Here is a 117,791-nt window from a genome sequence, read left to right on the forward strand (position 1 = left end):
GCAAGAAAGAAAGCTGCAAGCACCCCCCCCCCGAGCCCCCCAGGCCGGCTGCAACCTTTTAAAACACGCGCGCCACTTCGCAGCTGTCTCCTGAAGCCGAACGCGGAAGTTAGCGTTTGGCTTCAGGAGACAGCTCCTTGGCGCTTGTATCTCGAATTTGGGCTTGTAAGTAGAACAAAAATATCTCTCCCCTCCCAGCTCTTATCTCGAGTTGCTCTTAAGTAGAGCAGCTCTTATGTCGGGATTCCACTGTATTTATTAGATTTGTATGCCACCCTTCTCTGAGGACTCGGGATGGCTAACAGCATATAATATGACAATACAGTACAACAGCAAATCTAATTAAATTTAAAATTACAATCTAAAAATCCAATATTTAAAAACAATCACGCCAGTTCAATCATACAACATATATTTCATTTCGTTGGCCAGGGGGCTGAGACCTAATTGCCCCAAGCCTGGCGACATAAATCAATCTTAAGACTCTTAACATATACATACATATATATCAAACATACGTATAATAAAATTTTAAACAACCCACAAGATGTATTTCAAGTCCATCTGGCCCTTTATTTTTTCCAAAGTCAACATTCTAATCTCCCTATTGTTAATGTCCCAAAGTATTTTTTTTCTTTTATAATTTTTAAATTTATACAAAGCTTTTTTCATCACGGAAAACCCTCCCGCCACAGTAAACCTTGCCCTTCAGAAGGCTTTTTTTTTACATCCCAAAAAACCAATGACAAACAATTTCCTAACGTGGTTAAGAGAGGAGGTGGGCGAACCAAGCGTCCAGCTGACGGTGCTGAACCACAGCTTGAACAAGATGCTTATTTGACTGGCTTCCAAACTTTTAAAATTTACTGGATATTGCTATTTTGCAGTCACTTTTGGGGAGATTCTATATGGAGCAAATTTATGAGTCACCCTAGCCCTCTCCCTTATTGTAAGGTTTCTGATGAATCATTTACTGGTTCCTCTTTTTACTGTGTCGATTGCCGTAAAGCTCTCTTCATTCTGCCATTATTTCCCCGGAAGTCCAAAGTTTTATCTTAATGCTGCTATTGTGCTGTGATGTAAATAGTTGTTTATACTATCTGCTCTTGCTTTCTCATATCTGTGAGACTACTGGAGCTGATTTTCTTCTCCCTCTAACTTCAGCGATCCTTACTTACACTTAGCAACACCCTGTTTTGTCATAGTTGCAAAGGCCTATGCTCATTACTTTTCAGTCTCTTATAAGTAACTACTGGAGGTAGGAGGTGCTAATTAGATTACCTCGCAGAGAAAACAGGGGGTTTTTTGGCCACTCATTCTACTCCACTATTCTACACATTTACTTTGTTCAAAGCCACATTAGGTTCTTTCTTTGTAATGCAGCCATGGCCATTACCTCTATTTGTGACATTGGAACCATAACACCTGAGATGTTTGTATGTATGTATGTCAGGGATGGCTTGCTACCGGTGCGGTAGGCGACTGCGCACTGGTAGCAACTGTCAGATTTTGCAATTTGTGTGCGATCGCTCCGGTGCCAGTCCTTTCGGCGGCGGCATCTTTTTTCTTTAATTTTTCGTATTTTTTGCTTCGTGCACAGAAGCAAAATCTTCTGGGGGAGCACGTGTGCGCGGGGTAGATTTTGGTGATTTTTTTTTTGCTCCTGCGCATGCACGGCAGCAAAAAATTGCCAAAAACTCATGCGCGTCCCCTCTCAGCATTTTGGTGCATTTTGCTTCCTGTGCATGTACGGAAACAAAATCATACTGGGGATATGTGCGCGCATAGAGTGTGCACACACGCAAGAAGACACAAGCTGCATGCACAGCGCACCGGTAGCAACAGGCAAGAGGAAACCACCCCGATGTATATATGTATGTATGTGTGAGTGAGTGTGTGTGTATATATATATGTATGTACAATATCTATGTATGTTTTCATAGATTTTCATGGGTTTGCCTATATGTAAGCCAAGACCTACACACACAGTCTTCGGAGAGGGGCGGCATACAAATCTAAAACTATAACTACAACACACGCAAAAATATATGTAACATATTTTTGCTGAATTTGAAAATGAAGGGAGACTAGTATAGATCTATTTCGGCCTTGTTGTGGTCTCATCAGCTAGCCAGTAGCCATTTGACAGAAAAAACACACACACACACATATGTATATGTATATACAGTATGTTACAGAAGTGGGTACACCCCCTCACATTTTGTAAATATTTAAATATATCTTTTCATGGGACAACACTGAAGAAATGACACTTGGCTACAATGTAAAGTAGTGAGTATACAGTTTGTATAACAGCGTAAATATGCTGTTCCCTCAAAATAACACTATACACAGCCATTAATGTATAAGACTATTTACAAAACTATTTTTACTAGATAGCTATATGAGGTTACATAGAAACATAGAAGACTGACGGCAGAAAAAGACCTCATGATCCATCTAGTCTGCCCTTATACTATTTTTTGTATTTTATCTTAGGATGGATCTATGTTTATCCCAGGCATGTTCAAATTCAGTTACTGTGGATTTACCAACCACGTCTGCTGGAAGTTTGTTCCAAGGATCTTCTACTCTTTCAGTAAAATAATATTTTCTCATGTTGCTTTTGATGTTTCCCCCAACTAACTTCAGATTGTGTCCCCTTGTTCTTGTGTTCACTTTCCTATTAAAAACACTTCCCTCCTGAACCTTATTTAACCCTTTGACATATTTAAATGTTTCGATCATGTCCCCCCTTTTCCTTCTGTCCTCCAGACTAGACAGATTGAGTTCATTAAGTCTTTCCTGATACGTTTTATGCTTACGACCTTCCACCATTCTTGTAGCCTGTCTTTGGACCCGTTCAATTTTGTCAATATCTTTTTGTAGGTAAGATCTCCAGAACTGAACACAGTATTCCAAATGTGGTTCTCGGTTATGTTTCCATTTCTTTCTTGGTGCAAATGAAATTGTCACATATACAGATAGTCCTCAACTTATAACCATTTGTTTACTGACCAAAGTTGGAACAGCACTGAAAAAAGCGACATGACCATTTTTTACACTTGCAACCACTGCAGCATTCCCTGGGGTCACGTGACAAAATCCAGATGCTTGGCAACTGACTCGTATTTATGACGGTTGCAGTGTGTCAGGGTCATGTGGTCACCGTTTGTGACCTTCGGACAAGCAAAGTCAATGGGGAAACCAGACTTACTTAACAGCCATCTTAATAACTGAACCACCACAGTTATTCCCTTAACAACTGTGGCAAGAAAGGTCCTAAAATGGGACAAAACTCACTTAACTTCTGTTTCCCTTAGCCACAGAAATTTGGAGCACAGTTGTCATAAGTTGAGGATTTACCTCTGTGTCAGATGGTTATAGGGAAAGGTGAGTGACATGTGTTTAGTTGAGTTTTGGCTTAGGATGTTGTCCTTAATGAATGATGGTTATCAAATTACAGCTTAGTATGATGCGTCCATCTCATTACACAAAATGTTTGCAAGCCAGGCTGTATGTTCGTTTTTCTATTTTTGCTGAGCTGGTCAACCTTACCTGTTTTGTTTTGCTTTCTTATCCTAGTGTCAGTGGAAATAAGAATAGGTCAGTGGAAATAAGAATCATACGCAGCTGTAGGAATGGATACTTTGCGATCCCATTTTTTCTATTTCTCCACTTTATGAATTAGAGCCGTTAGTCCAAATCCAGATAACATGCTGGATAATTGTTAACTTAAAACAAATCATGGGTACAAAGTTGAATATTACTTTACCTATGTCCTAGGACTGGACTACACAATATTGCAGTCATCATGAAATAATATATTAAGTGAGCCATAGTCTTCGGAGAGGGACGGCAACAAATCTAATAAAACTTAACTTTATTGTAGCCTCTGTCCTGCCACATTTAAATGCTTTACAATGTTTCTTGCTATGGGAACTTGGGAGGGGGGGGGGGCTGCATGCCATGACACATTTCTTTTAGGATCTCAAGGTCAGCCTTTGTTCAGCATCTGGCCGGAAGCTGCTGGGAGTTGCAGGAAACGCTGGCAGAAGATGTATGGTTCATTTGATGGGCTTGTGGAAGGAGATGCTGAGAAATGAACTCTAACTCGGGTGGCAATACCCTCGTAACTTTATATTTGGGTTTCTCCAGTTGTGCTAACATGGCCCTGTTAATAAATTGGAATTTTGAAGAAGGCAAAGCCTTGGACTCTAATTTATTTCTCGGATGCTCTTTGGAACGCTGACACTCTGCTTATAAAAGGAGGAGGAAAACATTTACAATCTACCTAAAATGTCAGGAATTAAACCCTGTTTCTTCTGCGGTAAGTCATAAACTTCAGTCAGTAATCTGCAGTCCGTAAATTAAGAAACATAGAAACAGAAGATTGATGGCAGAAAAAGAACTCATGGTCCATCTAGTCTGCCCTTATACTATTTCCTATATTTTATCTTAAGATGGATATATGTTTATCCCAGGCATGTTTAAATTCAGTTATACTGTGGATTTACCAACCACGTCTGCTGGAACTTTGCTCCAAGCATCTACTACTCTTTCAGTAAAATAACATTAATTGGCAGATTTGTAATTTCTGAATTTATATAATCCTATGTCCTTTATACGTCTAGTCCTCAAGGTATGACCACAAATTAACCCACATTTTCTGCTGCTAAGTGCAACACTTGAAGTGAATTTTAGACCTTTCTTGCCAGAGTTTATTCAGGGAATCACTGATTTTGTTAAGTTATTAACATGGTTGTTAAGTGAACCTGGCTTTTCCATTGACTTTGCTGGTCAGAAGATCTTAAAAGGTTGGTCGCATGACCCCAGGACATTGCAATTGTCATAAATACGGGTCAGCTACCAAGCGTCTGAATTTTGATTACGTGGCCATGGGGCCACAGATTCTGATGAAATGGGCAGATTGCACTTTGATATGGCCATTTACTTGAGGCACCTGAATTGGGGGGGGAAAATGACAGCACCATTTGTTCGTTGCCTTGCACCACCTTTCCCTTATGTTCTTCCTGTGTCTGAAACCAATGCAAATCTCAATCTCAATGACCTACAAATAGTAGTTCAGCAAAAAGTGGCAACGCTAGTGAACCAGTCAGTCCTTACAGGATGCCAAAGCCCACTGCAACAATATAGCCAAGAAGGCTTCAAGAGTTGTAAACCTAATCCTACGTAGCTTCTGCTCTGGCAATCTCACACTACTTACCAGAGCTTACAAAACTTTTGCCAGACCCATCCTCGAATACAGCTCATCTGTTTGGAAACCATATTGCATCTCAGACATTAACACCCTTGAAAATGTCCAAAGATACTTCACCAGAAGAGCCCTTCACTCCTCCACTCGAAACAGAATACCCTATGAGACTAGACTTTCAATCCTGGGCCTAGAAAGTTTAGAACTAAGACGCCTTAAACAAGATCTAAGTATTGCCCACAAGATCATATGCTGTAACGTCCTGCCTGTCGGCAACTACTTCAGCTTCAACCACAACAACACAAGAGCACACAACAGATTTAAACTTAATATTAACCGCTCCAAACTTGACTGTAAAAGATATGACTTCAGTAACCGAGTTGTCGAAGCGTGGAACTCATTACCGGACTCCATAGTGTCATCCCCAAATCCCCAACACTTTACCCTTAGATTATTTATGGTTGACCTATCCAGATTCCTAAGAGGTCAGTAAGGGGCGAGTACAAATGCACTAGAGTGCCTTCCGTTCCCTGTCCTATTGCTTTCCTATATCTCCTATACCTTTCTTCTATTCCTATATTTCTTCTTCTACTCTTTCATTGATATGTTCTATTACTATACTGTATCTTCTTTTCTATTCTTTCTTAGATATATTTTACTATGAGTATCTCCTCTATAACCTTCATCATGTATTTTACTATGTGTATATAGATATATACCCACTAAAACCCTCATTGTGTATTGGACAAAATAAATAAATAAAAATAAAATAAATAAAATAAGGATGTAAGTCAGATGGATGAGTCTCTGACTCAAAAGTACAGAAATATGTAAAAGAAATAGCAAAAGCTTTGCTGCCCACTTCCTTTCCCACAGGTTCTCTCTCACACAAACACACACACATTTGTGTGTGTGTTCCGTCAGTTATGGACAGTGAAGGGCTGCAAAAAAATTTACTACCACATTCTGCAAGTGGCTTATTGTGGTGGGGGGGGCGGTGTGGCTTGATAGTCATGTGACTGGGTAGGAATGGCTTGCCAGCCATGTGACCAGGTGGGAGTGGCTTGACAATCATGTGACCAGGGATAGCTTAAAGGTCATGTGACTGCGTGGGAGTGGCTTACCGACTAAGATACATTTTCCAATATGCGCTTGGACTCTTTTTCAGTTGATTAAGTCACATTATTTGAATAGCCACAAAAAGGACAATTGATGGACAGCATTATTTATTGAGGAACACAGTAACATTTTAAGGTTTTGTACTGAACCCACAAGGTTTAGTATGATAACAAATTAGGCAAGTAGCTCAATTTTCTTTAATTGCTATAAAAGTTCAGTTCACGATAATGATATGCGGCATATAAATACAATAAATAAGTAAATGATTAAAGTGTTTATGGGTAAAAATATACTATGTAATTATTTCCTATTTTAAAATTAATTAAGGATCATACTAAGGTACTAGAGAAGGAAGGACAATAAAAAAAAACTATTAAGTATTCAATAAATAGTGCATAAAAGTACTACACCCACTGTGCCCCCGTCCCTTGTGGGGGCACCAGCCCATCACTGGTTATGGAAGAGATGCTTATGTTGTGTGTTCCATCAGTTATGGAAGTGATGCACCGAACCACGGTGATGCCAAAATAATGAAATCCACATTGTGACACAAGCATGTAATGACTGGCAAATGATTCAAGCTCCGTTCTTCACGTATCACCTAGACACGAAGTGAAACTTGCCTTGTGACAGTCTTTTCTCACTCCAACCCCCACAGGAAATCAACACACTGTGTGGCATTACGTAATGGGTAAACATTCTTGAACAACAGAAAAAGGAGTGATTGACACTCGTTTTAATCTGAATTTGTTTTCTGAGCACTCGTTAACGGGAAAAAAGGTGCTATCGGCATTGTGTGTGTGTTTAAGAGTAGATAATAATTTATTAGATTTGTATGTACTGAAACCCACAAGGTTTAGTATGATAACAAATTAGGCAAGTAGCTCAATTTTCTTTAATTGCTATAAAAGTTCAGTTCACGATAATGATTTTTTTTTTTTTGATAGATGGGGTAGAGCAAGGGTGTCAAAGTCGATTTCAACGAGGGTCGCACCAGGGTTTTGTTTGACCTTGGGGGACCGGAGTGGGCGTGGCCAGCTTGACATCACTCATGTTGGGGGGCGCCTGTGGTGGCTCGGCGCTCCACCAGAGAAAATGGGATCTGTTTTTGGCTGCAATGGCCTTCTGCAACCATCTGCCAGCGAAAACAGGCACCGCCCTACAAAGCTCTATTTTCTCTGGTAGAGGCCAGTCCTTTGCTGTTTCCAGGGCAACACTATAGGCCAGATCTAAGCGCCCTGTGGGCCAGATCCAGGCCCGGGGCCTTGAATTTGACATCCCTGAGCAGTGATGGGCTCCTACGGGTACGGTCAGGTATGCAGAACTGGTAGAAAAAATTTGGTCAGGTACTCAGAACTGGTAGAAAAATTTTGGATTTTTTTCTTTTTTTCCTCTTCTGGGCTCTGGGTATGTTTTTCCTATCGCAGTAAATGAGGTTGAGTGTGTATAATTTTAAAAGAGCTGTGCGTGTGTGCGTGTGTGTACATACACATACAGTACAGTTTATATAGTAGGTAGCTTATCATGGTATGCTTGTTTGTATGATTGGTGTCTTAAATTGGGGTTTTTAGATTATTTTTTATTATTAGATTTGTTACATTGTCTTTTTTATTGTTGTTAGCCGCCCCAAGTCTTCGGAGAGGGGCAGCATACAAATCTAATAAATAAATAAAATAAATCAATATATATATATATATTTGTATGCCTGTGTATAATATGTATGTATACGTATGGCATATATACATAGAATTAAATAGTATGTTTTAGATGTTCAGTAATAGTAAATAGGGAATTTTATTTTATTTTATTGATTTTGTCCATTACACAATGAGGGTTATATTGGGTATACATATAGTAAATACATTATTTATTTGTTTGTTTGTTTGTTTGTTTGTATGCCGCCCCTCTCCGTAGACTTGGGGCGGCTAACAACAATAATAAAAACATCATATAACAAATCTAATATTTAAAATAACTAAAAAACCCTTATTAAAAACATAATGAGTAATGGTCTGAGATTAAGGGGCTTAGAAGTATTGCCTTTGTCATGGTCAGACCATTTTCTACTGCGGCTTGACTTCCTGGCTCCAATCCTCCCTCGCAGGGAGGCGGAACCGATTAAGTTGTTCCGCCCCAGGCGCCTGATGGATCCAGAAGGCTTTCAGAAGGCGCTTGGGGATCTTCCAGATGCACTCGTCCACAATTCGGCAGAGTCTCTGGCTGAGGCCTGGAACAAGGCTGCAGCGGAGGCCCTTGACCGAATTGCACCGCTGCGACCTCTCCGCGGCACTAGACCCCGTAGAGCTCCATGGTTCAACGAGGAGCTCCGGGAGTTGAAACGCCAGAAGAGACGTCTAGAGAAGCGATGGAGGAAGAGTAAGTCCGAATCCGATCGAACACTTGTAAGAGCTCATATTATGACTTACAAAGTGGCACTCAAGGCAGCAAGATGCGCGTATCATGCCACCTTGATTGCATCAGCGGAATCCCACCCGGCCGCTCTGTTTAGGGTAACCCGCTCCCTTCTTAACCAGGGGGGAGTTAGGGAGCCCTTGCAGAGTAGTGCCGAGGATTTTAACACGTTTTTCGCTGATAAAATTGCTCGGATTCGAGCGGATCTCGACTCCAATTGTAAAACAGAGTCAACTGACAACGAGTCAGTCGAGGTGACTGGGGCTAAACGTCTTTGTCCATCTGTCTGGGAGAAGTTTGACTTAGTGACACCTAAGGAAGTGGACAAGGCCATTGGAGCTGTGTGTTCCGCCACCTGTCTACTGGATCCGTGTCCCTCTTGGTTGGTTTCGGTCAGTCGAGAGGTGACACGGAGCTGGGTCCGGGAGATTGTCAACGCCTCCTTGGGGAGTGGGTCCTTTCCGGCTCCTTATAAGGAGGCACTTGTGCGCCCCCTCCTCAAGAAGCCTTCCCTGGACCCAGCCATACTCAATAACTACCGTCCAGTCTCCAACCTTCCCTTTATGGGGAAGGTTGTTGAGAAAGTGGTGGCACTTCAGCTCCAGCGGTCCTTGGAAGAAGCCGATTATCTAGGTCCTCAACAGTCTGGATTCAGGCCCGGCTACAGCACGGAAACTGCTTTGGTCGCGTTGATGGATGATCTCTGGCGGGCCCAGGACAGGGGCTTGTCCTCTGTCCTGGTGCTTCTTGACCTCTCAGCGGCTTTCGATACCATCGACCATGGTATCCTTCTGCACCGACTAGAGGGGTTGGGAGTGGGAGGCACTGTTCTTCAGTGGTTCTCCTCATACCTCTCTGGTCGGTCGCAGTTGGTGTTAGTAGGGGATCAGAGGTCGACCTCTAGGTCTCTCCCTTGTGGGGTGCCTCAGGGGTCGGTCCTCTCCCCCCTGCTATTTAATATCTACATGAAACCGCTAGGTGAGATCATCCAAGGGCATGGGGTGAGGTATCATCAATACGCCGATGATACCCAGTTATACATCTCCACCCCATGTCCAGCCAACGAAGCAGTAGAAGTGATGGGCCGGTGCCTGGAGGATGTTGGGGCCTGGATGAGTGTCAACAAGCTCAAACTCAACCCAGACAACACGGAGTGGCTGTGGATCTTACCTCCCAAGGACAACTCCATCTGTCCGTCCATTACCCTGGGGGGAGAATCACTGGCCCCCTCAGAGAAGGTTCGCAACTTGGGTGTCCTCCTCGATCCACAGCTCACATTAGAGAAACATCTTTCAGCTGTGGCGAGGGGGACGTTTGCCCAGGTTCGCCTGGTGCACCAGTTGCGACCCTACTTGGACCGGGACTCACTGCTCACGGTCACTCATGCCCTCATCACCTCGAGGCTTGACTACTGTAACGCTCTCTACATGGGGCTACCTTTGAAAAATGTTCGGAAACTTCAGATCGTGCAGAATGCTGCTGCGAGAGCAATCATGGGCTTTCCCAAATATGCCCATGTCACACCAACACTCCGCAATCTGCATTGGTTGCCGATCAGTTTCCGGTCACAATTCAAAGTGTTGGTTATGACCTATAAAGCCCTTCATGGCACCGGACCAGATTACCTCAGGGACCGCCTTCTGCTGCATGAATCCCAGCGACCAGTTAGGTCCCACAGAGTGGATCTTCTCCGGGTCCCGTCAACTAAGCAATGTCGCCTGGCGGGACCCAGGGGAAGAGCCTTCTCTGTGGCGGCCCCGGCCCTCTGGAACCAACTCCCCCCAGAGATTAGAACTGCCCCTACCCTCCTTGCCTTTCGTAAACAACTTAAAACCCACCTCTGCCGCCAGGCATGGGGGAATTGAGATCCTCTTTCCCCCTAGGCCTTTACAATTCTATGCATGGTATGTATGTATGTATGTTTGGTTTTTATATTAATTGATTTTTAATCATCAATACCAAATTACTATTGTACACTGTTTTATTGTCGCTGTTAGCCGCCCCGAGTCTCTGGAGAGGGGCGGCATACAAATCCAATAAATAAATAAATAAATAAATAATGGGTATACATATAGTAAATGCATAATTATAGAGGATATACTCATAGAAAAATATATCTAAGAAAGAATAGAAGATACAGGAATAAAATATATCAATGAAAGAATAAAAGACCTTGACGTGAGTGACAAAGTTGGCCACCTTTAAGCCAGTCACATGACCTTTAAGCCACCACCCCCAGTCACATGATCATCAAGCCATCTCCCCCTGGTCACATGGCCGGCAAGCCACACCCACAAAATAAGCCACACCCACACTGTGGTAGTAAAAATGTTGCAGCCCTTCACTGCCCCTGAGGTAGAGGTAGCTGAAACCAAAGCATACTCTGAAATGTAACGAGAGGCATCATAATAAACAAATAGGAAAGGAAGTTTACAGATATGGCTTCCTGCAATTCTCATTTTCCTAAATAATGAAGTAAACGGTGACCTGTTGAGTCATCGTTTCAGAGATATTTCCTTACCACATTCCTCCAAATGGTCCTGCTAGCTTCCCACAGGACTGACTACCCAACTAAATACATAAGAAAAACTAAAGCAGAGCTCAGGGACCGCCTTCTGCTGCACGAATCCCAGCGACCGGTTAGGTCCCACAGAGTTGGCCTTCTCCGGGTCCTGTCAACTAAGCAATGTCGTTTGGCGGGACCCAGGAGAAGAGCCTTCTCTATGGCGGCCCCGACCCTCTGGAACCAGCTCCCCCCAGATATCAGAGTTGCCCGCACCCTCCTTGCCTTTCACAAGCTCCTTAAAACCCACCTCTGTCGTCAGGCATGGGGGAATTGAAATTTCTCTTCCCCCTAGGCTTATAGAATTTATACATGGTATGCTTGTATGTATGATTGGTTCTTTAAATTGGGGTTTTTAAGATTGTTTTTAATATTAGATTTGTTTACATTGTCTTTTTATATTGTTGTTAGCCGCCCCGAGTCTTCGGAGAGGGGCGGCATACAAATCTAATAAATACAAATGCAAATACAAATTCTGTAGTACCAGCTTCACTGGAAAAGTTCATAATAATTCAGGGCTTAAAGTATCTTGCATTGAAAGAAGCAGTTGTCAGGCCTGGAAGCCATCTCGGGCCTTGGATCTTCAGGCCTGCCATATTTAGTACTGTGGGAAACTGGGAGGGGTGGTGGTTTGTGAGTAGATACATATAGTCAAAATAACATTCCTTTTTCCGAGAGTCAAGGACATGTTGCCTTGCATCTGGAGGAGGCGTGTGGGAGGCCTCTCCAATTGAGACAATGCATTGATTGTACCATGTGATGGATATGTGGTTGCTGGGGCAGGGACTTGAAATTTCTTTTGGGTGTGGAAAATGGGAAGCTTTCAGATTCGGGTTTTCCCAGATATGCCAATATGTCATCTCTAATAAAATGTATCTTTGAGGAAACCTGAGCCTCGGAGCTTTCTTTTGTTGGGGGTGTTACTTGGAATCATGACGGCAGTCAAATATCAGGAGCTGAGCACAGGAAATGTTTTATAACGTTTTGTATTGTGTCATAATACATGATGAAAGTTTGAAAAGGTTTTGCCCTAGGACGTTCGGTGGCAACTGAACAAAGAGAAAAGCAAGAAGAAACCAGAACTAAGGAAAAACTTCCTGATGTTAAGAACAATCTGCCAGTGGAACAACTTGCCTTCGGAAATTGTGGGTGCTCCAACACCAGAGGTTTTTAAGAAGGGATTGTACAACTATATGTTTAAAATGCTATAGGGCAATGATAGCGAACCTATGGCACGGATGCCACAGGTGGCACGTGGAGCCATATCTGCTAGCACACGAGCCATTATTATTATTATTAATAATAATAATAATAATAATAATAATAATAATAATAATAATAATAATTAGATATGTATGCCGTCCCTCTCCGAAGACTCGGGGCAGCTCACAACAGTGATAAAACAATATACAATAACAAATCTAATATTAAAAGTCTAAATAACAATTTAATATTAAATGCCTAAAAACCCCATTATTGCCCTAGCTCAGCTCCAACATGCATGTGTGTGCCAGCCAGCTGATTTTTGGCTCACACAGAGGCTTTGGAAGGGCGTTTTTGACTTCCAGAGAGCCTCTGGGGGGATGGGGAAGGGCGTTTTCTACCCTCCCCTTGCTCCAGGGAAGCCCTTGGAGCTTGGGGAGGGTGAAACATGAGCCTACTGGGCCCACCAGAAGTTGGGAAACAAGCTATTTCCAGCCTCCAGAGGACCTCTGGGTGGTGGGGGAAGCTGTTTTTGCCCTCCCCAGGCATTGAATTAGGGGTCTGGGCACTCACGCATGCACGATAGCGTGTGCCCATGCTCTTTTGGCACCTGAAGAAAAAATGTTCGTCACCATTGGTACAGGGCCATAATGGAGGTATGAGAGATGTGGCACGCAGAGCCCTCTCAGTGGGCACATGCGCCGTTGCCAGCTGCTTATGTGGTTTCTGGCATGTGCATGCCCAAAGCATCAGGAACCCAAAGACCAGCTGGTTGGAGCACATGCGCGCACACATTCCAGTTTGGGTACTTAAAAGGTTTGCCATTACTGGTATAGGGTCTCCCGCTTGAGCAAATGATTGGACTAGAAGACCTCCAAGATACTTTCCAACTCTATTATTTTGTTGCTCAATGGAGCATATGCACCAAAACAAATTCCTTGTGTGTCCAATCACACATGGCCAATAAATTCTATTCTATTCTATTCTTCAGTTCAAGGCTACAAAATGAGAAATTTTGGTAGTACATAGGTAAGTATTTCTAGCATAGTAGTAACACGATCTTTTTTTTAAAAAAAATTATTAAAATTTAAATACTCATGAGTTAGTCCATCCTGTTAAATTTGTGCACATGTTTTAACTACATCACTTCTTCTTGCCTCAGTTAATAATGCTAACTCATTTTGCAGGCTGAAACTACACCTTCTTTGCCACCAATATCATAACTGCTACAGATGTTACCCAAGTATGTTTACATTATGTTGATGATACTAAAGGAACCGCTATGTTTCATTGGTTTCAATTAGAATCTCTTGCTGCATGTTTATATTATTTCTGTTTGAATACACAATGAATTATTTCTGTTTGAATACACAATGAATTTGTGTATCCACTCTGGTTTTTAAAACAATTAAATCAGATTTTAAAATCTTACAGATTTCATGGAGGCTCTTTGATATAGTACTTCAACTAAAGACTTCAGGAATATTTATTTTGAATATACGCACGGTAGGATTACAGGATAGGATAAATCAGACACCCTTGGATGTAGCAAAACTTTATGGTTGACAGTGGACAGCTGGATAGTTATCCAATTACTAAGCAACTCTATTCTTGAAGCCTGTACATCCGTTTGCATATAAACAGAAAAAAAGAAGTCTTCAGCAGCAGTGTTCAAAATAATTTATGTGGGCTTTTTTCCTAGCTAGGATGCAGTTCCCTTACAAATATTTATATTTTGTTTGTTAATGCCCAGCAACTTCTCCAAGAGGATTAAATATTTGTTATTTCTTCTGCCTTGTTTACAGTACGTTCAAAGTTCTTTCTCCTGTACTACTGAAGAGAACCAAAATTTGTTTCTGAAACAAACTGTATCAGATCAGCATCACTGCTAATGGGGGGGAAAATCACCAGAAATGTATATGTATTCGGGTGGGGGTGGGGGGTTACTACATCAAAATATTAAAATACAGAAAAATGCAACAGTCCTTTGAAAATTTTGGAATTCACACTTACCTAAATATATATATTTTAAAAAAGGAAAAGTAATAAAGCAGGCAATGAGATAGACATTTTGAAATCTAGTTCTCTTTCCTTGGCATTAAAAATGTTCATCTTTTTGTGGGGTGTATTTTGCAGCTTGCAAAAGAAAAAAAGGTATCACAAAACTGTCAGTTATAGCAGGGCTTTCTATTAGATGGTAAATCAACTTATTAACTGGAAAGGTTACATTTCTGTAACAATAACAACAACCTATTTTCCAAACAAATTCAATTTCTGACACTTTTCAAGGGCATCCCTTATCTACCATTCTTGCAACTGTGTGCAAGTAAAAAAATTACAAAATTCGACTAGCCAGTACAGGCTATACGGTGAATTCCTATTTCTTGTTTCTGATTCCAAAGTTCTAAGAGTTCCAGACAAATCAAAGTGTTATTTATTTATTTATTTACTTACTTACTTACTTACTTACTCACTCACTCACTCACTCACTCACTTACTTTATTTTATTTATTTTATTTATTTTATTTATTTTATTTATTTATTTTATTTATTTTATTTATTTTATTTATTTTATTTATTTTATTTATTTTATTTATTTTATTTATTTTATTTATTTTATTTATTTTATTTATTTTATTTATTTTATTTATTTTATTTATTTTATTTATTTTATTTATTTTATTTATTTTATTTATTTTATTTATTTTATTTATTTTATTTATTTTATTTATTTTATTTATTTTATTTATTTTATTTATTTTATTTATTTTATTTATTTTATTTATTTTATTTATTTTATTTATTTTATTTATTTTATTTATTTTATTTATTTTATTTCACAAGTTGTGTTTAAAGTTTCTTTGGGGTATTGTAAAACAGGTTCTCCGGCTGAAAAGTTTCTTAGAGCATTGCTGGAATGAATTCTCTCATCCCTGAAGGAAATGGGACATTCACTCCCAAATCTTAAACCAACATAAAATGTCCAGTTGCAATACAGTATTTATTTTAGGGCGTATCAATTTTTTCAGCTTTCAATTTCTAAACATTAGGGGTGCCCAAAAGTTGCCTTGAGAATTATAAATATATTTTGGTTACATTCATATAATTTAGATGTGTTTGGTAAGTAACTACATGAATAACATATTTTTTTAACATTTCATTTGTTTCATTTGATCATCAGAGGTTTCTGTATGAAGAGGTCAGCCAGTCTTCAACACAGTGATGGGCTCCTACAGGTACTGTCATGTACGCAGTACTGGTAGCAAAATTTTGATTTTTTTTTCTTTTTTTTCCCTTCTGGGCTCTGGGTATGTTTGTCCTATCACAGTAAATGAGGTTGAATGTGTATAATTTTAGAAGAGATGTGCATGTGTGTGTGTGTGTACATACACACAGAGTTTATATAGAAGATAATGTAACGTGAGAAAATATTATTTCACTGAAAGAGTAGTAGATCCTTGGAACAAACTTCCAGCAGACGTGGTTGGTAAATCCACAGTAACTGAATTTAAACATGCCTGGGATAAACATATATCCATTGTAAGTTAAAATACAGGAAATAGTATAAGGGCAGACTAGATGGACCATGAGGTCTTTTTCTGCCGTCAGTCTTCTATGTTTCTATGTATATTTTTGTGTGCCTGTGTGTAATACGTATGTACACATATGGCATATATACATAGAATTAAATAGTATATTTTGGATGTTCAGTAATGGTCAATAGATAGGGAAATGTATCTTTTTGAGGCAAGGAGAGGCCAGGCACCCTAACCCTTGATGTGAGTGACGTCAAGTTGGCCATCTTTAACCCAGTCACATGGCTGGCAAGCCACACCCACAAAATAAGCCACGCCCACAGTGTGGTAGTAAAATATTTTGTAGCCCTTCACTGCTTCAACACATATGGCAGTGATGGTGAATCTTTTTTTGCTCAGGTGCCAAAAAGGGCGCAAGTGCACACGATAGCACATGCATGTGTGTCCACACCCATAATGCAATGCCCTCAGCCCCACACAATGTGTGGAGGGTGGACGGGGGGCATTTTCGCCCTCCACAGACTTCAGGAAAGCCTCTGAGGCCTGTGGATGGAGAAAAATGGACCCAATGGGCCTACCGGAAGTTCGGAAACAAACTTCCGGTTGGGCTGTTGAGTCATTTTTCACCATCCCCAGGCTTCAGAAAAGCCGCTTGAAGCCTGGGGAGGATGAAAACGGCCTCCCCACACCCTCCAGAATGCTGAAAAACAGCTGGCCAGCATGTACATGTGCACTGGAAGTGACATAGGACAATGCCTCATATGCCCTCAGATATGGCTCCATGTGCCACCTGTGGCACACGTGCCATAGATTTACACCATCATGGGTCGTGCAGAATGTGGCCGCGAGAGCAATCATGGCTCTTCCCCAGATATGCCCATCTCTCTTAAACACTCCGTGGCCTGCCCTTGCTGCCGATCAGTTTCCAGTCACAATTCAAAGTGTTGGTGATGACCTATAAAGCCCTACATGGCATCGAACCAGAATACCTCCAGGACCGCCTTCTGCCGCACAAATCCCAGTGACCGATTAGGTCCCACAGAGTTGGCCTTCTCCGGGTCCCGTTGACGAAACAATGTCGTCTGGTGGGACCCAGGGGAAGAGCCTTCTCTGTGGCGGCCCCGGCCCTCTGGAATCAACTCCCCCCGGAGATTAGGACTGCCCCCACCCTCCTTGCCTTTTGCAAAGTCCTAAAAACCCATCCAATCCCAAAATCTTCAACCTTACATTATCTACAACAGACCTCTCCCCTTTTCTAAGAGGTCTGTACGGGGCGTGCATAAGTGCACCTTTGTGCCTACCATTCCTGTCCAAATGTGTTTTTATCTTTTCTATCTCTACTTTATACTTATATATTATGTTAAACATACTACAATACAATACTATATTTGTATGACAAATAAATTTTAAATAAATAAATAAAAATAAATTAATTGATTCGACTGGGATTTCATGCTTTTATGACTTTTTGCGTTGAGAGCTTTTCCTAAACAAAAGTAGGAAGACCAATAAAAGAGTATGATTTGAAAATACAAGGATTGAAGGGAGGAGTTGAAGGACATTCGCATTCCAGTTCTCTCCACACATCCTCTCACAACTTTTGGTCAAGGATTCACTAAGATTATAATTGGGAGAAGAAGGACACTTTCATTAAACTGTTTTCTTTCACCATTCAGTTCTAAAAAACTTCAAAATGTGAATCATTTTTGATTCACCTTTGAAAAGTGTTCGGAAACTTCAGATCGTGCAGAATGCAGCCGCGAGAGCCATCGTGGCGCTTCCTAGATTCGCCCATGTTTCTGCATCACTCCGCGGCCTGCACTGGCTGCCGATCAGTTTCCAGTCACAATTCAAAGTGTTGGTAATGACCTTTAAAGCCCTACATGGCATTGGGCCAGAATACATCCGGAACCGCCTTCTACCGCACGAATCCCAGCGGCCGATAAGGTCCCACAGAGTTGGCCTTCTCCGGGTCCCGTCGACCAAACAATGTCGTTTGGCAGGCCCCAGGGAAAGAGCCTTCTCTGTGGCAGCCCTGGCCCTCAGGAACCAACTCCCCCCAGAGATTAGAACGGCCCCCACCCTCCTTGTCTTTCGCAAATTACTTAAGATCCATCTTTGTCGCCAGGCATGGGGGAGTTAAGTTATCCTTTCCCCCTAGGCTACTACAAGTTATGCATGGTATGTTTGTGTGTATGTTTGGTTTTTTTATAATAAGGGTTTTTTTAGTTGTTTTTATTAATTGGATTGTTCATGTTGTTTTACCACTGTTGTTAGCCGCCCCGAGTCTGCAGAGAGGGGCGGCATACAAATCCAATAAATAATAAATAATAATAATAATTATGCCCTTCACTTTGAACTGGATTAACAGGAAAAGCAATGATCTTTGCTGAAGAAGTACTGTAACTTCAGACTGTCCTGGCTTTCCTATTTAAAAGCTTTGTGTTTATGATGACATGTAAAAAGAAGCTAATGCAAGCAGTAATTGGGTAGGCTGTAGGGCTATAGCTTAATAAACCGAAGAAGAACTGCCATCTTAGCAGCTCTACCTACATATTACAGACAGTGATAGGCTGCCAATTTGTTTACTACCACATTGTGGGTGTGGCCTATTTTGTGGGTGTGACTTGATGGTCATGTGACAAGGTAGGGCTGACTTGCTGGCCATGTAGCCAGGTGGGAGTGGCTTGACAATCATGTGACTGGGGGTGGCTTAAAGGTCATGTGACTGGGTAGGAGTGGCTTACTGACCAAGATAAGTTTTCAAATAGGTGCTTGGACTCTTTTTCAGTTGATTAAGTCACATTATTTGAATAGCCACAAAAAGGACAAATGATAGACAGCATTATTCGTTGAGGAGCACCATAACATTTTACGGTTTTGTACTGAACCCATAAGGTTACATATTCTGTAACCGAAAAAGGCAGGGAGAAGCTTCCATGGGGCCTCTCTAGGAATCTCCTGGGAGGAAACAGCACTGGAAAAGACGGGGAGAAGCCTCTGTGGGGTCTCTCTAGGAATCTCCTGGGAGGAAACAGGGCCTCCACTCTCCCTGTGGTTTCCCCAGTCACACACAATATTTGCTTTTACATTGATTCCTATGGGGAAAATTGCTGCTTCTTACAAACTTTTCTACTTAAGAACCTGGTCACGGAACAAATTAAGTTTGTAAGTAGAGGTACCACTGTACCTCTAAATGTAATATTATCTCCTTGTAGATACCAAATGTAGTTCTATAATTAGCTGAAGTTCATATTTAGTTCACTGTAATCCCAGAGTTCTTATTTCAGATATGCTGCGCTGAAAATTATTTTTAATACACATTAACTGTTGAGACTGACAATCATCAGCTTCTTACGATAATTAAACACATCCTGTCTTCACGCTAAATATAAGCACAGGATACAACCACAGGATAGCTACGCTAACAGATACAGGTCAACCTTGAATTGTGTAGACACTGAAACAATATTTAGTTTGCAAATCAAAAAGGGTTTTGAAGAACAGAATATTACAGATTATCCAGAGACTTTTAAAGTGGGTTAAAGGTGGTTAGGATAGCTATTGTGGTTAGAAGTGGAAGGGGGAGGACATGGGACAGGTGAGGGATACAGAGATGGACCTTGCTGATGTCTCAGAATCTGATAAATTCTGGATGAAAATCCCAAGGATGAGTTCAGAGCTGAAGAAGCTTCTTGGATGAGAAGCAAAATGTCCTCAAAGAAAAAACAAGAAAGCCCAGTTACCTTTTGAAAACAAAGCACCTTTGGGATAACCGTGACCTGGATAACTGGGAATCCCAGAGACTTTTGGATGGAAAGTTAAAATCTCCCAAGTAATAGAATCGGGATTGGTTGGTAGTTTTTATTTTCTAAAACTATCAATAGAACATTTCAATCTAATCTTTAATCAGATGATTGGCTAATGAGAAACTGGGCACATCTGAATATGAAACAAAGGACTGAGATTAGAGGTGTGCTGGCAAATGTTTAAGAACCGGTTCTGTTTCTATATCAGTGCACTGGGCATAGTGACTCAGTTCTCGCCAACCAGTTTGTAAAAAATTCCAAAATATTTACTGGTAATCATTGGCTCTGTATGGGGTGGAGAAGAAAGAAAGAAAGAAAGAAAGAAAGAAAGAAAGAAAGAAAGAAAGAAAGAAAGAAAGAAAGAAAAGAAAAGAAAAGAAAGGGGGAGACCTGAAATTAGAATTAAATGTTCACAATGATGAACAAAATCAATGCACTTGTAATACTGTTGTCCCAGTTGTGACAGAAATATATAATAATAATAATAATAATAATAATAATAATAATAATAATAATTTATTAGATTTGTATGCCGCCCCTCTCCGAGGACTCGGAGCACCTCACAACAATATAACAATATAATGTGCATGTAAAGTGACAAATACAAATTCTAATTATCTTCAGTTTTCTTAGCCAATTATGGTTCTAAATTCACTATTGAAGTTCAGCAGCATTACAATAATTTTACAAATGCTAAACATAAGTTACAAATATCCTTAATATACTCATCTAACAGAAGCAGAGCTGCTACCAGAAGTTTTCATACAGAAATATTAGCCATCCTATTTAAATGAAGAACGTTTTCAAAAGTAGTCGAGCTTTATATATTCTGTCAGGAGCAGGTTTGCAAAAAACAGTTTGTGTTATTCAAACATTTTATGGTAAAATCCTTAGTCCCGATACCAAATTATCTCCAACAGTTCTGTTGACACAAGGAAATCATTTACCTGCTTGATTTCTTAAGAAATAATAATAATGAAAATAATGTGATTACAGGCTGCACAGTAACATTCCAGTCCCAAATCTTTTCTTCCAAAAAAGAAAAAAAATGGAAGATTCCTTCCCTGCCTCCAAAGATTTTGATTTGTTATTGCTATTTTGCTTTAAAACCATCATCATAATGGCAGAATTTCAGAATTAATATTTCCTCACCGATTCTTGGAAGAATTAAGATGAACCGGCTGTGGAACATTCTTCATATAGAAGTCATTGGTCATGAACACAATTTTCCTTATTTTAAAATTAAGACGTCTTAATTTTCTTGACTTGTTTTCATCCTTTTATTATCTGAAATGCCCTTTGGCATCCTGCCCTTCACCTCTCTTCCTGTAACCTAGTTTCCATTATGTTCCTGTAAAGGCAGGGAAGGATTTACCTACGTATCCAGTCTGGGCCTATTTATTGGTTATGCTCAATGACTAAGGCAAGTAAGATGTTCTTGCAACTCCTGAGAAGTTGCACTATTTCCTTGTTGCTCAGTCACTTCAAGCTATATTATTATGAACCTATCCAAAAAAAGAAATGTAGATCAATCAGTAAGGCATACATAAGGAACGATATTTGAGCTCCCTCTTGTGGGACTATAAAAATTCAAGGTTAAAAACAACCTCAGTTTCTACAAACTTTATCATAAGGAGTTTAGAAACATAGAAACATAGAAGTCTGACGGCAGAAAAAGACCTCATGGTCCATCTAGTCTGCCCTTATACTATTTTCTGTATTTTATCTTAGGATGGATATATGTTTATCCCAGGCATGTTTAAATTCAGTTACTGTGGATTTATCTACCACGTCTGCTGGAAGTTTGTTCCAAGGATCTACTACTCTTTCAGTAAAATAATCTTTTCTCATGTTGCTTTTGATCTTTCCCCCAACTAACTTCAGATTGTGTCCCCTTGTTCTTGTGTTCACTTTCCTATTAAAAACACTTCCCTCCTGGACCTTATTTAACCCTTTAACATATTTAAATGTTTCGATCATATCCCCCCCTTTTCCTTCTATCCTCCAGACTATACAGATTGAGTTCATTAAGTCTTTCCTGATACGTTTTATGCTTAAGACCTTCCACCATTCTTGCAGCCCGTCTTTGGACCCGTTCAATTTTGTCAATATCTTTTTGTAGGTGAGGTCTCCAGAACTGAACACAGTATTCCAAATGTGGTCTCACCAGCATTCTATATAGCAGGATCATAATCTCCCTCTTCCTGCTTGTTATACCTCTAGCTATGCAGCCAAGCATCCTACTTGCTTTCCCTACCGCCTGACTGTACTGTTCACCCATTTTGAGACTGTCAGAAATCACTACCCTTAAATCCTTTTCTTCTGAAGTTTTTGCTAACAGTTTTTGTTTATTATTTATTTATTTATTTATTCTGCTAGGCAGCAAACATATCTATTTTATTTATTTATTTATTTATTTATTTATTATTTATTTATTTATTTATTTATTATTTATTCTATTTTTATGCTGCCCAATTCCCTAGGGACGCTGGGCAGCTAATATCTTAATACTCCTTTCTTGTCCTATTTTCCCCATAACAACCACCTTGTAATGGATAGGGTTGAGAAGGAGTGACTGGCTCAAAGTCACCCAACTGGTTCTTCATGCCTTAGACAGGACTAGAATTCACACTAAACTAGTGTCTTAACTGGCTAAATACAAGAGAAAATTTATGTATATAGATGTATAGATTTTTTCCCCTTGCATAATCAAAGTTTCAGTCATTAATATTAAGTTATGACCGGTGAAGAGCTACCCAAATTTTTACTACCACACTGTGGGCGTGGTTTATGCAGAACACCTTGTATTTTCTTTCAACATCTTTCAGTGCAAATTGGGTGCTCTGGGGTGGAGTTCCATTTTCGCTACCCCACTGCATTGCCCCCTTCCCCGTCCAGCCCCCCCTGCTCCTAGAACACAATGAGTTAAAATCACCTGTCCTCCTGCCAATCAGAGCCTGTTACCCATTCAAAAATAAGAGATAAGTTCACACATTGAATAATTTTAAAAAAGTTAGAATATTTTGCAAACCCAGCCATTGCTGTCTGTAATCACATTTATGGCTTAGCACGGTGCACATACACAACATATTAATTAGGAAAAGAATCAAATGTAAAACTACCAATATCTCATCGGATTTGTGTACGATTATAATAGCATCATACTAGAAATATTATGTAAAATTCTTGTCTGTGCAACTTTTCCCATAAAGATGCCATAGCTTTTCTTTCTACCTACCCATTTCCTGAATTCAGAAAGCATAAAAACTATTTTCCTGTCTGACCATGAATTAATAGCTTTAATTAGTTTACTTCTGGCTGTATGTTATAAAATTTAATTAAGATGCTACATAGATTGATTCTGTTTAGCAATGCCTTGTTTCCTCAAAATGTTTTTGGGCAAGCAAACTACTCATTTATATTTAAAACAAATTACTTTAAGTTTCACCTGAAATAACACAATGCAAGTACAAAATGAAGCATCTTGATAAAAATACCAAACCAAGTAAAAAGCAAATATAAAAGTTTGATTCAAAGCCAACCTGATAAAAGTACAGTAAGAAAAATAAACTAAATAAACCCAATATATTGAAGAGATTTACTTTCACTTTTGTCTTTTTTTTATTTTGAATTTGCCAATTTTGATTGTCCTGTGTAATGTTATTTTATAAACATTACTCTTTCAATTGGATTCTGAAGGTTTAAATTAATTTTGAAGAACTCTCTACCTGCCTAGAGATGCAATTACAGTCATGGGATAAAATGACAGGATGAGCCTTAAGCAGTGATTCATCTTGGTGCCACTTTACTTTAGAATAAATCTGCAATGCATAGTAAAATGTACTCACTCCTGATTCAGGTAGGAGTAAATAGCAATAAAATATTTTTTTTTAAAATGTCATAAGGTTTACTTGAAAGAGATGGTGTTGCCTGGCTACTTACTCTTGGCTGTGGAAATTGAGAAGGACAGATCAAAAGCATGTTAATATGTGCACTCTTAATAAAAAACAGAGCCGCGAGCTTTGGGCTGTGTTAAAACACCTGTGTGTAAGAAAACAAATGGATGAGGTTGCTACATATCTCCCTCCACCTAAGATGAGTTCTAGTATTTCAGCTTTTATTTCCTAGTCAGGTATAGACCCAGTTCAAAAGTTCTGCAGTGCAACTTTCTATACTGTTTATTTCTTAAGAAAGCTTCCTGGCTACAGGTGAAACTCGAAAAATTAGAATATCGTGCACACCTTCAGGCTCAGGACCAGAGTACTTACCGCCTCTTGCCTCATTTATCCCAGCAGCCGGTCAGATTCCACAAGATCAGCCTTCTCTAGGTTCCGTCAGCCAAGCAATGTCGACTGGCGGGGCTGAGGGGAAGGGCCTTCTCTGTGGTGGCTCTGGCTCTCTGGAATAAGCTCCCCCCCAGAGATTTGCATTGCCCCCAGTACTCTCCTGGCCTTTTAAAAGACTTTGAAAACACACCTTTGCCGGCAGGCCTGGGGCAATTGAGCATGAACTCTCTGTTCCAGCCGATGGTATGTTTGTGGTATAATTTTGGTTGAATTACCTTTTAACATCTGGGGTTTTTAAATTTGTATTGTTTTACTTAGAATGGCTCTTTCATCTTAGGATTTTGAAATGTTATGTTGTTTTATTTTTTACGCCGCCCTGAGTCTACTGGAGAAGGGCGATCTATAAATGTAAATTAATAAAATAAAATAAAATAAAATAAAATAAAATAAAATAAAATAAAATAAAATAAAATAAAATAAAATAAAATAAAATAAAATAAAATAAAATAAAATAAAATAAAATAAAATAAAATAAAATAAAATAAAATAAAATAAAATAAAATAAAATAAAATAAAATAAAATAAAATAAAATAAAATAAAATAAAATAAAATAAAATAAAATAAAATAAAATAAAATAAAATAAAATAAAATAAAATAAAATAAAATAAAATAAAATAAAATAAAATAAAATAAAATAAAATAAAATAAAATAAAATAAAATAAAATAATAAATTTTTTTAAAAAAAATTTAAAAAATAAAAAAACAAAAAAAAACAAAAAAAAAAATAAATAAAAATAAAAATAAAAAAATAAAAAAATAAAATAAAATAAAAAATAAAATAAAATAAAATAAAATAAAATAAAATAAAATAAAATAAAATAAAATAAAATAAAATAAAATAAAATAAAATAAAATAAAATAAAATAAAATAAAATAAAATAAAATAAAATAAAATAAAATAAAATAAAATAAAATAAAATAAAATAAAATAAAATAAAATAAAATAAAATAAAATAAAATAAAATAAAATAAAATAAAATAAAATAATAAATTTTTTTAAAAAAAATTTAAAAAATAAAAAAACAAAAATAAAAAACAAAAAAAAATAAAAATAAAAATAAAAATAAAAAAATAAAAAAATAAAATAAAATAAAAAATAAAATAAAATAAAATAAAATAAAATAAAATAAAATAAAATAAAATAAAATAAAATAAAATAAAATAAAATAAAATAAAATAAAATAAAATAAAATAAAATAAAATAAAATAAAATAAAATAAAATAAAATAAAATAAAATAAAATAAAATAAAATAAAAAAAAAAAATAAAATAAAATAAAATAAAATAAAATAAAATAAAATAAAATAAAATAATTCTCCTTAGCTGAATCGCACAGCAGAGTCAATTTCCATGTGAATCAGTTGTGTTACACCAAAGAAACCAGGAAGTGAAGATTTCTTTAAACTGCACACACGCACATAGCAGGTGTCTGGCCCAGGTGTGCGTGATCACTGGGATCCCACCATTGAACCACTGATTTCTATCCAGTGTTCAATGCCCGCAGCAGTGGGCTACGAGCTAGAAGGCTAAATTGCGCTTGCCGCCGTGGCTCGTCAGTTCTTGCGGGACCAGCGCAATTTTGCTGCTGCACCTGTGGAGGTAGCAAAATCGCGCAAGGAGCTGCAGGTAAAACCTCGCCGAAACATGGGCGCAATTTTGCTACCTCCACAGATGCAGCAGCAAAATCGCACTGGTCCCGCAAGAACTTATGAGCCGCGGTGGCAAGCGCAATTTAGCATTCCGGCTCGTAGCCACCACTGAATGCACAATAAAATATGTTTAGATATTTAGTATTTTTTTTGTTTGTTTTGCTTAGATTGTATTAGTTTTGTGCATTCACTGTTTGTTAACCTTTTGTAATTGGGTTTGTTTTTGTAATCTTGTTATACATTAAAATTAATAAAGCAATTCTGAATTAGCCTCTGACTTTTGTTCTCATAGATTATGATCTGCTGCAATATTTTGTTACTGGATGTTCTTGTACTAGATTATATTTAGCGTGTCTGGGTGGATATTTTGAATATTTAATTAAATAAATCAAGATTCAAATATTCAAAGATATTTTTGCTTTTGAAGTGCATAGAACGGTGGTTCTCAACCTGGATGTCGAGACCCCTTTGGGGGTCAAATGACTGTTTCACAGGGGTTGCCTAAGACCATGGGAAAAGACAAATTTCTCATGGTGTTAGGAACTAAAGCTTCTATTTTCGTGCTAATACATATTTTACAATCCGACCAATCAGGCGTTTACAGTGGGAGTGTCCCTCTGACCTTCCTGCCAATTAGCTTAAAGCTCTGTTGGGAGAATTGGGGCTAGACTTATGGTTGGTGGGGGGGGGGGGGGGGTTCACTATAATATGAGGAACTGTATTAAGGGATTGCGGCATTAGAAAGGTTGAGAACCACAGATAGAACAACAGTGCACTGCAATTATCCTCTGCAATTATCTTTCTAATGCCTTCTTTGCTTATATTAACAGTGATTCACCCAGGATTCACAAACCTAGTAATTCACAGACCTAGTAAAGAACTTTACTGTGCCATAAGAAGGAAACAAAAGTGAATCAGAAGTAGCCTGCAAAAATGCTAGGAAGAGAAGAAAGCCCGTTTACTCACTTTTTTTATAAAGACTAGGAGTGCTGAAATAAAATGAATTTTGTCAAAGAGTAACTTGCTAAATTATAAAAAGCTCAATTTAACAATTCAAAAATAGGCAATTTCATGCTAATATACAAACCGTGCTATAAAGAGTCCTTTCCAATACAGTGTTCCCTCGATTTTCGCGGGGGATGCGTTCCGAGACCACCCGCGAAAGTCGAATTTCCGCGAAGTAGAGATGCAGAAGTAAATACATCATTTTTGGCTATGGACAGTATCACAAGCCATCCCTTAAGACTTTAAATCCCTAAATTACCATTTCCCATTCCCGTAACAACCATTTACTCACCATTATTATTGGTACTCACCATTGAATAAGACACTTAGTGATCCTGATATTTATAAACATAATTGTTTATTAACAATTATTATTATTATTTTGTTATTTATTTGCAAAAATTATTAGTTTGCCGATGACATATGACGTCATCGTGCGGGAAAAACCGTGGTATAGAAAAAAACCGTGAAGTATTTTTTAATTATTTTTTTTAAAAAAAAACGTGGTTATAGGCTATTCGCGAAGTTCGAACCCGCGAAAATCGAAGGAACACTGTATCTGGATTCCAACCTGATTTTCATTTTTTTAAAAAATCAGAATTAAGCATTTTTACTTTGCAATTTAAACACTAAAATACTTTGTTCCCCCCCAATCCTTAAACTTCATTGAATAAATGTTTTTTTATGTGTGTATATCTGTATGTGTGTATGTGTATATATACATACACACACTCTCTCTCTCACTCTCTCTCTCACACACAAACATTTCCTAGAGATTTTTTGACTAGCATTTTCTCATAAAACTTGTAGTTTGTACAGGATTGTTTCCTTCTTTTCTTACAATTTTGGGAAGACTTACCTGCCCTCGACTCTGCCTGTACGTTATGCCAGATGTTGTTGTTTCTAACTCCATTTCCATGTTTCGTAGGCATAAAAATATCTGGCTAACAGAGGGTGTTAAATCTTAGTCTTTAACCCTGGCCTCCCCATCAGATCCATAGTTGGAGCCTGATGTCACCAAATTCTAAGTTCTGTCCCTGAATTCTTAACCATTGTTCTTTGTCGCCAAGGATCTTGACGCATTCCAGAAACATGGAGAATTTCAGCCCAACATCTTCAGGCCAGGTCCATCCCCGGTACGTCTTTAACTCTCTGAGGTCTTGCTTCATATGATTTTCGTAGCTTCACATACTACTCAACGGGGTTCTTATTATTCCACTTGACACGTTTATTGCATTGATTTTAGTAATGATGCCTCATAAATGTGTCTAGGAAGCCATGGAGAAGTTGGCATATGGGAAGCAGACAAGAGCCAAATTGCAAATGATCAAGCACCACCAACAGATTTTCCTTAAATGCCTCCCTACAGAGAGAGCTGTTGTTGTTTTTAATTAAGAACAAAGATTTAATGACACACCACCCAAAGACTAATAAACTCAAGAACTCTCCATATTATATATTTTTTTTGGGGGGGGGAACCCACAAATCACAGCTTGTAAACAGGTATTTATTTATTTATTTATTTATTGGATTTGTATGCCACCCCTCTCCGCAGACTCGGGGCGGCTAACAACAATGATAAAAACAGAATGTAGAAATCCAATAAATAAAACAACTAATAACCCTTATAATAAAACCAAACATACACACAAACATACCATGCATAACTTGTAATGGCCTAGGGGGAAGGAATATCTTAACTCCCCCATGCCTGGCGGCATAAGTGAGTCTTGAGTAGTTTAGGAAAGACAGGGAGGGTGGGGGCAGTTCTAATCTCCGGGGGGAGTTGGTTCCAGAGGGCCACAGAGAAGGCTCTTCCCCTGGGACCCACCAAACGACATTGTTTAGTCGACGGGACCCGGAGAAGGCCAACTCTGTGGGACCTTATCGGTCACTGGGATTCATGCGGTAGCAGGCGGTTCCGGAGGTAATCTGGTCCCATGCCATGTAGGGCTTTAAAGGTAATGACCAACACTTTGAATTGTGACCGGAAACTGATCGGCAGCCAATGCAAGCCACGGAGTGTTGAAGAAACATGGGCAAATCTTGGAAGCCCCACGACGGCTCTCGCAGCTGCATTCTGCACGATCTGAAGTTTCCAAACACTTTTCAAAGGTAGCCCCATGTAGAGAGCGTTGCAGTAATCGAACCTCGAGGTGATGAGGGCATGAGCGACTGTGAGCAATGACTCCCTGTCCAAATAGGGCCGCAACTGGTGCACCAGGCGAACCTGGGCAAAGGTATGCATTCACAGCCACTGAGAAGCAATAGTTTTTGGTACTGTACCCATGATAATTATTGTGCTAGCTTAGGTAAAAACATGCTACTTGCTAGAATGACAAATGTTTTACTTGCCTCCTTTTAGTGTCACTATCAGGAAGTTCATAATTCCTCCTATAATCCTGATGTGTTATTTAGCAGATCTTATTAGAATATTCATTACCACTTAACATAATTGCCTTTACTAGTTTATTATCTCATTCGTCAGGTTAAAAGACTTCCAAGCTGTTTATAAACCTATCTCCGGGACCGTCTCCTGCCACACGAATCCCAGCGACCAGTTAGGTCCCACAGAGTTGGCCTTTTTCGGGTCCCCTCGACTAAACAATGTCGTTTGGTGGGACCCAGGGGAAGAACCTACTCTGTGGTGGCCCCGACCCTCTGGAACCAACTCGCCCCAGATATCAGAGTTGCCCCACCCTCCTCGCCTTTCGTAAGCTCCTTAAAACCCACCTCATAGGGGAATTGAGATATTCCCTTCCACCTAGGCTTATAAAATTTATGCATAGTATGTCTGTATGTATGATTGGTTTCTTAAATTGGGGTTTTTTACATTACTTTTAATATTAGATTTGTTCATATTGTCTTTTTACTGTTGTTAGCTGTCCCGAGTCTATGGAGAGGGGCGGCATACAAAACTAATAAATAAATAAATACATTTTCTAATTTACAATTTAAAATCGTATCACAAAAAAGGGACGTTAGATAGAGCGAATGGAAGAGGCAGACAGAAGTAGCTTCAAAACAGCAACTCTTTATCTGGCAACTATTTACAAACCAGCAAAGGCTCTGTCTGACACCCAGCTCTTTTATAGGGAGCTGCCAGTCTAGCCCCGTGATGGCGAACCTATGGTACAGGTGCCATAAGTGGCACACGGAGCCATATCTGCCCTAGCTCAGCTCCAATGTGCATGTGTGTGCCAGCCAGCTGATTTTTGACTCACACAGAGGCTCTGGGAGGGTGTATTTGGCTTCCAGAAAGCCTCTGGGGTGATGGGGGAGGCTGGGTGTCAGGCAGGAAAGCCTTTGGAGCCCAGGGAGGGCAAAACACCAGCCTACTGGGCCCACCAGAAATTGGGAAAGAGCCCATTTCTGGCCTGCAGAGGGCCTCTGGGGATCGGGGGCAGCTGTTTTCGCCCTCTCCAGGCATTGAATTATGGGTGTGGGCACTCATGCTTGCACAATAAGGGTGTGAACACACTCTTTCGGCACTCAAGGAAAAAAAGGTTTGCCATCACTGGTGTAGCCAATCAGCACTCAGTATTTTCCCTCCAGAATGGAGGACCTGACTGAACCCTATGTGCTTCATTCTGAGAATGTAACACCCCTCCCCACTCTTAGTTGGGCTAACCCGGGGGTAGGCAAAGATGGTTCTTCTATGACATGTGGACTTCAATTCCCAGAATTCCTGAGCTAGCGCGATTGGCTCAGGAATTCTGGGAGTTGAAGTCCACAAGTCATAGAAGAGCCAACTTTGCCTACCTTGGGGTTAAACCCGTACTTCTCAATTATTTTCTGTTACGTCCCCCCTCCCAGGAATTATTTTCTGTTATGCCCCCCCCTCCTCTGCCACTGTAGTCTCCTCTTTGAGGAAAATGCTATAGAAGTTAGTGAGAGACAGAATTCACTTCAAAACAACATCTCTTTGTTTGGCAACTACTTACAGTCCATTTAAAAGCTCTGTCTGACAGCCAGCCCTGTTATAGGGAGCTGCCAGACAGTCTAGCCAATCAGCAGTCAGTATTTTCCCTCCAAAATGGAGGACCTGACAAAGGCCTATGTGGCTCAGTTTGAGAATGCAACAAGGAAGTGGAGGGAAAGCAACAGAAAAGCCAGCTCAGATACTAGCTCTTAAAGTCACAACTGTTTTAGCAGGTAAGGTAAGAAAAATATGGATAATTCAATACAGGTAGTATTCAACTTACAACAGTTCGTTATGTCAGTGTTTCCCAACCTTGGCAACTTGAAGATATTTGGACTTCAACTCCCAGAATTCCCCAGCCAAGGTTGGGAAACACTTCATTATGTGACTGTTCAAAGTTACGGCAGCACTGGAAAAAGTGACTTATGACCGTTTCTCACACTTACATCCCTGTGGTCATGTGATCAAAATTCAGACGCTTGGCAACCGACTCATATTTCCGATGGTTGTGGTATTCCAGGATCATGGATTTTTTTGTGACCCTCTGACAAGCAAAGTGAACGGTGAAGCCAGATTGATTTCACAACTGTGTTACTAACTTAACAACTGAAGTGATTCACTGAACCATTAGGTTGTAAAAGTGGGGGGAAATGCACTTATTTATTTTTATTTTATTATATTTGACAAACAAGTATAGAGTTATAGTTTGTATTAATACAATAAAGTATAAAGAAGTGATAAAAAGGATAACAGGACAGAAGGACAGGGATGGTAGGCATAAAAGTGCAGTTATGTATGCCCCTTATAGACCTCTGAGAAAAAGGGGAGAAGTCAATCAGTAGATAATTTAATGTTGAAGGTTTTGGAGTTGGGGAAGAAACAACAGAGTCAGGTAGTGAGTTCCAGGCATTGATCACTATGATACTGAAGTCATATTTTCTGCAGTCAAATTTGTAGTGATTTACATTTAGTTTGTATCTACTACGTGCTCCTGTATTGTTGTTGTTGAAGGTGAAGTAGTCACTAACAGGAAGGATGTTATGGTGTATGATCTTATGAACAACAGTTAAATCAGTTCAGAGGCAACGTAGCTGTAAATTGTCTAGCTGTACTGTTTGAAGTCTGGAGGAGTAAGGGAGTTTGCTTTGAGAGGAGGAGTGAAGGACTCTTCTTGTGAAGTATTTCTGGACTCTCAGTTGTGTCAATGTCAGTTATGCAAGGTGACAACTTGCATAACTGTCTCACTTGCAACAGTTTTAACAACTGTTAAGCAATGTCGCCTGGCGGGACCCAGGGGAAGAGCCTTCTCTGTGGTGGCCCCGGCCCTATGGAACCAACTCCCCCCAGTGATTAGAACTGCCCCCACCCTCCTTTCCTTTCGTAAACAACTTAAAACCCACCTCTGCCGCCAGGCATGGGGGAATTGAGATCCTCTTTCCCACTAGGCCTTTACAATTCTATGCATGGTATGTATGTATGTATGTTTGGTTTTTATATTAATAGATTTTTAATCATTTCTAATACCAAATTACTATTGTACACTGTTTTATTGTCGCTGTTAGCCGCCCCGAGTCTCCGGAGAGGGGCGGCATACAAATCCAATAAATGAATGAATGAATGAATGAATGAATGAATGAATAAACAAACAAACAAACAAACAAACAAACAAACAAACAAACATTTAATAAATTGTTAACAACAGTTAATAACTGTCTCACTTACCAACAGAAATTTTAGGCTCAATTGTGGCTGTAAGTTGAGGAGTAAGTGTAGAATGGATATGTCCTGTGACATGAGAAGAGTACAATCAAAAGTAGTATCTCCATACAATAGGAGCAATTGAAACCACTTGTTTCATCTATACTCCATCTTGATAGCACTACTGCTACAAGATGATGATTAAAAAAACAGCTAGAATCATTTTGTTGCTAATCAGAGTTCCATTTTTTCCCCTGAAGCTTAACAGAATGACTATTATTAATAATAATAATTTCTTGCATTTATATGATGCCAAACTCTCAGCAGCTCTGGGCCGCTTGCAGTCATTAAAATATTTAAAAACAAGGAACAGATGAGTTATTAAACTCTTTATAATCTATTACATCTAGTTATAGGGCAAAGAAAAAATAGCATTTGAGTGGATTTTTCCATTATGTTGAAATATGTTACATTTTTATATGATATAAATACAAGATAAATACAGAAAGGACATTAGTATTAGTATTCTAGATATTAGATATGCAAATAGTTCTCAACTTAAGACCATAACTGAGCCCAGAATTTCATTTGTTAAGTGAATTTTGCCCCATTTTATGTTTTTCCCTGACACAGTTGAAAGATGTTATATTTTTATATGAGTCTATGGAGAGGGGCGGCATACAAATTTAATTAATAAATAAATGATATAAAAGTAAGATAAATACAGAAAGGACATTAGTATTAGTATTCTAGAGGACATCAAGAATAAAAAATAATCTCTTAGATATTAGATATGCAAGTAGTTCTCAACTTAAGACCATAACTGAGCCCAGAATTTTATTTGTTAAGTGAATTTTGCCCCATTTAAAGTTCTTTCCTGACACAGTTGTTCAGTGAATCACTGCAGTTGACAAGTGAGTCGCCTGGTTGTTAATCTGGCTTCCCTGTTGATTTTGCTTGTCAGAAGGGTGCAAAAGAGGATCACGTGATTCCGGAAACTTGCAACTGTCACAAATACATGCCACTTGCCAAGCGTCTAGATTTCAATCACATGACCATGGGATGCTGCAAAGGTCGTAACTGTGAAAACAGTCATAAGTCACTTTTTTCAGTGCCGTTCTAACTTTGAATGGTGACTAAATTAACTATTGTTAGTCAAGGACTACCTGTATTTCCTTATACCTTATACACAGGGGTGAAATGCTCTTGGTTCGCTCATGCATATTGGTCGTCAGAGATATGGTCGCGAAGGGAGCGCAAGGCTAGGCCCACCTTCCTGGATGCCGCCATTTGGATTAACTCTCTGTGCATGCACAAAGCATTATGTGCATGCAGAGGGTAAAAGAACCCAAATGGCGGCATTCAGGCGGGTGGGAGGAATCTCACACTTCCTTTGCGACCGGCTTCCCTACGACCGACAGGCACGAGCGAATCAGGAGCACTTCATCCATGTTTATAAAATATATATAGTGGTACCTCTATTTACAAACTTAATTCGTTCCGTCACCAGGTTCTTAAATAGAAGTTTGTAAGAAGAAACATTTTTCCCATAGGAATCAATGTAAAAGCAAATAATGCGTGCAATTGGGGAAACCACAGAGAGGGTGGAGGCACTTTTTCCTCCAGGAGATTTCAAGGGACACTCCACAGAGGCTTCTACCTGCCTTTTCCGGCCCTGTTTCCTCCCAGGAGATCCTAGAGAGGCCCCCACAGAGGCTTCTCCCCGCCTTTTCCAGTTACAGTTTTGGAGGCTCGGGTTTCTAAGTTGAAAATGGTTCTTGAGAAGAGGCAAAAAAAATCTTGAACACCTGGTTCTTATCTGGAAAAGTTCGTAAGTAGAGGCGTTCTTAGGTAGAGGTACCACTTTATCATGATTCGTGTTGATTGCCTTTATTTCATATTCTATTATGGTTTATATTGATTGCTTTAGTATCCTATCATTGAGTGTTGCATCTATGACTTAAGGATTGTATTTATGATTATGTTGAGAGTTTATGCACCCGAGACAAATTCCTTTTTGTGTGGTCAATCACACTTGGCCAATAAAGAATTCCATCTACTTCATCCACCCATTTCGATGGCGGGTTCCACTTAATGGTGTGGTGCATGCACATCCTGCTCATGTGCATCCCCTTGTGTGATTTTGCTTCTGTGCATGTGCAGGAAGCAAAAAAGCACTGAAATCTTAGAACTTACATCTTACACAATGTTGTGGTTGGCTCTGGCCCAGCTCCTGCCCCAAGGAATGTAGAGGTGGATGCAGGGGAAACATCAACATGTCATAGGCCTGCCGACAGAGGCAGGTAGTGCAGTTTCCTCAGACGAAGAAGAAGGTGGGGGTGATTTGGAAGAGGGGGGCTTGGCACACAGTCCAGAAGCCAATCTCCATTATCTTCGGTCGATTCGGATGTGGAAGTCTTGGACTCACGCAGGTGCAGAGTTATGCGTAGAAGAGACCAATTGAGGACATATTACAGGAGATAAGAGAGGCCACCTGTGTTTGGGTGGGGCTCTAATAATTAGAACTGCTGATACAAATAGCAGTGTGTTGGTTTGGCCGTTGTGGAAGATTATCTGATCGCAGTTCTTCAGGACCGTGTTTTGCTGTTTTCCAGACTTTGTTTGTTGATTTTTCACGCCTTTGAAACCAAAGCAGAGCAAAGTGTGTGTCTTACTTCGTTGGAAGAAAAAGGGCTGTGACGTTTCTTCACAGCTGCTAGCTAATTTCTTAAGGACTGATTAAGGGAATTGTACAGCCTATAAGGTTGTTTTGGGACGAGTGCTCTTTGCAATACAAAAAGGGTGCTTTGTTTCTTTTGAATTTTGTGATAAAGAACATTGTTTTGAATTTTCAAACATGTGTGTGTCTGAAATTTGTACCCTTGAATTTTCGGGAGACTCATACCAGAGAGCCCGGCAGAATACACATGATACTTGCATTGGTGTGCTTTTGGAAATTTTTTGCTTTCGTCCATTTATGGAAGCAAAGATGCACCGAAATCTAGCGCATGTAAGCGTCCCCTCGCAAGATTTTGCTTCTGTTCATGCCAGAAAGCAAAAAAGGCCCCAATTTTTTTTTAAAAAAGATGGTGCCACCTGCCGGACTAGCAAAGATGGCACCAGAGCGGTTGCGCACAAATTGCGTAATCTGGTGGCCACTAACAGAACAGAGCTTTGGGGCGTACCCTGTAATGGGTTGCTTCCCAGTACACGCCACACTGCGTACTGGTAGCGAAAATGGAACTCTGGATGACCGGCAGGTGGCCACTTGCGTCCGAATGTTTGCGCATGCTCAGGAAGCGAAATCTCATGAGAGGATGTGGACATGAGATTTTGGCGATTTTTGATGATTTTTTTTGCTTCCGCACATGAATGGAAGCAAAAAAATAAATAAATAACTGAAATCTTGCTTGGATGCACATACACGCCCTCCAGTCACCTGGAGCTGTGTGTGTGTATCACACCGGTAATTGAGGTTAAGTAGGAACTCAGGGCTGGGCAGTAGCAACCCATCACTGATCCATCTTCCAAACTAGTTATGAGATGTCAAGCGATTGAAAGCCAGGAAATGGACTAGTTATTGCTGGTTTCAGGAGACCCAAGGAGCCTGTGCGTAATTTATTTACGCCTTAAAAATTACACCCAGTGGAAAAACAAGGTTTTAAAGCAAGCATAGGACTTTTCAGGTGTTCATTCCCCCCCACCCTCCGCTCTTCTTTTGTCAGTCAAGAACCGACAACATGTGGCTATATGAATAGAACATATTTTTTTATTGGCCAAGTGATTGACCACACAAGGAATTTGTCCTGGTGCATATGCTCTCAGTGTAGACAAAAGAAAAGATACACTTGTCAAGAATCATGAGGTACAACACTGAATGATTATAGGAGTCAAATAAGTGATGAGGAAACAATCAATATTAATAAAAATCTTAAGGATACAAGCAACAAGTTACAGTCATTAGTGGGAAAAAATGGGTGATAGGAATGAGAAAAAATTAGTAATTGTAGTGCAGACTTAATAAATATTTTGACAGTTTTGAGGGAATTGTTTGTTTAGCAGATTCATGGCGTTCGGGAAACAACTGTTCTTGTGTCTAGTTGTCTTGGTGTGCAGTGCTCTGTGACGTTTTGAGGGTAGGAGTTGAAACAGTTTATGTCCAGGATGCGAGGGGTCATTAAATATTTCCACTGCCCTCTTTTTGACTCGTGCAGCATACAGGTCCTCAATGGAAGGCAGGTTGGCAACAATTGTTTTTTCTGCAGTTCTGAGTTATACGCATAACATCTTTCGAGAGCTGAATGCAACAAAATCTCATTTTAACGGATGCTGATTATTTATCTAATTTATTTATTTGTCATACAAATATAGTACAGTTTAACATAATATAAGTATAGAGATAAAAAGATAAAAAGACATTAGGACAGGGACGGCTGGCACGAAGGTGCACTTAAGCACGCCCTTTACAGACCTCTCAGAAAAGGGGAGAGGTCTATTGCAGATAATGTAAGATTGCAGATTTTGGGATTGGGGGAGGGCGCATTTAAAGTGAGAATAAAGTTTGATTTCATCGGTGCGATTTCAAAACAAAAAAACAAAAAGGCCCCCGGTCCCTCTTCCGGAACAACCCGGCGGAGGACCCTTTATAAGGTTGCACATTTGCTACGAGAACGGCCGTCACTTAGCAACGGCCCTGGGGCCTCTCCTTCTCTCTCTCTCTCTCTCCCCGCCCGCTCTATCCGACTTCCCCGCTTCCTCCTCCCTCGGGCGCCTTTCTCGCGAGGCTTCCCCAACTCTCGCGATAGCCCCGCGTCGCCATCTTAGTTATTCTGGCGCGGTGATCTCGTAGTCGCTGCTGTCCGCGCCGCTGGGGGGCGGGGGGTGGAAAAAAAAAAGGGGGGGGGGAAGCGCGTAAGTGTCGGCTTTGATAAAGCCGGGCTTTTCCGCCGGCTGCCCGCGATCTGAGCTGCGAGAGGGGAGTTCCTCACACACCGCACAGACAGACTCCCAACGGGCGGATATTTTATTGGGCGTCCGGCAGCTGCTCGACCCTGCGGGCCTGCCCGGCTTGTGTGTAGCCGCGTCAACTGTCGACTGCTTGCGGTCCCGCCCCCTCCTCCTTCCTTCCTCGGCTGGGGCTCCGGGGCCCTCGAGGCCGCCACCACCTCTGCTGCTATCGCTGCTCGGGGGAGGCGGGGCTGGGGCCGCTCTGGATGGTGGTTAAAATGATCATAGAAAACTTCGAGGCGCTGAAAACCTGGCTCAGCAAAACCTTGGAGCCCATGTGAGTAAACCCAGCCGCCCGTTTCCCCTTCTCTTTCTCTCCCCCCCCTTATTGAGGGCTCGCATGTGTGCACCCGGATACACGTGCATGCGAGTCTGTGGTGTACGTGTGCTTGTGGAGTCTTTGGAAAAGGTAGACGGTGGGGTGGAGGGGTCGGGTTCGTACACGCCGTATGACATCTTTCCCCCCCTGGAGAAGTATAAACGGCCCTAGTTGACCCCCTGCTATCCACTGGAGAATGATGAAAAGACCTGGAGACTTAAAACAGGAAAAAAAAAACGGTTGCAGGATTTGGATTTGCCTAGTCTGCGGAAAAGATTAAGCAAAAGAAGGATTTTTGATGGGGGGGGGCAACTAATCTAGAAAAAAAGACTAGAGAAAAGGATGGGGGCAAAGCTAGAGAAAAGTGTAGTCTAGAGAGCAGTGTTTCCCAACCTTGGCCACTTGAAGATATTTGGACTTCCACTCCCAGAATTCTCCAGCCAGACTACTTTTTCTCTAGCTTTGCCCCCGTCCGCTGGCTGGGGAATTCTGGGAGTTGAAGTCCAAATATCTTCAGGTTGCCAACACTGGTCTAGAGAAAAGACTTAAGGAAAAGGACTAGAACAGTGGTTCCCACCCTTTTTTTGCCAGTGCCCCACCTAAGCATCTCTAAAATCCTCATGTAACCCCCCCCCCCCCATATAATTCTTACTATTCAAAAAGTGAACTCCTACTCGTGTGGAGGAAGCCTTAAAATACCATTAACTTGGTTTAAACAAGGTTCCAATTGCCCCTCTATAGGGCATGGGTCCCATGTTTGGGACTAGAGGGACTAGCCTAGAAGAAATGTCTCCTCTAGAGAGACACTCTAGGGCAGTAGTTCTCAACCTTTCTAATGCGGCGACCCCTTAATATAGTTTCTCATGTTGTGGTGACCCCCAACCATAAGTCTCCCAACAGAGCTTTAAGCTGATTGGTAGGAAGGTCAGAGGGACACCCCCACTGTAAACGTCCAGTTGGTCGGATTGTAAAAATATGTTTGAAAGTGCCAGAATAGAAGCTTTAGTTCTTAACACTATGGGAAATTTGTCTTTTTCCATGGTCTTAGGTGACCCCTGTGAAATGGTCGTTCAACCTCCAAATGGGTCCTGACCCCCAGATTGAGAACCACTGGACTAGAGGGACTAGCCTAGAAAAAAGACTTAGAGCAGGGTAGGCAATGTTGGCTCTTCTATGACTTGTAGACTTCAACTCCCAGCATTCTAGCTCAGGAATTCTGGGAGTTGAAGTCAATATGTCATAGAAGAGCCAACTTTTGCCTACCCCTGATCTAGAGAAAAGGACTGGGAACTAGCCTAGAAGAAATGCTAGTCTAGAGAAAAGTCTAGCCTAGAGAAAAGAAAGATTAGGGGGACAGGATAGCAGTATTCCACTATTTGAGGGGCTGCCACAAAGATGAAAGGGGTCAATTTATTTTCCAAAGCAACAGAGGGTAGGACAAGAAACAGTGGATGGAACTAATAAAGGAGAGAAGTCAACCTGGAACTAAGGAGAAGCTTCCTTAGAATGAGGACAATTAACCAATGGAACAGCTTGCCTTCAGAAGTTGAAGGTGCTCCCTCATTGGAGGTTTTTAAGAAGAGACTGGATAGCCACTGTCTCAAATTGAGGCCTCCTCCTTGAGAAGGATTGGATTAGAAGACATCCAAGGCCCTTTCCATCTCTATTCTGATTGACTGAACCAGTAACATTGCAAGATACACCAAAATAGAATAAAAGGAACACTAGGAAAGCCTGGTGCAGAAAAGCGAAATTGTAATGCATATTGATTTATGTTTTACCTTAAACTCATTCCTTATTACCACAGTGCCAGCAAAATCCCAAAACTAATGCAGTTTCACAACTGAGCAGCAGCAAAAAGCCTAGTTGTAATGGAAATCAAGCAGGACCGTGGTGTCAAAACTATAGAAAACATTGGGTAACCGCTTTGAAATAGCAATAACTGATAAAATTCTTTTGACCAAGCCTGGTGCTGACAGTTGCTTTACTCCTGGATCATCTAATCTGTGTAGAAGAGGCCTGGTCAAAGAAATGCATTTCTATTTATTGCTATTTCAAAGCACGTGATCGAAAAGTGTTCTCTAGACTTTTGAAACTATGGTTCTGCAACTAGGTTTTTCTTGCTTTTCAGTTATGAAACTATTATTTTGCAAAGATCCATGTTACCAAAAGTACATAGAAATAACCTTTGAAATAGCAATAAATTCTTTTGACTTAAATAAAAATTCCTGCTGCCGCAGGTGATCCAGAAGAGAAGAACCTGTTATCATCCTTTTTGGTTATAACTGGCATTATGATAATAAGGTTGAAATAAAACATATGTCACTCAGCATGTTTTGATTTTTCGATTGGCTTTCCCATTATTGTTTTATCTTATTTTGGTAGATCCTGCAGAGTTATTGGCTCCCTGATAACTGTAGCAAAGCCTTGTAAAAGCACTCAGTGACAAACATACTGTAGATATTTTTTGTATATGACTAGCAAACACATATATGTGTAAAACTGGTTCTTGTTGGTGGAATCTGGATTGATTTATGGCTCCAGGGAGGATTTTCCAAGAACCATCAAACTATGGTTTAAGTCAGTGATTTTCAAGCTTTTTTGAGCCGCGGCACATTTTTTACATTTACAAAATCCTGGGGCACACCACCAACCAAAATGACACAAAATGACACCCTAAGACACTCTCCTCTCTTTTTCCATCCCTGTCTTCTCCCCACCCTTGTGTTATACACACTCTTGAACCATTTCCCAAAACAGGTGAGGGCTGGGTTTTTTTTCTCTCTTATTCTTTGGGTGCTTTTTATCATATGCTTTAAATCAAGAGTCACTTCTCTCTCTCTTTTGTTTCTCTCTCTTTCCTCTCATTCTCTGTCTCAAGCATTTTCTCATTTCTCTTTTTTCTTCCCCTTTTTGCCCATTTCTCTCTCTCTCTCCTTTTCTCTCTCTATCTTGCTTTCTTTCTCTCTTGCTTTCTTTCTCTCTCTCTCTCTCTTGCTTTCTTTCTTTCTCACTCTTGCTTTCTCTCTGTTTCTCTCTTTTCTTTCTCTCTCTTGCTTTCCTTCTCTCTCTCTCTCTTTTTCTCTCTCTTTCTCTCTTTCTCTCTTCTTGCTTTCTCTCTCTCTTGCTTTCTTTCTCTCTCTCTCTCTCTTACTTTCTTTCTCTCTCTCTCTCTTACTTTCTTTCTCTCTCTTTCTCTCTCTCTTGCTTTCTTTCTCTCTCTCTCACACTCTCTCTCTCAGCAAAAAGTTGCGAGACCGGAACCTGAGCTTCCTTCTTCGCGGCACACCTGACCATGTCTCGCGGCACACTAGTGTGCCACGGCACACTGGTTGAAAAACACTGGTTTAAGTAGATAATGAATTCAATTATTTACTTCCTTTTTAGTTCTTTGATTAATAAGATTCAGAGAAAAATCTGATCTTATACAATTATTTGGCTGACATTGTTTTCGGCAATAGTGTTTGACTGAAGTTACTATAATCCTGTATAGAGTCAAAAACATAGTTAAAGTATTCAGAAACTCATATATAAGAATATGTGTTGTAATGTGCAGTAAAAGATGGTGTAAACGTTTGTTATGCTAATGGATATGCCTCCCATTTTAATTTAACTGCTGCACAAATGCTATGTGGAAGAATAATGGATTTCATTGTTTTAAGAAACTGAAGAACAGATGCTTTTTGATATGTCATTATACAGTACTTTGGATATTGGTATGGATGTAATTTATACCAACTCCTCAATGAAGTTTAGAAGAGTTAATATCCTGCTCAATTGGTGAACTGATTTTTCACAATTCCCAAAATTCTTTTCAGCACTAGAGGGATAGCTATCATAGACAAAACATAATACTAGGAATGTTTGTTTTCTTTAGAAAACCATAACTTTATGTAAATTGAAATTATCAAGTATGCTGTAAATGAGCTTGTAAATGTGTGACATTGAATTTTGAATCAATATTAGATTGTGGGGGTACCTAAAACCCCCCTGCTCTTTTATTTATTATTACAGCAGCAAAGTACAGTACTAGAATAATAAAATGCATAACTTTTCTCCTTCAGAATTCAGTTTAGTACATGATTTGATCAGACTTTTGGTGAGGCATATATGTAATTTAGTAAGCTGTAATTTGCTCATTATGTGCTCTTTGCATGCATGTGTATGTAGATTAAAGTGACTTTTAAGTACCACAAATGTTGTGATGACTTTTTTGTTATCAATCTTCACAACTGTTTGTGAAGAACATGGCTGCCCTAATGCCATTTATCTTTTATTAGGTTGAAGGTTTTCTTCATCCAGCAGTAAATCAGCTACATTTACTACAAAAATTAAGTTTTAATGTATCATTCTCAATCATCTTTCCTATTGTTTTCTTTTTTTTCTCCCAAGCTGGAAATGTCCCGGGAGATATTATCCATGCGGGCTGGGCAAACACTTTTAGTGTTGTTGAAGTGTTGATTTACTGTACTACTCCTTTGGGGGCGTTTAATTTCTATCTGATTTGAACCTGTTGCTTTGGCTTTTCTCAAATTATTTTTTTAGGATTTTCAAAGTAACTTCCGCTTTTGGCATTATGTTTATTATTTATTATTTATTAATATTGGATGGGTGAACATTTTCATTATATGTAAACATTGTGGGAAATACAAGCTCATTAAAATACAGTGCTCTTTATGCTTGCTAAATGCCCTGGGATTTTGTAAATCATTATAAAGGGTTCCTTTAATTGTAGCTCCTTTTGTATCTTATCTGGCAAATAAGAGTCCTAGAGTATAAATGAAAATATAGTGAAGAAAGGGAAAGCCAGCAACATTGGAATCAAAATTTCACTGAAAATACGAGAAAACAATTTTTTAAAAAGGGAACCATCAAAAATGAGACTATAGCAAACAGAAAAAAAACCCTTAACAATAATATCTAGAGATAGATCAAAAGATCAGTAACAGCATGGAAATTGAGAATGAGAAGCAAGGTTTCAAAATGAATTTCTCATTTCCAGAAAATATTTTATGTACTACCAAGATTGTTGTTAAGATGAAATTCTTTTAGCTTTTAGTTGTTTGGAAATTTTAACAATGGAGCACAGCTATTGTTGACTAAAAATTGATATACTGTACTGTTGCCTGGGATAGTCGCCTTCAGGAAGGATGCTGATGGAACAGCGAGGGAAGAAGATAGTCAGATCAACCCTAGGGATCACTGGGGTGACATATGTTGCTGCCAGATAGTCTTACAACATCAACTACATTTATTTATGAGGAGATGGTACGCTTGATCCATTCAGAAGAATTCTGGTATGCTTTGGGATCTCTGAAATAGGAATAATCATTAATATTGATTCCTTAATACTGCCAACATTTATATTTAATATTATCAGAAATATAAAAAGTGTACAGATCAAAAAATTGAATACAGTGATCCCTCGATTTTCGCCGGTTCAAATTTCGCAAAACGCTATACTACGGTTTTTCAAAAAATATTAATTAAAAAATACTCCGCGGGGGTTTTTTTATACCACGGTTTTTCCCACCCGATGACGTCATACGTCATCACCAAGAGTCACTTCTCTCTCTCTCTTTCTCTTTCTCTTTCTTTCCTGTCATTCTCTGCTTCAATCATTTTCTCATTTCTCTTTTTTCTCCCTTTTTCTATCATTTTTCTCTCTCTCTCTACCTTCCACTCTCCCTCCTCTTGCTCTCTCTCTCTTTCTCCCTCTCCCTCTCTGTGAGAACGCCTGCCCCCCACCTCTCCTGTAGCCCCCTCGCTGATAGCTGGGACGAAAGCGCTCTCAGCTAAGGGACTGTGATTGGGGCGAGGCAGGCATTCTGAAAGCGCTCAGAGCGGCTACCGGCCGAATGAGGAGGATGAGAAGCCGTAGCCGCCAGCGCTGCTGCAGGAGGACCAGTGTCCGAAGAAAGCCGGTGAGAGGGGTGGATGGGGCGGGCGGTAGCGGCGAGGGGGCGGGGGCAGCCAACATTCAAAGCAATCTTTGCCGGCCTCCGCACTTTCGTCGCTCCCTGCCCTAATTTCAAGCCCGGCTCCTTGCGCTGCCTTGAAAAAGGGTGTGTGGGGGTAGTTTTTGGCTGTCCATAGCCAAAAATGGTGTTTTTACTTCCGCACCGCTACTTCGCGGAAAATCGACTTTCGCGTGAGGTCTTGGAACGTAACCCCCGCGAAAATCGAGGGAACACTGTACAACTATAGCAAGTAGAGCCAGTAATTGAAGTGTTCAGCTATTACCTATTTTGCTTCTTTTCTGCAGCTCTTTAGTCAGTTTATTAATATTAACAAGTTGTCAACGAAGTAGTGAGGAAACTTTTCATGTAAACAACTTTTGGATATGGATTTATTTCTTACATCAGGAGTACTGTAAAAACATTTTCCATGCATAACAATTCACAAACATCACAACTTATTTCCTTTAAAAAAAAATGTTTTATTTGCAGTTTTCACACCATATATATTTTAAGAATTACTCATTGTTCCACCGTAACTTCAATATTCCAGATGTGTAGGATTACTAATAAAGCCAAATATTAACAATATTTAATCAATCTCAAAATCACCACAATTATATACACTATTTTCCCTATTTATATTTTTCCATTTTATTAATATATTTTCTTACAATTTATTTCATTTTAATACATGTTCATGCATACATATCAATTCATTATCTTCAGAACTTAATAGAACAACATACTGTGGTTGCTAAATTCTAGTTTGTTGCAGCTAAGGTGATGGATCTCTAGATCCTGTGAATTGCCATATCCAGAGTTTGGTGTAGTGGTTAAGGCACGGCTGTCAAACCCGACCATGTCACATGATATATCACAACATTTTGTACCTTTGTGGAGCTGGGGTGGCCATGCCCTGTGTGGGATGCATCCAGCCTGCGGTCCACCAGTTTGACACTCCTGGATTAAGGTATCAAGTTAGAAATGGGTCATTCTTTGTCAAGTGGACCAGGTGAAATTGAAGCCTTATTTGAAAAGAAACCATCACAAAAACAACATATATGATAGAAAAAAATGTGCTCTTTCTAATGAAATAAAAATGAAGATGATTGAAGGTGAGAAAACAAAGAAATAGAAAAAAACCATGCTCTTTCTAAAGATGATTGAAGGTGATGAAACAGAGCTCTCTGTTTTCTCACCTTCAATCAACTTCATTTTTATTTCATTAGAAAGAGCATGTTTTTTTCTATCATATGTTGTTTTTGTGATAGTTTCAAATAAGGCTGCAAAAATCAGTCAAGTGGACACCTGGTTCACTTGACAAAGAATGACTCAAATAGGGAGAATTGATAGACCTTGAGTTCTAGTCCCAACTTAGTCACAAAGCCACCTGGGAGACTTGGGCTAATGACGTCCCCTCAGGCCTAAGAAAGACAATAGCAAGCCACTTCTGAAGAAGTTTGCTAATAAAACTGCAGAACTTGTCCAGATAATTTCTGAGAATTGGACATGATTGAATATAAGGGCAAAAAAAGCTAATGATACCAAATGTTTGAAGCTGTATTCAACAAGACTTGAAGGATCATAGATGTATCAATATGGTTAGTTAAAATCATATCTGTAATTGAAAGACACATTTGAAATTATGAGGCTTTTTCAAATAGTGTAATAGTTTAGATTTGAGAAAAAGAAGTACAGTATTTCAAAATTATCCCTACAGTCTAATTACACATGTTGGACACTAACTTCCTTACGCCAAAGAATTGAGGCCTTTGAACTACGGTGCTGGAGAAGACTCTTGTGAGTCCCTTGGAATGAAAAGCGATCAAACCAGTCAGTCCTAGAGGAGATCAACCATGACCGCTGTTTAGAAGGCCAGATCCTGAAGATGAAACTCAAAGACTTCAGCCACCGAATGGGAAGGAAGGACTCACTGGAGAGAGGAGCTTAATGCTGAGAAAGATTGAGGGCAAAAGAAGAATGGGAGGACAGAGATGGAGTCACTGAAGCAGTCTGGGAGATGGTAGAGGACAGGAAGGCCTGGAGGAAGGTTGTCCATGGAGTTGCTATTTATTTATTTATTCATTCATTCATTCATTCATTCATTCATTCATTCATTTATTTATTTATTGGATTTCTATGCCGCCTCTCTCCGCAGACTCGGGGCGGCTAACAACAACAATAAAACAGTATACAGTGATCCCTCGATTAGCACGGTCTCGATTAGTGCGAAACGCTGCAACGCGGTTTTTCAAAAAATATTAATTAAAAAATACTCCACGGTTTTTTTGCTATACCACGGTTTTTCCCACCCGATGACGTCATACGTCATCACCAAGAGTCACTTCTCTGTCTCTTTCTCTTTCTTTCCTGTCACTATGCTTCAATCATTTTCTCATTTCTCTTTTTTCTCCCCTTTTTTCTATCATTTCTCTCTCTCTTTCTTCCTCTCTCACACTCTCTTCCTCCCTTCTCTCTCCCCCCCTCCACTTGCCCACGAGAAGAAAAAAAGCAACCTCTGCCGGGCAGCTCCCCTTGTGCCCCCGCTTTGTGCCTGCCTCTTTTGGGGATTTCTTTTTCTTTTCTTTTTTGCGCTGGCGGCGGGAGCTGTTGGGGAGGGCTCTGCCGGGAAGGCCTCTCAGCTGCAGAGCCGAATGGGGGCGGAGGCAACAGCGGAGCCCGGCGCTGGGGCCATGCGAGGCTGTTCATCCAGGGGGGCGTGGACTGGCAAGTCGCCCTCCTTTCTCTCTCTTTCTCAAGATCGCTTGCCGCTTGCCGCTTGCCTATTGCAGCGAAGGAGGCGAAGCAAGGCTCCAAGCTGCAAAGCGGCAAGCGGCAAGCGATCTTGGAGTTTCCCCTTTGCCTGGGCGGCAGGAAGACCAAGGGAAGGTTCCTTCAGCCGCCCAACACCTGATCCGCTCCGCAGCGCGGCAGCAGCGAGGAGCCGAAGATGGGGTTTCCCCTTTTGCCTTTACCCCATCTTCGGCTCCGCGCTGCGGAGCAGATCAGCTGTTGGGTGGCTGAAGGAACCTTCCCTTGGTCTTCCCCGCCGCCCACACGCAAACTCCACCATCTGCGCATGTGCGGCCATGAAAAAAATGGCGCACATGCGCAGATGATGGTTTTTACTTCCGCATCCAGTATAACGCGGAAATCGGTTAGCGCGGGAGGTCTTGGAACGTAACCCCCGCGCTAACCGAGAGATCACTGTATAACAAAATCCAATACTAAAAACAGTTAAAAGCCCATTATATAAAAACCAATCATACATACAGACATACCATGCATAAAATTGTAAAGGCCTAGGGGAAAAGTATATCTCAGTTCCCCCATGCCTGGTGGCAGAGGTGGGTTTTAAGCAACTTTCGAAAGGCAAGGAGGGTGGGGGCAATTCTAATCTCTGGGGGGAGTTGGTTCCGGAGGGCGGGGGCCGCCACAGAAGGCTCTTCCTCTGGGTCCCGCCAAGCGACATTGTTTGGTTGACAGGAGCCGGAGAAGACCCACTCTGTGGGACCTGACTGGTCGCTGGGATTCGTGCAGCAGAAGGCGGTCCTTGAGGTAATCTGGTCGGGTGCCATGAAGGGCTTTATAGGTCATAACCAACACTTTGAATTGTGACCGGAAACTGATCGGCAACCAATGCAGACTGCGGAGTGTTGGTGTAACATGGGCATATTTAGGAAAGCTCATGATTGATCTCGCAGCTGCATTCTGCACGATCTGAAGTTTCCGAACACTTTTCAAAGGTAGCCCCATGTAGAGAGCGTTACAGTAGTCGAGCCTCGAGGTGATGAGGGCATGAGTGACTGTGAGCAGTGACTCCCGGTCCAAATAGGGTCGCAACTGGTGCACCAGGCGAATCTGGGCGAACGCAATGGGTTGGACATGACTTTGCAACTAACAAAATAACAAACTTTCTTTTGACAAAGCTCAGAAATCAGTCTTATACATCATGCTATGGTTAGCGGTATTTATGACTTTCATTTAAAACTCAATCTAAAAATAAAGAATTGATTAATAATTTATTTGCAATGTAATGTACAAAATCTATATGAGATAATTTGTACCACACCAATTAAACTTTATTTGCTTACATAACCTAAAAAATTTAAGGTCTATAAGCTTCTGTTCTGTAGTCTTTAATTCAATTCCAAATTAAAGAAAAAAAGCCCTGAAGTGTATTTATATCGATTTAGAAGGAATTTATATTAAAACCTAATGTTAAAGGTTTAACATAAATCTTCTGATAACCATTGCTTCTTTGGTATAACTTCTTTTTGCTGAAAGGATATGGTTCAGGAGATATCATTAAAGTATTGTAAAGTTAATTTTTAATTTAGAAGAACATGAAGCCTTCCAGATATCTCTGATATATTTGAAAATGCTTTCTTTCTTTTTTTGAAAATCACCTTTGAAGTCTGCTTGCTCATGACTTTAATGCTAGTGAGTTGATAGAATCTTTGTGATGTAGCTCGAGAACATTGTGTTACTCAGTTGAAGCATTAATAAAAAACCGGATTGTTGAATATAAACTAGGTATTGCCATCTCATCTTTCGCGGGGGATGCATTCTAAGACCACCCGTGAAAAACGAATTTCCATGAAGTAGAGGAAAGATATTTTTTTAATGTATTTAATGAGTATTTGGACTTTTAAAACCCACCCATTGCATTAAACGGTCATTCTACAATGTTTCTCAGCTGGAACTACATGTGATATCCTACCAGTTTCTTTAATTGAGTACAGTAGTACTGTAGAAGAATTTTATGAATTTTTAATGGATTTAATGGATTTAAGTCTCCTTTGAAAACCCGTGAAGTAGCAAATCCGTGAAAGACGAACCGTGAAGTAGCGAGGGTTTACTGTACATACTGGTCAGAGGAGGGCTGCTATGGCGGAATGGTGATGTGTGCTCGCCCCCGTGGCTCTGAGTGCTAGCGGAGTCCAGCACAATTCTGCTACAGCACCTGTGCAGGTAGCAGAATCGTGCATGGAGACGCAGGTGCGCCCATGTTTCGGCACGTTTTTTTGCTTAGGCGTGCACTTGTGTCTCTGCGCTGTATTCTGTTACCTGCCACAGGTGCAGTAGCAGAATTGCGATGGACTCTGCTAGCACTCAGAGTCTTGGGGGTGAGCATACGCCACCGTTCCACCTTAGCAGCCCACCTCTGATACCGGCAGAACAAATTCTATAATAGTGCTCAATTGAAAGGAGCTTTTAAAAAAGTGGTTGTTTAATATAATGGGTAGGAAAAAATAAAGTGTATATATTTGGAATAAAATTCAACACAAGCCGGGCAAAGCTAGGAATTACGTTATGACCAGGTGCGGGTTCTACTTACCTTCAACATTGTGACGTTTTGTGCATGTGCGCATGCTCCACTCGTGCACATGCGTGTCCCCTTGTGCAGTTTTGCTTCTGAACATGCTCAGTAGCTGGAATCTTCCCGAAACACAGCTGAGGAGCTAATCAGCTGTGCTTTGGGCAAAGAAATAAAGGTCAGTATTAACTCGGGGGTGGGAAGGAGGGCCCTTTTTCAAGCAGTCAAAGAGGAGAAGCCATTCCAAACAGGAAAATATTCACACACATACAAATGGTGGCACCCATGAGTCGGATTTGTGATGTCACCAGCGGGTCGCTACCAGTGCAGGATATCTGATCCGAACTGGGAGGAACCCACCACTGGTTACAACTATAAATTAAAGCTGATTTTGTTAGATATAATTTGCATCAAAACATTACGCATATGGGATATGTTAAATTTAATCTATTACCTAGAAGTGAGGTTTAAAAATGCGTTTATGAACTAGTTGTGTTTTTCGTTTGTAGATGTGATGCAGATCCATCAGCCCTTGCTAAATATGTTCTTGCTTTGGTGAAGAAAGATAAAAGTGAGAAAGAACTTAAAGCACTATGTGTGGATCAACTTGATGTATTTCTTCAGAAGGGTAAGTTCTTGTGAATTTAAAGTTTCAGGACCTAATTTCAGATTCTAATCTCATTTAAGATTTAGTCCATTTAATTACAATTTGGACATTATTTTACCAATGCCTTTATTCCCCATTGAAATATAAACTACAGTATGACAAAAAACATAAACTTTGACTGACTGATGTTTGAACGCTGCTCTTGCAAGTAAGTTCATCATGAGGGTTTCTTTTGGATGCTCCAGATAATACTTCGAAATAATAATTCAAAACTTTGACAAAGTTATTAGACAACTGCCTAGAATAAAATAAATAACTTTCAGGCAGTTAGTATGGGTTTCTTCCTCCCCTTGACTGTTCAGAATGGACTTCTTTCCACCTCTGAGTATTCTAAAAGATTCCTTTTGCCTGGAAATATCATTGCCTAAGTAGCTGAATGTGTTCTTATTATTATTGGGTCATTACCACAAACATTTAATGTCACATTGCAGAACCAACATAAAGTTACGTGTGTTGTTTCCAGAGCTGGCAATCCTAGAATTGGTTCTATGGAAATAGAATTGTCCCAATAATGATGCAGTGCAAAAATGTTAATATTTCAATAATAATAGCCCTTAAGAATGTTTCCTAAGTTGCCTGTTATGTACTGTGTACTGTTTGGGGTTCATTTCAGAGACACAGATATTTGTAGAAAAATTATTTGATGCCGTAAATACCAAGAGCTATCTACCTCCACCCGAGCTGCCATCTTCAGGAAGCCTGAAGTCAGACTTCTTTCAGCATCAAGAAAAAGAAGGGAAAAAAGAAGAGGTAATAATCGGCTGCATCTTATCTTCAGCTTTATGTCATATAGTAGGGCTTCAAATTCCCAACCTGTAGGCTGGATGTGTCAAGCGCTGGCCACACCTGGTTTAGCGAAAGGGGGGGGGAAGTCCCGATATGTCACGGGATGCTTCCGTGATGACGTGAGTTTGACGCTTTTCTTATACAGGTAATTCTTGATTTACGGCCACAATTGAACCCCCCAATTTCTGTTACTAAGTAAGATAGAGGTTAAGTAACTTTTACCCCATCTTATGCCCTTTGTTTCCACAATTGCTAAGTGAATCACTATAGTTGTTAGTACCCTGTTTCCCCGATAGTAAGACACACCCGATTGTAAGATGTTTCGGGGGTTTCAGGGGGGTCGGCTAATATAAGCCGTACCCCGAAAGTAAGACATATGTCTTACTTTCGGGGAAATACGGGGGTTATTGCCGCCTCCCTCTCATCTAGCTGCGCACCGCCTCCTGCCCACGTCCCCCCTCCATACGTCACCGCGTCTGCCGCCTCCGTCTGATCCAAATGAGCGCCGCCTCCTGCCCACGCCTGCGCCGTCCCCCTCTCCATATGTCACCGCGCCGTCCCCTGCACTTGTCACTGCCGCCTCTGCAAATTTACTCGGGCACGTCCCTACTCCAAAGAAACCTCCCCCCCCCGCCCGTCACAGAAGGTAAAATGCATATACACTAAAAAAACACATTTTACACAGGTTTTTTTAGCTGTCAGTGCCCCTTTAACAATATAAGACATACCCCGAAAGTAAGACATAGTGGGGCTTTTGGGGATAAAAAGAAAGTAAGACACTGTCTTACTTTCGGGGAAACATGGTAGTAGATTTGTTGTACATTGTTTTTTCACTTTGTTGTGAGCTGCCCCGAGTCTGCGGAGAGGGGCGGCATACAAATCTAAATAATAAATAAATAAATAAACAAACAAATTAAGTGAATCTGGTTTGTCAGAAAGTTGCAAAAGGTGATCACGTGACCCCAGTACATTGCAACTCTCCTAAATACATGCCAGTTGCCAGTTGTCCAAATTTTGATCATAATTACTGGGATGGTGCAATGGTGTGTGAAAACCTTGGCATGAATTAGTTCTTTCTTGCCCTTGTAACTTCAAAAGATCACTAAATGAATAATTGTAAAATAACTACCTGTATCTTGTAACATGATCTATATATTCCATTGCTGTTCTCACTTTAGTACATATGAATGGCAGTTTGTTAAAGCTGTGATAGTGAACGTCTTCTAGATTTCAGTCATAGTCGACAGCTTATATGATAGAGATATAAAACTTAAAATATATCGGATTATGTAATACTATGAGAAACAGGTGGTAAGGAATACTAATAGAGCACAGCAGTAAAAATATCCCTCATACTTTATAACTTACTGTGATGGTAAACCTTTTTTGGCTCAGGTGCCAAAAGAGTGTGTGTGCGCACAATAGCATGCACACATGTGCCCACAGCCATAATGCAATGCCTCCCCCGCCCACGCATTTATTATTTTATTTATTTATTAATCAGATTTGTATGCCGTCCCTCTCCGCAGACTCGGGGCGGCTAACAGCAACAATAATACAATGTAAACAAATCTAATATTTAAGTTAATTTAAAACCCCAATTTAGAAACCAATCATACATACTGACATACCATGCATAAATTTTATAAGCCTAGGGGGAGGGAAAGTCTCAATTCCCCCATGCCTGACGACAGAGGTGGGTTTTAAGGAGCTTACGAAAGGCAAAGAGGGTGGGGGCAACTCTGATATCTGGGGGGAGTTGGTTCCAAAGGGTCGGGGCTGCCACAGAGAAGGCTCTTCCCCTGGGTCCCGCCAAACGACATTGTTTAGTGCATGCACACAACCCCTGGGCTACCTCCCATGCATGCATACAGCCTCCCTGCGCATGCGCACAGGCCTCACTGAAACCTCCGGACATCCATTAGGCCTGTTGGGCTGATTTTTGCCCTCCCTAGGGTTCAGGAAAGCCTCCTGAAGCCTGGGGATGGTGAAAAATGGCCCAACGGGCCAACCGGAAGTTCAGAAATGATACGGAAGTGTAGCTGTGATACTACTTACCTTCAGATAGTTGCAACCAGGCCTCACACACCTCAGTCCATTTCTTTTGCAGCTGCGAAGGCTTTCCTGAAGGCCTTTGCAACCAACAACACAGCTCTAGATCAATCCAGAGCTCTGTCATCAGCTGCAGAGGCTTTTCCTGAAGGCCTCTCTAACCGATAGCAGAGCTCCAGATCGATCTGGGGTTCTGCTGTCGACTGCAGAGCCTGGCTGGCTGCAGAAGAAATGGGCCAAGATGTGTGAGGCCTGGCTGCAACTGTCCAAAGCCGAAAAAGTTTCCAGCGAAAAGGAAAAGTTTTAAATTAGAATTTTAATTGTTTTTTAAGGTATAATTGGATTGTTATTATTGTTTCCTGTTTTTCTGTACATGCTGTGAGCCGCCCCGAGTCCTTGGAGAGCATATAAATCCAATTAAATAAAATAAATTTCTACTATCTTTCCTTTGGCTGTTAGAAAATGATCTGTTACATGTTCCTTTTTCTCAAGATAATTAAGGAAGACGAACGAGAGAAAAAATTCTCTAGAAGGCTTAATCATAGTCCTCCTCAGTCAAGTTCACGATACCGAGACACCAGGTACCACCTATTTTTCCCATTCTTACAGTTGATAAATGTTTTTTATTTTTAGACAAATTTTCAGATGCTGAGATATTGGTTTATGTCAATATCACAATATCACATTGTACGTACAGGGGTACAAATGAAGAAGTATCTGCAGAATGTGTTTTAAACAAAAAATTAAAAATCAAAATGTTTGTTTTGAAGTTACATTCTTAATAGACGTACAAGCAAATACATTTCATTACGTATAACTTATTCACAATAGAATAATTGCACTTTAGAAAACTGCCAATATCTGGACTTTTTTTTTTTTTTGCTTTTGGATACTTAATAAAATTAGCCAGTACTGTATATGTTAAGGCTGTTGAGGCTTTAAATTTGCACTAAAATTGCAAAGTAAGTAAAGAAAGTAACGTTGTTATTTTCATAATTTTGTCATAAACAATATACAGTGATCCCCCGATCATTGCGAGGGTTCCGTTCCAGGACCCCTCGCAATGATCGGTTTTGCGCGAAATAGCGCTGCGGAAGTAAAAACACCATCTGCGCATGCGCAGATGGTGTTTTTACTTCCGCAGCGCTAGCGAGGAGCCGGACTCAGCTGGGAAGTGGCGCTGGGGTTTCCTCACCGCCCACGCAAACTCCTCGCTGCCGCTCGCCCGCCCTTCGCCCGCCTACCCCGCTCGCTGGCGCCACTTCCCAGCTGAGTCCTGAAGCGAATTCTCAGCTGGGAAGCGGCCCGAGCGAACGGCGTGGGCGGGGAGAAGGGCGTGCGAGCCGCGGGCGCACGGGCAGGCAGGCTGCGGACAAGCCGTTCGCTCGGGCCGCTTCCCAGCTGAGTACTCAGCTGGGAAGCGGCCCGAGCGAACGGCGTGGGCAGGAGAAGGGCGGGCGAGCCGCGGGCACGCGGGCAGGCAGGCTGCGGACAAGCCGTTCGCTCGGGCCGCTTCCCAGCTGAGTACTCAGCTGGGAAGCGGCCCGAGCGAAGCGGCAGCAGCGAGGAGTTTGAGTGGGCGGTGGGGAAACTCCTCGCTGATGCCCGCCAAGAGGGGGAAGACCTAGGGAAGCCGCCCAGCAGCTGATCTGCCCGGCGCCATCTACGCATGCGTGCCCATAGAAAAAAGGGCGCGCATGCGCAGATGGTGTTTTTACTTCCGGGTTGCAAAATCGCCATATAGCCATTTCGCAATGCTCGGGGTCGCAATACCCGGGGGATCACTGTATAGTGCTTTTCTGTCTGTCTGTCTGTCTGTCTGTCTGTCTGTCTGTCTGTCTGTCTGTCTGTCTGTCTGTCTCTCTCTCTCTCTCTCTCTCTCTCTCTGCTGCATAGGTATCTAGGAGTGCTTATAACTTATCAGTCTGAAAAAGGAACATTGTAAAGAACCTACATCTGAAAAGACCTTGAACCACTCTTGGTTTGCAGGATTTACTTCCAGAAATTGCTGAACCCTCCTTGCAGTAGCATATTCCAAAATTGGAATGGGATATTCTAGAGTTGTCTGGAAAATTCCCTTCTCAAATTTATGAATTTTGCATTCCTACCAGCAACTTATATGGCGATATTTTCTGCTTTTTTCTTACCTTTTGGTTAAATATTTCTACTATTGTTGATATAAGTAGCCTTTTTATATATGAATTTTCCATTTGAAATATGTAACATTTATTCTTATAAAGTTTTCTTGTCCCAAACATTTAGAAGCAGGGATGAGAGGAAGAAAGACGAGCGTTCTCGCAAGAGAGATTATGATCGGAACCCTCCACGAAGAGAGTCCTATAGAGACCGCTACAATAGAAGAAGGGGAAGGAGCCGAAGCTACAGCAGGAGCCGTAGTCGAAGCTGGAGTAAAGAAAGGTTGCGGGACAGAGATAGAGATAGAAGTAGGACTCGCTCTAGAAGCAGAACAAGAAGCAGAGGTAACTATTAACCTCAAGCATTCATGTGCACAGTGTACTTCATTTAAATAAATATAACAATAGATGTAGCATGTAAGGAGGTCCACTCAGATATTCTTTGCCCTTTATTTGAGATATGGAACAGATATTTGGTCCATATCTCACCTTCCCTTACATCAAGTGTCTCCAACCTCTGGTCCATGGACCAGCACCCGGCCACAACATTTCCTTTAACTGCTGACCGACCACAACAAAGGTTTTCATCAAAGCATCCATTCTCTCTGTGAGCTCCTCCCCAACTTTCTCCGCCATCTCTCCTCTTAACTTATTGTTTACTCACAGTTCCGAGTGGAAAGCACACTGTTTCCAAGTTGTTTCTCTCTCCTTCAATAAGCCCAAGGTATCTCCGGATTCCAAATTTATAGCTTTATTACTTAGTTCAATTTATTTGAGACTTCGGGTGGTTCGACAGGGTTTAAAATCCAATGTTTACTTTCTCATTTGAAGAGCGTTCAGCAGAGCGTCTACACTCTCCGACGCATGCGCAAAACCCCCCACCCGGCCACAACATGCCAGAAACTGGGCCCTGCCAACAAGCAAAGTCCCATCTGCAGGATGCAGGGAACACACGAAACTACGCCCCCTTCAAGTCCATGGAAAAACGTCTCCATGGAACCAGTTCCTGGTACCCCAAAGGTCGGGGGCGCCTGCCTAACATGCTTTTCCCATTTCCTGCATATTGGAAATAGAATCTGACATTCCAAGTCCAATATGTATTTGATGGCCCTGTCTTCTGGCTCCATTGTGCAGAGCACTGTAAAGGAACATCGTCTGAATGCACTCCTTGCCAGAAAACCAGAAAACATTCCATCACAAGCTCTGTCTGTTGCTGTAATTTAAAACACCTGTCTAACTCAGAACAAAATGTCCAGTTTTGAAATTAATAGAAAGAAAAGAAAAGAATTTAGATTTTATAATTTATTATATTACAGTAATACCTCATCTTACGAACTTAATTGGTTCCGGACGTAGGTTCGTAGGGCGAAAAGTTCGTAAGACGAAACATTGTTTCCCATAGGAAACAATGTAAAAGTGATTAATGCGTGCAAAAAGAAAAAAAATCGCAAAATGGCGCTCTGCTGGGCACCGCCGCCCGGCTGTCACCTTTTAAAACAGCCGGGGGGCTTCGGTGTTCTCCCGAACCCGAACTTGCGGGTTCGGCGTTCGGGAGAATGCTGAGAAGCCCGGCTGTTTCAGAAGGTGACAGCCGGGCGGCGGCGCTTCTGGGCGGCAACCCGAACCCGAAAAGTTCGGGTTCGGGAGAACGCCGAGAAGCACCCCAGCTGTTTTAAAAGGTGACAGCCGGGTGGCGGCGCCCAGCGGAGCGCCATTTTGCGATCTGCGGTGGGTTCGTTAGCTGAAAAAAGTTCGTAAGAAGAGGCAAAAAATTTCCAAAACCCAGGTTCGTATCATGAGGGGTTCGTATCATGAGGGGTTCATATCATGAGGGGTTCGTATCACGAGGTACCACTGTATTTGAAATGTTCACTAATTGTGGGGGGTTTTGGGTGTGTGTGTGTCACTTTAGATTTCGGAAGGTTTATTTTGAGAGAATTGCTTATCCTGCATAATTGTTGCTCTTTTGTGTATGTTATTGTGTCACCGTCCATAGTTCTCAAATATTCTTTTATAGAAAGAGATCTGGGGAAACCGAAGTACGACTTGGACAGAACAGAGCCATTAGAAAACAGCTACCCTCCGGTTCCTTCTGTAACAAACATTTCATGCGGTCACTATCCTGTCCCTACGCTAAGTAGCACTATAACTGTCATCGCTCCTGCTCATCATGGAAATAGTACTACTGAAAGTTGGTCAGAATTTCATGAAGAACAGTTGGAACATAATTCCTATGGAAGGCCGCCTCTACCAAAGAAACGGTGCAGAGACTATGATGGTAAGCCCAGAAAATTTGACCCAAGTATTAAAGAAAAAGAAGCATGCATAGGTAGTTCTCAGCATGCAACCACAATTGCGCCCAACGTTGCTATGGTTAAGCGAGACATTCGTTAAGTGAATTTTGCCCTGTTTTCTTACCTTTCTTGCCACCGTTGTTGAGTGAATCAACTGCAGTTGTTAAGTGAGTAACTTGCTTGTAGGCGAATGTGACTTCCCCATTGACTTGTCAGAAGGTTGCAAAATGTGGTACCGTGATCCCGAGACATAGCAACCGTCAAGCATGAGTCTGTTGCCAAGTGTCCGTCTGAATTTTGATCCCATGACTATGGGGATGCTGCAACAGTCATATGTCTGTCATAGGTCACTTTTTTCAGTGCTGTTGTAACTTCAAACAGTCACTAAAGAACTATTGTAAGTTGAGGGCTATCTGTTATTTTTATATTTCTTATTCCTTGAAACCTCAGATATTGATGATCAAAGAGCTTAAATGTCGTATTTTTTGGAATATAAGGAGCACCTTAGTTTTGGGGAAGGAAAATAGGGGGAAAATCTACCTACCAGGTATTCATCTGGTTAGCGTCCTTAATCTGGTCAGCTTCAGCATATTATTTCAGCCCCTGGTTAGGGCTTTAAAAAAACATTCTTCACAGAGAGTAACAATGAAAGAGCTTGCAAGCCAGTAAGAGCTGAAAATATTGCTAGCACCTGATTAGGGCTGGAAATAAATCTTCGAAAAAAGTTACATTCAGAGTATAAGATGCGCCCAAATTTTCAGCCTCTTTTAGGAAGGAAAAAGGTGCGTTTTATACTCCAAAAATATGGTATTCTCATTAGATGATTTTGTCTTCAGTATTTTATATTCTATTGTATTAAAAATGTTGTTGCATTGTTATGCCTTATTCTACTGCACTAAAGGGAGTCTGAAGTCAATGCCTTTTTTTTCCTTTGCCTCCTTTTCTTGCCCTCCCTTTTCCCTTCCCTAATTTCCCTAGCACTTACTTTGTATTTACATCATATGCTCTTTTATAAACCAATTAAAAACAATTGAAAGATGAAAGTAAAAATAAAGAAAGAACTGTGTTAAGTCAAGAACTAGCGGTTTCAGAACGCTACACGCTTTCCTAATTTTGTTTTGCTTTCCTTTTTTCAGAGAAAGGTTTCTGTATGAGAGGAGATATGTGTCCCTTTGATCATGGAAGTGACCCCGTAGTTGTAGAAGATGTGAACCTTCCAGGCATACTGCCTTTTCCAGCGCAGCCTCCCGTTGTTGAAGGACCTCCTCCTCCAGGACTTCCTCCTCCACCACCTATTCTGGCACCTCCTCCTGTAAACCTTAGACCGCCTGTCCCACCGCCAGGCCCTTTACCACCTAGTCTTCCACCTGTAACAGGTAGGTTCTATAAATTCTGTAAATTATAAATCTACTAGTCACAGTTGGGTTTTGTTGTTGAAATTGGTATGGTTTTTAGTGAGTTCCAAATGTGTGAAATAAGATCTGTTTTTCTTTAAAATATGGAAGTGGAGAAACATGGATTCCACTTGTCCTAATGGAAATCTGACAAAGCTAGTGTAGCACTTCTGAAATGTATCCATTGGAATTGTTTTTAAATGTCCTGCAGTCCTAATGCTCTGGTTAGGATAGGGGCATAAGTGGTGGGTTTTTTTTGGTTTTTTTACTGAATCACTGTAGAGGCAAGAGACCAGTTAAGAACATCAATCTCAGGTACCAGTCTTAAATTTCATTTTTCAAAGAAGGTTGCAGCTCTTCAGTTTTAGAGAATCCCATAGGAAAGAGATTTTCTGGACCCTTTTCAGCCAGGGTTTAGGCCAGGCCTTGAGAAAGAAATTACCTTGTTCTGCTGGATAACTTTCATCAGGACCTGAATAAAGGTAGGGTGTTTGTCCAGTCCTCTTAATATTGTAGGCCCGATTTAGGAAACAGTACCTGGTTCAGGAAACTTTAACAGCAATGAACCATACCCATGTCACCTTGTGGTTAGATTTCTGCAATAGATTTTTTTTTTTTTGGATGAATTGTCTTTGAAGACAATGCGGAAGCTTAGTTGGTCAAGAATAGCTAATAAATCCAGTCCTGTAACACCTGTGGTGTAGTGGTTCCATGAGTTGCTAATTTGTTACAGGCCTCATTCAAAGTGTGTGCTATTGTCCTTCAAACCTTATGTAGCTTGGCTCTCGGCTATGTTCAGGATTATCTCTCCCGGCAAGATTTGCTCTACTCTATACATTCTTGTAAGGAAGGCTTAGTGAGAGTCCATATACATGGAGTGAAGTTGGTGGGGCACTCATAAAAGTATCATGTTGATACTTTGCCTTGAATGTCCCAGGCTTTGGGAAATTTCTTTATAGTTTCCTGTTGACTATGCTTTTTAGAACCTAATGATGTTTCCGTTGCTTTTCGAATGATTATTTAGTACCAATTCTCCTAGTTTTATGAATGTATTTTTCTTCGGCTTTGTTAATTGCTTTATGTGTACAGAAGTTGGCAGTCTATAAAATGTGTAAAGTAAATAAATACTGCCACTCTACATTTTATAACCATTTCTTCCCAAACACACACACATTTTCATTATGATGATGTATAGAAGGAGATATCTTTTTAGATATGCAGAATCCAGATGAAGCTTTGAAAAATTAAAATTAGATTAATTGCAAAGCACACCAGAGTGTATTTTTTAAAATGTGTGATATAATCTGTTTCCTTTAATTACAGTTCTAGCACTTATGAAATGGCAATACAGATTGCAACAAGTTGGAATTTGCAATGAGAATAATTCGTAATTAGAACTGCTGCGACTATTATTTTCCCTTTTCCACATTTTGAAAAGAAAACATTTTACATTGTTTTATGATCCACTAACATGACATGGTATTTCCTCTAGTGATTGCAGACAAGTTTTCTTGATAAATGATTTATATCGATCCTGATACTATTGCCATCACAAAGAAACAAAACATGTTAGCCCTTGGGAGCTCTTTCCTCACAATCAGGAGGTTGTGAGTTTAATCCTAGGTAGAAGCAGATGTAGGGTCTCCTGCTTCATCAGGAGGTTGGACTAGATAACTTGCCAGGTCCCTTCCAACTTTGTTAATCTGTTAAATTGACTTCATACTGCCACCTACCTAAAACTTTCATCTCTGATTATTTGTAATTTTAAATTTGGCAATAACCAACATCATAGGGCAACAATCAAGATATTTTAAAGAGGTTAAGTTAGAAATGTATCCAAACATTTGTGGGATTGAAATTTGTAAACCCTCTGGTTGATTCAGTACTATCATGCCTGGTCGTGGTCAGGTAATAATACCGTATTTATAATGTCCCTTGCCAGCTTCCTGCAAGGCAAGCCAATGGGGAAATTGACAGGGAATTCAGAAATTATTCTCACTCCCATGGCTATTTACTCCACTAGTGGTCATTTGGTTTCTCGTTTAGGTAAGGAAATAATCTTGAAATGAAGACCCAGCATGGATTGTCTAGTGCAGGGGTCCTCAACTCCTAGGCGATAGCCCACTACTGGGCCGTAGGCTATTTGGAATTGGTCCGCGTACATACATACATAGCTCTACTTACATGAGCAGTAGACTGATGGGCACCTGACGTGCGCATGCCGGGCTGCTGCTTGCACAAGTTGAACTGCTGGCCCACTGCTAGTGTGGCCCGGTTCCCCTCTCTCTCCTCTCCTCAGCTGGGTACAAGCCACAAAAGTGGTGGACCACTGATTTAGTCTATTTCTTAAGATGCAGAAGATTCCGAAAGACAAGATGCCCAGATCTTGTATTTTGTGCGGTATATGATTACTTTTTTTTTTTTGGATCATTTTTTATAACTCCACTATTTTTAAATTTTTGGTAGGACCACCACCTCCACTCCCACCATTGCAGCCCTCTGGCATGGATGGCCCCCCAAATTCTGCTACCAGTTCTGTTCCTACAGTTGTAACCACGGGTATTCATCATCAACCGCCACCTGCTCCGCCCTCTCTCTTCACAGGTGTAGTACTGCATTTTTAAAATATATTTTTAACAAATGAAAGGGGAAAAGTAACTTCTACAGATAAGGTGCAGCGGAGTATTAATTGTAAGCCTCCCTGAGTCCACGGAGAAAGGTGGCATATAAGTCCAATCAATCAATCAATAAATTAGAACACTGGAAAATCATGTGAAAAAAAAATCATGTGATGAGTAGTTCACCCTCTCCAGAGGGGAATGGGACAACTTGCCACAGCCAGCCAGTTGTGGCCAGCTCAGCATGGCCAACTGAGAGACAACTCACTATGACCAACTTGCTGCAGAACAATTCACTATGAGACCATTTATAGAGTGTCCAGCAAACCTGGAAAACAGGGAAATCAGGGAAATATCAGGGAATTATCAGGGAAATCGGCGGTTCGGGAAATATCAGGGAATTATCAGAGAATTTGTGAAAAAACTGGAATAAATCGGGGGGAAACCGAACTATTAAAATGTTTAAAAGTCAGGGAAAAGTCATGTGAAAAAACCCTGGATCATGGTGCCTGGCAGAGTCAAGCAAAAATGAGCATAACTGTGGCATCAACTTGCTTCCTTAGCTCCCGATATTACTCCACGGCTTAGCTGTTTGGTATGACATCATCTACGACCGCGCCTTAACTAGATCGCAAGTTACAGGGAAACGTCAGGGAAATATCAATAAATTTTTAAATGCTTTCCTCCTGGACACCCTGATTTAACAATTCTATTTTATTATTTACAATAGATTAAAAAAATCATTTTTTGTCATTCACATTTCATTTTGTCTCTCGTTTGGAATCTTTTAATAATTCCATTCCACCATTTCTTTAGTGTAACTCTTGTCCTGCAGCGAGTTGGTCATGGCGAGGTGGCCATGGCAAATTGTCACAGACCCCTCTCAGAGTGGACCTCTTTTCCCTGTTAGGTTGGTTCCGAAATATCCTCAAACGTCTAGAGATTTTCAATTTATAGAGGGAGGTAAAACACTTGGAACTGATTGTACCAGAAGGGGGCTCCCTCTGGTTCGGAAAGGCCCTGTAGAACCGGTAGTAACTTGGTGGCCTGAGTCGCTAGAAGCGGCAGCAACCCAAGCCTGCCATGGCCACAAACCAGCTCTCTTGGTCATAGGCGCCACCATTGTGTTTTGTGCTTCTTCTCACGCATGGAAGCTGCATCAATAGAAGCTATGATATAAATACTGTGCTTGCGCAACCACCCCTGAGTTGTACCTTAATTGAATGCCATCGTACATAGTTTACTTTTTTTTTAAAAAGCACTTGTGAGTAGCAAAAAGGCTAACTAAAATAGTGCACAATTTGGGTTTTTAATAAGGCTCTGTGTGGGATGCAGTTTTATAATCAAACAGAAGATAAAAAGATTTGTGAAAACTAGGCTTCCAGACTGAATGGAGCATTAAATGTATTTTCCCCTCAAAGGGTCAAAATCTTTTGAAATTAAGAAAGCTCCCAAATATGTTTACTATAGTTTACATAATTTAAAGAAAAAAATATTTAAAAAAAACATTTGGGAAGAAAAACTTGTATGAAAAAAAAGTTATTTTTAGTTCGAATCCTGATTTGATTGTATATAAATTGTATTAAGCTTATATCTATGATGGAGGTCCGAAAAGTTTATATCTATGAAGGGTGTGTGAAAAGCACAGCTTTTAGCATACATTTGTTCAGTAGGATAATAACTCACTCTTTTAAAACTATTCAGTTTAATTCAAAATTATTTAGCTTAGAAATCCAGCTACTTTTGTGCATATTGCAAAATAACTTTTTCCCCCCTAAACCAAATTGGTGATACGAACCATTTAAGGGTTGATTTGCATACCTGCAGTATTTGCTTTAATTTTAAATTGTATCATTAGATAATATTATTTTTTTGCCAGAAACATACGACACGGATGGCTACAATCCTGAAGCCCCAAGTATAACCAGTACTTCGAGGCCCATGTATAGACACCGAGTCCATGCCCAAAGACCAAATTTGATAGGACTTACCTCAGGTGATATGGACCTGCCACCAAGAGGTAACTTGAAAGATTTCTTGATTTAAAACATAAATGGGTAGTATCACATTTATTCTATTCGTCAAGGGTGGTACCTCCTCTCTAGTACTCACCTTTATGTTATTTCATTTCACTGATTGGGAAATGTGGTAGGAACTGAAATTGCAAAGATCATTTCTAGTGGTGTCCTCCTACTCATCATGAGTGCATTTTCCCCATGTGCTTAAAGAGTTAATGGAAAAATAATGAACCATTTACCCTGTACAGTGTTCCCTCGGTTTTCGCGGGGGATGCGTTCCGAGACCGCCCGCAAAAGTCGAATTTCCGTGAAGTAGAGATGCGGAAGTAAATATACTATTTTGGGCTATGAACAGTATCACAAGCCTTCCCTTAACACTTTAAACCCCTAAATTACAATTTCCCATTCCCTTAGCAACCATTTAGATTATTACTCACCATGTTTATTTATTAAAGTTTATTTAAAAAAAAATTATTAAAGGCGGACGAAAGTTTGGCGATGACATAGGACGTCATCGGGCGAGAAAAGCCGTGGTATAGGGGGAAAACCATCAAGTATTTTTTAATTAATATTTTTAAAAAACCGTGGTATAGACTTTTCGCGAAGTTCGAACCCGCGAAAATCGAGGGAACACTGTACTCTCTATTGAAATGATGCACCTTTAATCAACTGGTGTTGGACGCTCCTAATCAGATAAACAGTGCGGGGAGGGATAGAATAGGATACCTGATGGAAGCTGTTTGTGTAATGAATCTGGCTTCCCCATTGTTTTTGCTTGTCAGAAGACTGCAAAAAGTGATCACATGACCTTGGGATATAGGAATGGTTGTAAGTAAGGACCAGTTGCCAAGCATCTGAATTTTGATCACATAACCACGGAGATGCTTCAAAGGTCGTAACTCTGGAAAATGGTCACAATTCACTTTTATTCTCTGCCATTGTATCTTTGAACGGCCACTAAATGAACAGTTGTGAATCAACAATTGTCTCTACTTCTTTATGAGATGCCTTTTCCCAAAGAACTCCCTCTCGGGCTTCAGGTCAAAAGTCCCCTGCAAAGAAATTATTTTCTAGGCAGTGCATTCTGTAGTTTCCCCTCTGTGGTTTAAAGTTATAAAATTTTAAGGTTATAAAAATAGACTTTATTTAAACAATTAAAATAAACAAAATTAACAAACAAGCTTAGCATTGGTTGAAGTTTCTAGGCTTATATTTCAGCAGTTTACCGTTCTTTTTTCTATATATATTCTAGATCAATTACTATTATTTGTTCTTATTTAGTTACCCAGTTATCACTTAAGGCTAGAGTAAATTTATGCATGATGAAGGGAAAAAAAGAGAAAAGAAAGAAAAAGGGAAAGGTAAAAGAAGAGGAAAGAGAAAAAGAAATGCTATTGGTCAACTATTTCCATCGTCTCACGTATTTAAGTTTCCCCTCTGTGGTTTCTTCCATTTCCTTTTGAAGCAGGTGGTTTTAGTATATGTTGGACCAACACTGAATGAAAGGGACCTGAATTTAAAGAAGTCCTGCATTTAATATGCTGTGAAAATGTAGTAAGTCGGTTGATGGTAATCAGGAGAGAAAATTCTACTATAAAATGCACAAACATGCTTTAAAAATTCATCAGTGTACTCTTTTCTTCCTCCAGAAAAGCCTCCCAATAAAAGCAGTATGAGGATTGTAGTGGATTCAGAGTCCCGGAAGAGAACTATCGGTGCAGGCGATGGACTTGCAGCAAAGAAGAATTGGTTTGACAAGTAAGCAGTTGTTGGCTCAGTTAACAGCAAAGTCAACAGAGTAATGAAGAATCAGCTGTCATGCCCTCTGCTGTTCAAAAGACCACTCCTCTTAATCCCCCCACCACATATTTTGGCTTTAAAAGTGTCATTTAGATACAGTACAGAAATATTGTCTACGCTTGATTTAAAATGTGAAGTTTTTTTTAAAAAAGAAAATAGCTGCTGTAACAACTTAAAGTCTTTTTTGTAAGTGTTTATAATATCTGGTATCGTGTAAAACAGCGGGGCTTTGCAACTATTATCCTGGGTGGTTTTTTAATGGATATTGTGGACACTGTAGATGCAGATCAAATAAACAACATGTGCATTATGGACCCTGTAATACTCAACACTTGTCTATAAATCTGTATTTTAAAAAAATCACATCGTGTAATTATTACCTGAATAATATAGGTGTTTCCGTTGCATGAAAACATGTACAAATACTGCTTTCCAAATTAGGGATAGTTTTAAGAATAACAGACCTGGAAGGGACCTTGGAGGTCAGCTCCAACCCTTTGCTCAACAGAAGACCAATACTACTCTGGACAATTGAGTAATTGTTCTAACTGTGAGAAAATTTCTCCTTAGCTCTTAAGTTGGTGTTCTCCTTGATTAGTTTCCATTCAGTTTTAATATACATGTCAACAACTTCCTCATTCCACACTGAATTAATCTTAGTTTATTCAATTTGCAATATGCATTAATACACTACAAGATTAAATCATTAAACAAATTTTTTAAACTAGCACTCTATAGGTTTTTGTAGAGGAAAACATGGGAGTCTACTGTTACTCATGTGATCATGGATATATTCTCTATAGGCATATGTGATAGAGGCTGGCATGTAATCATGAATTGATCCTTGGTTTTCCCTACTTGGGTAACTGTTTATTGATTGATTGATTGATTGATTGATTGATTGAATGATTGAATTTGTATGCCGCACCTCTCCGGAGACTCGGGGCGGCTAACAGCAATAATAAGACAGCGTATAACAATAATCCAATACTAAAGACAATTAAAAACTCATTATAATAAAAAACAAAACATACATAGAGACATACCATGCATAAAATTGTAAAGGCCTAGGGGGAAAGGGTATCTCAATTCCCCCATGCCTGGCGGCAGAGGTGGGTTTTAAGTAGCTTACGAAAGGCAAGGAGGGTGGGGGCAATTCTAATCTCTGGGGGGAGTTGGTTCCAGAGGGCTGGAGCCGCCACAGAGAAGGCTCTTCCCCTGGGTCCTGCCAAGCAGCATTGATACTGGTATACTAAAGCTTTTCTTGTTCCACAACAGTGTTTAAAATAGATGCTTCCTGGAATTTTGTTTTAGATTATTTATCATTTAATTCCACATTTTAACTGTCCTCTTGTGAATTGATTATTAGTAATTTTAAGCATTTCTATTTTTTTTTTCAGACAAAATTTTAATAGAACAAATAGTCCTGCTTTCCAGAAGAAGACGCAATTTGGGAATGAAAACACAAAACTTGAACTGAGGAGAATTCCCTCAGAGCTTAATAATATCAGCAAACTAAATGAACATTTCAGCAAATTTGGAAATTTGGTGAATTTGCAGGTAGACGATAGCATGTCTGGCTGGGGAATTCTGGGAATGAAGTCCACACATCTTAAAGTTGAGAAAAGTTGAGAAAAAGGGGTGTAAATCTTTTTACTTTATTGTTAAAATAATATATTGGAAATTCTTCACTAGTTAGAACATGGATTATGTATTTTTTCCTAATACTGTACATAAAACCCTGAAAATTTAGCATGGATGTATCATCTGTTTAAATAGAGGGCTTTAATCAGAAATTAAACATTGGCAGGGAATTAATATTTTGCAGTTATCCTAAGGCAGCCCTTCTCGGTTATTTTCTGTTACACCCCCCCCCCCCAGTAAGAAGTAAACATTTTGCACCCCCCTAACCCCCCCCCTTCCACTGGGACAATTATGTACAATATTTGACATGAAAAAACTCAAGCGGCATATCCACATGATTGGGGTGTAATGTGTTTAAGTGACACCTTAATGTATTTGGCTTCATGCTGTTCACTACCAACATTTTTAGACACAGTAAACATACCGGTCTTTCCTCGTCTTTCATCTTAGCTTTCAGGAGACCTACGTGTGTCTCCTTATCTCCATCTCTCTCCTTTCTTTTCATCCCTGTTAAATATTTTTCCATGGAGTCTCTTAAGGGTTTGTTATCTGCACTTTGTATCTCCTGCTCTGTGCTGTGTGCTATTGTTCGGTGCAAGCCCCCTGCCCTACTCCCTGCGGCAAAAAAAGCACGTTCCCTGGGGTCATGTCCCCCCCCCCCCCAGTATTGCTCTGTGCCCTCCGCTGGGGGTGGGGCACCCCGCTATTTGAGAAGCACCACCCTAAGGCAAGAATAAGCAACATTGTTTCCTCCAGATACTTTGGGGTAAATATTGCACATTTTGTTGCAATTGTCCTTGCTGATATAACCTGATGAGAATTTGTATCCCAAACATTTGAAAGGCACTGGATTGCCTTGTAAAGTGGCACATGTTCTAGTTCCTTTCTTCTCAAATAATCTGTAGATATAGTCCTTGACTTATGACAGTTAATTGAGTGCCCATTTGAAGCTACAAATTTATTTATTTTATTTTATTTATTTATTAAATTTGTATGCCGCCACTCTCCGTAGACTCGGGGCGGCTCACAACAGTAATAGAAAAAAAACAATGTACAATACAAATCTAATAATTAAAACTAAAAACCCATAATTTAAGAAAACATACACACAGCATACCATACATAAACAGTATAGGCCTGGGGAAGTTATCTCAGTTCCCCCATGCCTGACGGCAGAGGTGGGTTTTAAGGAGCTTACGAAAGGCCAGGAGGGTGGGGGCAGTTCTAATCTCGGGGGAGCTGGTTCCAGAGGGTTGGGGCCGCCACAGAGAAGGCTCTTCCCCTGGGCCCCGCCAAACGACATTGTTTAGTCAACGGGACCTGGAGAAGGCCAACTCTGTGGGACCTAATCGGTCGCTGGGATTCGTGCGGCAGAAGGCGGTCCTGGAGATATTCTGGTCCGATGCCATGAAGGGTAAATAAGTGACTTATGGCTGCTTTCACATTTGCAACCATTGCAGCACCTTCATAGTCACAATATCATCAGTCAGATGCTTGACATCTGGCATGTATTTATGACTTTTGCAGTGTCCCATGACATGTGATCCCTTTTTGTGACTACCTGACAAGTCAACCGGGAAGCCAAATTCACTTAATAACCGTGTCACTAACTTGCCAATTGCAGTAATTCACTTAACCCTGAATTTTGGGCTCAGTTGTGGTCGCAGCTAAAGCACTAGCTGTACTGCAATTAAATAAGAAGGTTCATTTGGCAGGCTTTCTCCTAAATATTTGTGTAATAGGATAGTTGGTTCATTTTGTACCCTGTTAAAAGTCTGTGATTTGGGATTGCACACTTTCTTCCTATTTTTTTTTTTTTTTGTGGAGGGAGGAGGATTTCAAAAATTGCAATAAAAATTGATTTGTTTGTGCCAAAAACATGCTCAGTAAAATGCCCCAAAACGTATATATATTCTTCCCCACCTCCTGACTAGAAATTACAAATTAGACCAGGTTGCTTAAAAATTATATTTTAGAATAGAATAGAATATAATAGAATTTTTATTGGCCAAGTGTGATTGGGCACACAAGGAATTTGTCTTGGTGCATATGCTCTCAGCATACATAAAATAAAGTATACATTTGTCAAGAATCATGTGCTAGAACACTTAATGATTGTCATAGGGGTCAAATAAGCAATGAAGAAGCAATATTAATAAAAATCTTAGGATATAAGCAACAAGTTACAGTCATACAGTCAACATGGGAGGAAGTGGGTGATAGATGATGATGATAAAAACTAGTAGAATAGAAGTGCAGATTTAGTAGAAAGTCTGAGAGTGTTGAGGGAATTATTTGTTTAGTAGAGTGATGGCATTCGGGGAAAAAACTGATCTTGTGTCTAGTTGTCTTGGTGTGCAGTGCTCTGTAGCGACGTTTTGAGGGTAGGAGTTGAAACAATTTGTGTCCAGGATGTGAGGGGTCAGTAAATATTTTCCCAGCCCTCTTTTTGACTCGTGCAGTATACAGGTCCTCAATGAGATTTATAGTAAAATCTGCTTGAATGAATATTCTCTATTTAGGAATGACATTCCTAAAGACTCTTGTGCTTCTTTAAATTCTCTAAATTATGTTTGCCTTTCCTTCAAAACTCATAGGTTGCGTACCAGGGAGATCCAGAAGGTGCTCTCATCCAGTTTGCTACCCACGAGGAAGCTAAAAAAGCAATATCGAGTACAGAAGCAGTTTTAAATAATAGATTTATCAAAGTCTATTGGCATAGAGAAGGCAGTACTCCCCCAATTCCAGCTTCAGTTCCAAAGGTAAAGAATAAAATGTGATTAATTTGGATAGCTCTTTTAAATTAAGTATCTATTTTAGCATGGTTTTCAAGAAGTTTGAATCTTGAATTTTCCAAATCAATACTAGGAAATCAAGGTTTTTAAAATTTGAATAAGAATTTTCCTTATGAATATAGATCAGTTAAATATTTTATTTCACATTTGAATTTTTACTGTAAAAAAAATCAGTCAGCCAGAGCTGATATTTAGTACCTGATTGTTCTTCTTTTAAGATGTTCTTTACCCTTCTAGTTTCATTTTAAAAATTAATACTGTGCATAATTCAGAGTTCTCACAATCTTATGCCAAAAATGTCTCTGCTATTCATTAAACAATCCCTCCTCCCTGTCCTATAAATAAGCCTGAAAAAAAAAAGATAGGATTGCTTTATTTAACGAATGTTACGAAGATGTGTCATGAGGTTCAACCACTTCTGTGGAACACACATTCAAGCATGCATGACTCTAAAAATATTATTTTTAAGCTTAATGTTTTTGTGATAACCTGCAACTCTCATCCCCTGATCCCTTTCTGAAGTATTATATCGAACCATATAATCATTTATTGGAAATATACTCTTATGATATTAATACAATCATACAGAAATTGTTAACATAAACAGGATAGACAGGATGTCCAGCAAACCTGGAAAACAGGGGAATCAGCGGTTTGGGAAATATCAGGGAATTCGTGAAAAAAACGGAATAAATCAGGGGGGGAAAACCCAAACTATATTAAAATGTTTAAAAGTCAGGGAAAAAAATGGATCGTGATGCTTGGCTGAGTCAAGCAAAAATGAGCATAAGTGTGGCAACAACTTATTTTCTCAGCTACGATATTTTTCCACGGTGTAACCATTTGGTATGACGTCATCTATGACCGCGCCTTAAACTAGATCACAAGTTACAGGGAAATGTCAGGGAAATATCACGGAATTTCAAAATGCTTTCCCCCTGGACGTCCTGGATAGATTAAAGAACATTTATTCTTAAACTATTGCTTTTAGATTTAAATAATCTGAGTGGTTTCAGGACTATGTCGTTATGAAATTTGCTGAAAACATGCCAAACTAGCATTCAAATTAAAGAGCATAATGAAAAAAGGAATAATGGTAAAAAAGTCAAGAGTTGAAATATTTATGAACTACAGTGTTCCCTCGATTTTTGCGGGGGATGCGTTCCGAGACCGCCCGCGAAAGTCGAATTTCCGCAAAGTAGAGATGCGGAAGTAAATACATTATTTTTGGCTATGAACAGTATCACAAGACTTCCCTTAACACTTTAAACCCCTAAAGTGCAATTTCCCATTCCCTTAGCAACCATTTAGATCATTACTCCCCATGTTTATTTATTAAAGTTTATTAAAAATATATATTTATTAAAGGCAGATGAAAGTTTGGCGATGACATATGACGTCATTGGGCAGGAAAAACCGTGGTTATAGGGAAAAACCCCGCAAAGTATTTTTTAATTAATATTTTTGAAAAACCGTGGTATAGACTTTTCGCGAAGTTCGAACCCGCAAAAATTGAGGGAACACTGTATTATGAAAATTTCATTTCAGAGAGGGGCGGCATACAAATCTAATAAATAATAATAATAAATTTATTTTTAAGGTAATACAGCCTTTAGTCCAGCAGCCCATTTTACCAGTTGTGAAGCAATCGGTCAAGGAACGATTAGGCCCGGTCCCTGCCAGTAACATTGAACCCGCTGAAGCACAGAATGCCATTGCAGAAACTGTTCAGGTGAGTGTGACTCAAATTTTTCTGAACTTTTTTAGTCTGCCAAACCAAACTATGTAGTTTCTTCTCTATCAGGGGCACTTGTTCAATATAAATGTTAAACGGAATCTTTTAAAACGATTGAAATGATTTTTATGTTTAATTCGCACGTTTGGTAAAATGGCACATTTGAATTGACAAGGCGGCCTTACAGATTCATTACAGTTCTTTCTAACTAATAACAAAAAATGTTTAAAGGGATTAATTCATCTTGTTTCATCTGAAGAATTGAAGTGTTCTAATACTTAAGTAAGGTGTTTATTTATCTTTGAAAATTTCACATTGCAAAAAAGAAAAAAAGTATAATGGCTCACAAGCTCGTTGAAAAATTAATTAAAGCAACTTCAACATTTTTACTAGTAAGTAGTAAGTAAAAAATAGTTACAGGAATTTTGTGGGGTGGGGGGAAGGCCAATCTAGAAAGTTTGGTATATAAGCAAAACGGGGTTTGGCATATCATAAGTTAAGGACTATCTGTATTGCCATAACTTGTGGATGGTAGACTTCCAAAACTTTGTTTTGAGCAGCCATCGTGAGTTTTAATGAATCACTGTTTTTTTGCTTTCTGTTTTCTACACAGTAAATGGAAATAGTGTATCTAAATAGGCCCTGGCTCGTTATTTATTGCATTGTATGCTCAGTAGTTTTTAAATCAGCTTGCAGCTTAATCCCCCCCCCCCAAAGGTATTTGATCCAGTAATAAGTTGTACATGTTTTGAAGTATGCCCCAAAATCCTATCTTTGAAGGGAATGGGTGTTTTGCAAAACCTTTCTATAATCTTCTATTTATCCTGACGGAATTAGTTGAGTTTTAGATAAATGTACTGTATTTAAAAACACATATTGCAAACATTAAACGGATCCTTTTCCTCTTCACCTAGAATGTAACCAAACTGTCTGTAAAGGATAGACTTGGGTTCCTGCCTAAACCACCTATTCCAACTACAGAAAAGGTAAGGAAACTATAATGCTCAGCAAACTGTCTCCTAATGAACCTGAATCAGGTTCAAAAGAGATGCTCAAGTGTGATAAATGCAAAATAGTTGTCAGCTTCTTTAAAACCCAGACAGCTCTGACATGGAGGTGGTTGAAATGTTACTAACCACGCTTGTTTTCACATAGGTATCGTCAGTGACACCTTAATTGTTGCTGATTCAGCATGGACCTGCATGCCGAGATGGTGGCTAACAAAACTAGGTTGAATTTGGTGCAGCATCTGTTAGCGTAGAGCAAATGAAATTGCTTGACGTTCAAAATTGACTTTGGTGTAATAATGCTAGCAGCAGGAAATTGCTTTAGTGTGCTGTCACATTCCTAAAGCTTTTGGCACGAGCACCCCTTTTGGATTAACATTTTAATAAACCTCTGTCAGCATCGCTAGTAGGAAGAGATTATGGGAGTTCTAGCCCAAAGCACCCAGATGATGCCTGCTAGGCTGTTATCTTTTGCTTTAATGGCTCCGTTTCTTTGCTTGGCATCTGTGGTTATGTGACTTTCAGTATTGGGGTGGTACTCCTACTCAATAGAGTTTTATTTTACCTAGCAGAATTTGCATATTGGGTAATAGAGGTGGTAGAAAGTGAACAGTATGGGTATATAGTTCTAAACTACAAATTAAAAGCTTGCTGACTTTTATTTACGAGTTTACATTCTTTTATCTTGACAAATCCAATACTCATATGGTGATCCAGGATAATTTAAGTTAGGTAAAATGTCCATAGGCTTTGGGGGAAAAGGACCGGTAAGAGAGAATTAATATAGGAAAAATAAACCAAAGACTAATCAAAGAAGGCATTTAAGGCCTTTCTTGAAATTGTTAGAGATTATTTTGAAAACTTAATTAACTCCTTTAACAAGCCATAATTTCAATATACCCTTTTAATATACAAAATTCATTAGCTCTTTCTTTCAGTTCATCCCATATATCATAATATATAATATGGAAGGACGGTATGAAAAATTAGTAAGATAATAAATAAATAAGACAACCCTCTTTTTAAAATGTCCGTTGTTTTTATAGAGGAAGCCAGATAAAATCATATCTTGACTCAACAGTACTTTGTAACTGCTGATTTTACAAGTTTTAAAATGATCCTTTAGCTTTCAGTTAAACTATCTTCAACTCCCAGTCTTATTTTTTAAATTCAAAATATTAATTACTAATTATAATAAACATTTCACCTCTCAATGTATGTTGAGACCATGGCTGTTCCTCATAAGAGGGCAGATCCTGTCTGTATTAAGATGGAAGAGTAATAGGAAACTCTTGGACTGTAAGATAGAACAATCTCAAATATCAAAGAAGAAGGTAAAAGCAATATTTTGTATCTTATTGCTAAGAAAATACTTTGATGAGTTTAAATGACATTTCATTTGAGAGTTTTTGTTTCATTATGTGCTAATAAAATATTTCTCTGCTACAGGTTTTGTCAACTTCTACTGGCTTGACAAAAACAGTATATAACCCAGCTGCTTTAAAGGCAGCTCAGAAAATTTTGCCTGTTGTTAATACTGTGTTAGATTCCAATGAAGCACAAAAGAAAAAACAGGTACATTTAATGTGATTGTGGGTAAATGGCAGGGGTGAGTTCTAACTTACCTCGCTGCCAGTTCGCTTTGTCCCGCACTGCATGTTTGTTTGTGCCGCCATGCCGTGCATGCGCAATGCCAAAATCCCAGCTTCTCTGCATGCGCAGAAGTCAAAAACAAGATGACACTGCCTGTGTCACCGCCGAGAAAGCCGTTCGGGGGCGTGGCCAGCTGGCGATCGTTCCCGGTTCCATGAGTGGGGGAAATTCCCACTACCAGTTCCATAGAACTGGGAGCAACCCACCTCTGGTAAAGGGCATTTTTCTTGTTGAAGCATATTGTTTGTGATCTTCTAACTATGGTTAGGTGATTGGGAGCACTCAAAAAATTATTCTTCCTATTAATTTCATTTTATATATATTCTTATTTGAAATATATCTATGTAAAACTGTATATATGTATGTGCATTTGTGCAGCCTCTCAATCACAGCATGCAATCATGATTACAAACAATTTACAAACAATGATTTCAGTTATTTCATAGAATAAAAACCCTGGTGTTGTTTGCTGTTTGTTTTTTCTCATAGACTATGTTGAAAATACAATATACTGTACAGTATTAGAAATGACATTAGTTTTGCTATATTTCAAGATTAATTTTAGCTATCCAGTGAGATACAATTGAACTATAATTATATATTTTCTTGATCCCAAACAATGGGAAATACCATAAAAAACAGAGATAAAATATATATCTGAGATATAAGAACATATTAAATATTCTTACAATTCCATAATTACACCAAATGTGCTTTTTCAAAATTCCACAATGATACTACTATGATGGCAACCACTTCATGTTTGAATTATGGACATTATTTATGCTAGATTTTTAGGGGTTCTTTAAATTTAAGTTATAGATTCTTATAATAATAGGACTTGAATACAGTTGATTTTGTTCAATGAATTGATAACCTAGTTTTGTCCTTTTAAATTTGTGTGTTTCTACATATAAGTTGAACAAATACTCCATATACTGACAAGAAGAGAATGTCTAGCACAAATACCTTCTTCAGATATGGCGATTTCTTAATTATATTTATAACATTATATACATTATATAATTATAATGTGTTTTATTTAGTGAAAATATGATGGTTTAGGCCTTTTTCCATATATGATTCTTTTAAATAAAAAAAAGTTCTTTAATGAATTAAAATTTTAACTTTGGGTGTGTGGGTGTGTGTGTACCTATATTGCCATTTATTGACACTCATACATAGTTGGAGGCATTTTAGTTTTTATTAGGTATTGAGATCCTTATTGGGATTTTTTAATATTTTTAGGAGGCGTTAAGACTTCAGCAAGATGTGAGGAAGAAAAAACAAGAGATCCTGGAAAAACATATTGAGACACAAAAGGTAACAGAACGATAACAGTCAAACATGAAGCTTTAATATAAAATAGATTTATTTAATTAAAAATTCTATTGTAAAGGCAGTTAAATGAAAAAAAAATTCCAAAGAACAAAGAGAGAGAAACAGTCCCCTTTAGCAACTGCAATTGGGATGGCAACTCAATCGTCAAGCAAAGCAGTGAAAAATTGTATAGAATAGAATAGAATTTTTATTGGCCAAGTGTGATTGGACACACAAGGAATTTGTCTTGGTGCATATGCTCTCAGCGTACATAAAATAAAATATACATTTGTCAAGAATCATATGGTACAACACTTAATGATTGTCATAGGGGTCAAATAAGCAATGAAGAAGCAATATTAATAAAAATCTAGAATATAAGCAACAAGTTACAGTCATACAGTCAACATGGGAGGAAATGGGTGAAAGGAATGATGAGAAAAACTAGTAGAATAGAAGTGCAGATTTAGTAGAAACTCTGACAGTGTTGAGGGAATTATTTGTTTAGTAGAGTGATGTCGTTCGGAAAAAAACTGTTCTTGTGTCTAGTTGTCTTGGTGTGCAGTGCTCTGTAGCGACGTTTTGAGGGTAGGAGTTGAAACAATTTGTGTCCAGGATGTGAGGGGTCAGTAAATATTTCCCCCGCCCTCTTTTTGACTCGTGCAGTATACAGGTCCTCAATGGAAGGCAGGTTGGCAGCAATTGTTTTTTCTGCAGTTCTGATTATCCTCTGAAGTCTGTGTCGATCCTGTTGGGTTGCAGCACCAAACCAGACAGTTATAGAGGTGCAAGATGACAGACTCAATGATTCCTCTGTAGAACTGTATCAGCAGCTCCTTGGGCAGTTTGAGCTTCCTGAGCTGGCACAGAAAGAACATTCTTTGTTGTGCTTTTTTGATGATGTTTTTGATGTTAGGTGACCATTTTAGGTCTTGAGATATGATAGAACCTAGAAAGGTCTCTACTGTTGATACTGTGTTGTCTAGTATTGTGAGAGGTGGAAGGGTTTCTCTTAAAGTCTACCACCATTTCTACGGTTTTGAGTGTGTTGTGTATTATTTTACTTCAGTTTTCCTTTGCTTTACAATTCAGAAGGATACAGGCTCAAACAACTAGGTGGGCCCAAACAATCTGAAAAGTTTCTGGAATTTGACCCACAAGGAAGGGCAAAAGGGCAAATATTATCGCCCTTTTACCTCACTCTCCTGCCCTTTGGAATGCTTACCCCAACTCTGCAATTAATAGCAAGGAAAATTGACGAGGGAGAGATTACGAGAGAATAAGCAGACATACAATGGAAAACACAGATCTAAAGTAATACATTACAGCTAGCTCTTTGCCTAACAAGTTGGCAACTACAAACCATCAGCTGCCTAGAAGGCAAAAAAAGGCCTTCAGTATAAAATTGATTAGAGTCTTGTCAGTGTCAGGCAGCAGCACAGCTGGATGGTACTAAGTCCTGGAACTAAATTAGTTAACTTGCACTTAGCACTTTTTAGGGACACATACTGTGTTGCTGAGAAAAGCAGTTGCTCAAGAACTACCTATATACATATTCAATAAGATACCATAAATATTTTCAATATGGGTAAGACATGAGCAAAATTTTTTGAGTTTGGCAGAATTTTAGTTTTATTTTGTTTCTTGTGAACGAATTTTTGAATGATATTTTTAAGAAAGTAAGCCAATAAAATAGATCTTGGTAGTAAATGGTCATTTTTCTCTCGCTCTCTTTTTGGTTGATGGGCATGTTTTTTTTTTAAATTGAAACATGTCATTGGATCCAGGATTTCAGTGTGAAAAACGTAGAGAACATTAGTATTAGAATGAATATTTCTATGTGTGTGGTAAAAGTACAGTGATACCTTGTCTTACAAACTTAATTGGTTCCCGGATGAGGTTCTTAAGGTGAAAAGTTTGTAAGACGAAACAATGTTTCCCATAGGAATCAATGGAAAAGTGATTAATGCGTGCAAGCCCAAAATTCACCCCTTTTGCCAGCCAAAGTACCCATTTTTGTGTTGCTGGGATTCCCCTGAGGCTCCCCTCCATGGGAAACCCCACCTCTGGACCTCTGTGTTTTTGCGATGCTGTGATTTCACTGAGGCTCCCCTCGCTGGGAAACCCCACCTCCAGAATTCCGTTGCCAGCGAAGCACCCGTTTTTGCACTGCTGGGATTCCCCTGCTGGGATTCCCCTGCAGCATCACAAAAACATGGAAGTCCGGAGGTGGGGCTTCCCATGGAGGGGAGCCTCAGGGGAATCCCAGCAGTGCAAAAACGGGTGCTTCACTGGCAACGGAAGTCTGGAGGTGGGGCATCCCAGCAGCGGTGGGTTTATAAGGTGAAAATAGTTTGTAAGAAGAGGCAAAAAAATCTTAAACCCCGGGTTTGTATCTCGAAAAGATTGTATGATGAGGCGTTTGTAAGACGAGGTATCACTGTACTTGTAAAGAATTCCTGCTACTAATACAATCATTCCACTAGATATTGATTTCAAAACTGGAGAAAAATAAAAATGTGAAGTTAGAAGACAAAGCTGAAATCATGAAAACTCTGGAGATGTTAACCAACAGTATCACCAAATTAAAGGATGAATTAAAAGGAGTTTCTTCAACAAGCACTCCGGTAAAAAGCATGAAAACAAGGACACAGGTATATAGATTTTTAAAATTTTATTTTTAATTTATTTATTTGTATCTAGCCTTTATTATTATTTTTAACAAATATTCAAGGTGGTGAACATAGGCAGCGTATCTCCATTCTTCTATTCTCCATGGAGGGTGGAGCTAGCATTCAGAATGGGTTGCATCATCCAATCAGAGTAAGGTCTGAGTCTGTCAATCTTCTTTTTATGTGAAGCTCCGTCCACCATCTTGCCCAGCTTTGACTCAGTCCTCAGAGAGGACAGACATGCCTAATTTTGCTCCCATTTTGAATTGCTAATTCTAACCACTCGTCTGTCTGCTCATCTGGGATTTCTGATTTCCAATTCCAATTTCATGAGTCAGCCTCCCCTGTTTTTCCTCAACGTTGAAGTCTATGTCTGTGTGTGTGCCCGTGCCCAGCAGTGAGCTTTGACTTACGCCGAGGTAGCGGCGGCCCTACATCACATGGCATTAGATCGCTAAGGCACTTGTCTCCTGATCTGCCACAGGTCCCTTTTTGTCCCACTCCTTTCCTGTCATTTATTGCTGGGGCAGCAGCCTTTCCCTGGCGCTAGTAGCACTGACCTTCGGAGTGTTTGTCTCTTCATCCATCAGCAAGGATGCTGAAAAAGGGGCTGTCAGGGACTTTTTATCTCAATGCCAGCTATAAAAGCCCCTTAATTGGGCACTACATCACTGCTGGGAGGGAGGCAACATTCCCTACCCTGGGGAGGCCTGGATTGCTTCGAGCTTCCTCTAATTGGCCCGCCCTTATTTTACTGATCTTCACTTGCAGCCAAAGACGAACCAGGCTTGGTGACAGAAGGGAGTTTATTCTGCCGCTTGTAGCCAGTCTGTTCCTGGACCGCCAAAAGAGCTTGTCCTAGGTTGGCATTCCCACCAGCCCATCACAGATCCGTGATCCATGGTGGCCATTTTTTGTTCTTCTCCCTGGTGAGGCAACTTAAGATGGCAAACACTCCGCCTTCCACCTTAGGCCACAAAGCCCCTAGCAAGAGTCAGAAGAAATCTGTCCGTTCTGAGAGCGATGATGATCGGCAGCTTTTCCCCCACACTCCAGGGAGTCCCTTGAGCAGCCTAAACAATACAAGAGGGCAAAGAGGAAGGAACTACGGAGGGACCACGTGCAACAGAAATTCTGCGTACAGGCTGACCAGCAGGCCTCCATTAATTAATTAATTAATTCATTCATTCATTCATTCATTCATTCATTCATTCATTCATTCATTCATTCATTCATTCAATTTTTATGCCGCCCTTCTCCTTAGACTCAGGGCAGCTTACAACATGTTAGCAATAGCACTTTTTAACAGAGCTAGGCTATTGCCCCCACAATCCGGGTCCTCATTTTACCCAACTTGGAAGGATGGAAGGCTGAGTCAACCTTGAGCCGGTGATGAGATTTGAACCACTGACTTTCAGATCTTCAGTCAGCTTCAGTGGCCTGCAGTACAGCACTCTACCTGCTGCGCCACCCCGGCTTAATACAGTCTCAGTGAGCGCAGCCCATCCCTCAGGGCTTCCGGGGGACCAGTTGGCCCTCGATAATCCAGGACTGGCAATCATTAATCCAGATATCTGTGAATCGGTTGGATTTGCCAACTCTGGATCCTCAGCAACCAATATCGTCTGAAGTCTTCATCAGTGGCCAGCCTCTCGGTGTTGTCATGGGGCCTGTTATCGTGGCTGCGGTGCAACGGGCTGGCAGGCTTCTAGAATATGGCCAGACAATAGACTTTTCATTTGGAGCATCCTTTCTGTGGCTTAACACAAGGGGGCCTTGCAGTCTCTTACTACAGGCAATGTCCAGATCATTATTCGGAGGGTTCAGCCTCAGACATCCGGTGCCTCCTTTGTAAGGAGGAGGACAGAGCAGGCAGATCTTGAACTGGTGGAGGACAAAGGCCTAGCGCTGGAACAGCCAATTCTCTCAGGCCTCTTCCCCTTCAGCCGTATTTAAATTTTCTTCCCACTGTACGGGGTTTTCTAAAAGGTGCATCCAACCTGCCGCCTCTAGTGGTCCACTAGAAGTCCACCTTACGAACTCAGAGGTTTGTACGGTGGTCCCGTCAATGACTGTAATATAAGAGGGAGGTCCCAGGTTGCCTATCAGTGGACCACTAGAGATCATACTGGTCAAGTGCTTTATAACTTGGTAGATTATTGAATATTTCTGCATCATACGATTGCCATAGTTTTGCTTTTTAATCAGTTTTAAATGAATTACTTTTATTTTTCCAGATTGTGAATTACGGTCTTATGCTGAAAATTAAATCCAGACAAATTATTTGCTTGCTTAGCAATCTGAAGTAATACTGTTAAGCAAGCAAATAATTTATCTGCAGTTAATTTTCAGCATAGGATCAGAATTCAGAATCTGGAAAAATAAAAGTAGCTCATTTAAAACTGATTAAAAAGCAAATTATAGTTTGCGTTCTGCTAATGGGTGTAACCTCTGTTGGGACTACTCTTTCTATATAGAATCCTTGTTTACACCCTGTGGAATCTAGCTATATCATCTGGTATTTATACGTGAATTAGAAAATGCAACCTAAATTGCTTTTATAACATTTTAGATGCAGAAAGAACTATTGGATACAGAGTTGGACTTATATAAGAAAATGCAGGCTGGAGAAGAAGTTACTGAATTAAGGAGAAAGTATACAGAACTGCAGCTTGAAGTAAGTGTATTTCTTCACATTGCTGGTTAACATTGCAGTTAACATTGAAATCACCTTAAAACTCTTTTTATTGGAGCTCTTGGACTTAAATATTTCTGTTCACTTTGTTTTTCAGCAATTTTGTCTTTTAAGTCGCTATTAACAAGAGGCATTTTTACAATGTACCCATAGATGGTGCTATTGGTGTTTAGAAGTATTGAAATGTCTCTAACCTATTTCCCTGGCTTTTATGATTCACTGCCCCCTTTTCTCACTAGAAATATATATTAACAGAAACACTTATTTGTTAAATGCAGCTTGATGTGGGTTCTGCTGTTTTATAAAGGGAATCTAAGTGACAAATAACAGCGGAATTTGGTGTTTCTTTCATTAATTCCATAAATCATCCATTATGCAGCAGAGAAGTGTTAAAAAATTAACAGATGCACAAAGAGACATACCTTTGCAGTTCATTCAGTTGGATTTTGGCTCAGTCTATGGCATGTATTCAAATTGAATTTATTTGAATCTGTTTGATTTAGTTTCACTTTCTTCTAAGAAAACATGTTATCAAGGAATTAAACTATTAATAATAGAATAGAATATTTATTGGCCAAGTGTGATTGGACACACAAGGAATTTGTCTTGGTGCATATGCTCTCAGTGTACATAAAATAAAATATACTTTTGTCAAGAATCATGTGGTACAACACTTAATGATTGTCATAGGGGTCAAATAAGCAATGAGGAAGCAATATTAATAAAAATCTTAGGATATAAGCAACAAGTTACAGTCACACAGTCAACATGGGAGGAAATGGGTGATAGGAATGATGAGAAAAACTAGTAGAATAGAAGTACAGATTTAGTAGAAAGTCTGACAGTGTTGAGGGAATTATTTGTTTAGTAGAGTGATGGCGTTCGGGAAAAAGCTGTTCTTGTGTCTAGTTGTCTTGGTGTGTGATTAGATTTGAACCCTCTTTTTCTTTCAGTGTGTCATAATTAGCATTCCCTTCCCTAATTTTTCTCACACCAAGAAACCTCTGGGAAAGTTCAGCCGAGAGAGAACAGGTGATCTAAATTCACCCAGTGAACAGAGTTACCTTTACTTTATTTATTCAATATTTTAGGCCGCCTTTCTCCTTAAACTCAGGGCGGCTTACAACATGTTAGCAATAGCACTTTTTAACAGAGCCAGCGTATTGCCCCTACAATCCGGGTCCTCATTTTACCCACCTTGGAAGGGTGGAAGGCTGAGTCAACCTTGAGCCGGTGATGAGATTTGAACCACTGACTTGCAGATCTAGCAGTCAGCTTTAGTGGCCTGCAGTACTGCACTCTACCCACTGTGCCACCTCGGCTCATTTGCTTTAATTTCATGAGCCAGCTTTACAGCATCAGTCTGTAAGAGCCATCTACAATTCAAAGATGATAATGCTATACATTATAAATTACATAATGCTGAACATTTTCTAAAGTTGAAAATGCAGGTAGAGAATATATCTCATTTGGGTCTCGACAAACACTTTTTATTATTTCTAGGCAGCAAAACGAGGCATTCTTTCCTCCGGCCGCGGGAGAGGAATTCACGCACGAGGTCGAGGTGTATCTCGTGGGAGAGGTAGGGGAGTTCGAGGCCGGGGTCGAGGAAGAAGTCTTTCTGTTCACGCTGTGGTGGATCATCGTCCTCGAGCCCTTGAAATCTCAGCTTTTACGGAGAATGACAGGGAAGATCTCCTTCCTCATTTTGCGGTATGTACCTGTCTAATTGTCTATGGGGATTCTCGGTCATCCAGGTCATGGTTGTCCCAAAGGTGCTTTTTTCAAGGGGCAACTGGGTTGGGTTTTCCTTTGAAGACCTTTCATTTCTCATTCAAGAAGTTTGGACTATCTGTCTGATCTGCTAATCTTGGGGTGTGAAGGGTGTGAATGTTAACTGTGATTGATGAAAAACTGTGGCTAAGTTAAACTTGTTGAACTTCTTCAGATGTTCTTTAGACTCTACAACTGTTGCCATATGTTGTCATATTTTCCTGTAGGTGTGGAAAAGGGCAGGATAGGAAATGGCAGGTTTGCATGGTTCTTAACAGTGAGGGAAAGGATGAAAATAAGGAAGCATATCTGGGTTATTCTCTCTTGTGCCATGTCCATCACTTGATGTTGGCAATCATGTTGATGATCCTATTTTTATCAACAACTGCACGAAAAATTCATCTGGATTACTGATTTCTAATAAAGAATTGGGTTGGGCTGGGTTGGATTCATACTCCATGATATACAGTTTATTCCTTTTATACATTCATCATGACATCATAAATCCCAGAAGTAGATCTTGCACTCTACTTGTTTGATTATTCTGATGAAAGAAGGTACAGTGTTCCCTCGATTTTAGCGGGGGATGCGTTCCGAGACCGCCCGCGAAAGTTGAATTTTCGCGAAATAGAGATGCGGAAGTAAATACACTATTTTTGGCTATGAAAAGTACAGTGATCCCTCGGTTTTCGCGGGGGTTACGTTCCAAGACCTCCCGCGAAAATCGATTTTCCGCGATGTAGCAGCGCGGAAGTAAAAACACCATCTGCGCATGCGCACCCTTTTTCCATGGCCGCGCAAGGGCTTGCAGGTGGAGGCGGGGAGCGATGAAAGTTCGGAGGCTGGCAATGGTTGTTTATAATGTCAGCCACCCCCCCAGCGCCTCCGGCCTCCTCGCCGCCCGCCCGCCCGCCCGTTCGCCCGCTCGCTGCCCGCTCCACCTCTCTTTCTCCTCTGCTGCAAGAGAGGCGGGACAGGCATTCTCCGGAGGCTGGTGGGTGCACGAGAGAGGGAAAGTGAGAAAAAGAGAGAGAGCAAGAGGGGGAGAGATAGAGAAAGAGAGAGAAGGAAAGAAAGAAAGAGATGAGAAAGGAAGGAAGAGAGTGAGAGAGAGGAAGAAAGAGAGAGAGAGAAGAGTGGAAGGAAGAGAGAGAGAAATGATAGAAAAAAGGGGAGAAAAAAAGAGAAATGAGAAAATGATTGAAGCACAGAATGACAGGAAAGAAAGAGAAAGAGACAGAAGTGACTCTTGGTGATGACGTATGACATCATCGGGTGGGAAAAACCGTGGTATAGAAAAAAACCCGTGGAGTATTTTTTAATTAATATTTTTTGAAAAACCGTGGTATAGCGTTTCGCGAAGTTTGAAGCCGCGAAAATCGAGGGATCACTGTATCACAAGCCATCCCTTAACACTTTAAACCCCTAAATTACCATTCCCCTAGTACAAGGATCGACAAACCCAGGCGCCTGGTCGCCAGTGGCGCCTAGAAAATGTTGTCTGGCGCCTAGAAAATGTTGCCTGCTGTACTGTATGTATACAGCAGTGTTTTTCAACCGGTGTGCTGCGGCACACCAGTGTGCCGCGAGACATGGCCAGGTGTGCCGCGAGGTGGCTCCTGCAAGTGGGAGCTCCAGGGCTGAGGCTTCAGCCCTGGAGCTCCCACTTGCAGAAGCCGCCCCCCGGCTATTGCCCGCCGCCGCCGCTACCCGCGCACCCCAAAATACCCCCCCCTGCGTGCCCTTTTCCATGGGCGCGCAGTCCCCATTCCCCTGCCTGCCTGGGGGGGGGGGGCGGGGGCGGGGAGGCGCCGGCAGTAGAAGGCGCAGCCCCCGCCCGCCCGATCCGCTCCCTCTCCTCCTCTTCCGCTGAAAGAAACGCGCGGAAGCTGCCTGCTTGAGCCTCGCGTTGCTCCACCCCGCTTCATCCTGCTTGTCATCCTCCGTTGCCAGGAAAGCCGGGTTTGTTTTCCGTGAAAGCAGCGCGCCTTTTAACACGCTGCTTTCCTGCACCAGCGACGTTTGGCTGCCGGGGGGGCGGGGAGGAGAAAATCCTCCCCCCCCCCCAGGAGCAGCAAAAGCCTAAGCGGTGGGGTGCGCCGTTTGCCTTCCGGCTCAGTCGCAGAGGCTTTTGCTGCTTGTGGAGGGGGGGGGGGTTGGCGGTGCCGATGCCAAATGCTTTCCCTCCGCGGTGGGGGGTGCAGGGCAGGCGCAGTCAGCCCCAGGAGACAAAGATGGAATGAGAGAAAGGAAAGAGAGAGAAAGGGAGGGAGAGAAAGAAAAAGTGAGAGATAGAAAGGATAGAGAGAAAGGGAATGAGAGAAAGGAAAGAGAGAGAAAGAGAGAGGGAGAAGGAAAGAGTGAGAGATAGAAAGGATAGAGAGAAAGAGGGAATGGAAAGAGAGAGAAAGGGAGGGAGAGAAGGAAAGAGTGAGAGATAGAAAGGATAGAGAGAAAGAGGGAATGAGAGAAAGGAAAGAGAGAGAGAGAGAAAATAAGAGAGAGAGAGCAACAGAGAGAGAAAGAACAAGAGAGAGAAAGCATGAGAGAGAGAAAGAACAAGAGAGAGAGAGAAAATAAGAGAACAAGAGAGAGAAAAAGATAGCAAGAGAGAGAGAAAGCAAGACAGATAGGGAGAGGAAAGGAGAGTGAGAGAAATGAGAACAAAAAGGGGAGAAAAAAGGAGAAATGAGAAAATGATTGAGGCAGAGAATGAGAGGAGAGTGAAACAAAAGAGAGAGAGAGGTGATTCTTGAAGCATATGGTAAAAAGCACCCAAATAATAAGAAAACCCCCCCCAGCCCACACCTGTTTTTGAAAAGGATAAAAGAGAAAAAAACCCCAGCCCTCAACTGGTTTTGGAAATGGTTGGAGTGTGTATACATACACACACATAAGGGGGGGAGAGAGACAGGGATGGAAAAAGAGGAGAAGTGAGAGGGAGAAGGAATGAGGGAAAAAGGGAGGAAGAGAGAGAAATGAGAAACACGAGAGAGAAAAGGGGGAAAGACAGGAGAAGTACCCAGAAATGAGACAGTGGTATAAATTTCAGGAGGGATGATTGATGATTGACTGTATTTATAAGGGGATGTTACATGGGATTGTATATATGAGGGGGTTATTTATGTATGTATGTATGTATGTATGTATGTATGTATGTATGTATGTATGTATGTATTTATTTATTATTTATTTATTTATTAGATTTGTGTCATTTTGGTTGGTGGTATGCCCCAGGATTTTGTAAATGTAAAAAATGTGCCGCGGCTCAAAAAAGGTTGAAAATCACTGGTATACAGTATATTTTTCCCGCCTTGTGTTTACGCCCAGAAATGGTACATCTTGGCTTCCGTAGCTCCGCCCATCAACCTCGGAGCGAGCTGCTTTCCCAGCGTCCCCTGCGCTTGCGTGCGTCTCTCCCTCCCCCCCTTGCCTCCATTCCGCCTCCTACTCGAACCCCTTCACTCCCCCCCACCGCACACAGACGCTCCGATCTTGGCCGCTCACCCGCCTTCGGAGAGAAGCGGAAGCCCCTCCCCTCCCGGCGTGAGGTTTTGTTCATTCCTCCTCCGGCCGCGTGCGCGGTGACTTCCGACCAGTAACCCCTCCTCCCCCCCTCACCCGCGTCCCCGGCCCGGTCTCCCTTTCCTTCTTCTCTGTTTCGGTTTCTGACTAACGGTCTCCCCTCGGATCCCGACGGGAGTACAGCAGAGCCGGCTCGGCGGAGCCAGGCCTGCGCCGGGGGGGAGGGGGTGAAAGCGATGTCAGGTGGAGACTCGGCAAAAAACCAAGTTTGCTTAAAAAAAATTCTGGCTCCTAAATTTTTTGGCTGGCTCCTAGATTCTGAACAACTTTGTCGACCCCTGCCCTAGTAACCATTTAGATTATTACTCACCATGTTTCTTTATTAGATGTTTATTAAAAAAATATTTATTAAAGGTGGATGAAAGTTTGGTGATGACATGACGTCATCAGGCGGGAAAAACCGTGTTATAGGGGGGAAACCGCAAAGTATTTTTTAATTAATATTTTTGAAAAACCGTGGTATAGACTTTTCGCGAAGTTTGAACCCGCGAAAATCGAGGGAACACTGTATTCCCAAATACATCAGATAGATAACGTTGCTTTGCAAGGTTTTTGTTTTACACGCTTAAACCTCTCTTATATTCAATTTCCTTTCAGACCATTTTTAACACTTAACTTTTTTTTTAAGAAAAAGCACAGTTCTACAATTGTTTTAGATTTGGAACCACTGTCAGTGCAAATTGTATCTAAATTCTCTTAACTTAAAGTTAGCAGAGGATAAATATGTTGCCTAGATGAGATTTTTTTTTTCTTAAAAGCAATATGGTGAAATTGAAGACTGCCAGATAGATGATTCTTCTCTTCACGCAGTGATTACATTCAAAACAAGAGCAGAAGCAGAAGCAGTAAGTATATCCCTGCCCTTTTATTTTCTTCAATATGTTTATACTAGTAGCTGGATACCCATGTTTCGCTGCAAAACTGAACTCCTTAGCATGGAGTAGAAGGTCTGAACACCCACCCCACAGGCAGGATGAATCATGCACTGAACATGCCCATTGGCAGTTGGAACAGAATTCTTTTCATGTGGGGAGGGGGAGTAAAACGTCTTAACTCCTTAGCATCAGAGCATGTTAATAATAATATAAGAAATAACTAATGATCTGATGGTCATTTCAAAATATCCTTTCTTAGCAAGCACTTAGAAGCCAAGCGAAACATACATGCCAAGTTTCAAGTGTGTAAGCTTTATGGTTTTGGAGATTTTGTGATGATGCATGAGTGGTATTTTGCTTATATATATAGATTTAGTTGTTTTTATATGTCCTGTCTTTGGAGCATTATAGTTTTGTAATATTTGATTAACTCCTATCCATTTCATTTTTAGGATAGTTACTAAAACTTTTCGAGACAGTTCTGCAAACAGATCTTCTCTGTATCAATTATCATGGGTATTTTATTTATTTTATTTATTTATTTTATTTATTGGATTTATATGCCGCCCCTCTCCGAAGATTCAGGGCGGCATATAAATCTATAAATCATATAAATATACTAAGTACTGGAGGGAGGAGGGGGGATAGATAAAATTATGTAAAGTCTCCATTTTGGGCAGTTGTATTTCAGTATTTGTTCTATTATTCTGGCTTAAATTATTTAATTAAATACAATAGATCTAATAAAACAATATTTCTGGGCAATCACTTCAGATGTTTGCATCACAATTTGAAATACCAGAAGAAAGGTATAATGAACATTGGCTAAGAATATTTCTGAATATACACTGCTAAAAAAAATAAAGGGAACACTTAAAAACAACGCAAAATAACTCCAAGTAAATCAAACTTCTGTGAAATCAAACTGTCCACTTAGGAAGCAACACTGGTTGACAATCAATTTCACATGCTGTTGTGCATGTTCAGTTTTGTACAGAAAAAAGTATTCAATGAGAATATTTCATTCACTCAGATCTAGGATGTGTTATTTGAGTGTTCCCTTTATTTTTTTGAGCAGTATATAATTTCTAGCATTCATTTAGTTGTTTCCCGAAGCAATGGCATTGGGAAACAACAACTGTGAAGAATATATTTCATTTTTCCTGTTATTTCAGTTGAAATAAATCAAGAATCAATGACCAATATGAAATGTAATAGTTCCAAGGCTACTTACATCAAAAAAAAATTTGCATTCTTCACCAGTTTGTGAATATTCTAAAATTTAAAAAAATATTAAAATGTTATTAATTTTAATAATCAATGTTATTGATTTTAATATATTTAATCACTTATCTTCCAAAAATTAAAGATATTTTTTTGGGGGAAATCAAATTGGAAAGATTTGTGCCCTAATGTTGGAGCTATAAAAGCACAGCATACGATCATATGAATTTAATAATTTATTTACTAGTGTCAAATCACAATTCGGGCAAATGTTGAACATTTGCAAGTTTATTATGCCACACGTACAATCCTATGGATAGGGCAGCCTAATTAAAAATGAAGGATAATAAATAAAATATATACCACTCAAGTCTGTACTTGTCAATAAACTGAATGCTGCACAGTATATTTTAATGAAAATATAACTTGGAAATTGATGAGAAAAGTAAAATCTAGACATGAAAAAACAGATGAATAGATATAAGATAGGAAGCACCAGGTGCAAGAGTATTGCCTGTAAGAGATCTAGGTGCACTGGTGGATTGTCTCTTAAATATGAGTCAGCAATGTGGTGCAGCTGCCCACACAGTCCAGGGCTGCATCAACAGAAGGATAGTAGCAAGATCAAGTGGAATTGTAGTGCCACGTTATACTGCACATTTGGAATACACTCTCCATTTCTGATCATTATGCTATTAAAAAAAAAAGACCTAGAAAGGGTGCAGAGAAGAGCAACTAAAATTGTAAGGAGTCTAGAGACTAAATTGTATAAACAGCAGCTAACTAGGCATATTTAGCTTAACAAAGGTAAGAGTATGAAGAGAGTTGATATTAGTCTTCCAATGCTTAAAAAGCAGTGGCCACAGGGAAGAGCGTGTTGACTTATTCTCCATAGCACCTGAGGAGGAGCAATAGGTAGATGCTTGTCAGAGGGATATCCAGACCAGAATATCTCCGGGACCGCCTTCTGCCGCACGAATCCCAGCGACCAGTTAGGTCCCACAGAGTTGGCCTTCTCCGGGTCCCGTCAACTAAACAATTTCGTTTGGCGGGACCCAGGGGAAGAGCCTTCTCTGTGGCGGCCCTGACCCTTTGGAACCAACTCCCCCCAGATATCAGAGATGCCCCCACCCTCCTAGCCTTTCGTAAGCTCCTTAAAACCCACCTCTGTCGTCAGGCATGGGGGAATTGATACTTTCCCTCCCCCTAGGCTTATAAAATTTATGCATGGTATGCTAGTATGTATGATTGGTTTCTAAATTGAAGTTTTAAATTAACTTAAATATTAGATTTGTTTACATTGTATTATTGCTATGAGCTGCCCCGAGTCTGCGGAGAGGGGCGGCATACAAATCTGATTAATAAATAAATAATAATAATAAATAATAAATTCAACCTGGAAATAAGGAATTTCCTGAACGTGAGGACTATTAAGCAGCAAAACTGCTTGTCTCTCGGAGTTATGGATGCTCCATCACTGAGGGTTTTCAAGAAAAGATTGGGCAACCATTTGGATCATGACAGTATGAGGATTCCCTATTTTGGGAGTTTGGGCTGGAAGACTTTCAAAGTTCCTTCCAACCTTAGGATTTTAGATTTGATTCTATGGAAAAACAGACTATAGAAATTCATTACTCGATGAGTTTTCAGCTTCATGAGATTTCTTTGAAGGAACGGTAGCAAATATTTTACTGCCTTGAATGAAAAAAAGGTTAAATTTTATGATCACATACATGTGGGTTTGGGATGATTCCCTAGTCGTGAAATGTTACATTTTTATATGGCTGTAATTTTTTTCAGCGATTACCATGTTTTTTAAAAGCTCAAATGTCATATATACCCAGTCTTTAAAATCCCACTTTGTGATGTTGTGACAAGACCATGTACAAAAAAGTCTCCCGAGTTGCATTTTAATAGGTTTGTGGTATCTTTTAAAATTTATCATAAATTTATATGTACAGATTTAAAATTTATGCCTAGGGACTTTAATATCACACAATTCATGTTCAGATGTCATTGGACATGTAATTGTTTCCACATTTCACATTATGCTGTACTTCCAGATTATACCATAAATCTTTTTTTGACCATGGCAGTTATTATTTCAGAATGATGCTAACACTGATTTATGCTTGTTCATGTTACTTTAATTTGGAGGTACTATTTCCAAAGCAAGCACTTAACGTATCTGATACTTGAAGGCATGAATATCCCCTAGGTTTATTACTTTTTTAAACAATTCAATTGCCAGACTTTTGCTGAAAATAGAATGTTTTACTGCAAGATAAATTAGATTCATGAAGTTTATTTTTTATTTATTTATCAACCCATTGTGTTATCAAGATGCCATGTTTTGGATTGCAGTCTTATTGATATTAATAAATATCAGTATTTTGGAGAAAAGCACAAATAGGGAAATGATTCAGTAACAGTTGGCTGTCTAATACAGTATGTTTCACGTTTGAGAACTTTAATGAGATAGGTAGGTAGATAGATAGATAGATAGATAGATAGATAGATAGATAGATAGATAGATAGATAGACATAGAGTGCAATATAAGGGAGAGTTGTAAAAACGGAAAGTACTTTCATACGCCTGATTATAAACTCTGAGATAATTTAATGGAGCATTAAGCCTATCTTGCATATAATGAATTTCTTTAATTCTTTAATTCTTACTTTATCTGAATTAAAAGCTAGATATAGAAATAATAAAGTCACTAGAAATATCCCAAAATCCCATTTTGTTCTCTGGCTTTTTTACTAATTTTCCTTGGAGATATCAGAAGGCTCTTGATATTTCACTTCATTTTAAATGCCTTGCAGTGTAGCATGCTAAATGCAGTCCTTTAGTCACACAGGGATATTTGTGAGCTGTTCTTGCTCACGCTTCATCTGTTCCTTGGTTCTCTTCCTTTTGTGCAGTGAATTTGGCAGTGGATTGTAGCAGGCATCTCTCTCTGCGTGTGTGTACTTTTTTCCCCTAAAAATATTTTTTGCCTCTAGGCCGCTATCCACGGATCTCGATTTAAAGGGCAAGACCTGAAATTAGCATGGAACAAGCCAGTAACAAATATGTCAACCGTGGAAACAGAAGAGACTGAGCCAGATGAAGAGGAAGTAAGTGTACAAGGAGACGAAGGAGTGTGAAATTTTATCTCTTTGTTTGTTCTTGGACAGGGTACATCTTTTCTCAAGCATAAATGTTTGAAGAAGGCATACTGTTGATTAATTTAAGAGAGGTGCTCACCCTTTTTAAATTTAAGGAAGTAGTATACGTTAAAGAAAATGCTGTCTTGGTAACAAATGGATATTAGGAATTATATAAACATGGCATTCCTAGGTAGTTTTCGACTTAAGACCACTACGGCTCCCATCACTAAGTGATGTTGGTATAAAGCAGTGTTTCCCAACCGTGGCAACTTGAAGATATTTGGACTTCAACTCCCAGAATTCCCCAGCCAGCAAACGCTGGCTGGGGAATTCTGGGAGTTGAAGTCCAAATATCTTCAAGTTGCCAAGGTTGGGAAACACTGGTATAAAGTGTGATGTCACATAGTCAAATCCTTTAAGCGATGGCAATCCCAGCAGTCTTGGTTGTAACTCCAGACACATTTTTTCAGAAATGATAGATAACTGTATTAAATTGAAAGCTCTGAAAGTCATAATGTTTGTCTTTATATAATGTTTTAACACACTTTTTAAAAAAATTGTAGTATGATCTTGCTAGTGGAATTTGTACATCGTGTGTGTGTGTGCAGCATTTATTTAAGTTACAACTTCACATTCATAATCAAACATCTGTCCTACATAGTCATATCCTGTATATATTGGTTCCTTAAATTACAGTTTAGTTAAAAAGTTGTGTGTGAGTAGATTTTTTCCCTCTTCAATACATGCCCATACATAATAGATTTCCAGTCAAAGTGTCTTCAAGCATTTAGCATGATTTTATTGCAGTTTTTTTTACAAAGATAAAAATTCACCATTACTGTTAATAAAGTTACATATGAATATATGTAACATTCAGTTTCTAGAACTATCAATTGTAGGGTAAATTATGAGTGCAGAATTCCACTGACTTCACTATAAATTTTAACAGAGTTGCTGTTCCATTGTCAGGTCATTTATTTTATTATTTATAGTTTAATCTCTGGCCTTTGTGTAAGCACCTCCTAAAAGATGTATATTTCATCTCTTATGAAATTACTTTTGTAATTTTTTCTTTAAAATTGACTATTCTCAAACTAGTATTCATATGGATTGCAGAAAATCTAAATGTATTTATTTAAACATTTTTGAAAATGTTATTTATTTTTGTGATAAAGGAAATTTTGGTGCATTAACACATTGTACAAGATCCAGTTTTCAGACAGTTCAGGCTCTCTTCTGCTTTATCTTTTCCATAGAGTGTGGATTTATTTCTATAGATCAATCCTTGTATCTCAAATGTAGAGAAAGATTATTAGGCAGTGTGACTTCCAAAGGTGTGCAACAATATGATTTTGAGGATATAAATGTGGAGAATTGTTTCCCTACATTTCTCATTCATGTTTCCATATGCTACACTTGGAATACTGTGTCCAGTTTTGGTCACCAGAGAAGAAGAACAAAGTTGATTAAGAGATTGGGGGATAAAACATATAAAGAATGATTGAAGGAACTGTCTACTCCAGCGGTAGGCAAAGTTGGCTCTTCTATGACATTTGGACTTCAGCTCCCAGAATTCCTGACCTAGCATGATTGGCTCAGGAACTCTGGGAGTTGAAGTCTACAAATCATAGAAGAGCCAACTTTGCTTACCCCCTGGTCTAGTCTAAGGAAAAGAAGGGCTAGGGGTGACATAACATTCTTACAATACAGAGAAGAACGGGTCAACCTATTCTACAAAGCACCTGAAGGCAGGACAAGAAATAGATGGAAACTTATCAAGGAGAAATGAAAAAGCTAAACAGAATTTTTCTAACACTGAGAATTATCAACCATTGGAATGGCTTACCTCCAAAAGTTATGGTGTTCCATAACTGGAGCTTTTTAAGAGGAGATTGGACAATCATTATTATTATTATTATTATTATTATTATTATTATTATTATTATTATTATTATTATTAATTGGATTTGTATGCCGCCCCTCTCCGAAGACTCGGGGCGGCTAACAACAATAATAAGACAGCATGTAATAATAATCCAATACTAAAAACAATTACAAACCCATTATAATAAAACCCAAACAGACATACAGACATACCATGCATAAAATTGTAACGGCCTAGGGGGAAAGAGTATCTCAGTTCCCCCATGCCTGGCGGCAGAGGTGGGTTTTAAGTAGCTTACGAAAGGCAAGGAGGGTGGGGGCAATTCTAATCTCTGGGGGGAGTTGGTTCCAGAGGGCCAGGGCCACCACAGAGAAGGCTCTTCCCCTGGATCCCGCCAAGCGACATTGTTTAGTTGACGGGACCCGGAGAAGACCCACTCTGTGGGACCTAACTGGTCGCTGGGATTTGTGCAGCAGAAGGCAGTCCCGGAGATTATCTGGAATAGTATTGGCCTTCAAACACTAGTTTGTTTTGCTTGTCATTTAAAATACGAGGCCTAATTTTTGTTGCTCAGTGAGACAGTTGTTAAATGAGTTTTGCGCCATTTTTCAACTTTTCTTGGCATTGTTGTTAAGTGAATCACCGTTTGTAACATGGTTACAAATTTGTTTATTGAATCTGGTTTCCCCATTGATTTTGTTTGTCAGAAGACCCCCAGGACTTTGCAACCATAATAAATATGAATCAGTTGCCAAGTGAAAATATTTACAGATCCTTTACATCCTGGACACAAACTGTTTCAACTCCTACTCTCAGAATGACACTATTGGGCACCGCACACAAAAACAACTAGACACAAGAACAGTTTTTCCCCCGAACTCCATCACTCTGCTAATCAAATAATTCCATCAACACTGTCAAACTATTTACTAAGTCTGCACTATTATTAATCTTCTCATTGTTCCCATCACCCATCTCCTCCCACTAATGACTGTATGACGTAACTTTGTGGCTTGTATCCTTACAATTTATATTATCTGTTTCCTAACATGACATGATTGCTTATTTGTACCTGGACTATCATTAAGTGTTGTACCTTATGATTCTTGACAAACCTATTTTTTATGTACACTGAGAGCATATGCATCAAGACAAATCCCTTGTGTCCAATCACACTTGGCCAACAAAAAATTCTATTCTATTCTATCTGAATTTTGATAACATGACCTTGGGGATTCTGCAACAGTTGTGTGAGAAATGGTCATAAGTTACTTCAAATAGTCACTGAATGAACTGTTGTAAGTCGAGGACTGCCTGTACCTACTAGAATCATAGAATCATAGAATACTTTATTGGCCAAGTGTGTGATTGGACACACAAGGAATGATGATTAAAAAAAATTGTGTCGGTGTATGCTTTCAAGGTGCAGATTTGCATAATCACAGATTCTAATGGATGTATTTCTTCTAGCCTAGTCTTATAAATATTTCTTTTAGTTTCAGGAAGAATCCTTGGTAGATGACTCATTGCTTCAAGATGATGATGAAGATGATGATGACAATGAATCTCGTTCTTGGAGAAGATGATTCAACTGATCAGAGACTGCGCTAGAGATTTAGCTACATTGCATTAACATTTCCTAAAGAACTTTCAAATATTTGTACTACAAGACAATTGGATCGAAAGACAGATGGATTTCAGATAAGAAACAGGCAGCTGATTGATCCTGTATTTTAAGTGATTGATGTTCAGGTTGCATTTACATTTGGGTAAATGATTGGCTAAAGACATCATATTAGGAACATATGCAATGTTTTTATTCTGTGGAAAACATTACAGAATTCTTTGGATTCTTTGTAATTTAAAAACAATTGGTCATGCATCACAATGACCAAACGTTGTTAAAACATAGAATATTCTGTTTGTTTGTTTTATTCCAAGTATGGAATGAAAATTTGCATTTAAGATCTTTGTAAATGTTTTCGGAAATAATAGATAACAGTACTAAACTGAAGTCTCTAAAGTTATGTATTCATAATATTGCATAGTAGTATGCTTAGGCTTTACTATGTACTAGCCTTTTGTTGGATTTGTGAACGTATTTTACGTATGAGTTTTAACGATACAGTGTATGACTGCTTTGCATATATCTCTTTATCATCTTAAGATGTTCAAAAAAATAAAGAAATGGAATGGTCTTGGGGAAAAAAAAAAGAAAAAAGCAATAATGAAATTACACCAATGGCCCATGATAACGGCAAAAAAAAAATTTAAAAGATTAAAAAAAAAATAATTCCAAGAGACCATTCCAAGTGGCAATCCCAACCCCCCAATCGTCAAGAAAAGAGCTGAATCACTGTCATTTTTTTCACTTCATAATGAATAAAACAATACCGAAAACCAGGCATTGAAGCCATATGCTCAGTGTACATATATACAGTGCGCTAAAATCTTTTGAAACACACTTTAAACTGCTAAACTGGCAATCTAACGTCAGATGGAGTTCATGCATTGAGGCAAATCTTCCTCACATCCGGGGAATTGAAGAGAACTGTCTCCTGCGAAGAAGACTTGAGCTTAAAGATACTTAACAAAATGAATTGCAAAAAATGGTACGTACTTTTTAAAGTTATGAATGCTTAAAACAAAGAATCTAAATAGGGTTTCCTATCAAAACTATGTAAAACTATGAAGCTCTTTAGACCAAGTAAACGTAATTTATCCTAATTCTGGTCAAAGTTGTATTTGTTAAACTGTTTAAACAGGAAGTTGTTTTCCTTTGCTCTTTTACTAAGGCTTTCTGATTTGTATTTTATATTATAATGACCCTGATAAGTGACCTGAGAGTTTATCTTATTTAGTCTGTTGTTTTTTTTTACCTACCGCTTCCTGTCTCACCTTCTTTCCAGAAGGTGCCAAATTATATAGAATAAAATATAGGAGCAGGAGGGATGATGGCATTTAATATTGAATTGGATCCTAAAATGGATCATACACATTTGTAAACAACAACAACAACAACAAAGAACTCTGCTTGTCTATTACAATTTCATATATCCCCTTTCCTGTAGTCCAGAATATTTTCTGACTTATCCGTAGTGCTTTTTCTAAAGATCATAAGTACCTGAACTGGAGGAATACAACATACTTCCATTAATTTCCTTAAATTATTTTACCTAGATGCCAAACCATCAAATTTTGTTCTAGAATAGTATTACGTATATCCAGAGATGAGAATTTCAAAGTGCTGTATAATAGTGACATTGTTGAAGCTAAATAAGAACGGGTCTGATCATTGATTTGATGAGAGATTTAAGAATCTTGACTCTGCCTATGCTTTAAGAAAAGTTGGCTCACAATAACTAATTACAAAAACTGATGTATTTCATAGAATACATTGAGCGTTTCATTACAAGAGACTATTTCTGTTTTCTTTTAGGGAAAAGGAAAAATAACTTCAATATTTCAAGATTTACAGTCCAGACTGAAATACAGTCCAGCATTCTTAATAGAAGTAGGTTCTAGAATCCTTTAATTGATTTTTTATGGAATCTGATCCATAGATTGCTGATAACTAATGTGTCATATTGTTATACAGTTTAACAAATCCTGAGTTATCTCTTAGAACATAATCTCATTCTGGCAAGAGATGGATTTGACCATAGTTCTATAAAATTTCAGAAAGTAAAGAGATATGTGGTCTCTTTATGGAACAATGAAAAAACAAACACCATGATAAATGATTACTTGGACCTGAAATGACACTGTTTATTTCTTAAAATTCTGAATGCCTTTAGATGACATATTTGCTGCATTTTATTGCAAACAACAGTGAAATAAATGAGACCACAATATAAGATGTTTTTGTTCTTCAGGTAATTTCAGCACAGAAGTACTAGAAAGATTCAGCTGCAAGAAATTCCCATAATTTGAATCTTTCCTAAGCAATGTTGGAAAAATGGTAGTCAATGCAGCTTATTATGGATAATTTAGGCTGCATTATCTAAGAAATGCTGAACCCAAGCATTTGCTTCAACATTGCAAACAATATTTTTAAATTTCTAAACGACTGGATGCCCATGTAAACCTTTGCTCCTGGGGGTGGGAAAAACCTGAGTCAAGGTAGGCTTCATTTTAAATCAGGTACGTATATTATATCTATATTGTGGGAAAATTTATTACAGTGATACCTCGTCTTACGAACGCCTCGTCGTACAACCTTTTCGAGATACAAACCCGGGGTTTAAGATTTTTTTGCCTCTTCTTACAAACTGTTTTCACCTTACAAACCCACTGCCGCCGCTGGGATGCCCCACCTCCAGACTTCCATTGCCAGCGAAGCACCTGTTTTTGCACTGCTGGGATTCCCCTGCTGGGATTCCCCTGCAGCATCGCAAAAACATGGAAGTCTGGAGGTGGGGTTTCCCATGGAGGGGAGCCTCAGGGGAATCCCAGCAGTGCAAAAACGGGCGCTTCGGCTGGCACAAGGGGTGAATTTTGGGCTTGCACGCATTAATCGCCTTTCCATTGATTCCTATGGGAAACATTGTTTCATCTTACAAACTTTTCACCTTAAGAACCTCGTCCCGGAACCAGTTAAGTTTGTAAGACAAGGTATCACTGTATTTTGAAAGAACAGCAGTATTAAGCAGTACTTGACAATTTGTTGTGATGATTTATGTCTAGGACAAATGCAAGTAGACAGTTTATTTAGTGACAGTTCTAAGTTAAAATGACACTGAAAAAAGTGTCTTAACAACTATTTTACTAATGCTACTAATGCCCTTCTAAGATTCGTGGGGTATCCAAGTTAACTTCCAAATGAAAACACATATGCAACCTTAAAAGTAGCCATTTGTTAAATGTTGTGAACCATGAGTGGTTGTTTTTCAACTGATCAGGGCTATACATTGTGTCAGATTTGGAGGAAACATTTTTTTGTTTAGGAAAGAGATTAATTTATTTTTAATGTGGAGGAAGAAAGATCCTTCAGATATATAGATACATACATAAACATATATAAACCTGCAGACAAAAAGAAGGTGAATCTATGTATCTACCTACCTACCTACCCACCTACCTACCTATCATTTATCTATCCTGAAAGAGTAGTAGATGCTTGGAACAAACTTCCAGCAGATGTGGTTAGTAAATCCAGAGTAACTGAATTTAAACATGCCTGGTATAAGCATATATCCATCCTAAGATAAAATACAGGAAATAGTATAAGGGCAGACTAGATGGACCATGATGTCTTTTCTGCCGTCAGTCTTCTATGTTTCTATCTGTCTGTCTGTCTGTCTGTCTATCTAGCTAGCTAGCTAGCTAGCTATCTTTTACCTCTTATTTTTATTTATTTAAATATACCTGTTGGCAGTTCTTGTCTTTTCACATGAACGTACTTCAGCTCTGGCGGGTAGCTATGTGAACCCAGGAAAAGAAATAACTCCCGTAAGGAGTTGCTGGTAAGTAGCCATTTTGTTCCACCATGCTCCTTTTCCCCTTTGAGTCCAAAGCATGGCACAAGACGGATGAGTAATAGCAGATCACCAGTTGCTGTGATAGAAAAGCATGTTATGCTATAAATTTATATAGAGTTGGAATTATATGGGCTGACTGTCATGTGCGGTCAGACCTAGGTATTGCATACAAAATTATGTTCTGTTTTAATCACAATAATACGTGTATGAACAACCACTTTAAACCCAATGTAAATTGTTCTAAACCTGACTAAAAATATGATTTTGGTAATAGAGTTGTCAAAGTCTGGAGTGCGCTTAACTTGATTCAATTGACTCAGCTACAAATTTTCATAGTTTCAGTTACAAATTGACTACGTGGACCTTACTTCACACTTAAATGGTCAATAGAGGGAGCTTGCATAAGTGCACTACTGTGCTTATCGTCCCTGTCGTATTATTTTTTTCATTTTAATTCTTATTTTTGCTTGACAAATTCTAATAAATAAATAAAAACACTAAAACTCTTGACATGCCACATTTTGTATCAGGTGGGTTTTGATTCATCTTTAAAGAGATAATAAACACCATTAATCGAGTTTAGTTACAGATTATTGGTAAAAGGTATTTAGCAATCTGTTTTTTTTCTTTTGACTCTTGAAAACCACATTTTTCATTTTGCTTATTTAAGATTAACTTACCTTACCAGGACTTGCTTGTTTTAATTCTAATAATTTATATTGTATTATTTTCTTTCAAAATACTCAGTTCCTGTTCAATGCACAAAAGACACAAGTATCTTTGTCTATAAGCCTTTTCATAATATCTTTAAGGGGAGAATATGGTAAAGTTATAATGTTATTAGAAATGGTTTTCTAAACTTTAAAGTCTAGCATACCTGACAGTTGTATTTTACTACCTTGTTATAAAAATGCATGCATTGAATGAAATCTGTGTAATTGATCAAAAAGTATATATTTTGTATTGCCGAACCAGGTTTTTTTAAAAGAGATGTTTTTATATTTTCAGCCTCCTGCTAAAGTTGGCAGAAATATTCAAATATTTTAAAAAATGCAAATACAGGATGAAGGTATATTTACTCTGGGTCTATTTTTGGGTTGCAGGCATAAGAAATATGTATTTCCAGGTTATTTTCTGGCTAAGATTGTAAGAATGATAAACATATTGTTTACAGGGTTGAGGCTAAAATGAAAAAAAAATATGGCATTGTTGATTGATTATTTTTCTCTTGGTTTTACATTGTACTGAGAAAAATAGCTAAATGTTATTGACAAGTAAATGGAATTTAAATCTTTTGATTTAAATGACCATCTTCAGTTCTCTTTCAGATGATAAAATGATTTCTAAAACAACTCAGATATACTTGACTGATAAAGACATATTAATGAATTTTAGTTGTAGATTTTCATATTAGCAATACAGTATATTTTTTTTCCTAAATGAAAGTTTTATTCACCATCTAGTATAACCTTTTATGCAGGTTATATGGAAATAGAAAAGCAGATAAGAATGCTTAATTTCAATAATTTTCATCATTCCACACTTTTGTAATTAGGGGGGAAAAAGACCTTTCTGTTACAGGAAAAGTAATTATTTTTAGTAATATATATGAGAATGTAATAAAAAAGCTAGCACTTTATAAATGTTGCCATGCATTTCTTAAATAAATTCTGCACATTGAAGGCTAGGGGGCGCTGTCTACATAACTAAAGCTAATTTCATTTTCTTTTATGTCTCAGTTTATCATCAGACCTTTGCAATCTAACAAATTAATGTTTATGTTTTGCTATGCAAAAGACGGTGTATATTCCTACAAGAACTCATTTAAAACTATTTTTTCTAAGCCAGTCTATTCTCATTCTCTCTCTCTCTCTCTCTCTCTCTCTCTCTCTCTCTCTCTCATTTTTTAAGCTAATTCTTGTCTTGAATAAACTTAACTTTTGCTTTATTATTCTACTTGATTTCACAATTTCCACTTTCAGTTTATTCTTTTCCTTTTTTTAAAAAAATGTAGGAATCATTGCTGTAGGTTTCTATTCAACATAACTATTGTGTGTTGCATTTGAAAAGATGTGATTGATCTTGAATAAGGTTATTGGTAATGAACAAAATATATATTTTAACATGGCACTTTATGAACCCAGGGATATTGTGTTTCTAAGTTGGGTATGCAAACTTCCAAACTTATTTGCAGGCATAAGTTTGGTATAGTTGAACTTTCATTGATTCTTCTTTAATGGTTTGTCACATTCTACAGATATTCCATCAATTGATGCCAGTATCTAGCTTGGCAGTGTCCAAAGTGCTGATCCAACTTTATTGTTTAGTGTGACAGGTTTTTTGTAAATAGATCATGTCTTCTAAGATACCTTGCATGTTGCCATCTCTAATATACAGAATCATAGTACCTCTTCCATTTTTATTTGATCATCTTAAATTTGAAAGAAAGGGAAATAAAAAGGAAAATTGAGATACTCTTTCCCCCTAGGCCTTTACAATTTTATGCATGGTATGTCTGTATGTATGTTTGGTTTTTATAATAATGGGTTTTTAACTGTTTTTAGTATTGGATTATTATTATATGCTGTTTTATTATTGCTGTTAGCTGCCCCGAGTCTCCGGAGAGGGGCGGCATACAACTCCAATAAATAAAATAAATAAATAAATAAATAAAATATACTATAAATCTATATACAGTGATACCTCTACCTAAGAACGCCACTACTTACGAACTTTTCTAGATACGAACCGGGTGTTCAATATTTTTTTGCCTCTTCTCAAGAACCATCTCCACTTACAAACCCAACCCTCTGAAACTGTAACCAGAAAAGTCAGGGAGAAGCCTCCGTGGGGCCTCTCTAGGAATCTCCTGGGAGGAAACAGGGCAAGAAAAGGCGGGGAGAAGCCTCCGTGGGGTCTCTCTAGGAATCTCCTGAGGGGACACAAGGTCTCCAGCCTCCCTGTGGTTTTCCCCATTGCACGTGTTATTTGCTTTTACATTGATTCCTATGGGAAAAATTGCTTCTTCTTACAAACTTTTCTATTTAAGAGCCTGGTCACCGAACAAATTAAGGTCGTAACTAGAGGTACCACTGTACAGCAATTGGAGAAATCTGCTATTTGACACACTCTAAATTTTTAGCAGGAGTCTGCTAACAATACAATAATTAGCTTGTGCTTTTGATTCTTTGCCTCCTTCCCTGTTCTGGTCTCCTTTCTAATAATGCTGCCTAACAGTAACGTAAATGGCCCCATTTAGTTTGTGAAATTTATTTCTCCATTACCCTTGTCAGGACTTCTTTCTCACTGTTCCTAGAATTCCCACCTGCCAGTTGGCAATAGTAAATTATCTATAACAGATTCTTGTTTTCTCCTATTTCAAATTGTCCCAATAAGACTGGGACACCAATACCATTTAACCCACCATCACGCTTCTCACTGCTATTGCTATCCCTGAAAGAAATTGTGTGTACTTCAATTTTTATATTAAAAATTTCTGGGTGATTGTCAATAGTATCAGCTGAAAAGTGTGGGATTGTTATATATGTGAAAACTGTCTTTAGTTCAATAATAGGCGTTCATGATTATGTTTAAAATATTCTAAAGTAGTTAAATATTAGGTAAGGGTCCCAATTTGGTAACATGTTTCTATACTTATCTGATAGAAACAACTTCTCTTTTATAAATGTTACTTCAAGTGGTATAAAATAAAGCAGCTGCTATGTATGAAGACAATCATTAATTTATTTTTAGTAGATATGAATGTACTAGGAATAGCTATGGGGTGTTTTGCTCCTTCCTCTATGTGTTTGATTCATTTCCTACTTTGTGGCACATAAATTATCATTTAGGTAAGACCTGCTAATAACATAGAAGAAGTAGAAAAATCAGTGCACAAGGGGAAAAATATAAGCATGAGAATTTAAGTGCAGAATCATTCATGTAATACTGAATCAAAATAACAATCGCATTAGTAGTTCTTCCTATAGTAATTTGGTCCTGCTGCAATCTTTTTAGATCAATATCAGTTGCAACTTGCCTATTACAAAGGTTTGGATGTTTTAATTTTTTTAATTACGTGAAGTAATGGATTTGTGATCATCTTTAAGATTGTAGCCTTTCTAACAGCCGAAAGACTAAAGTCAACTCTGAAACTTTTAAGGCAAATTTGATAATATGTGAATAGATTCTGTTATCTATTTTTGATAGAAATTCTTAGGTGAATGCTTAGAATGTATCATGTCTTGTGAATTTTACACCCACCTTTCAAAACAAAAAAAACCCCACCCTGCTTTTTTGTAAAATAAGCACATGGCTAAGTTGTCATAATTTATATTTATGGTTATATTATTTTTCCTATTTGAGCCTTTTAAAATAGTTAAGTATACTTTTCTCTTTTCCCTAAGCAGTACAGTATTTATATTGCTGGTCTTTCAACTTTGATGATGGTATAGTTCTGTTTGCCCAACACATAACAATATATATTAAAATTCAATCCTTTGTTTAGTTATTTGGAACATGAGGAATAATTCCCAGATGATTCAAGAGTAGTTACATAGTTTACTTACCTATTGTTACCTATTGTTTCCTACAGAATAATCGATAACAAATGTCTGCTTTTAAGGTCCAAGATCTAATGTGTTTTCTTTCTAATTTACTAAACTTGATAATGGAATTGTGCATTTAATAGAACAACATAGTTAGAAGGAACCTTGGAGGTCTTCTAATCTAGCCCCCTTCTCAAGCACCATTTCAATCAAATGGCTGTCCAGTCTCTTTAAAAGCCTCCAGTGATGAAGCCGCCAGAACATCTGAAGTCTGGTTGATTATTTTCATGGTCAATAAATTTGTCCTTAAGTTCAGGTTGCTTTTCTCCTTGATTAGTTTTCATCCGTTGCTCTTGTCTTGCCTTCAGGTGCTTTGGAACAGTGATTTTCAACCTTTTTTGAGCCGCGGCACATTTTTTACATTTACAAAATCCTGGGGCACACCACCAACCAAAATGACACAAAATGACACCCTAAGACACTCTCCTCTCTTTTTCCATCCCTGTCTCCTCCCCACCCTTGTGTGTGTGTGTGTGTGTGTGTATACACACTCTTGAACCATTTCCAAAAACAGGTGAGGGCTGGGTTTTTTTCTCTCTTATTCTTTGGGTGCTTTTTATCATATGCTTTAAATCAAGAGTCACTTCTCTCTCTCTTTTGTTTCTCTCTCTTTCATCTCATTCTCTGTCTCAATCATTTTCTCATTTCTCCTTTTTTCTCCCCCTTTTTTCTCATTTTTTCTCTCTCTCTCCCTTCCTCTTTTTTTCTCTCTCTCTCTTGCTTTCTTTCTCTCTTGCCTTCTTTCTCTCTCACTCTTTCTCTCTCTCTCTCTCTTTTCTTTCTCTCTCTTGCTTTCTCTCTCTCACACACTCTCTTTCTCTCTCTCTCTCTCTTTCTTTCTCTCTTTCTCACTCTCACTCAACAAAAAGTTGCGAGACCGGAACCTGAGCTTCCTTCTTCGCGGCACACCTGACTGTGTCTCGCGGCACACTAGTGTGCCACGGCACACTGGTTGAAAAACACTGCTTTGGAAAATAGGTTTGGTTGACACCCTCTTCTTTGTGGCAGCTTCTCAGATATTGGAGCATTGCTATCATGTCGCCTCTAGTCCTTTTCACTAGACTAGACATACCCAATTCCTGGAACTGTTCTTTATATATTTTAGCCTGCAGCCCCTTAATCATTTTCATTGCTCTTTGTTGTGCTGTTCTTCTGTCCAGATTACCATATTATCTTTGGGCTAGTAGTTATCACTGTCTTAGTTGTGTAGCTGATTATGATTAAATGCTAATTAAATGGAGGCAGGATGAGCTGCAAGTAACATAGGCAATTTCAACAAACCATGGGAAGATTCATCATGTGATAATTATTTAAATTCTAAGTGTTTTTAAAAAGTAATAATAGATGTTCCACTTCCAGTAATTAAACAGAAGTGAAAATGTGACTACATTTTGCAGGTGAGACCATAAAGGAACACTAGTTGACTTCTCGCTCTGAATCTTTCTAGTAGGTTCCCATTGTTCTAATCACATTTGTAATCTAATGTTATTGTTCTAATCACAATCCCTTTGATCAATGGATTGGAGGGTAATCATTTTTATTCCTTATTAACAAACTCAAAACACGCCTTTTCAGCTTAGCACACTCCAAAACCCTATGGATGCTCAAGGAGGTTTTTTTTTTTCCTTTTCTTCCTCTGAAACTTCTGTTGATAACTAGGATGCTGAAAGATAAACTGTCAATCTGGTTCTGCAAAGCAGATTTATCATAAGAAGGAGAAATTAACTTTTAGCTGATTGCAAATTGTCCCATTTGTTCTCATGAGACAGATCATCACCTCATCAGTGATAGAAAATAGGAAAAAAAGGTGGAATTGCACAAAACTCCCCCAGATTCATTAAAGAAGATCATAGATTAATCAAAAGTACCTAAAAATAACCACAAATACACAACAGTATGTTGTTTGTGTGTTTAATATTTGTTCCTAATGTGTCTTGGATTTTCCTTAGGGATGCATTAAGACATGTTCCCCTTTGCTTCCAGTGGAGGAAATAGCAAGCATCAGAACTTTAATTTGTAGTTTGATTTGATTTTTGCAATGGACAATTACAGATCTGGCTTTATGGGCTATTACGTCAAGTCAGTATATCTTCAGATTATTTTCTATGCTTAATATGCACTCCATAGAAAAACAGTTTATGTAATTAAAAAATTAAGATGAGCAAATTCAAGCATCCTTTTATTTTCATTTCTGCCTGTGATGCTATGTTGAATTAACAGGGATAGAATCAAGACCATGAAGTATCATCAAGAAGTGCCGTTTTCCCCCACAATATTTTGATCCCTGAAATATGGCCTTGGCCTTATCTTGGGGGGGTGGGGAATGTCTTATTATTTTCGGGGTGCAGGAGGTGGGGCAGGGCACAAGATGTGCATCTTACTGGAGTCTGGCAGCTCCATGGCGTCTCTTAGCTGGTTTGTTTAGTGAAACACCTTGCATAGTACAGAAACTTTTCTCGCGACCGTGAGCAGTTAACTTCTTGCAACGAGAAAAGTTTCTGGACTGTTCAGGGTGTTTTTCCTAAACAGACCAGACGAGAGATGTCGCGGAGCTACTAGACTTCAGTAAGACGTGTGTCTCGCGGTGGGGTGTAGTTTGGGGGTGGCAGGGCTGGGAGGCAAGACACACATCATAACGGAGCGTGGCAGCGTTTATGTCTATCCACATCGTGCTGGCGGATGAGGCTCTCCCTCCCCTTCCGCCATGGTGGCTCCAGAGCCGCGATCCCTCCCTTGCCGCTGCCTCCTCGCAGGCTGGAACACGTTTCAAAACGCCATTAGAGGCAGAGCCCAGAGGAGACAAGGCAGGGATCGAGGCTTTGGAGCTGCTGTTCCCTGGGCCATGATCCTCCTCCCTGGCTCGGTGGGTGACTTGGTGGGCTCCAACCGCTTCAGATCCTTCCTGCTGCCGATCGCCAACTCCGGAGCCTGTGGATGGCAAAAAATGAACCCAAACTGGCTTACTGGAAGTCCGAAGGCCTCAGTGATGCTTGCACGCATCTCTACCCCCCCCCCCCAAATATGGGTGTGAGTGTGCACATGCAGAGGGAAAGGGCATTGCATTATGGGTGTGGGAAAGCACATGAGTGCATAATCATGCATATGTGCGACCTTTTGTCACCCAATAAAAAAAGCTTCACCATCACTGCATTATATCCTCCCATGCTAGAGAGCATGTCAGGATCTCCAGTAATGTCAGAACATCTTCCCATGTGATTTTTTAAAGCTTTAAGTTATCTATGAATTTTCTTTGCCCAGTATTTCAAGGGTATCCTCTTCCTTTGTCACCAAAGGGATGCATATTATTGCCGTCTCCAGAATTCAATCATTCTCCATCTGGAGTATATGACCTGCAATTCGGAGTCACTTGGATTACTAAGATTACGTAATTTGCAGGAGATAGCCTTTTGGAGAACTTCTTCGTAGTCAAAATATTGAATCTTTAGGATTCAACGAAGGCATCTATATTGGAAAGTGTCGATTTTCTTGTTAATATTGCTGATGCCTTCTAGGTCTCACTGGCATGAATGTCAGGATGACTATGTCTGTCAGGATGAATTTTGTATCATTTTTATGGTCCTAGAAATGGCTCAACAAGTTGAGTACAGAAATCTTTAAATTAATGTTGTATTATTTTATTAAAACTACTTTTCTGGTAATGTTTCTGATATATGCAGACACGTCCACAATCAAAGAAAGACCTGGTATTATATAAATTACAATAGCAAAGACTGTTTTTCAGTTGATTATTAAAAACAGCATTTATATATTAAATTAAATCCAAACGTGGCTATGTTATCATTGGTCTTTAAAAGAATTTTTTTAATAAAATGTTTTTTAGATGGTATTTAGCTCCAAGCAGATTGGCAGAAATATATCAAATTTTTAATTCGACCTGCTGGAAATGTGAAGTAGAGTTAGGCACCTTCTTTCATCAATGGTGGACCTGTCCCAAAGCTTAAGAGTTTCTGTAGGACAATACAAAGTTGGATTAAGGAAATAATTGGAATGGAACCAGAGTTTACTCCAGAACAGTTTTTATTAGGAATCAGTAAAACAATATGAAAAAAAGATCCAATATCTACTAACAGATATAATAACCGCAGCTCGGATTTGTTGCACACAGTTTTGGAAAATTAAAATAGTACTATCAGAAAATATAGTTATAGATAAGTTATATAATTGTGTGGAAATGGATAGACTGCCGACGCAGATCAAAGGACTACTAGACAATTCAGAATATTACGATACAGTGATCCCTCGATCATCGCGAGGGTTCCGTTCCAGGACCCCTCGCGAAGATCGATTTTTCGCGAAGTAGCGGTGCGGAAGTAAAAACACCATCTGCGCGTGCGCAGATGGTGTTTTTGCTTCCACTGCCGGCCGCCCTTCGCCCGCCCACCCCGTTGCTCGCGCCTGGGGTGGCGCGTTGCTGGGGAAAGCGCGCGCGCTTGGGGACTCCCTAGGTCCGCTCCCCAGCTGGGGAGCGGACCTAGGGAGTCCCCAAGCGCGCGCGCTTTCCCCAGCAACGCGCGCGGGGGTGGGGACTCCCTCCCCAGCTGGGGAGCGGACCTAGGGAGTCCCCAAGCGCGCGCGCATTCCGCAGCAACGCGCGCGGGGTGGGGACTCCCTCCCCAGCTGGGGAGCGGACCTAGGGAGTCCCCAAGCGCGCGCGCATTCCGCAGCAACGCGCGCGGGGTGGGGACTCCCTCCCCAGCTGGGGAGCGGACCTAGGGAGTCCCCAAGCGCGCGCGCTTTCCCCAGCAACGCGCGCGGGGTGGGGACTCCCTCCCCAGCTGGGGAGCGGACCTAGGGAGTCCCCAAGCGCGCGCGCATTCCGCAGCAACGCGCGCGGGGTGGGGACTCCCTCCCCAGCTGGGGAGCGGACCTAGGGAGTCCCCAAGCGCGCGCGCATTCCGCAGCAACGCGCGCGGGGTGGGGACTCCCTCCCCAGCTGGGGAGCGGACCTAGGGAGTCCCCAAGCGCGCGCGCATTCCCCAGCAACGCGCGCGGGGTGGGGACTCCCTCCCCAGCTGGGGAGCGGACCTAGGGAGTCCCCAAGCGCGCGCGCATTCCCCAGCAACGCGCGCGCGGTGGGGACTCCCTCCCCAGCTGGGGAGCGGACCTAGGGAGTCCCCAAGCGCGCGCGCATTCCCCAGCAACGCGCGCGGGGTGGGGACTCCCTCCCCAGCTGGGGAGCGGACCTAGGGAGTCCCCAAGCGCGCGCGCATTCCCCAGCAACGCGCGCGGGGTGGGGACTCCCTCCCCAGCTGGGGAGCGGACCTAGGGAGTCCCCAAGCGCGCGCGCTTTCCCCAGCAACGCGCGCGCGGTGGGGACTCCCTCCCCAGCTGGGGAGCGGACCTAGGGAGTCCCCAAGCGCGCGCGCTTTCCCCAGCAACGCGCGCGCGCTGGGAAGCAGAGTTAGGGTGTCCCCAGGCTCGCGCGCACCGCCCGCCCGCCCACGCTGTTGCTGGCTCCGCTTCCCAGCTGGGAGGCGGAGGTGGGGTTTCCCGCGCGCGTGCCGCCCGCCCGCCCACGCCGTTGCTCGCGCCGATGCTGTCTTACCAGGGCAAGAGGGGGAAGACCCAGGGAAGCCTCTGCCCGGCGGGGAAACTCCACCATCACGCATGCGCAGATGGTGGAGTTTACTTCCGGGTTGAAAACTCGCGATATGGCGTTTCGCGAAACTCGAGATCGCGAAACTCGAGGGATCACTGTACTTGGCAGAAATGGTATAACTGGATGGAAAAGAAAATTTTATGATACAATTTGAAAGTACCTACAAATATAAGCACTATGTAAGCATGAGTAATCTGTGCAAACAATGTAATGTTAAACATCGATAGTAAGTAATTGAACAGATACAAGAGATGGTTTCTGATCTGTACAAAATTATTGCGTTATTTCCTTTTTAAATTTGAAAAATTGAATAAATATTTTTTTAAATGTTTGAAAAGTGATGGAAGAGAAAAATGGTATGTTTTGGGTGAGAAACAGATGATATCTTGAGAATGAATCTGAGAGCAGTCTTGAGTTAGATTCAGAATACAGCTAGATCTCTCAAAGTTGGATAAACAGGCAGTGGTCGGTCACTTAGTTTTGAAGATGTATCTGCTGCAGTAAAATTACACCATTTGAAACCCAGTTCCTCTCTTTAGATTAGAACATATTTGAGTTGGTAGCCACACAGCAGGATATGCAAATTGATACTTACAAATAGACTGTTTCTCCATTCCCAAAGAGATGTTTTTTATTAAATAAAAGAATGCAAGTAATAAGCCTATAATTTTCAAACAAAATTACACCAGCTTTTCCTAAGTAAAATTTTACAAATATATAACATAGCAGTTCTTAGCTAAATTTCTATGCTTAATTTCTGAAAAGAGGTTTAGACCGGAAGCATAATTCCCAGCTTAATTGGATCTTGCTGCAATTGTGTTCTCCCGAGTGCTGTTGAGATTTATTTTGCAAATTCTATTTGTGTATACATAGAGGAAAGGTGAATTGCTGTGCAAATTACAGTTTACTAAACCTCAAGTTGCCATGTTATTTCTTTGTTCATGACCATTTTATTTCATTCATCTGTTTCTTTAGACACCGATGCATAATGCCACTCTTAAAGCAAAGCATAACCCAATTATTATAATTTTTAAAACAACCTATTGGATTTAATGAAGAACAGACTTGAACTGATTTTCATTTCTTAACTTTTTTTTTTTTTGATGTACAAATGTGAAAAATAATTGTAAGTTATGTGTCTTTTTTTAAAATAAGTTTTAAATGAGTTCATGAGATTTTCCAGGTCTGTTTCTTGTCACTTCTCTATCAGCTTTCAGTCCATTTAATCCAAGCTTCTCAGCTGTATGACTCCAGCTCCTGTTGTGAGTGATCGGCCTGCTTGAGTGCTCTCAGCTTCTCCTGTCACATCACATTTGCATAAAAGAGGACAGATAACCAAATTTGAGTGCACAAATGAAAATACTAAGCGCCAAACCTGTCACAGTTGTTGTTCAACTAATTGTGAAAAATTTGATTTGCTAGCTTTTTGCTGTTCATCATGCGAGCCCCCACCTCAAATTTGCTGTAGCTTTCTGCTACTGTGCATGTACCTTCTAAACTATACGTACAAGCTAGTCGCCCAAGGGATTACTTACCTCTCCTACTAGCTTTTAATGTTGCCTCATCTACTTGACTAAATTAGGCCACCATGGCAAACAAACACATAATTAAAAACCTGGTAAGACAACTGCAGACACATCTTCTTAAATTGATTTTTTTCCCCTTCTGCTTTTGTAGTTGTGTGTTGAAATCCAGTTGCTTTTCTTCTTCCACCCCTTGCTCCTCTGTCTTATGTTATTTTGATATAAATGGATTGTTTTCCCTCTGGGGATATACAGTATTTTGAATTCAAATTGAACTGACTTTATAGATTATTTTCTATAGAAGTGTGACAGATCTCTTTTAAAGCTTTTAAGGTTCTCATCTCCAAAAACATTTCTATGAAAAATAAAATTGCTATGAGTCTGCAAAATTTTCACATGGTACTATTGATATATTAGTGGTACTTTCATTCATAGTCAGGTAAAATAATTCACTGCCAATCTGAGCAAATTTTTAAGGAATGCTGTTTTTACATTGCTATGTTCCACAATCAGTCTTCTTTAGATCTTCCTTGGGAAATATAATAAAATAGCAGTCACAAGCCCCCAAAGACTTACAAGTATGTTCAGATGAATGCAAGTCTTGATTACCTCACATTTTAATTCTGCTGCTGCACGAATCCCAGCGACCAGTTAAGTCCCACAGAGTGGGCCTTCTCCGGGTCCCGTCAACTAAACAATGTCGTTTGGCGGGACCCAGGGGAAGAGCCTTCTCTGTGGTGGCCCCGGCCCTTTGGAATCAACTCCCCCCAGAGATTAGAATTGCCCCCACCCTCCTCGCCTTTCGTAAGCTTCCTAAAACCCACCTCTGCCGTCAGGCATGGGGGGACTGAGATATTCTTTCCCCCAGGCTTTTACAATTTACGCATGGTATGTTTGTATGTATGTTTGGTTTTATAATAAGGTTTCTTTTAGTTGTTTTAGTATTGGATTGTTACATGCTGTTTTTTATCACTGTTGTTAGCCGCCCCGAGTCTACGGAGAGGGGCGGCATACAAATCAAATCAAATCAAATAAATAAATAATTGAGCTAATTGTGTGAACTGAATCCACTGGACATATATCCCGTTTCCCCTAAAATAAGACATTCCCTGATAATAAGCCCAATCAGGCTTTTGAGTTCATGGCAATATGGCCAAGCACTTATTTCAGGGTTCAAACAAATATAAGACAGAGTTTTATTTTGGAGAAAACACGGTATGTACGAAACATGTATGCATAATATTCTATCTGTAATTGCTAATTCTAAGTATACTTGGTAAGTAATTCATCCTGCCCCTTGTGTGTGCTTTATCAGTTAAAACTAAGAATTTTTTAAAAAAAATATTTGTTTTACTTTGAAAGGGTCTGAAGATCCCGAGGAGTTGCCAGACTATACTTTTATGGAGAATGTACAATGTTGGGAACAAAAATGTGTCTCTTCCCTATTTGTTCAAAACCCATGGTTAAATGAAAGAACTTAATTATCATAGAGATATTATACCTATAAGGACTGAATTTTTAACTACCTGTCAGAGACAGGCGATGCCATCATTTGAGCTGTGCATGTATCCATTTTTCCAGCTCGGGTAGCAGAATTTTACTTTCCATAATGAACTGAGTTTCCGAAAGCTAATGAATCAGGTGTTACCTTTAGATGGACTCTATTTTTTTCTTGTCCAAGGTATGAAATTGTCCGACAGAGTGTTTGTACAGAAGTGACATAAGATATGTACCAAGTCTAGCAATCTATTTAATTTTTGAACAAATATTAGTGAGAAACTGTTTTGTTCCGTTCCCTTAGGTCTCAAGCCTGCAGCTTCCTCTTACCCTCCTATTAGACAACTATTGACATTTGATTAACAGCAGTCCTTTCTCTCGCTTCCATTAGTACCCCTGTGCGTTGTGCTGGGATTTTTCTCATTTGCCCCTCTCCACTTGCGCAAATATTATCCCTCCCCAATGCTTACTCTCTCTGACTGCCTATGGAAATGGAAAGCCTCCACAGACAGGCAGCTTGATTGCTACGGACTGTGATTGATTCTTTGTTTAGAAAAACTATTCACTGTTGGTGTTCTCTTCACTGGTGAAAAATTTGGAAGTCCCAAAGGTGCTTTTTTCAAGAGGCGAAAGTCCAGTTGCCTCTTGAAAAAGAACCTTAGGGACAACCATGACCCGGATGACTGAGAATCTCTACAGATGATAAAAACTTGGAAGTTCCACCAAGTTACATTGAAAGTTTGCTTGCTTGTTTGTAACTAGCTCCTAGTTAACTTGATCAGAAACCTGGTCCAACTGGTTAGATAAAAATGGTAAGCTGACAGTATTGTTATGAAATACAGGTCATTCTTGACTACCAACAGTTTGTTTGATGACCATTCAACTTTACAATGGCACTGGAAAAGGTGACTTACGACCGTATTTCACACTTAACGACCGTTGCAGCATCCCTATGGTTATGTGATCAAAATTTGGATGCTTGGCAACCAACATGTATATGTAATAGTTGCAGTGTCCCGACATTATGCGATCTCCTGACAGTGGGGGATCCAGATTCCTCATTGGTGGATCTGATGAAGCGCCATCATGTTGCTAACTTAACAACCGCAGTGATCTGTTTTAATAAAATTTGTATGGAAATTTGTATTACAGTCACTGACCCAGAATACCATCAGAATGTTGTTGTTGTGCTGGTGTTCTACTTCAAGAATAAAGCTTTACTATTTCTCTCCTGCTATAACCCTGTGTGTTTAATGTGCTGTTTTGATGGGCATTGTATAGTGGGGGAAGCAATTGATGGAAAAACAAAAAGCGAAAGTGATTTTGCTTAGACCAATGCTCATATAAATCCATAATCTACCCGGCATTCTCAGTATTAATTACAATATAAATCTTTGGCCAACTTCAGACTGGATTTCAAGGGTTGTATCTAGTTAGTTGACTTAAATTGGAAATAACAACTCATTTGAACCTTGTCCTAGTAATTTTGAAGGCACCCATATTTAAATATCTTGAACTACAGGTACTGTAGTTCCCAACTTACCACCATTCATATAGTGACCATTGAAATGACGAAGACACTGAAAAAAGTGTCTTATGACCATTTTTCACACAACCACCACAACATTCAAAGGCTTCCCTCAACAACCGAAGCAAGAAAGGTCTTAAAATGGGGCAAAATTCACTGTCTTGCTTAGCAATGGAAAATTGGGGCACAGTTGTCATAAGTTGAGGACTATTTCTACCACAGAATTTATTGATGTGCTAGCAGGAATTAACACTAACTCAAGATTTTTCTGAAAGAGGGGCTTCTATAGACCATCCCATTCCCATTAGAAGTTCTGAGATCTTAGCCCTCCAACAAACATCAGATCTTCCACTTTAGAAAGCCTTTCTGGCTCTTAATAGTTTTCTTAATAACGCTTCGGATTCTGCTGAGTGGATGATTTTATTTCTTCATCCTACAACTCTCCTGATGGCAGCAGTTCTGATGGTAATCTCTACTGACCTAGGAACAACCAGCTCCTTGCTAGGAAACATAGAAACATAGAAACATAGAAGTCTGACGGCAGAAAAAGACCTCATGGTCCATCTAGTCTGCCCTTATACTATTTTCTGTATTTTATCTTAGGATGGATATATGTTTATCCCAGGCATGTTTAAATTCAGTTACTGTGGATTTATCTACCACGTCTGCTGGAAGTTTGTTCCAAGGATCTACTACTCTTTCAGTAAAATAATATTTTCTCATGTTGCTTTTGATCTTTCCCCCAACTAACTTTAGATTGTGTCCCTTTGTTCTTGTGTTCACTTTCCTATTAAAAACACTTCCCTCATGGACCTTATTTAACCCTTTAATATATTTAAATGTTTCGATCATGTCCCCCCTTTTCCTTCTGTCCTCCAGACTATACAGATTGAGTTCATTAAGTCTTTCCTGATACGTTTTATGCTTAAGACCTTCCACCATTCTTGTAGCCCGTCTTTGGACCCGTTCAATTTTGTCAATATCTTTTTGTAGGTGAGGTCACCAGAACTGAACACAGTACTCCAAATGTGGTCTCACCAGCATTCTATATAGCGGGATCATAATCTCCCTCTTCCTGCTTGTTATACCTCTAGCTATGCAGCCAAGCATCCTACTTGCTTTCCCTACCGCCTGACTGCACTGTTCACCCATTTTGAGACTGTCAGAAATCATTACCCCTAAATCCTTTTCTTTTGAAGTATTTGCTAACACAGAAACCTTTTGAGAAGTACAAACACATGGTAAACAATCCACTCAAAAACCAGAAACGGACTACCACTAAAATAAAATTTAAAAATGGAATGGATGTTGCATCTTCTGTGTCTTTTTGTGAACATAATACTAACTTCTCAGCTCGCATGGGTTAATATTGACATTGATAAACTAGAGCAAGTTCAAAGGAGAGTTACAAGGATGGTGAGTGGTCTGGAAACCATGTCCTATGAGGAACTGTTAAAGGATCTATGAATATTTAGTCTCCAAAGTAGAAGACTGGGAGGAGACGTGATAACTGTCTACAAATTATCCGAAGGGCTGTCACAGAGCAGAGGGATCAGCATTGTTCTCATTAGCACATGGAAGGACTAGAAACAATGGAATAAAACTGCAAGGGAGTAGATTTAGATTAGATATCAGAAAAATCTTTCTAATAGTAAGGGTGATAAACCAGTGGAACAGTTTGCCACAGAAGGTGGTGGGCTTGCCTTCACTGGAGGTCTTCAAACAGACTGGACAGTCATCTTTCTGGGATAGTTTAGTGAATCTTGCATTGAGCAGGGGGTTAGACCCGATGACCCCGGAGGTCCCTTCCAACTCTATGATTCTATGATTAATGTAAACTAAGAAAATATGGCATAACTCAGATACCAAAATTATGAAATGATGATCCAGTTACTGGATAACTCACAAAACTTATATTTTTAATTTAGTACACATAGGCATGGATGCTGCGGTCACAAAGATTTATTAAAAAATCTATGCAGTGATCTGGACACTAAGTTAATTTATTTGAGAGAATTCTATTAATCATTCTGTTTGGAGGGATATAAAAAGTATGCAAAGATTGTATTCATAACAAGTGTCCTTTTGCAAAAGTTTAACTTGATAAGGTTCGTTTTCAAGTTTTTCTCAGTTTGCTAAATTCCCATTTTTAATAGTATCTTTAAAAACTTTGAACTAACTTTATGATTCCCTTGTTAATCACAGTTGTTGATTAAATGCTATACTGTAAGAGTAAGGGATAGTAAAATTGATGTACTATCTTTATTTAAATCACTCCCATTTTTGTCAATCCGGAAAGCTAGATAATAGGCCATATACCCAAAGCTTTCCAGCTTTCACAAAATGCAATTCAAAAATGAATGAGCCTCAAACTAAAAAAAAAAAAGTTTTTAAAAAATTATTTATGCTCTTCTTAATTGAGGCAAGTGCATCCATTTTTTTGGAATTAATATATGCATAGAAAAGAATCTCCAGCATCTGCGGAGAGGGGCGGCATACAAATCTAAATAATAAAAAAATAAATAAAATCTCAGGATGATTTGGAAAAAATAATTTATTATTATTTATTAATCAGATTTGTGTGCCGCCCCTCTCCGCAGACTCAGGGTGGCTAACAACAATAAAAACACAATGTAAACAAATCTAATATTAAAAATAATCTAAAAAACCCCAATTTAAAGAACCAATCATACATACAAGCTTTTTACAGTGGACTTTATAAGGACGTGATTGGATCACAGAAACACTCAACAATAAAATAATAGCAATAGCAATAACTTATTAGACTTATATACTACCTCATAATGGTATACAACGCTGTCAGAGCACTTTTAGAGTTGACAAATTGCCCCCAACAATCTTGGTCCTCATTTTACCGATCTCTGAAGGATGGAATTTAAACATGCCTGGGATAAACATACAGTATACCCATCCAAAGTTAAAATACAGGAAATAGTATAAGGGCAGACTAGATGGACCATGAGGTCTTCTGCCGTTAATCTATGTTTCTATGGAAGTCTGAGTCAACCTTGCACTTCGTAAGGATTAAACTCCAGGTTATGGGCAGAGTTAGCCTGCAATACTGCATTCGAACCACTGTGCCACCAGGGTGCAGAGAAATGTTCTCCTTGAAAAGCATTGACATTATCAGAGAATTTTAATCAAAATACAAAGATGGAGAAGGGGCATCTGAACACCCAGAGTGGCTCCGTTGAGTCAGTTCCAACAAGTGATTCCAATTTTTCAATTGCATTTTTCTCAACATGGATGAGGATGGTTTTTGTAAAAAGTATTTTTGTGACTGCCCTGGGCAACAGACGCAAAGCACACCCTACCTTCCTGACCAAGAGGATCCAGTCACTCACTTCTGTCTTTTAAAAGAGCTTTTGTAGTAAAAGGAGTTGTTATGACCCCATACAAACCAAAGAAATACTCATTTCCAGAAAATGTTTTTCCAGCTGCCTGGTAAAGGCAGAACCAGAACATAGCTCACCTGTTCCCATCCATCCAGCAGAGGTCCGAGATGAACGTGGCTCACAGGCTTCAATAAGCCACAATTGACTGGCTTCATGAACATAAGCTATAAGTGATTATTTGAAACTGTTACACAGAGCAGACTATGCCAAGCCAAACAAGCCACGTGAGCGTGATGTGTAAACCCAAATGTGTGTGAAGCTTAATATCTATCCATTGGCTAGCCATGTTGAGAATAATTCATTTAAAAAACAGAACATCCATCTTCAAGGTAAATTCTGTTTGCTATTTAAATGTAATTTCCAAATTTTATCAGGCATATTACGTAGGATTATGACAAGAAAGGTGGAGATAAAAAAACTAAATTTATAGAGTCCTTTCAGGACAAATGTACAAATCTAACTGTTAAAAACAAACAGTTATAAAAACCCTTATTTAAAAATAACCATACAATCATAACCATACATAAGGCAGGACAGTCAGAGGAATCAATTTCCCCATGCCTGGTGACATAGGTGGGTTTCCAGGGGTTTACGGAAGGCAAGGAGGGTGGGGGCAGTCCTAATCTCCAGGGGGAGTTGATTCCAGAGGGCCGGGGCCACCACAGAGAAGGCTCCTCCCCTGGGTCCTGCCAGACGACATTGTTTTGTCCATTGCATGGAGGACAAAGGAAGCAATACAAAGATGTTGAAAGCCTCCTTCAAGTCCCTAGATATCTACACCTGGGAAACCCGGGCACAAGATCGACCAACATGCTACATGCTGATCCACCAAGGCTGCCAGACATCTGAGGTCAGAAGAACCCTTATAGCAAAAGAGAAGCGAGAACTCCGCACAGCCAGAGCTGCAAATGCTGCGTCAATGGTTGCCCATCATGTGGTAGAGTCTTCGGAGAGGGGCGGCATACAAATCTAATAAATCTAATAAATAATAATAATAATAATAACAGAACATTTCATGCCCATATAGGATTTACCCGCTGTTCTGCTGGGCTCTATGGTATGAGTCTCCTGAAAATTCAAGGGTACAAATTTCACACACACACAGACACACACACGAAAGTTCAAAAGCAATGTTCTTTATCACAAAAATTCAAAAGTAACAAAGCACCCTTTTTGTATTGCAAAGAGCACTCGTCCCAAAACAATCTGGTAGTCTTTACAATCCCCTTAATCAGTCCTTAAGTACTTAGCAGC

General features: G+C 39.7%; 1 protein-coding gene across 2 annotated transcripts; it reads left to right on the top strand.

Moving 5' to 3' along the window:
• The first annotated feature begins 37,291 nt into the window (after positions 1 to 37,291).
• On the top strand, positions 37,292 to 95,199 carry RBM26 (RNA binding motif protein 26). Of its 2 annotated transcripts, none has more exons than XM_070751309.1 (22): positions 37,292 to 37,764; positions 49,596 to 49,714; positions 50,367 to 50,503; positions 53,084 to 53,172; positions 54,854 to 55,071; positions 56,744 to 57,004; positions 58,157 to 58,396; positions 60,881 to 61,018; positions 62,912 to 63,052; positions 64,700 to 64,808; positions 66,251 to 66,410; positions 69,092 to 69,256; positions 70,890 to 71,021; positions 71,939 to 72,010; positions 73,481 to 73,606; positions 74,933 to 75,007; positions 77,491 to 77,658; positions 80,249 to 80,353; positions 81,875 to 82,084; positions 86,488 to 86,574; positions 90,835 to 90,948; positions 94,363 to 95,199. In XM_070751309.1, exons 1-22 carry the CDS (start codon positions 37,694 to 37,696, stop codon positions 94,450 to 94,452), a joined length of 3,027 nt encoding a protein of 1,008 aa, XP_070607410.1. In that variant the 5' UTR covers positions 37,292 to 37,693; the 3' UTR covers positions 94,453 to 95,199. The 2 variants fall into 2 exon arrangements, with proteins under 2 accessions (XP_070607410.1, XP_070607409.1); XM_070751308.1 differs by having other exon boundaries at positions 37,378 to 37,764; positions 56,723 to 57,004.
• The last annotated feature ends 22,592 nt before the right edge of the window (positions 95,200 to 117,791 follow it).

This window comes from Erythrolamprus reginae, chromosome 4, assembly GCF_031021105.1.
Source record: "Erythrolamprus reginae isolate rEryReg1 chromosome 4, rEryReg1.hap1, whole genome shotgun sequence".
Taxonomy (NCBI): Eukaryota; Metazoa; Chordata; class Lepidosauria; order Squamata; family Dipsadidae; genus Erythrolamprus; species Erythrolamprus reginae.

Excerpts from the sequence above, each read along its gene's own strand:
- RBM26 (XM_070751308.1), top strand. The coding sequence starts at position 37,694 with ATGGTGGTTAAAATGATCATAGAAAACTTCGAGGCGCTGAAAACCTGG. Across the intron at positions 58,397-60,880 it reads TAGTCTTCCACCTGTAACAG|GACCACCACCTCCACTCCCA; the intron begins GTAGGTTCTATA and ends AATTTTTGGTAG. Across the intron at positions 66,411-69,091 it reads GAAATTTGGTGAATTTGCAG|GTTGCGTACCAGGGAGATCC; the intron begins GTAGACGATAGC and ends CAAAACTCATAG.